The sequence below is a fragment of the Ovis aries genome, chromosome 21, assembly GCF_016772045.2.
Source record: "Ovis aries strain OAR_USU_Benz2616 breed Rambouillet chromosome 21, ARS-UI_Ramb_v3.0, whole genome shotgun sequence".
NCBI lineage: Eukaryota > Metazoa > Chordata > Mammalia > Artiodactyla > Bovidae > Ovis > Ovis aries.
In genome coordinates this window covers 25,537,530-25,664,110 of record NC_056074.1, presented here as the reverse complement: position 1 = coordinate 25,664,110, position 126,581 = coordinate 25,537,530, and the positions used below count along the sequence as shown (strand labels likewise).

The window sequence follows — 126,581 nt, the reverse complement described above, 5'->3', positions numbered from 1 at the left end:
CAGAATGGGCATCTCTTGAAATGCATGTGTAGCCAGCATTCCACGTTTCAGTTGCTCCATGCTACACTCTGCAGATGGTGATTGCAGCCATGAAAATAAGAGACGCTTACGCCTTGGAAGGAAAGTTATGACCAATCTAGATAGCATATTGAAAAGCAGAGGCATTACTTTGCCAACTAAGGTCTGTCTAGTCAAGGCTATGATTTTTCCAATGGTCATGTATGGATGTGAGAGTTGGACTGTGAAGAAGGCTGAGTGCCAAAGAATTGATGCTTTTGAAGTGTGGTGTTGGAGAAGACTCTTGAGAGTCCCTTGGACTGCAAGGAGATCCAACCAGTCCATTCTGAAGGAGATCAGCCCTGGGATTTCTTTGGAAGGAATGATGCTAAAGCTGAAACTCCAGTACTTTGGCCACCTCATGTGAAGATTTGACTCATTGTAAAAGACCCTGATGCTGGGAGGGATTGGGGGCAGGAGGAGAAGGGGACGACCGAGGATGAGAAGGCTGGATGGCATCACCAACTCGATGGACGTGAGTTTGAGTGAACTCCGGGAGTTGGTGATGGACAGGGAGGCCTGGCGTGCTGCGATTCATGGGGTCGCAAAGAGTCAGACACGACTGAGCGACTGAACTGAACACTCTCTAGTCTGAGAGCTTGGGTGGAGTGGTGGTTTTCATCTGGATCCAGAGGCCATGGATGTCATCCATTTAACATCTAGCCACTATTGCCTTGTATTAACACTTTAAAAAATAACCCTTTGTTTTACTTAAAAAAAAAACACATGCAAAAGTAAACAGAGTTAATACATAAAGGAACTCCAGGTACCCGTCACTCACTTTCAATAAATCTCAGGTCATCACCAAACTTATCGATATTCCTCATGACTCACCCATTATCACTTTATTTATAAATGTTCAAGTATATGGGCTTCCCTGGTGGCTCAGATGGTAAAGAATCCGCCTGCAATGTGGGATACCTGGGTTCGATCCCTGAGCTGGGAAGATCCCCTGGAGGAGGGCATGGCAACCCACTCCAGTATTCTTGCCTGGAGAATTCCATGGACAGAGGAGCCTGGTGGGCTACAAAGAGTTGGACACGACTGAGCGACGAAGCACACATGTCCCTGAAATATCAATGCAATCAGTTCAGTCGCTCAGTCGTTGTCTGACTCTTTGGGACCCTACGGACTGCAACACACCAGGCTCCCTTGTCCATCACCAACTCCTGGAGTTTGCTCAAACTCATGTCCATCTCATTCTCTGTCGTCCCCTTCTCCTCTTGCCTTCAATCTTTCCCAGCATTAGGGTCTTTTCAAATGAGTCAGTTCTTTGCATCAGGTGGCCTAAGTATTGGAGTTTCAGCTTCAGCATCAGTCCTTCCAATGAATATTGAGGACTGATCTCCTTTAGGATGGACTGGCTGGATCTCCTTGCAGTCCAAGAGACTCTCAAGAATCTTCTCCAACACCACAGTTCGAAAGCATCAATTCTTTGGCATTCAGCTTTCTTTATAGTCCAACTCCTACATCCATATATGACTACTGGAAAAACCATAGTTTTGACTAGATGGACCTTTGTTGGTAAGGTAATGTCTCTGCTTTTTAATATGTTGTCTAGGTTGGTCATAGCTTTTCTTCCAAGGAGCAAGCGTCTTTTAATTTCATAGCTGCAGTCACCATCTCCAGTGATTTTGGAGTCCAAAAGAAAAATAAAGTCTGCCACTGTTTCCATTGTTTCCCCATCTATTTGCCATGAAGTGATGGGACCAGTTGCCATGATCTTAGTTTTTTCAATGTTGAGTTTTAAGCCATTTTTTTTCACTCTCTTCTTTCACTTTCATCAAGAGGCTCTTTAGTTCTTCTTCACTTTCTGGCATAAGCGTGGTGTCATCTGCATATCTGAGGTGATTGATATTTCTCCCGGCAATCTTGATTCCAGCTTGTGATTCATCCAGCCCAGCATTTTACATAATGTACTCTGCATATGAGTTAAATAAGCAGGGTGATAAAATACAGCCTTGATGTACTCCTTTCCCAATTTGGAACCAGTCTGTTGTTCCGTGTTCAGTTCTAACTGTTGCTTCTTGACCTGCATACAGATTTCTCAGGAGGCAGGTCAGGTGGTCTGGTATTCCCATCTCTTTAAGAATTTTCCACAGTTTGTTGTGATCCACACTGTCCAAAGCTTTGGCGTAGTCAAAGCAGAAGTAGATGGTTTTCTGGAACTCTCTTGCTTTTTTGATGATCCAATTTGATCTCTGGTTGCTCTGCTTTTTCTAAATCCAGCTTGAACAATTGGAAGTTCATGGTTCATGTATTGTTGAAACCTGGCTTGGAGAATTTTGAGTATTACTTTGCTGGCATGTGAGATGAGTACAATTGTGTGGTAGTCTGAACAGTCTTTGGCATTGCCTTTTTTGGGACTGGAATGAAAACTGACCTTTTCCAGTCCTGTGGCCACTGCTGAGTTTTCCAAATTTGCTGGCATATTGAGTGCAGCACTTTCACAGCATCGTCTTTCAGGATTTGAAATAGCTCAGCTGGAATTCCATCACCTCCACTAGCTTTGTTCGTAGTGATGCTTCCTAAGGCCCACTTGACTTCACATTCCAGGATGTCTGGCCCTAAGTGAGTGATCACACCATCGTGGTTATCTCCATCATTAAGATCTCTTTTGTATAGTTCATCTTTGTATTCTTGCCACCTCTTCTTAACGTCTTCTGCTTCTGTTAGGTCCATACCATTTCTGTCCTTTATTGTGCCCATCTTTGCATGAAATGTTCCCTTGGTATCTCTAATTTCCTTGAAGAGATCTCCAGTCTTTCCCATTCTGTTGTTTTCTTCTATTTCTTTGCATTGATCACCAAGGAAGCCTTTCTTATCTTTCCTTGTTGTTCTTTGGAACTCTAAATTTAGATGGGTATATCTTTCCTTTTCTCTTTTGCCTTTAGCTTCTCAGAAAAATAGGGACCCTTTAATCCTTATGTTTAAAGAGTATGTTCTTTAGACTGAAAGCTCCATAAAGAAAGAAAATAGCTTTTTAAACCACTCTAACCTTATCTCGATGTATGGGACATAGTGGATCCTTCACAAATTCTCTTTTCTGAATGATTGAAAAAGGGGTGAAAGAATAATATTATCCACATGAAGTAAGGGGTAAAGGAAAGTGCGTATTTCTGTGGTCAAGCGTGATCTAATTTGCAGTGGGCGTAGATTCTGTTGTGTGTAACGTGTTACAAACCTGCTCATGTGTGACAAACCTGCCTGCCAATACAGGAGACGCAGGTTCCATCCCTGGGTTGGGAAGATCCCCTGGAGAAAGAAATGGTAACCCACTCTAGTATTCTTGCCTGGGAAATCCCATGGACATAGGAGCCTGGGGGCTATAGTCCATGGAGTCGCAAAGAGTTGGACACGACTGAGAGACTCAGCATACACACACACACACACACACACACACACACACACACACACACACACACACGATTCTGGAGGAGGCCCAGGTATGTCTTCAGCAAGAATGTAGTAGGTGGGCCTTAAATAGGGAGGCGACTCCTCCACTCTCTGAGATTCAGCCTCAGGGCTTCCATTCTGAGGAGCCGAGACCTGAGACATTCGGGTCTGTGTTCCTTGGAAACCCTTGCTGAGATCCCTGCTCCCCACCCCCTCATGGGAGGAGCATGGGAGACAGAACATGACAGGGCCTGAGAGCCTGAGAAGGAGCTTTGTCTACAACGAGTTTATCTAGTTTCATGATTCTCTAGCTGTTTTATGGTTTCCTTCCTTTAGCTTGGTCGAGCATTTCAGCTTTGTCTTAACTATGCAAAAGGACATGAAAGGAAGAATGACACAACCCAGGGCTCGAGGTCCAAAGGCCAGCTGGGTAGCAGCATCCGTTAGTAAGACAGCTTAAGAGGAAATTGGCTGTCAGGACATCAGAGCCTGACATTGTGGCCTTGCTGTCCTTTTTTTCTAAAACAAACAAACAAAAACTTTTTGGCCACACGCCTCCACCTGTGGGATCTTAATTCATTGACCAGGAGTCAAAAACACACCGTCTGCATTGAAAGGCAAAGTTTTAACCTTGGGAATGTGAGGGAAGTCTGCTGTCCTTTTTTAATTTGGAGGTTTTCTTTACAGGGATAAGCTTAGAGGGTTTTATTTTCATTTTAAAAAGTGGGATTTTTCTTTCATTTGGTGGTCTGATGCAGTTGATCCCTATTCCCTTAAATAATTTTCTATGCTAATGATTTCTGCCTACCAGGCCAAACCAATGGCCGGTTGGGTAGAGGAAGATCAGCCTGCCACTGCCATTTATAGGAAAGCAAGGATCTACCTGGTGGCTTTACCTTGTGGCTCAAACGGTAAAGAATCAGACTGTAATACAGGAGACCTGGGTTCGATTGTTGGGTTGGGATGATCCCTTGGAGAAGGAAAATGGCAACCCATTCCAGCATTCTTGCCTGGAGAATTCCAGGACAGAGCAGGCTGGTGGGCTACAGTCCATGGGGTTGCAAAGAGTTGGACATGACTTAGTGACTAACACTTTCACTTTTCAAGGGCCTACCACGGTCACTTTTGTTGAACCAATACAGATCCACCATCTGGCTGGAGATGGTGTTAGTAACAATCATCTACTGAATTTTCACACGAACTTGTGCGAGGACAGTTAGTGTTGGTATGGAAAGGTTTCTTACCCAGACTTCACAAGGAAGGGGACACGGGCAAATGTGTCCTCACAGACTGCCATCCCATTGGATGGCATATTTGACCCAGACATAGGAGAACAGATATTAGAATTCAGCCATTGTAGGGTCTAGATGGCAGGCCTCGTATGAGAAAAAGCTTCCTCACGGGCTTCCCTGGTGGCTCAGTGGTAAAGAGATCGCCTGCCAATGCAGGAGACACTGGTTCGATCCCTGGTCTGAGAAGATCCCACATGCCGTGGAGCAGCTAAGCCTGTGAGCCACAACTATTGAGCCTGTGCTGTAGAGCCGGCGAGCCGCAAATACTGAGCCCATGCGCCGCAACTGCTGAAGCCCATGCACCCTAGAGCTGTGCTCTGCAAGAGGAACCACCTCATTGAGAAGCGCACCTCAAGTAGAGAGCAGCCCTCTCTCGCCTCAACTAGAGAAAAAAGACCTGTGCAGCAACAAAGACCCAGCACAGCCGAAAATAAATACATTTTTAAAATTAGTAAAAAGAAAAAAAACTTCCTGAAGTGCACCACCCAATATGAAAGGCATGTCACACACCCCTCAGATTAGACCATGACGCAGGAGTTTGATCGTTTGGTCAAGCGCCTTTCCCTATGTAAAGGTGACAGGAGTTCTACCCAGAGTAACCCTGACTCTAACTTTGGTGATGTTTCTTTGGTTTGACTTTTTTCTTTTTCACTCTTTTTGGTCAGACTGAAGCGTTGGAAAGTGAAGGATTATTAACTACAACCTTTTGTTATTCTGCAGTTTGGGTGGAGTGTTTGCATTTAACGAGGCATGAACTGATCGTTATTTGGGTTGATATACTTTTGTTATTTTTGCTTTGCCTGCCGTGGGATCGTGTGTTGGAGTGGTATGAGGGTGGGGAGTGCTGGAACATGAGCTGTTTTGGGGTTGGGTTGTTAGTGGAAATGTTCCTACTGCTTAGCGGAGAAGGCACGTTAGGTAAAACCACTCTGTCCCTTTGACCCTGAAATCTTAAGGTATTTAAATAGCCTTTCCAGAGGTGTTCAGTGTTCACACATGCCTGGGAGACCGAGTCAACAGTCTGTACAGTAGACACAATCCTGTAACAGATGTTCCTCATAAGTGAGACTACAAAGCTTGGTTCTTTAAAAAAAAAAAATTTTATTGTAGTTGATTTACAATTTTGTGTACAGCAAACTGATTTAGTTATAAGTATACATATACACACACATGCATAAACACACATACATGTATATGTACTTGTATGTATATGTACACATATATGTACACACACATATACAACATGTATATACACATATGTGTACATCTACACACATGTATATACACATGTACATGTATATGTATATGTATGTGCTTAGTTACTCAGTCGTGTTCGACACAATCTTTTTCATACTTTTTTCCAATATAATTTACTACAGAATATTGAATATAGCCCCCTGTGCTATACAGTAGGACCTTGTTGTCTATCCAACCTATATATACTAGTTTGCATCTGTTAATCCCCAACTCCCAACCCCTCCCTCCCTGCCAACCTCTCCCGTGGCAACCACAAGTCTGTTCTCTGTCTGTGAGTCTGCTTCTGTTTTGTAGATAAGCTCATTTGTGTCAATTTTAAATTCCACGTATATGTGACATCATATGATACTTGCCTTTCTCTTTCTGTCTCACTTCACTTGGTATGATAATCTCTAGGCCCATCCGTGTTGCTGGAAATGGCATTATTTCATTCTTTTTTAACGCTGAGTAGTATTCCATGGCATACATATGTGTATAGATTTATGTCACATCTTCTTCATTCATTTGTTTGTTGATGGACGTTTAGGTTGCTTACTTACCTTGGCTATTGTGGGTCGTGTTGCTGTGAATATAGGGGTGCATGTATTTTTTTGAATTATAGTTTTGTCCAGATATAGTCTTAGGAGTGGGATTGCTGGATCACAATGGTAACTCTATTTTTAGTTTTTTTTTTTTAACAATTTTTTAAAAAGTCTTTATTGAATTCGTTACAATATCGTTTCTGCTTTACATGTTTTTTGTTTGTTAGTTTGTTTGTTGTTTCATTGGCCCTGAGGCAAGTGGTATCCTAGACCCCGACCGGAGACTGAACAGGCACCCCCTGCATTGGAGATGAAGCTTAACCATTGGACCACCAGGGAAGTTCTCTATTTTCAGCTTTTTGAGGAAATTCCATACTGTTATCCATAGTGGCTGCACCAATTTACCTTCCTCCCAACAGTGTACAAAGGTTTCCTTTTCTCCACACCTTCTCCAGCATTTATTGTTTTTGGGCTTTTTAATGATGGGCTTTCTGACTGGTGTGAGGAGATACCTCATGGTGGTTTTGACTGCATTTCTCTAATAATTTAATGTGCTTAGTCATTCAGTCAGGTCCAACTCTTTGCAACCCCATGGACTGTAACCCGCCAGACTCCTCTGTCCGTGGAATTCTCCAGGCAAGAATACTGGAGTGGGTTGCCATGCCCTTCTCCAGGGAATCTTCCTGACCCAGGGGTCAAACTTGGGTCTCCTGCATTGCAGGCAGATTCTTTACCAATGGAGCCACCAGGAAAGCTCAGTACTTTAAAGCCTGGTTCTTAGAGAATAGAGAGCACCATCTGTCCTACTGGGAACAGAACGGCAGAATTGAGCTATGTTATGATTTGCTAAACATACGTCAGATCATTACAACAGGAAAGGGACCCTCCCCCCACCCCCCACCCCGCTAGCCCAGTGGCTGGGACTTCACCTTCCAATGCAGAGGGTGCAGGTTTGAACCCTGGTTGGGGAGCTAGTATCCCACATACCTCATGGCCCGAAAACTGAAACATAAAAGAGAAGCAATGTTGTAACACATTCCAATAAAGACTTTAAAAATGGTTCACATCAAAAATGTCTCAAGAAAAAAATAACAACAGGAAAGTTCCACATTTGGGATATTATGTGAGGATGTGTAGATCTTAATCAAACCATCATGGCAGAAGCTATTGGTTACCTAGCCAACAACCATGCATTTCCCCCTGCTTGCTTCCTAACAGAACAGCAGTTTTGTTGGAGCCTGTCATGGGTCCGGACCTGACAATGCGTCATAATCAGTCTAAGCCTATTTCCACTTTCACAGCTTTTATGACAGCTAAGGCTGATCACACAGCCCAGATATGGCCAATGAGATATGAGCAGATTTCTGCTGAGAAATCTTCTGGGAAAGCTCTTGCTCTCCAGATAGGAGGAGGCAGAGGCAGCTGGCATCACCAGTTCCTCTTCTTCCTGCCTTGAATACAGACCTGAAGTTCAGAGCTGCATCAGCTGTCTTTTGACCATAAAGCAACATGCTAAAATCATGAGGAAACAACTTCTTATATAGTTAAGCCACTATCAATTCAGGCTTTCTATAAGATATATACAAATGACTCTCTAATATGCTGTAATAATACAAGAGATGTTTGAGTGCCTCACATTAACGTACCCAACGTTCTGACAGGACAGGGGCAGCAAGTGCGAGTTATTTCCAGGGTTTCTTTGATGACAGACCCTGAAGATTCTAAGTCAAAACAGCTAACATTTCAGACATGAGTTTATTCGATCTTGTACAGCTGGGCTTTCTTGTGTGTTGTCCTAGATTGGCTCTGCTTGGTTAAGGAACCATTGTAGGATTCTGGGTGACCATTTATAGTTCCTCTAGTCACGCGCAAAGCCTTTGTCCCCTGGTCTGTCTCAGCACCTCTCTCCCTTGTCCCAAGTCTGTTGTGTGGGCTTGCTATACTTAGACTTACTGGAGAGTCGGGAAAATTCCTTTAAGACAGAGACGAGAACCCAAAGATAGATGAGGACTGGATGGGTTCAGGCATTTTTTCTCTAGTCAGATGGCTGATCTTTATTGGTTTTTAAAAATCGACAGGTCAGAGACCCTTTGCATGCTCAGTCACATCCAATCCTTTGCGACCCCATGGCCTGCAGCATGCCAGGCTTCCTTGTCCTTCACTGCCTTCAAGAGTTTGCTCAGATTCATGTCCGATGAGTTGATTATGCCATCCAATCATCTCATCCTCTGTTGTCGCCTTCCCCTTCTGCCCTCAGTCTTTTCCAGGATCAGGGTCTTTGCCAGTGAGTCAGCTCTTCGCATCAGGTAGGCAAAGCATTGGAGCTTCAACTTCAGCTTCTGTCCTTTTAATGAATATTCAATGTTGATTTCCTTTAGGATGGACTGGTTTGATCTCCCTTCTGTCTAAGGGACTCTCAAGAGTCTTCTCCAGTGCCACAAGTTGAAAGCATCAGTTCTACAGTACTCAGCCTTCTTTATGGCTCAGCTCTCGCATCTGTACATGACTATAGTGCAATGAAGCAAATACAGTTATCCACGTTTTACCAGCAAGGAACTTGTGGGGAAAAAGAGAAGTTAGGTAACTTGAATAAATCACACAAGCTGTAGGCAGCAGAACTGGGATTCCACTCAAATGTGTCTCACCGCAAAGCTCTTCCTTATGGTGCCACCTCTCCTGTCTTTGGGGCTTCCCTGGTAGCTCAGCTGGTAAAGAATCCGCTTGCAATGTGGGAGACCTGGGTTTAATCCCTGGGTTGGGATGATCCCTTGGAGAAGGAAACAGCTGGCTACCCACTCCAGTATTCTGGCCTGGAGAATTCTGTGGACTGTATAGGCCATGGGGTCACAAAGAGTTGGACACAACTGAGCGGCTTTCACTCACTCTCCTATCTAGATGAATTTCTCCCCTACCTGTGTATCTTTCAGTCTTGGAGCCACGTGACCAAATTGCTCTATGTTCACACATTAGGCAACCACCTTCTGCTCCTCTCTAGGAGAAGATCTTGGTTCTGAGGACTCTTGTCAGGCTTCTGTTTCCTTTTGGAGTTACTAGTTTAAACAAAATCAAGAATTTTATTGGACCACTTTCCTGGGTTGGCATGGGTGGGCCCAGGGCTCAGAATGGTGCTATCAAGTCTGTTTCCCTTGCCATCGTTCCGCAGTGCTTCTCTCAGAGTCTCTCTGTGTTAGACTGACCCTCACATTGGTGAAGAGGCTGCAGACAGGCACCAAACTGCAAAATTAAAAAAAAGAGAGAGAAAGAGAGAGGGAAAGACCATTCTCTGTATGAATCCATATACCAAATTTTGAAAGGGTTCTGTGCAGTCCTTCTTGGGTATTTCTCCACAATACTGACAAGCACTCCAGTAAAACGCAGACTGGACCAAGCCTAGGATGAGATGCTGGCAGCCATAAACACATCCATATCAATGCCTAGCAAGGTGGAATCATAGAGTGGAGAGCTGTGGTCTGTTTCCTCCTCTTCAATATTAATTACACCAGCACTTTATTAGCAGTTATCACTCTGTCTAGAAGCCTCAGGGGTTCCCAGGTGGTGCAGTGGTAAAGAATCTGTCTGCCAGTGAAGGAGACTCGGGAGACTTGGGTTCCATCCCTGGGTTGGGAAGATCCCCTGGAGGAGGGAATGGAAACCCACTCTAGTATTCTTGCCTGGAGAATCCCATGGACAGAGGAGCCTGGCGGGCTACAGTCCATGGGGTCGCAAAGAGTCAGACACGACGGAGCACAGCACACAAGCCCTGCCTAGTAATTGTTTACATCTTACCTTCCTCACTCGGCTGTGAATACCTGTGGAACCAGGATTCCATCTTTCATTTTGACATCTCAGAATCTAGCATATTGCCTCAGATAGAGGAACTCAAAACATATTTACCAAACAGATGAATATAATACAGAATAATGCTATGGTTTGCAATGCTGTGGTTAAGAAAACATTCTCCAGAGTTCTGGGAGGCACCACATGAATAAAAGCCACTCCTTAGAGGCCTCTGTATAATTTACAAAGTAAATGATAGCTACTTTCCTGAAAACTTTTATATATGCGTCTCATTTAAACCTGAACGCAATGAGAATGCATGTACCAGTACTTAGAAGCCTTGCACTTCACGGGTGTAGAGGAGGGTGAGAGAGGTGGTAGAGGCGGAGGATGTGATCTGTAAGGAGACTATGGTCCTGAGGATAACTAAGGCGATGAGAAAAATCACTCCAAGACTAACTCCTTCATTCAAATGGATGCTCAGGTGCTCCCTGGCAAAGGCCCAGCGTCAGCTCAGGTTCCAAGGAGGAACTTCGGGATCTATTCAGAGCGGAGTTAGAAGGGTGACAAGAAGATGAGCTAAAAAACATGACATGTGTGGAAAGGTTAAAGGAACTGGGATGACTCAGGTTGGAGAGGAGAAGGCCAAGAGGAAACTGAGTCATTTTCTTCAAGACAAAGAAGGGATCTCTCGCTGGGGGCTGGTGACCAGCTGTCCTCCGTTGCCTCTGCAAGTGGAGCAAGGGGAAACGGGCTTAGACCGAAGGCAGGGCTAAGATTAGAGACAAGGAAGAACTTGGCAGTGAGGGATGTTGTATAACCTACTTTACAGACACTTGGGGACTGAGGAGACTCCCACATTCCTGGTCCCGGCCCAGTGGACTGGATGCGGGGATGGTCTGGCAGGCTGGCGGGGAACGGAGGAGGAAGGGATCCTGGGGGCCCTCCGTCCGTGGCCTGATCTTCCTTGGTGTCCTCAATTTCCCGTTGGAAAATTCAGTTCCCCAGTTTTGGAGCTGGCAAGGCAGCACCTCCCCCACCCACCACGCACTGCACCAGTGTTCTGGGCTGGGTAATAATGCCTGTCATTTCCTCTCCCGGGGGAGTGGGGCTGCAACCGCCCTGACAGCCCCGAGGGATTGAAGGCAACTAAAAATAGTGCATTAAATATAATCTGTTGAGGGGCACGTTTGCATTGCTCTTCTTTCCCCCTCTGGTCTTTTTATCCTGCTGGGCAGGCCAGGCCCGGGTCCAGCTCTGGGGCCCTGGGAATCAGGTTTTGAGCTCCAGCTGCTCTCATTTTGTTGCAGAAGGATTCTCTCGGCAAGAGATTTCAGGGAACAAATCCACAAAGTACAACCGGGGATCCTCAGGGGCCACCCCTCCTCACTTCCCAGTGGGTGCTCTGGGTCCTTCAGGGCCTGAAGGTGCAGGGAGAGAAGCTGGAAGTGGGGGAGACAGTGTTGAGAAGGAGAGCCAGCTCCAGCTTTGTTCTCCCATCAGCCGCTTCCGTCTGCTGCACAATCTCTCTGAGGTTAAATATTAATTAAGAGCAGAATGACAGTGAGCGCTGAGCAGTGTCACTTTCTGTCCCAACACAAATGCTAATTTCCTTCCCGGTATGAAGTGACTTTGGAGTGGGATTGGCAGCGCAGGAGAAAAGCTGGTGGGGGAGGAGGAGGAGAGGGGAGGAGAGATGAGTAGCCCAGCTTTAGAGAACTAAAGGAATGATGCGAGGGAGGGGGAAGAAGAGGGCTGTCAGGTGACAAAATGTGGTCATGATGCCAGCAGGGCCCTGTGGGACTCCTGGGCACGGATGCCTTTGGTCCCCCATCAGTGGTAGGCAAGATTCTAGCCTCCACGACCTTCTCTGAGTTCCAGGAGGGAAAACAGTCGCTAATCAAAGGAGACACAGCAATGAAACCACCTGAGGCAGAGTCTCATCCAGAGTAGGAGATGGACCACTTAGGACCCTACCCACACCCTAATCTGTCAGCAACCCCTCCCTTTTGAAACTGCAGTAAAAAGAAGAATGCAAGATTGTTACTGCCTTAATCCTTATCCCATTCTCTTCCCTGACTATAAAAACTTTCCCTACTCACTAGGGAAGGGACTACAGTTCCTGAGGCGCTAGCCTACTTACTCTGTTCCCCCTTTGCCTGGCAAAGTAATAAAGCCACTCTTACTTTCTCCTCCATAACTCTGTCTCCGTATTTCTGTCTGGCATTGGTGCACAGAGAACCAAGATTTTGGCAACAGTCACAATACAATCCTAGATTTTCTTCACTTTATTTTTTAAAAAAACTTTAAATTTTGTATTGGAGTATAGCTGATAAACAGTGTTGTGATAGGTTCAGGTGGACAGTGAAGGGACTCAGCCATACATATCCATGTATCCATTCTCCCCCAAACTCCCCTCCTATCCAGGCTGCCACATGACATTGAGCAGAGTCCCCTGTGCTCTACAGTAGGTCCTTGATGGTTATCCATTTTAAATATAGAAGTTGAACATGTCCATGCCAAACTCCCTAACTGTCCCTTCCCCCATCATTCCCCACTGGCAATCATAAGTTCATTCTCTTAAGTCTGTGAGTTTTTTTCTGTGTTCTAAATAAGTTCATTTGTATCATTTCTTTTTAGATTCTGCATATAAGGGGTGTCATAGATTCTGCATATAAGGGGTGTCATACGATATTTCCCCTTTCCTGTCTGATTTACTTACTCAGTATGATCACTTTAACCTGATGATCTAAGAAGCTGGGGTAGAGCTGAGTGTCCCCACATCTATAAGGCAGGGTTCTTGACATGGGTCCATGCGTTGGTTTCAGGGGTCATGAAACTGGAAGTTGTTTGCAAAATTGTGTGTGCGTACATAAGCAGCTTTTAGAGGAGATTTCTGAATTTCCATCACAGCCCATATGATGTTCCACAGGGTCAGCCCCAGTATGTAGTACCTATCTCATGACTCAAGATGGCTGCTAGAACCTTAGCTGAACATGTGTCTTTTAGGCAGGAGAAGGAAAAAGGTGGGATGAAGAGGGGAGGGCAAAATAAGTTCCACTCCAATTTTCTGTTTCCCTATTAATAAACTGTCTCAGAAATCCCTGGTGGCTCAAATAGTAAAGAATTGACCTGCAATGCAGGAGACTGAGGTTCCATCCCTGGATCAGGAAGATCTGCTGGAGAAGGAAATGGTTACCTACTCTAGCCTTCTTGCCTGGAGAATCCCATGGACAGAGGAGCCTGGTGGGCTACAGTCCATAGAGTTGCAAAGAGTTGGACAGACTGAAGCAACTGAGCTCGGGAGCCCTGGGAGAGGTTAGTAGAGGAGAGAGGGATTTAGGGAGGAACACTGATTTGTGTGCAGCCTTACGGCAAAATCAAGCCCCCATTTTTAGGGCAGCACCTGGAACTGTGGTGTTGGAGAAGACTCTTAAGAGTCCCTTGGACTGCAACGAGATCCAACCAGTCCATCCTAAAGGAGATCAGGCCTGGGTGTTCATTGGAAGGACTGATGCTGAAGCTGAAACTCCAGTACTTTGGCCACCTCATGCGAAGAGATGACTCATTGGAAAAGACCCCGATGCTGGGAGGGATTGGTGGCAGGAGGAGAAGGGGACAACAGAGGATGAGAAGGCTGGATGGCATCACTGACTCGATGGACGTGAGTCTGAGTGAACTCTGGGAGTTGGTGATGGACAGGGAGGCCTGGTGTGCTGCGATTCATGAGTCGCAAAGAGTCGGACATGACTGAGCGACTGAACTGAACTGAACTGAGAAGGAAGGGGCAGGAGGAAGAGAAAACATAATCTTTGGAGATCAGGTGTTTTGGCAGGGCTGGGAATTCCTTTGGGAATCTAGAAGTGTTTCTATTTAACACAGGGAAACTATGCTCTCTGTGTTGGGTTGAGTACAAAGCCTGACTTTTTCTTCTGGGAGGAGACTGTGTTGTTCTTTTTTATTTTATTTTTAAAAATATTTTTTGTGCTTGCTTATTTGGCTGCCTCTGGTCTTAGTTTCAGCATGTGGCATCTTAGTTCCCCAACCAGGGATTGAACCTGCAGCCCCTGCATTGCAAGGCAGAATATTAACCACTGGACCATGAGGGAAGTCCCTCTTGTTCTTGTATAGCTTGAAAGTGCTGGTCAAGGTGTCAGGATGGCGAGATGGAGGTGTTCAGGGAGAGGAGGCGAGAGGCCAGGGTGGGGGCTGGGATGGGAGCCACCTTGGTCCAAGTGTTTTGCAGGCCTTTGGGAAGGAGATCCCATGCTAGGTCCTTCCCTCGCCCTTCCTTTTTCTGTCTTTCTTAAAATATCCTGTGTTTCTGCAGCAGTGCGGCTGCTAATCTAAAATAAAAACAGCAGGAAATGCAAATGGTCAGGTTCTCCTAGCAACAGGAGCCAGCCCACGCAGGGCGTGTGGAGCAGAGAAAACTGTCCTGAGGCTGAGATGTGGGTGGCTGGGCCGAGGAGCAAGTCTCCTCTGACAGTCTCGCCCCTCTCACTGCAGACAGGGGCTGTCTGGTGGGCAGCCACCTGTTGTGCAAAGAAGCCCGCTATGAACTGGACTAGGGCAAAGGATCACATGCTGGGGAGATGGTGCAAGGGTAGGGAGATAGCAGCAGGCTTGGTTTATTTAAGACATCGCCTAACCAACACAACATAAAATGTAAAGCCATTTTTCTCTGATTAAAAAAAAAAAGACATCTGTTGATGGCAGTGGCTGGAGTGGCCCCTTGGAACCTGACAGAGGGGGTCTAACTAGGTGTGTGATTAGGAAGGGCCTTGATTTATGAGCATGTTCCTATATGTCCATTTGAGTCAACCCTCAGAGCCTTGCCGTTCCGAAACAATAGCCATAACCATTTCACAACAATAGGTTATGAAATAAGAGGAAGGAGAAAATGGCTCGGATGCTTAGGTAAGGGGACCAAAACCAGGAGACTGCAAAGACTCTTAGAGACACCTGGTTTAGGGACTTACTTGGTGGTCCAGTGGTTAAGAGTCAGCCTGCGATGCAGGGGACATGGGTTTGATCCCTGCTCCGGGATGATCCCATGAGTGGTGAAGCAACTAAGCCCGAGAGCCACAGTTAATGAGCCAGCCCTCTAGAGCCCATGCTCTGCAACGGGCTTAGGCAACTTACTTAGGTTCTGAGAATTGGATTCTTATCTCTAAAGCAAGAGCAATTGTGTCTGTTTCACAGCGTCACATCTCACCGAGGTATGTGAAGTGCTAGCACCGCCAGGCATACAGTAGGCCCTCAACAGATACTGGTTTTTGCACCTCTTACTTGTGGTTGTGGTTGCTCAAGGGACCAGGTGGGAGTTTTGACTGCTATTGCCAAGGCAGGGAATGCTATTTTCCAGGTAGCCCGAGATGGAGCTCAAAATGGAATTCTTCCACACACACATAAATGAGCTTGCTTTCATTATTGATTAAATGGCTTTTTAATAGATAGACCTGAGACCATAATGCCTACATCTGTTTTTCATCACTGTGTCCTCAATACCTGGTACTCAATAAACAACTGTTGAGTGAATGAACCAATGTGGTGTTGTTTCCGTGAGGAAAGGCATTTTAAATACAAGATAGCCAGCTTACAAAAGAATATTGAAGCATATGGACTTTCTGAGTTTGATCTGCTTAGGGAACCTCTTTGAGGTCAGGTCCAGAGAAGATAGGACATGGCCCAGGGTGGGGACCTGACCTGCTAGTGGATTTACCAAGCCAGGACCTGCAACCCTGCTCTGTGCTGTTTCCTGCCTCAGACAAGACAACAAGCTGTACTAATTCATATAAAAGGCTGATGAGGGGCCAGGTCTTTTCAGGAGATCTCTGATGGGCTGATGGGCTCAGAAAAGTGAGTCATCATCCTTGGCCTTGGCAACTCCATCCTCCACCCCACTCTTCTAGATGATGAAGGGCATATGAGGCTCACCTCCAAGAAGGGGTTTGCTCTTTCGTCTTATTTGTAAACATCTCCCTGACCCTACACTACTGTCTCAGTCCCTCTCTGTGGGTTTTTTTTTTTAAAAAATTAATTAATATGGTTGGTTGTGCTGAGTCTTAGTTATGGCAGGCCAGAAATTTGATCCTCATTGTGGCATGTGAAATCTTCAGTTGCTGCCTGTGGGATCTTAGTTCTCTGACCAGGGATCAAACCCAGGCCTCTTGCATTGGGAGCAGGAGTCTTAGCCACTGGACCACCAGGCACATTGCCTTTTTCACTTTCTTTTCTCTCTATCGCACCCTTCTCTTTCTCTCTCTCTCTCCCACACATGCACACACATACAGACACGCACGTATGAATTTGGATATTGATTTTTACTATTTTAACTCCAGGTTCTGATTTTCAAATGTGGATAGTTCCAGCTTATTCATTATTCCCTTGTCGCTGAGGCTGTCATAAAAATGAGTTTCCTGTTGCTGAGATAGTAGCCCCTTGTGTATCTCAGGGAGATCAGCAAGGGCAAAGACCTTCCCATCAGACCCCTGGGAAATCACAGAGGCTGTTGGAGTGTGGGCGCAGGATGTGAGGTCCCCAGGGAATTATGGCCCACTCCTCCTGGGAACTGTGGACCTGCTGAGCTGATTTGCAATCTCCTTGAATCCCAGACTTACAGGAGTGTTCAGAGTCTCTTTGCTTCCTCCACTTAACACATTAAAGACCTACAAGAGGACAGAGTACCTAAGGAAGAGACAAAGTCTTTGGCCTTAGTTTTTTTCTTTATAATGTAAGGGTCTTAGTCAGCTCCCTAGAATCCGGCTGCCCGATATCATTATCCATGAAACAGATGGAGAGTAAGAACTGTCTTTGTCTTCATGGGTAGGAAATCAGGTCATCCTCTCCAAAGGTATAGAATACTCCCCCAGGCTGTGGAGAGCAGGTTCTGGTTTCTACCCAGAAAAGCTAGAGAGGAAAACTGTGGCTGCCTACTAGAGTATCAGGGGAAAAAGCAGAGATATTTTTAACCTACGGAATATCAGTGAACAGAATGCTAAGGAACTAGAAAACTTATTCCAATAAATATGAAGCATATGCTCTTCCTAAAGCAAACCCAGCTTCTGCTATATACAAATTTCATGAAGGAAAAAAAAAAAAGTCAGAAATTGCAGAAATATCTGGCCTGAGGTGGGCTACAACCACTTCCTGCAGGAGACCTGGAAGGCTGCACAGATGCCCTGGGAATAGTGACTGGGGGGTCGGGGGTTCTTGGCCATCTTGTCATGCGGGTTGGGGATTGTCCAGAGCCCTCTGGAGTCCGGGGAGGCCAGCTCAAGATGGACAGTCAGACACGCAACCACAGCTTGTAATGTCAGAGCATGCGTCACCAGCAATTGGAACACGCAACCACAGCTTGTAATGTCAGAGCATGCGTCACCAGCAATTGGAACGACCTCTCCAGCTTCGCTACCCAGAATCCCAACACAGAAAATGCCTTTCTGAGTGGCAGAGATTCCTGCCATCAAATGGCCTTTTGGATTCTCTTCAACCTGTTTTTCCTCTTGCAAGCAGGAAAGGCGATTTGTATTCATCTCATTAGTAGGGTGTTGGTAACTGGGGCTAGTATTAATAATTTCATTGCGAAACCTGACAAATATTTCACTCTCTCCTGTAGTGGGTAATTGCATCCCCAACAGCCTCTGTTTTTGTGCCGCCAGATGGAGAGGATGTGTGTTTGCCATTCTCATTAATACAGTTAGTACCTTAGCATCGCGCCTGTCCTCTCCCTAGCCCCACGCTCTCCCGGCTCAGCTCGGGGTGGGAAGGGGAGACCGAGCAGGAGGCCGGCTGGGGTAGGGTGGGGGGCGCCTGGGGCCCTGGGCGGAGGTGGGGAAGGCTGTGGGAGGGGCTGGTGGGAGAACCCTGAGAGAGGCGAGGCACTGCAGAGTGCTAAATCACAATAAAAACACCGCCGCTAACAACAGGGTGATGGAGGAGAAACAAATCACGATGCTGCCTAAAACTCCCATTGCAGTATCTCAACCCCAGAACAGCTCCCCCGACTCAGGGCGCCGCTGGCCGCCCTTCCACCCCCGAGAGCCACCCCCGCAGCCAGACTGGTGACACGGTGCAGCCACTCGCGCCCCCGGCTGTCCCCGCGCCCAGCACTTCGCTCCTCCCCGCCGGGAGATGCTGGGAGCCCCGTCGGGGAAGGGGGAGCGCTCTCAGTAGGCTGGTATCTGAAAGCCTGTTCCTCTTCCCGGGGAGGAGGAGGAACAAGGCTCGCTCTCCTGTTGCCTGGGCCTCCAAGCCTCTCTCTCCACCCCCCCATCCGAAGGCTGCTAACCTGGCCAAATCCTCAAGACGTTCCTGGCCCCGCCTCCTCAGCCCCAGCTGGCCCCTGACTAGCAGACGCTGGCCGGATACAGCTTCTCTCCTGGAGGGATAGGGACAAGGGCAGACGCTGGTGAGGGATGTAGCTGCTTCTGCTGCTGCTGCTGCTGCTGCTAAGTCGCTTCAGTCGTGTCCAACTCTGTGCGACCTCATAGACGGCAGCCCATCAGGCTCCTCTGTCCCTGGGATTCTCCCAGGCAAGAATACTGGAGTGGGTTGCTATTTCCTTCTCCAATGCATGCATGCTAAGTCGCTTCAGTCGTGTCCGACTCTGTGCGACGCTAAGGACAACAGCCCATCAGGCTCCTCCGTCCCTGGGATTCTCCAGGCAAGAACACTGGAGTGGGTTGCCATTTCCTTCTCCCATGAGGGATGTAGCCCAGCCCGCATCTCAGGGTTCCTTTCTGCGGGGTGTCACTCACTGGCTGGAGTCCCCTGGCTCCTGCCTTTTCCCAGTTGTCCGGGAGATGCTTGAGGCTTACCCCTTACTTCCAACTTTGCCTACTCCAAAGGGAAGGCAAAACTAGGCAGGGTATCCTTTCTCTGGCATCTGAGTGTGGATTTGGGGACCTTGAGGGAAGAGTTTCAGAGAGAAACCACCTCGAGGCCAGCCATAGTCTACTCTTAGGAAGGAGTCTGTCCTTCAAGGGACCTAGGTTGTTATAGAATGAAAATAACTAAAAAAAATCATCCCTGGGGATAGCAGCTAAGAGTGGCCACAGTGCTGCTCCATCCAGGTTTGCCCAGGGGCACCACTTTCTTTTCCCCCATTTTGGGTCACCTACTAATATCATTTGAGCCAGATATGGCATTGGTGGCAAAGACTATTACAGTGGGGTTTGGACTTGAAGAATTTGGGTAGAAGCAAGCTTATGGTCCCTAATCCTGCTAATGTCACCAGAGGGCCCAAAGCTCTGAGCTTTGTGTGACCTCTCTAATTTAAGAGTGATATTTCTTCCTGAGCCTCAGGGTTTAAAACTTTTTTTGTTGAAAATAATAAAATACATTTTTATTGGAATAAACAGTTGCTTTATAACGTTATTTTTGCTGTTCAGCAAAATGAATCAGCCATACATATACATAAATCTCCTCTTTTTTGGGATTTCCTTCCCATTTAAGTCACCAGAGTTCCCTGTGTTGTACAGTAGGTTCTCAATAGTTATCTATTTCGTATAGAGTATCAGTAGTGTGTCTCCCTCATGGTCCATAGCCTTGTTGTGGAGAAGCATCATCGACTCCATGGACATGAAACTGAGCGAACTCTGGGAGACAATGGAGGACAGAGGAGCCTAGCATGCTGCAGTCCATGGGGTCGAAAAGAGTTGGATATGATTAGCAGCTGAATAACAACAACCAACAGCGTGTATATGTCAATGCCAATCATCCAGTTCATTCATCCCAGCCCTTTCCTTTCTTGGTGTCCATACGTTTGTTCTCTACATCTGTGTCTCTATTTCTGCTTTGCAAATAGGTTCATCTGTGCCTTTTCCTAGATTCCACATATATCATTAATGTACAATATTTGTTTTGAGGTTTTTGAAACAAAACTGAATGAAAATACCTGAGTATTATAGCAGTTTCTCCTGACTCGGATGGACTTATCTTTCCTTTCCAACATATGATCCCATACCTCTTCTTCCCCCCCGAAAATTTCCTTGACCTGTTCTTTTTCATGAAGTCTTCTTCATGGAGAAGGCACTCCCTGTCTCACTCACCATTGATCTGACAGTCTTATGATGAGTTTCCTGATATGTGGTAGGAACAACATGATCATATGTGGTATGTGTTGCCTCTGCAATTCAAAGAGGCAAGCACTGTGCCTGCCAGAGCATATCCTGACATGATCTAGACCTCTAATCCTTAGGAATGTTGCTGACGTGGCAAATCCTTGAGCTTTCTGTCATGACACCAATGTGATGGACTAGTATGACGTTCTTAGGGTACCGAGCCAATCAGGGTCTCCCCAGACTGTCATGACGAAGAGCAGTTGCCTTTACAGTGAAATATATTGTTGTCTCTGCCACCAGAAGTCAAATTGCTTCTGATTAACTTTGGCCATCGGAATGGGGAGTGGGGGAGAATTTGTTAGGCTGCATACCAGCTTCCAAGGGCTCTGTTGCTTTGCTCCAGCAAAGATATCACATCCAGAATCAGCTGCAAATGGCATCACTGATTAAGTGTGTGATAATCTACAGCCATTCTCCAAGACCATCTGTTTTTTGAAAGAGCCAAAAAAGGAAGTTAAATGGGGATGTGGTTGGAATCACACCTCTGCCTCCTTCAAGCCTTTAATGGTGACACTAACTCTGTGATTCCTCTGGCATGGTTTCTAGCTTGTTTTTGGGTTACTAGCTCAGCAGAGGAGAATGGGTTGGGGTAAGGCAGTTCGAGGACCTTCTACTTGGCCCTCCTTTCTGTATAATAGACTGCACTCTATAGGTCACGGAACCATTATGTTATTATGTGTGTCTGTTCCAAGTATATTTTCTGAGACTGGGAACCATGAAAATAGATCCATGGTCCTACTGAGTTTCCAAGAAAGGTTGATCTGTTACCTGACTTTCATAAGCACACTCTGACTAGTGGACCAAGGTGGGGGGCTTCAGACTTTAGCATTTGTGTGGGCATTTTCCAGGCAAGAATACTGGAGTGGGTTGCCATTTCCTACTCTAGGGGATCATCCCGACTCAGGGATCAAACCAGTGGCTTCTGTGTCTCCAAAGAGTCCTGCCAAGCATTGGGCCTGAGCCACCTGGATTAGGTTACATTTACCACTGAGCCACCTGGATTAGGGTCAGGTTAATTTATTTCTTAATTCCTTGAAGAATGGAATACCTTCCAGGAAATCCTGAGGAAATATGGCTGCCAGGTGGTTGAGTAAGTTGCATATAATAGATCCTTTTTTAGCATCCTCACATTCTTTAGCATTTAGACCTCTATCTATAGCCTGTCTGATATTTCAGTCTTACTGGCTATAGCTTACTGTCAAGATTGGCCAACCTAGTTGAATATTGATACCTCTTCCCAAGTGCTCAAACCATGACATTACATCCTATTTTCCAGTTGAGCACCCATTTCAAAAGATTTTAGGTAATCAGGCCTTTGATTACATTCTTGTTTGTCTAGCAACCTTAGAATCTAGTTAAATGCATGTTCCCCGGAACTCTTTACAGGAGTTGATGTAAGTTAATGAAATCCTGCACTTCTTTTGGCAAACTGTCTCCTCCAGGCACATGTCTTGTACTTTACTATCTGAACTATGCTGCCATTTAACCCTCCTTGAGCATAGTGGAGGTGGATTCTGAAAAAAATCACATTTTCTTGGCGTGGTCATTGAAAGGTTTTCATTTGGGAAGGTTTAGGAGGATTTGAGTATTCAAGGTCTCAGTTTCATCTGCGTCTGCACAAATGTCTCCATTCCATACCTTGGGATCTTCTTTCTTTCTTATTGGTGTGTGCATGCTCACTCACTTCAGTCATGTCCAACTCTTTTGTGACCCCATGGACTGTAGCCCGTGAGGCTCCTCTGTGCATGGGATTCTCTAGGCAAGAACATTGGAGTGGGTTGCCATTTCCTTCTCCAGGGGATCTTCCTGACTTGGAGATTGAACCTGGGTCTCCTGCATTGCAGGCAAATTCTTTACCCACTGAGCCACCAGGGAGGCCTTTCCCATCAATACCCTCTGCTTATTGTAAGGGACTTAAACCAAAGGGTTTGAGTATTTAATTGGGTTTGCAACTCTGCCACATTAATATCATTTTCTAGACTTGATCCTCATCCACATCAATCCAGAGGCTACAGGAGGAGAAGTCTTTCTTTAGAGCAAATACTGAGACTTCCTGATTTTCCAGCTGGTTCTGAGTTGGGTACTAAAAGTGTTCGACAGGTCATTTCCCCTTATTACTCTCTTTGGAGCCATCAGAAGCAGCCAGCTGACTCTACAATCTTTATAATAACTATTGTCGCCATGGTGACCAAGTATCACAGTCACTTTATTTCTATTGCCCACCACCTGAACATCATCCCTTGCAACACCAATGATAAATTGAGTCACTGTGATGCCACTGAATGCCATGGATTATCAGTATCCCATTTTCTTCTGGTAAAAAAGTTAGTTGTGTGCTTCTTAAATAAGAGAGTAATAGAGACTTCTCTGGTGGTCCAGTGAGTGGCTAAGACTCTGCACTCCCCAATTCTGAGGGCCCAGGTTTGATCCCTGGTCAGAGAAGTAGATCCCACATGCCGCAACCTAAAAAAAAAATCCCTCATGCCCCAATGAAGATCAAAGATCCTGCCTGCCTCAACTAAGACCCAGTGCAGTCAAAGAAATAAATATTTTTTAAAAATGAGAGCTATAGAATATTAGAATCCCATTTTTAGGGACAGTTTTCTCGGGTCCCTTTTTGATATCTATTCTTACCTTTGTCTAGAGCCTGGAAGGCAACATAAGGCACACTCAAATAATGTAATTGAGGTGGATTTAATAAAAGGGGCTATTTATAATGAAGAAGATGGGACCAGCAGATTGAATAACTGACTTCAATTCTTTATCCTTATTTGTATCCATATCCTTACATGGTATTGTTATTTGTAGAGTGTAATTCCTTGTCTCACTTCTTCGGGCTTAGAGGACTTTTTGGCCAATAGCATGTGGTGGAAGTGAGACCATGCCGGTCCCAAGCTTAGGCTTTAAGAGGAATCCTATGTTTTGTTTGCTCTTTTGAGGCTCTGCCACTGTCATGAGAGAAACATACCTACTCATCCAAGGAGGGTGAGAGGCCTGTGGAACAGAGTTGCTTCCATCTCACAGACCTCCAGTGAGAAAAGTAGCTGCCCCAGCTACCAAAGCATGAAGTAAAAGAGTCCAGCTGAGCCCATCCTAAGTCACCCCAGTTCTAGGTGACCTAGAGATCTGTCAGAACAAATGGCTGCTTTAAGACATGGACTCCAGAGTGGTGGAAATGCAGTGCTGGTATATGCAGCAGATACACTAGAATTAAAAAAAACAACAACACAGTAAGAGATGGGGCAGAGCCTCAGAGATGCTGATGGAAGGCCTTAAAGAATCAATGGGAGGGAGGAGTTACCAGAACTTGGACAGTAACTGTAGGAGAAGGTGTGTGATGAGAGCTGTGGCCTTTGATAGAGGGATGGAGACAATCCACAGAAGGCAAGTGAGGGGAACAAATTTCATCGCTTTGCTCTTGTTGCATCCTCTGACCTCCTGATGGTGTCTTTTGTTATCAAAACTGGAAGGCAAGGGATCCCACCGATGTAGACCATGAAAAAAATTATCTGAGTACACAGAGCAGGATGAAGGTCTGGAAGGGACACTGGAAGATATATAACACACTTTGCATGTCTGAGACCATCTTTGTTTACCCTCATACTTGTATGATAGCTTGGTGGAGTATAGAATTCTAGGCTTGAAATGATTTCCTTTAGAAGTTTGAAGAAATTTCCAATACAGTGTAGCTATTGAGAAGCTTGAAAGTCTTCTGATCTCTTACTCTGTATGTGGGACCTATATGTGTCTTGAAATAAGTAGAATCTTCTTGTCCCCAATAGTCACAAATTTTCTCCATGTGCCTTGCAGTGGAGTTACTTTCAGTCATTGTTCCGGACACCCGTAGGGTCCTCAGTCTGGAAACCTACGTCCTTCAGTTGTTTCTAGAATTATTTCATGGATAATTTCTCCTATTCTATTTTCCTTCTCTCTCTAAAGTTCTAATTTTCTTTCTCCTATTTTCCATCTTTTTCCTTTGACTTTCCTTTCTGGGAGCTTTCCTCAAGTTTTCCCTTCAATTCTATTGATTTTATTTTAATAGCATTTTAAAATTGAAATATGTCTCATGTACACTTCAGTGGTTTTGAGTCTACTATTTTGTGCAACTGTCACTGCTATTAAATTCCAGAACATTCCCAATATCCCTGAAAGAAGCTCTGTGCCTATTAGCAGTTAATCCTGATTGCCTCCTACTTTCATCCCCTGGAAAGCACTGATCTATTTCCTGTCTCCTATGGATTCACCTGTTCTGAACATTTCATATAAATGGAATCATACAATATGTGGACTTTTGTGTCTGGCTTCTTTCACCTGGTTCATCCATGTTCTAGCATTTGATAATATTTCTTTCCTTTTTAGGGCAGAATAATATTCCATTCACTATCTGTGGGGATTTCCAGAATCAATCCAAATCCATGGCTGCTCAAGTCCTTTATATAAAATGGCATAGAACACAGTCAACCTTCCATATCTGAGGATGTGAAATCCACAAATAGAAAAGGTTGACTGCATTTATTGAAAAAACAAAAAAATCCAGGTGTAAGTGGATCCCAGAAGTTCAAACCTCTGTTTTTCAAAAGTCAAACATATAGCTATACCACATCTCATTTACTCAATCATCAGCTGATGAACCTTTGGTTTATTTCCACTTTTTGGTTATTATGAATAATGCTGCTGTGAACATTCATGTACAAATTTTGTATAAACATATGTTTTCAGTTCTCTTGGGTATGCACCTAGAAGTGGAATTACTGGGTCATATGGCAATTCTATGTTTAATTTTTTGAGGAACTGCCAACTTCATTGAGTTTTAAAATTCTGTAACCAAGTTTGACATTTCTGAGAGCTTTTCTTTTCATTTCCTGAGTGTTTATCCTTTGAAAAAAATTGATTGTAATATCTCTCCTCTCTGAGGATATCAATGGAATTAAAAAAAAGAGATTTCTTCTCCCTGAATAGCCTGTCTTGTAAAGCTAATTTAATTTTTAAAAATCTCTGCTTTCTAGGGCTCCTTGGTGGTCCAGTGGTTAAGAATCTGCCTGCCAATGCAGGGGACACGGGTTCCACCTCTGGTCCGAGGAGATCCCACGTGCCTCGAGGCAACTACACCCGTGCACTGCAACTACACTCGTGTGCTGCAACTACTGAGTCCATGAGCCACAGCTGCTGAGCCTGAGTGCCCTCGAGCCTGTACTCTGCAACAAGGGAGGCCACTGCAGCGACCAGCCCTCACACCTGCTCAGCGCAACTAGAGAAAGCCTGTATGCAGCAAGGAAGACCCAGCACAGCCAAAAAGCAATAACTGCCCCCCCCCCAAAAAAAAAACAACAACACTCTATTTTCTGTGTTAGTAGCTTTGACCAGCTGTCTGTATTTCATAATCCTTGGCAGATCAAGAGCGATTTTATTCAAGAATAAAGAACCAGAAAACTGACTGGATCACCTCTGCTATCACATGGGTCATCTTGTTGACTTTGAGTTTCAAAGTGATTTGATGGGCTGTTTGTGGAGAACCCCTAATGTCAGTTATTTCCATGACAGGCTTCAGAGAAGGACCTTCCAGTCTCTCATCTGGAAGGTTAGAATTCTTCTCCCTGTGCTCTGGGGGAGGAATGGGAAAAAGGGTTGGATGTCTCTGGACTCACGAGTCTGTGCTCGTGGTCACGCCACACTCTTCTTTGGGTGAGGTGGTTCTGCCCTCAAGGGGGCCTGTATCTCCCAGTCTAGGGATTATGCTATTTTCTCTGGATTGCAAACCTCCAGATTTCTGCTAGTGTGTTGGGGCAGGTTCCCAGTGGCATGAAATGGAGAAAAGAATCTAAGGATCTGACTGCTGCTCAAGCAGCTTTTAAGCCATTTTCTTTTACGTCGCCTGCCACCTCCCCCTTTAACTAATGAGTCCTGCATATTCCTGCCAATGCGGTGGTGCGAATTTTGTTGGTGCTCAGCCTTCCTCGCATTAGGCTTGGGATTTGGAGCTCTCAGTTCAGCTGAATCTAGTTTCCAGCTTCTAAAATTTGTTGATTTTTGCCTCATTTTTGTTTGTTTGTTTTTTTACATTGTAGCACGGTCCTATTGCACTAACCATGCTAGAACGTAAGAAACAAACAAACAAAAATCCATTTGCTGTTGTTTTTGTGGGGTTACTGGAGGATACAGAATTAGATGCACGTGTTCAGTCTTCCAACTTCATCCAGAAGTCTGCGTCCCACTCTTCTCAACTAAAAAAAAAAAAACCAAACCCTGATATTTTGATTCCCATCTGAATTAGACACCATGTAATCACGGAACAAAACCCTCTATAGTTATCTTAATAGATAGAATGTAACATGAAGAATTGTTAATCAGGTGTAAAGAACTGTTAACACGGTGACTGAAAAAGTTAATAGAGGAAACTCAGCTATTAAGGAGATAGAAATTGCAGGAAGCAGCTACTAACTGTTAGGCCTGGAGGAACAAAGAGAAGAAGCTGGAGTTTTTAAAACATAGAAGAGACTCACAGACTTAGAGAAAAAACTTATGATGGCCAGGGGGAAGGAGAAGGGGAAGGGATAGTTAGGGAGTTTGGGATGGACATGTACACACCGCTATATTAAAAATGGATAACCAACAAGGGTCTACTGTAGAGCACAGGGAACTCTGCTCAACGTTCTGTGGCAGTCGGGATGGGAAGGGAGTTGGGGGGAGAATGGATACACGTGTATGTATGGCTGAGTCCCTTCACTGTGCACCAGAAACTACCACAACATTGTTTGTCAGCTGTACTACAATATAAAAGTTAAAAACAAACAACCAAACCTACAAACACAGTGAAAGGGGGCTCACGGAGCTGAAAGTCAGACCTCTGAGGAGGAACACATCTTGGCCGGGGTTGGAACCTCCGAGGGGGCTTGCTGAGGCCGGCTGTGACTGTTGGAAAGCTGGGCTCAACTGCTTCAGGACTGGACGCTGCCCTGGGGTGAGAAAAAGCACAGCGAAACTGACGGGCAGAGGAAGCTAACAGGAAGTGGACAGAAATGAGCACGTGTCCCCTTCTCCTTCAGCCTTGCAGCCTCCCTCATGGCCTTACTGTAGGAGCCTAAAGGAGGTCTAAGGCTTCCCTGTGGCTCAGTCATTATAGCATCCTCCTGCCAATGAAGGAGACATGGGTTTGATCCCTGAGTTGGGAAGATCCCCTGGAGAGGGGCATGGCAACCCACTCCAGTATGCTTGCCTTGAAAATCCCATGGAGAGGAGCCTAGTGGGCTACAGTCCATGAGGCTGCAAAAGAGTCAGACACAACTTAGCAACTAAACAACAACAAAAGAGTCCAGCTTGCAAAAGACAGGTGTGAGGTGTGGCGTGCGGCGCCCAGTCCCAGCATCACAGAGTCAACCGGAAGGCGGGCTTGAAGCTGAGGGACAGCCGCTTACTAACTAGTATAGTCTATTCTTTCGGGTACTTGAGTGCCTGTGTATCCTGCTGAGCCTACTGTGAGCTTTCATTACAACAAAATCCACATTGTGTCTCCATCTTCTCACAAAACCATTCTTACTCTCTCCCCAAATGAGAAGACGCCAAGTCCAAACAGCAGTTGTATTGATGGTTTCACTATCTATTCTGAGCTATATTAATTGCTGATCAAATTCAGCCACAGTTCTACCCAAATACTCTGTTTCTAAACAATGTCTTTTGATCCCAGTATTCCTCCTTTTTCTCAGTTGGTTCAGAATTTGGGGTGGGAAGAGAGGGGTATTATATACTGACCTTTTTCTCCACTAATGGGTGTGCTTATTGTCGACACAATTACCAGCTTCTGTGCCAATTTACATTCATTCCCAAGAGCAATGTGAGTGAGTTTCAACTGTTTAACAGCATCCACTCATTACTGTCAGACTTAAATTTTGCCAATTTATGAATGAGAAATTGTATCCCATTATTGCTTAATTTACATTTTCCTTAATGGGGAGGCTGAACATGTTTTTCCCATTTGCTTTTTGGACTCAGGTTTCTACTCATAATTTTTGCCCAATTGTCTAATTTTTTCTTCTTAATGAATTGCAAGAATTCATACATTTTTTTGGTAAAATGTATATGAAACATATACACATATGGCTGATCCATGTTGACTATGAGGAGACACCCTACATCCAAGGGCAGAGAAGCCCCAGCAAGATGGTAGGCGCTAGAGTGGCGGCTGCGTGGTGCTGGAGTGACTTTGAGGAGATACCTCACGTCCAAGGGTAAAGGAGAAGCCCCAGCAAGATGGTAGGAGGGGCGAAATCACATTTAGAATCAAACCCCATACCCACCAGAAACACTCAAACATACCTGTGGCCACCAGGACCCAGAGAGTGAGACAGAACTGTGTCCGAATGTCTCCTGAGGAGGGATGGGTCAGCAGTGGACTGTTGCAGGGGCAGGGGCTCTGGGTGCAGCAGACTTGGGTATGGCACAAACCCTCTTGGGGGAGGTCGCCATTATCTGTGCCATAGAGCCACCGGAACTTACACAGGACTGGGAAACAGACTTTAGAAGGGCACAGACAGAACCTTGTGTGCACCAGGACCCAGGAGAAAGGAGCAGTGACCCAAGAGACTGACCCAGACTTGCTGGTGCATGACCCAGGAGTTGTGGGTCAGTGGTAGCCTACTGCAGGGTTGGGGGCACTGAGTGTAGCCGTGAGTGCATGGGACCTTTTGTAGGAGGTTGCCATTTTCTTCATTACCTCCACCATAGTTTGGCCTCAGGTCAAATACCAGGGAGGGAACACAGCCCTGTCCTTCAACAGAAAATTGGATTAACGATTTACTGAGCATGACCCTGCTCATCAGAACAAGACCCAATTTCCCTCTCAGTCAGTCTTTCCCATCAGGAAGCTTCCATAATCCTCTTATCCTTCTCCACCAGAGGGCACACAGACTGAAAACCACAATCACAGAACACTAACCAGTCTGATTACATGGACTACAGCCTTGTCTAACTCAATGAAACTATGAGCCATCCCTAGCTCTAACTATCTAGGGCCACCCAAGATGGACTGGTCATGGTGGAGAGTTCTGACAAAACATGGTCCACTGGAGAAGGGAATGGCAAGCCACTTCAGCATTCTTGCCTTGAGAACCCCATAAACAGTATGAAAAGGCAAAAAAACAGGATACTGAGAAATGAACTCCCCAGGTTGGTAGGTGCCCAATATGCTACTGGAGATCAGCACAGAAATAACTCCAGAAAGAATGAAGAGATGGAGCCAAAACCAAAACAGGAGATGGCATGAGTAAACATTGACATTTTAGGAATCAGCGAACTAAAATGGACTGGAATGTGTGAATTTAACTCAGATGACCATTATATCTGCTACTGTCGTCAAGAATCCCTTAGAAGAAATGAAGTAGCCTTCACAGTCAACAAAAGAGTCCAAAATGCAGTACTTGAATGCAATCTCAAAAACGACAGACTGATCTTTTTTCGTTTTCAAGGCAAACCATTCAGTATCACAGTAATCCAAGTCTGTGCCCCAACCAGTAATGCTGAAGAAACTGAAATTGAACAGTTCTATGAAGATCTACAAGACCTTCTAGAACTAATACCCAAAAAAGATATACTTTTCATTATAGGGGACTGGAATGCAAAAGTAGGAAGCCAAGCAATACCTGGGGTAACAGGCAAATTTGGCCTTGGAGTACAGAATGAAGCAGGGCAAAGTCTAATAGAGTTTTGCCAAGAGAACACATTGGTCATAACAAACACCCTCTTCCAACAACACAAGAGAAGACTACACATGGACATCTCCAGATGGTCAATATTGAAATCAGATTGATTATATTCTTTGCAGCCAACGATGAAGAAGCTCCATAGAGTCAGCAAAAATAAGACCAGAAGCTGACTGTGGCTCAGATCATGAACTCCTTATTGCCAAATTTAGACTTAAATTGAAAGTAGGGAAAACCACTAGACCATTCAGGTATGCCCTAAATCAAATCCCTTGCGATTATACAGTGGAAGTGACAACTAGATTCAAGGGATTAGATCTGATAGACAGAGTGCCTGAAGAACTATGGACCAAGGTTTCTGACATTATAAAAAAGGCAGTGATCAAGACCATCCCCAAGAAAAAGAAATGCAAAAAGGCAAAATGGTTGTCTGAGGAGGCCTTACAAATAGCTATGAAAACAAGAGAAGAGAAAGACAAAGGAGAAAAAGAGAGATATACCCATTTGAATGCAGAGTTCCAAAGAATAGCAAGGAGAGATAAGAAAGCCTTCCTCAGTGATCAATGCAAAGAAATAGAAGAAAACAATAGATTAGGAAACACTAGAGATCTCTTCAAGAAAGTGAGAGATACCAAAGGAATGGATGGCGGTTTGTGACATTGTACAGGAGACAGGGAGCAAGACCATCCCCAGGAAAAAGAAAAGCCAAAAAGCAAAATGGCTGTCTGAGGAGGCCTTACAAATAGCTGCGAAAAGAAGAGAAGTGAAAAGCAAAGGAGAAAAGGAAAGATATACCCATTTGAATGCAGAGTTCCAAAGAATAAAAAAGAGAGATAAGAAAGCCTTTCTCAGTGATCAGTGCAAAGAAATCGAGGAAAAAAATAAAATGCGAAAGACTAGGGATCTCTTCAAGAAAATTAGAGATACCAAGGCAACATTTCATGCAAAGATGGGCTCAATAAAGGACAGAAATGGTATGGACCTAAAAGAAGCAGAAGATATTAAGAAGAGGTGGCAAGAATACATAGAAGAACTGTACAAAAAAGATCTTCATGACCCAGATAATCACGATGCTGTGATCACTCACCTAGAGCCAGACGTCCTTGAAAATGAAGTCAAGTGGGCCTTAGGAAGCATCACTACGAACAAAGCTAGTGGAGGTGATAGAATTCCAGTTGAGCTATTTCAAATCCTAAAAGATGATGCTGTGAAAGTGCTGCACTCAATATGCCAACAAATTTGGAAAACTCAGCAGTGGCCACAGGACTGGAAAAGGTCAATTTTCATTCCAGTCCCAAAAAAGGCAATGCCAAAGAATGTTCAAACTACCACACAATTGCACTCATCTCACATGCTAGCAAAATAATGCTCAAAATTCTCCAAGCCAGCCTTGAAGAGTATGTGAACCATGAACTTCCAATTGTTCAAGCTGGATTTAGAAAAAGCAGAGCAACCAGAGATCAAATTGCCAATATCTGTTGGATCATCAAAAAAGCAAGAGAGTTCCAGAAAACCATCTACTTCTGCTTTATTGACTATGCCAAAGCCTTGGACAGTGTGGATCACAACAAACTGTGGAAACTTCTTAAAGAGATGGGAATACCAGACCACCTGACCTGCCTCCTGAGAAATCTGTATGCAGGTCAAGAAGCAACAGTTAGAACTGAACACGGAACAACAGACTGGTTCCAAATTGGGAAAGGAGTACATCAAGGCTGTATATTATCACCCTGCTTATTTAACTCATATGCAGAGTACATCATGTAAAATGCTGGGCTGGATGAAGCACAAGCTGGAATCACAATTGCTGGGAGAAATATCAATAACCTCAGAAATGCAGATGACACCACCCTTATGGCAGGAAGTAAAGAAGGACTAAAGAGCCTCTTGATGAAAGTGAAAGAGGAAAGTGAAAAAGTTGGCTTAAACCTCAACATTCTGAAACCTATGATCATGGCATCTGGTCCCATCACTTCATGGCAAATAGATGAGGAAACAGTGGAAACAGTGAGAGACTTTATTTTTCTGGGCTCCAAAATCACTGCGGATGGTGATTGCAGCCATGAAATTAAAAGATGCTTGCTCCTCGGGAGGAAAATTATGACCAACCTAGACAGCATATTAAAAAGCAGAGACATTACTTTGTCAACAAAGGTCTGTCTAGTCAAGGCTATGGTTTTTCCAGTGGTCATGTATGGATGTGAGAGTTGGACTATAAAGAAAGCTGAGAACCGAAGAATTGATGGCTTTGAAGTATGGTGTAGGAGAAGACTCTTGAGAGTCCCTTGGACTGCAAGGAGATCCAACCAGTCCATCCTAAAGGAGATCAGTCCTGGGTGTTCATTGGAGGGACAGATGTTGAAGCTGAAACTCTAATACTTTGGCCACCTGATGTGAAAAGCTGACTCATTTAAAAAGACCCTGATGCTGGGGAAGATTGAGAGTGGAAGAGAAGGGGACAACAGAGGATGAGATCGTTGGATGACATCATTGACTCAGTGGACATGGATTTGGGTAAGCTCCAGGAGTTGGTGATGGATAGGGAGGCCTGTTGTGCTGTAGTTCATGGGTTGCAAAGAGTCAGACGCAGCTGAGTGACTAAACTGACTGATATGAAACATAGAAATTAGAATAGAGGGTCTGCTGTTGTTCAGTCGCTAGGTCATGTCTAACCCTGTGACCTCTGCAGCACACCAGGCTTCCCTGTCCCTCATCATCTCCTGGAGTTTGCTCAAACTCAGGTCCATTGTGTCTGTGATGCCATCCAACCATCTCATCCTCTGTCACCCTCTTCTCTTCCTGCCCTCAGTCCTTCCCAGCATTAGACTCTTTTCCAATGAGTTGGCTTTTCATATCAGGGGCCAAAGGATGGAGCTTCAGTGTCAGCATCCGTCCTTCCAATGAATATCCAGGGTTCATTTCCTTTAAGATTGACTGGTTTGATCTCTTGCTGTCCAAGGGACTCTCATGTGTCTTCTCCAGCACCACAATTCGAAAGCATCAATTATTCCATGCTCAGTCTTCTTTACAGTCTAATTCTCACATCTGTACATGATTACAGAAAAACCATAGCTTTGAATAGAAGATAATATGAAAAAATACTCTCATGTTTCCCTCACCCAGCTTCATTAAATTGTTGTATTGGTTTTCATTCATGGTCTTAACTTGCTTCAGATTAAAGAAAGCAGAGAAACACAGTGGACACTCTGTATCCATGGAGGCTGCTGCAACCAATCCCCCATGGCTCCCAAAGGATGACTATACACTCTTGAGATCCCTTTGGTTCCCTTCTCTGTTCTTACTCTTCTCTGATCTTTCCACAGTTATCTCTATCATGGATTTAGTGTTTACCATTCTCATGCACAGCTTTTATACTGAGTGGGAGTTATATTCTGGATACTAATCTTTTGTTAATTTTATGCATTTTGAATTGCAAATATCTCCTCTCGTTCTGCGCTGTTTTTTTCACTTTGCTTATGGTGTTTTTTTTGATATTTGAAAGTTTTAAATTTCAATGTGATCATATTTATCAGCAGTTTCCTTTATGGTTTGTGCTTTTCGTGTCATATTTTTAAAAAATCCTTTCTCTTCTCTCTCCCATACTCTTTTTTGGTGGATGTTTTGTTTCATTTCCTTGATGAATGTCTGTGGTTCCTTGAAGAAAGACAGAATTATGATTATGTATGTCTTTCATCCTCTACAATGTTAATAATTCCAGTGACTCCCAAATGGTAGGTGGGGAAGGCCAGATTGGTGGACAGTCGCTTGTTGTCTTTCTCTGTACATTGGGCTGCAGCTGCTGTTCTCTTTAGTCACTATCTTAGGTTCTTTCCTCTCTTTCTGTTTTTTTTTTTTTTATATCTATATTCCTCCTTCCCATTCTTTTGCACAGTACTCAAAAGTTTAGAAGAACATCAGTTGCAGCTGCTAAAAATAAAGGGGATTTACCATAAACAGTAAATGCTAGAGAGGGTGTGGAGAGAAGGGAACCCTCCTACACTGCTGAAGGGAATGTAAAGTGGTACAGCCACTATGAAGGACAGTATGGAGGCTCCTTAAAACATAGAGCTACCATATGACCCTGCACTCCCACTCCTGAGCAGGTATCTGGAGAAAAACATGGTCCCAAAGGACACATGTGCCCCAGTGTTCACTGCAGTACTGTTTACAATAGCCAAGACATGGAAGCAACTTAAACGTCTATTGACAGAGGAATGGATAAAGAAGATATGGTACATATATACAAGGAAATATTACTCAGACATTAAAAGGAATAAAATAATGCCATTTGCAGCAACATGGTGGACCTAGAGACTGTCATATTGAGTGAAGTGAGTCAGACAGAGGAGGAGAAATATCCTCTAACATCCCTTATATGCAGACTATAAAAAGAAGTGATACAAATGAACTTATTTACAAAACAGAAATAGACTCAAAGAATGAATTTACGGTGGCCAGGGGGAAGGATGGGGGAAAGGATAGTTAGGGAGTTTGGGTGTTGCGATGGACGTGTACACACTGCAGTATTCAAAATGGATAACTAACAAAAATACCTACTGTAAAGCACAGGGAATTCTTCTCACTGTTATGTGAAAGCCTGGATGGAAGGGGAGTTTGAGGGAGAATGAATACATGTAAATATGTGGCTGAGTCCCTTTGCTGTCGACCTGAAACTATCACAACACTGTTAATCAGCTATAAAGTGAAAGTTGCTAGGTTGTGTCCAGCTCTTTGTGACCCTGTGGACTATATAGTCCATGGAATTCTGGACTGTATACTGGAGTGGGCAGTCGTTCCCTTCTCCAGGGGATCTTCCTAATCCGGGGATCGAACCCAGGTCTCCCGCGCTCCAGGTGGATTCTTTACCAGCTGAGCCACCCAGGAAGCCCTAATCAGCTATACCTCAATATAAAATAAAAGTTTAAAATGGAATAAAAAAGTCAAGGGGATTAATTGGCTCAAACAAGTAGAAAGTCTTTGGACTTCAGCTTTGATTCAGCAGGTCATTGACGTAACACTTTTGCTCTACTTCCTACCAGGTCAGTTTTATTCTAAACTTGTTTTCCCTCTCAAGCGCATGACATTTTTAATGCCTAATTTAGGATTTCTTGAACTTGACACTAGTGACACTTGGGTTGTCTAATTTGGGGATGTGCGGGTCTGTCTTGAACATTGGAGGATGGTAAGAAGTATGTGGAGAGAGGAGCCTGGTGGGCTACAGTCCATGGGGTCACAAAGGGTCAGACAGGACTGAGCAACTAACTCTAACACTAACAAGAAGCATTCTGGGTTCTACCCATTAGGTACAAACAGCAGAAATCCTCCCCACCCTGAGCTGTGACAACCAAAAGTCTCCAGACATTGTCCGATGTCTCCTGGGGCCAAATCACCCCTGGTTGAGAGTTTCTCGCCTAATTAGATAGGCTTAAATCCCATCATATGTCTGGTCTTGGAATAATGGGAGTCGCCTGAAGGGATGAAGGTGCTACTTGGCTTAAGCGGATCTGGATTTATTTCTAGAGAAGGCTCAGCCTTTGGTCTGTGTTATCAACAGGCAGACACTGAAAAGAAGATCTAGGTGAGAGCAGAAAGGAGGACAGTGGAGACGATGCTGAACAGTTAAACGGCTCCCCCCAAACAATCTGATATGAAGCCCAAAGTGACAGCTGAGCAACCTTTGCTACTCTTTCCCACTTTAATATTCAATTGTCAATTAAAGGTAAGCCTTCACCATTAGCTCTTCCACTGTAATAGAAAGAGAGGGAAGATGGATGTGTTAGGTAGGTAGAATAGGGAAAAGGAGTCCAAAATGGCGGTGGCTAAAAGACAAGGAAGGGAAAAGACCACAAAAATAGAACAAAAGAAGGTCTGAGGACCGGAGTGAGGACTTCAGGTAAAACCAACAACATTCCTGGCTGGCCCAATTTACATAGGACAGGCCCAGGGAGAGAGAAACATATAAACAGAGGAGCCAAAGCCAGCTCTCTCTCTCTCTCTCCCGTGCGCTGGGGCGCTCTTCTCCTCATGTCTTTGGATCGATGTGCCCTCACGCTTCGAAGATGGATTTTCCTGCTATCTTCTAAATAAAATAGAGCTGTAACACTGAGCTGTAACACTGATTTGTCTAAGAGCTATAACATGGTCCATTCGAGACCTGAGAGCTATAACACGGTCTATCCAAGACCTGAGAGCTGTGACACGCCGAGGGGGCTTTAATGTCCGTCACTCCAAATCTTTGTTGTGACGAGACAAAGAACGGAGGGACATACACTCACGTGACAGATGGATAGAGAAACTGGTGCATACATACAATGGAATATTATTCAGCCTCAGGATTTTCAGAAGGAAATTTGCAACAGCATGGGTAAATCTGGAGGACATTATACAAAAGGAAATAAGGCAATCACAGAAGGAAAAATACTACGTGATTCCACTGGTATGAGGTATTAATAAACTTACGGAGCAGAGAATGCAATAGTCATTGCCAGGGGCTGGGAGAAGGGGATAAACCAGAAGTTGTTTAATTGTTATAAAATTTCCATTAAACTAGATGTGCAAGTTGGAGGGATCTGCTCTACATCACAATGCCTACAGTTAGCAGTACAGTACTGTGCATGTCAAAATTTAAAAGGGGTAAATCTCACGTTAAGTGGTATTACACAAATTTATAAGAAATAAATTTTTTTTTTTAAAGAGACAGAAAACTCTGGAAGGTGTTGGTTATGTCTATTACTGTGGTTGTGATGATGGTGCCTCAGGTGTTTGTATATGTCCAAACTATTCAAATAGTACATGTTAAATATGTACAGGTATTTATATACCAACTGGATGTCAATAAAGCTGCTTATAGCTATTCATCTGTATAAATCCATGGTTCAAGAAAGAGAGGGAGGGTTGAAAGGAGGGAGGAAGAGATATCTGGAATTACTTTTGATAAAAGTACTAATTCCATCATGAGGTAAGCCCTTCATTACCTCATCTAAACATAATTATCTCCCCAAAGCCCCCAGATGAATCACATTGCCCATTAGGGCTTCAACATATGAATTTTGGAGGGGACGCAATTCAGTACGCGGTGTTACTGTTTGGAATTTCGGCCCTTAGAATTCATTTAGATAATAGATAGAAACATATATTCTTCTGTTACAGATTAGCCTCTGATCAGCAGGTGTGCCCATCACAGAATTTTTTAACAGTTAAAGAAGTTTTATTTATCTTTAAAATGAATCTTTATTGGCCTATAGTTGACTTACAATGCTGTGTTAGTTTCTACTGTACCGCAAAGTCAATCGGCCATACATATACATATATCCCCCTCTTTCTTGGATTTCTCTCCCATTTAGGTCAGCATAGAGCACTGAGTAGAGTTCCTTGTACTTTATAGTAGGTTCTCACTAGTTATCTATTTCATACATAGCATCAATAGTGTATATATGTTGATCCCAATCTCCCATTTCATTCCACCTCCATCACTGAATTTTGATACAGATGATGTTAGAGGAAGAAAAGACTTTTGACATGTGCAGATATATCAGAGATTTTCACCTTACAGGTTAGTTGCCCTGGGAATGTTTTTTGAGACCAATGGTTTGGAGAGCTGGCATGGAGGGCATTTATAGGAGAGTACATTCATTATGACCAACCTAGATAGCATATTCAAAAGCAGAGACATTACTTTGCTAACAAAGGTCCGTCTAGTCAAGGCTATGGTTTTTCCAGTGGTCATGTATGGATGTGAGAGTTGGACTGTGAAGAAAGCTGAGCGCTGAAGAATTGATGCTTTTGAACTGTGGTGTTGGAGAAGACTCTTGAGAGTCCCTTGGACTGCAAGGAGATCCAACCAATCCATCCTAAAGGAGATCAGTCCTGGGTGTTCTTTGGAAGGACTGATGCTAAAGCTGAAACTCCAATACTTTGGCCACCTCATGCAAAGAGTTGACTCACTGGAAAAGACCCTGATGCTGGGAGGGATTGAGGGCAGGAGGAGAAGGGGATGACAGAGCATGAGATGGCTGGATGGCATCACTGATTCGATGGATGTGAGTTTGAGTGAACTCCGGGAGATGGTGATGGACAGGGAGGCCTGGAATGCTGCAATTCATGGGGTCGCAGAGTCGGACACGACTGAGCGACTGAACTGAACTGAACATTCAGGACTGATATCTGTTAGGATGGTAGGGACGCAGGACTGGATTAGGACTGTGATAAAATTGCAACACAAGCTCAGTCAATACTGTGACTGAGAGCTGGGATGGCCCTGCAGGGTTGCCTCATTTTGAGGCAAAAGGCCAAGCCCTTGTACCACTGTGGTGACTAGTCAGTAGACACAAGCTGCCTTGAGGGAGAGTGTAACCTGGACTGAAGTAGCTCGTACTTACTGCTGAAGGCTTAAGTTAGTGAAGCAATCTAACAGTAAGCAATCTAAACTCACCATCAAGGTTGCTTACCGTATTGTTAGGTCTCCAGGCAAGCATGCTATTTTCTCAAAAGCAAGTTTTCTGATAGCTTCCAAAATTGGTTTAATGCCTGATTTATCAAACTGAGCCCTACTTTTTAAAAAAAATAATTATATTTATAGATTTTTGGCTGTGCTGGGTTTTCATTGTTCCGTGGGCTTTTTTCTAGTTGCAGTGAGTGGGGCTCCTCTTTCTCGCAGTGCGTGGACTTCTCATGGCGGTGGCTTCTTTCATTGCAGCGCACAGGCTCTAGGGCACACCAGCTTCAGTAGGTGCGGCTCATAGTCTCTAGAGCACGGGTTCAATAGTCGTGGATCTTTGGCTTCATTGCTTCACTGCATGTGAGATTTTCCTGGACCAGGAATCGAACCTGTGTCTCCTACATCTGCAGGCAGATCTTTTACCACTGAACCACCAGGGAAGCCCTGAGCCCTACTTCTTAGTAATATCATTTCAATGGAATAAAATGCCTTAGTTCTTGTTCAGAATCCTTTGAGACAGGAGCCTTCAGGGAGAGAATGATGGCCAATGTTGACACCTTTTCCTTATATATGACCCCCTTTCTGGTAGTGTTGATATACTTCCTCTGGTGATCTCTTGGTTTTGGAGTGTTGACCATCCTTTGCCAAGGTGTGTGGTAATGAGTATGGTGGCTGTTCAGATTTTAGTTACTATGACATCACCACCTGGCAGGCATTCTCTTTTTTTGCTCCACACAACAGAGACTGGTTACTCCCAAGCACGGTTCAGTCATGAAAATAATTTCACATTGTGTAATACTGTATTTTGCATGTTAAGTCTCTTCTGAGAGCCTCATGGGCATAAATAACTGTCAATCCCAGTAGCTATATTTGTCTAAAGTACTTCAGATTTGAAATGTTTGTCAACATCATAAATTGATACAAATTGGGTCATGATTATACACTCCTCAGAGACAGATGGGAAAAACAGGATTAAAAATGAAGAGTGAAAGTGCTTGTCCTATGTTTGTAAACTGCTCTTTAGAAATATCCTCATGTCAAGAGAGCTGCATGTGGGAAATTAGTAGCTGGCTCCTGTATGGCCTCTCCTCCTCCCCATAAAATAAGATCATGGGAAAATTTCACAGGAGAAAACCCACAGTTTGAAGAAAATTTAGTACCTGCTGAAATGTTTTCAAATGTTAAGAAACTCAAACTCAAGTTGTTTTGAGATACAGAGAGGAATGATTGGGTGGATTTCATTGAGAAATTAGGGAAGTAAGTATTTATTTTGCTTTAGAAAAATGACAAAAGTGAATGATATTACTGAGTGTGGAAAACTATTAAACATTGAAAGAAATGTTGGTTTAATTAGCAAATTTTGACATTGATGCACGTTCTAAAATTTTTTTTTTTAATGCAGCGCTTTAAAATGAAGATTATTTTAAACTCAAGTGTTCTGGGAAACTCCCTGGAGGTCTAATGGTTGACTACAGGCTTCCACTACAGGAGGAATGAACTCAATCCCTGGTTTGGGAACTAAGATCCTGCATGCCATGGCAGGGCCAAAAATTTTTTTTTTTTTAATTTAAAAATTAAAGTATCTTGGACTAGAATAACTGTATGAAAAGGCAAACATATTTTGTCATAGAAAATCTAATCTGACTTAAAAAAAAAAGAATGATACCTGTTTAGATGCAGAATCATAGCAACAATCAGATTCTTAATCTGGGCCTCATTTCTCACTCACAGAAACACTGATCGAGCTCTGTACATAGCACAACAGAGAACATGTCCCTCCAGATGATATTGGATTTAAATTTACTGAAAAGGACAGACTGATGATCTTGACAGAAGACTTTTTCTCTAGATACAGTGTTCATATGAAACGTTCATATGAACGTTTTATGAAAAATGCATGTTTACAGACTCACATGCAGCATCCCACAGAGCAACATTTTGCATGTGTTTTAAAAAATGTTTGTTTTTTCTCTCTCACATGATCTTCATCTTCTCCTAGAATCCAAAGCTCTTTCTTTTGGGAGGTTCCCCTGTCTGCATCGCACAGCTCCAAAGAATACCCGTTCAGATTGCAATTTCTGTGGCAGGCGATTTAAATCCCTGCAGGTCTGTGTTTGTTAAGCTCTCATTCACTGTTTTAACTATTTCCTTTTTTTCTTGATACTTCCCCAGCCTTTGCTTGTGACAGAAGATTTAATAGGCAGTACAAGTGTAGTGAGAAGCCCTGTAGATTCAAATATTGTGAAGGGTATTGTTTGCTGCCCAGCACCCACTATTCCTTTCCCCTGATAATATTACACTATTTCCTGTAAGGGACTTCAAACTGCCTTGAAATTCAGCCAGGTGACCTCTTACTCCAGAGAAGTGTTATGAGCAAAATCCTGGAATATTCTCCTCTGTTGGTTTTTCCTGCTTGTGCTTCTGTGACCACCATGAGAACATGCCCTAGGTATTCAGCCTAGGCTCTGAATAGGAGACATGAATCAAAGGGACTGCAGATGACTCTTCGGCTCACAGCCTGAAGCAGACCTTCCACAGCCAATCCACAAAGCCTTAGCTTACAGCAGACCTGAACCTGCTCTTGAGCCTGAAGTCCAGCCCAGCTTGCTTCCCAGGTGGCTCTAGAGGTAAAGAATCTGCCTGCCAGTGCAGGAGATGTAAGAGACATGGGTTCCATCCCTGGGTTGGGAAGATCCCCTGGAGGAGGGCATGGCAACCCATTCCAGTATTCTTACTTGGAGAATCCCATGGACAGAGGAGCCTGGCAGGCTATAGTCCATGGGGTCATGAAGAGTTGGACATGACTGAGCATGAGAAAAAAGTTTGAAATCATTGAATTTGGAGTGGGTTGTACAGCATTAGTGTGTCAATGACCAAGATAGAGGGAACTGCGATGCTTCATGGGAGAGATGACGGAAACTAGAACCATGGTGGCAACAACAGAAGTGGTTAGATGCTGGGTGATTTTAGCCATAGAATCTACAGATTTTGCTGACAGATTGTAAACGAGGACTCCTGTGCCACACCCAAGACCTGATGCAGTCATAGATAAGTAAATAACACACTAAAAAAAAAAAAAATAAAGCCAAGACTGGACGGGATCCACAAGTAAGTGTGATCACTTGAAGAGAGGTCCAAGGACTAAGGCTGGGGGCATTTTGTATTTGGTGGTTGAGGCGCTGAAGAATTAGCAGTGGAGAAGATTGAAAAGGAGCAGCCAGAGAGATAAGAAGAAAATCAAACACATGCTAATAAAAGTTAATTCATATGGCTTGTCCTAACACCACCACCATTTCTTTCTTTTCCTCCTTCACCAAACATACTACCATCCCTAGATGTGTCTGTGTATGCGTGTGTGTGTCTGTGTGTACACTGACTACATGGAAGACACAGTTTTAATCACTTCCCATGTATAATAGAATTATTGAAAAAGTTAACTGGCATCTTATTTTGCCCTGTTATATATTCACTAGGGAAAAAGTCTTTGTCTCTTAAATCAGGCAGAACATTACCTTAGTCTGCTGGTAGATGGCAACAGCACTAATGAAAAGATGAGACTCCATTTTCTCTCCGTTTTATTCTGGGAAGGGAACTGGAACTTCTGGCCTAAGACATGAACCCTGCAGTCTTTTTGATATTCAAGGGTGGGGAAGCCTCAAAAAAGGAAAACTAAACCTTCTGAAAATAAGGCCCTGAGAGCCTGAATGGTTCACTGAAAAATAAAACGCATGGGCTCCTGAGTTTGTGAAACATGTATTATCATTTACAATTTAAAGAAACTTGGGACATTTTAGCTAAAGAACAGAGCATCTATGATGTTAAGATAGGTTTTGTTTTTTTTTTGCAAATATTATACATTAGTCTAGTTCTGTGAGTTCTGGAGAGCAAGACAAAAGAAAAACAACAACAACAACAAAAAACCCCACAACAAACTGCCAGCTGCACGAGTGTAAGAGCAGATGTTTACTGCTAAATCCCAGCCCATGAATTGTGCTCAATACATTTTTTCAATAAAAGATTGTCTGCATGCACGACAAATGAAAACCAATGAGTGAAACTTCCAGGGAGACAGGTTTTTGACTTAGTTTATCTTTTTAATAAATTTGAGTTACTCAAAAACTAAATGGACTATTCTCGAAAGGCAGTGAAATTCTCTACTACTGGGAGTGAAACAAGAGACAAAGGACTAATTTTCAGGGATGTGATAGAGAATATTTATTCATTAGATAATGGTTAGGCCAGACACTCTAAATCCAGCTTTGTAACTCTAAATCCAAGGGCCTCTAGACATATACTTGGGAGTAGTATAAATAAGACTCATGATATCAGAGAAATCTTCAAGAGGCATGTGTTCAATGGCATGTTTATTAAACAAATGCTCACGACAGATTTTTCACAACAGCAACAAATGTTATTTCATGACATCAAATCTCACTTACTAAGAAAAAAGGACAATCACAACAAGGTTGATGGATTTGGATTTTTTTCTTGTTTTCTGTGGGGTAAAGCCAGTCTCCTCACTTGTTTTCCTCTGTTTTCTCTTCTTCAAGATCAATCGATTTCATTTTCTTTACCTCCTCTCTGGCCAAGTGTCCCCGGAAGGCTGCCTGGATTTTGAGAGCAGCATTTTCTTCCATATCCTTGTCTTCTTCAGGAGATTCCTTCCCAGAAAGGAGAACAAATAAGAGACTTTTAAACATCCCCCATATTTTGATGCCATAAAAATAAATGCCTAAATTTAATCAATTTAGAGATGTAACAGTTGAGATGGGTTGCTTCCTGAAAGAATTTTACATATCATCACATTGTATATGTACCAAATGTCGTCCTTGTTGTCTAGTCACTAAGTTGTGTCCGACTCTTTGCGACCCCATGGACTATAGCCCTTCAGGCTCCTCTGTCCATGGGATTTCCTAGGCAAGAATACTGGAGTGGTTGCCATTTCCTTCTCCAGGGGATCTTCCCAACTTAGGGACTGAACCCTTGTCTCCCATTGGCAGGCAGATTCTTTACTGCTGAGCCACCAGGGAAGCCCATAGGGGTACCAAATAGTGAATGCCAAAATAGTAGGCATTTTGTTTTGTCAATTTTTGATGCGTCTCTGCAATAAAAGATTGCTGTCAGTTTCTTCCCCCCAAAATAGCTCCTATTTAACAGCTTCTTATTTAACATTTTTTTTAGGGGGGAAATAACTCAGAATCCTTGAAGCAGGGTAAAAATGCCAAGAAGAATAGTAAGTGTGCTGTTCAAAAGAATGGTGATTACACAAAATGGATTAAAGTATTCTTAAATTTTCAATGATTAGCTAATCAGAACCATACATTTAAAATGAAATGCCACAGAGGAATCCATTTAATGTGACAAAATCAGTTTTAACATGATTAGTTGAATTTTTACATATAGTTCCCTTCTTTAAAAAAAACAGGTATAATTTACAGATAGTGAAATGCACACATCTTCAGTGTACAGGTCAATAGACATACAGCTTTTAATATATTTTTAAAATTTTAAAAGTGATACATACACATTTAAAAACTTAAGTACAGTGGGAGTGAAGGTTTTCTCTGTCTTACAAAGTTCTACACCTAAGAGGTAACTTATTATAGGTGAAGTAAATATAACCTTATAAAATTTCTCTATATATCAAATGTAATCATATGGGTATATATTTGCCTTTTTATTTAAAGAAATGAGATCATGCTAATCACAATGTTCTGCAACTACTTTTTCCATGTGACAATGAATCTTGCCTCTCTTTTTCTATGTTATTCACTACATAATTCTGCCCACTTTTTAATGGCACTGTTGTATTCCATTGCATTGATGTACTTTGATTAATTTACTCATTTTCCTACTAAAGGACCTTTGGGTTAATTTAAACCCCTTCACGCCCATGACAAATGGGCAAATCCAGCTCTTGAAATTTATTAAAATACAAACAGATTGGTATAAAATTCTCTGAGATGATACCCTAACATGGACAAATGAATTATGCTGAAGTCAGAAATCAATGGGACCAAAATTCAAAGTCAAAAAACCTCTGTAAGAGCATCTGTTAGAGATGTAAGGAAAGGATATTCCTTCCCTTATTTCCTGACCTCCCAGTGTATCTTATGCTCATGTTAAGCAGATGGAGTTGCACTGAAATGAATTATACAGGTTGTAAGGAAAACTCTCACCCTCCTGGGTTTCAATTATTGGGTAATTAACTGGGACATTAATATATGAAAAGAAACTCAGAAGTCTGGCCTTTAACACTATAGACAGTGAGTTCTTCTCACTAGGCTTGGTCCTCTTGGATCTGGACAATGAAGCATATAAGACAGTGATATGTTTATAGTAAATGTTTAACAACTGGCTCTTCAGAAAAAAACAGTCCTGATCTGTAATATTTATGATGATCTTAGTACTCCCACTATAGCTGATTTCAAATATCAAAGTGATATTTGGGGTGGTGTAGATACATGCACAACTGTCTCTTAAGAGCTAGCTTTAGCACACCACTGAATATAAGCATTTTGAGGGTGAATGGAGCCTAACCCACTATTGCTTGGATGTAGGCCATTAGGCAGAATTTTGTACAGTGAAATGTATGGAAGATGAGTAGGACTCACTGAGTGAAGCCATTTAATTTGACTGTAATAAGTAATTCCCCATGAGAATAATTTCCCCATAACAAATTTCCTTTGTTATGTCTGAACCTTTACCACTGTGTGGTGGGGGCAGCCTCGATTAGTGAAAAGTTCCCCCAGTGGAAGAGGAATCTGAACGATCAAGGCTGAGACTGTGATTTTGGTCTGTTCTTCCCCTTGGGGAGATTTTTCCCATCTGTTGACAATCTTGGAAAATAAGATTTTCTTTATAAGCAGAAGAATAGTTTTCTTTATAAGAGGCAGGGCTAAAAATGATCCAGCAGTTAGTACGTCACTGTTGCTAGTTATCTAGAAAGCAAAATCATTATTTTCAGTTCAGTTCAGTTCAGTCACGTCTGACTCTTTGCGACCTCATAAATCGCAGCACCCCAGGCCTCCCGGTTCATTACCAACTCCCAGAGTCCACACAAACCCATGTCCATTGTGTCAGTGATGCCATCCAACCATCTCATCCTCTATTGTCCCCTTCTCCTCCTGCCCTCAATCTTTCCCACCATCAGGGTCTTTTCAGATGAGTCAGCTCTTCTTATCAGGTGGCCAAAGTATTGGAGTTTCAGCTTCAACATGACCACTGGAAAAATCACAGCCTTGACTAGATGGATCTTTGTTGACAAAGTAACGTCTCTGCTTTTTAATATGTTGTCTAGGTTGGTCATAACTTTCCTTTCAAGGTGCAAGTGTCTTTTAATTTCATGGCTGCAATCACCATCTGCAGTGATTTTGGAGCCCCCCAAAATAAAGTCAGCCAGTTTCCACTGTCTCCTCATCTATTTGCCATGAAGTGATTGGACTGGATGCCATGATCTTCGTTTTCTGAATGTTGAGCTTTAAGCCAACTTTTTCACTCTTCTCTTTCATTTTCATCAAGAAAGAGGCTTTTTAGTTCTTCACTTTCTGCCATAAGGGTGGTATCATCTGCATATCTGAGGTTATTGATATTTCTCCCAGCAATCTTGATTCCAGTTTGTGCTTCATCCAGCCCAGCATTTCTCATGATGTACTCTGCATATAAGCTAAATAAGCAGGGTGACAATATATAGCCTTGACGTACTCATTTTCCTATTTGGAACCAGTCTGTTGTTCCATGTCCAGTTCTAACTGTTGCTTCCTGACCTGCATACAGGTTTCTCATTATTTTAGCAATATGGATGAGACTGGATTCATATTTGAAGTATAATTTTAAATTGAGTGAAGTCATTTTTTTTTGTAGGAACCCAACAGTACATGGAAAATATAACTTACTAAGGCTGTCTTCTCTTTCACAGATGTCTGAGAATTTTCTTTTCCAGGCTCATGTTTTTCAGGCGATTCTTGCTCCTGGAGAGAGGGGAGAGGTCCAAATAGGTAATGTTTCCAAAACAATAAAGTCTTGGATCAAACTCTTTAAAGGTGATTAAAGATTAAATTATTGATAAGTACTAGAAATTAAATACATATTTTTAAACAAAGAAAGCTGGTTGGATAAACAAAGAAAACTCTCAAGGGAATAGCATAAACAAATAATAAGACCAAGGAACTGGTTAAAAAAAGTTTGACCTTCTGCTTTTGGAATGTGTGTAATATTGTTTTATATTAAAAACAAGCCATTGTCTTATACTAAAACTTCATATGATGCTGTAATGAACCTTAAACAAAGAATAAAAAAGAGATGCCAATAGTTCCTCAAATAGAAATGAAATAAATCCTATTTTGTTCCATAATGTGAAGTCAAGTTGACTTTTTAATGAAGTTTGCAAAGTAAAAACTAAGTCAAAAAAGTAAGTTTTGCTGTGGGGAAGGATTTAAATAGAAAAAAAGGAAACCAGTTCTATCTTGACATGGTTACTGAAATCTTCCTCCAGAAGAGCAGCATTGTTAATTCACAACCTATGGGGAGAGCTTCTTTAATTCATAAAACATAAATTTAAGGACTTATAAGCTAATCAAATAAAGCCTTTAGGATTCAAAAGAGAAGAAAAATTAATCTAAAATTGCTATGTGACTTAAGATTAAAAAATTTTCAACATTATTCCTTTGTTTTCAATAAAAAAGGAACACAGAGAATCTAGTTAGATGGAAATAAAAAGAACACCTCTATGTCTGGCAGGCACAAATGGATGGAACTTCACTTTTGAACTCATAGAATAAGTCTCAGTGGGATTTGCCCAGAAAATCCCCCAAATCTACTCTGTAATATCATCAAAATTTGACCTTTGTTTTCTAATTCTAGTACCTGCTGATGCTTCATGGCTAAAGTATTATCGTAGTTGTCTAAAGTAGTGCTTCTCAGGCTACATCCAGATTCTGGCGTACCTACAAGTTACTTTGTGGATCTTGTTAAAATTTAACTTCTGATTTGGTAGACCTGGGGTAGAGCTTGAGATTGAATTTCCACCAAGTTCCAAGTTGGTGCCAAAGACGCTAGATTACACATGGCCTTTCTCAACCAGTGTTTCTCATTGGAGTCATAAAACATAGAATGCTTTAAGTGATTATTTTCTCAGTTTTCCCAAGGATGGTACATAAACATAATCATTCTAGATACAAAGGAGAGACATTGATGCCTGACATGCAATGGATGCCTTAGGCTTAGGGCTTAATTATTTCGAGGAGCCTTGGTTGAGAAAGACTGGTTCTGAGAATGCTACTGAGAAGATGGGTTCAGACTCTGAATAGATTGGCTTAATAGAGAAGGCTCTATACCATCTTTAATTCTATTCAGTCTTTTGTAAGGTATCAACAATAATGAATAATTGTTTTATGTGTTTTATTTTATGAAATAGCATTCATTAGTTCAACCACTGTTTATTGCACATCTGCTATTGATAAGCACTGTGATAATAACATTTGCACAATAAGTGAAAGTAATTATTCTATCTCTTTCAAGTACATTTCTCCTGTTGATCATCTATAAATTTAAGCTCAGTATGGTACACGATTCAGATACCTTAGAAAAGAATTTATTTCCATTAAGAATAGCACAATTAAAAAGACTTCATAAGGTATTTGTAATGCCTTTCACAATATTCATGATTAGGCGATCTCTGTACTGGAGACAGAGAGAAGTATTAACCAAATCCAAAAGCTTATCAGGACCATACCTTGAATGCATGGTTGTTATAGAAGCGGTCATCAACCTTAGCCCCCCATTCTGCTGGATCAAAGCTGGTTTCTAAATAACAAAAATATAATTCCAGACTTACTTTGAAGTTCATTAAAGTAAATGCAGACTAGTAACATAAACTGCTTTCTTTTTCAAATTATAGGTCCTTTACTGACCCTTGAAAATTTTATTGACATTGTACAGAGCCTAGTGCTGCAGATATAACCAGTGATGATGATGAATTAAACATCAGATGAACCCTTGAGGATATTTAGAAAGGCAGGCAGTTAAAAAACCTACTTGATGCTTTCATAGAAGTTATAATAAAATGGGAGTGGTAGAGAACAAATGCCACTACTTAAATATCAGTATAGAAATGTATTATTATATACTTATAGAAACTTATTATGTATTAGTAAACATAAGATAAATGTATAAAAATAAATGGTGAATAGTGAGGAAATTTGGAAAAATGAAAGATGGGAAAAGTTTTTTCTTAAAAAAAGGTAGGCATATTATGTAGTCAGGTAGACAGAAGAATTTATATTTAAATAGAATTTTTCTTTAACTTTTCATTATGAAGTATTTCAGACTTAGAAAGTAGAGAGAATAATATAACAAATTTCCAAGTGCACATTACTCAGATTCAATAATTACAAGCTCATGATTGTTCTTATTTGTAACTTCATTCATTTTCCTGCCCTTTCTTCTGATTATTTTCAAGCCAACCCCAAGCATCTTACTATTTCATTTATTAAATACTTGCATCAGCATGCATCTCTGAGATATAAAGCCAAAATGCCATTATCATGCCTAAAAATAATAGCAGTAATTCTTTAATACCATCAAATATCCAAATTCCTCCCATTATCTAGTATTGCTTGTGCTCAGCTGCTCAGTCGTGTCCCACTGTTCGCAACCCCATTGACTGTAGCCAGGCGCCCCTGTCCAGGGAATTTTCCAGCCAAAGCTACTGTAGTGGGTTGCCACTTCCTACTCTAGGGGATCTTCCCAACCCAGGGATCAAACCCATATCTCCTGCATCTCCTGCATGGGCAGTTGTATTCTTTACTTCTGAGCCACCTAGGAAGCTCCATTATCTAGTGTATTTTTATTTATTTTTACTGTTGATTTGTTCAAATCAGGACCCAAACGCACAACCTTTTGTAATGTCTTTTAAATCCCTTTTAATTGAAACTTCCCTATCTCCCACCCCACATTTTTTCCTTGCCATTTATTTATTGAGGAAATTAAGTCATTTTTCCTTTGGAGTTTTCCACAGTTTGGATATTTCTAATTCCATTCCCATTATGATTTTTTAACAAGTTCACTTGCCTTTGAATTTCCTATATATTTCCAGTTAGATCTACAGGTTTGATCTGATTCAGGTTTTTTTTTTTTTTTTTTTTTTTCCCAAGAATACTTTATAGGTAGCATGGTATAATTCTGTTAGGAAATATATATCTGGTTGTTTCTCTTTTTCACTGTTTTTATGGGCCTGTTGATGAAGACTCGCTTAGATAATTTCTTTAGGGATAGCAAAATGGCAGTGTTCTAATTTGATTATTACTTCTCTGTTTCTGGAGTATGCAACAAAAAATACTTTACCTATTTGGTTACTCTGAAATACAGTTCTCAGAGTAAAGGCAGGTTAGAGATTTGACTATTTACCAATTTTTAGATAGTAAGTAAGTTCCTTAGGATCCTCTCAAGGAGTTTTTTGTTGTTGTTTGTTTTGCTTTCCAGTAAATAATTATGAACTAATGAACATTTAAGAAATGGAATGAATTTCAATCCCCTGCATTTATTCATCTTACTGATGTTCTAGTCGTCCAAAATTGGCCAGTATGAGCTTATTCAGGTGTTCAGATGTTCCCTGAGTCCTATGGAAACAACTCTAATAATTCTTGATAGTTTTCTTACTTTCTGGTACAACAAGGTGATGAGGCTCATCTTGCATACTTTCTGTTCGGTTCACCGGATTGGTTAGTTCTCCAGGAAGCCCTGGTTTTTGGAAAATGGTAGTTAGAAGCCACAGTCTAGGGACCAAGGGCTCACTGGTACTGGGCTGCTCATTGTTTTGAGGCCTTTAAAAAACTGTATAGAGCTAGAAAATAATATTGTCATTTTTTAAAGAGAAAATACACCATGAAGTCACACTGACACTTTTTGACTCAAATTTAGAATTATGGGAGTTTATTAACTTCTTTCATTTTTGTATTTGTATGTACTTTTTCTTACACTAAAAATCCTATTCCTAATACCAATAGGATAGTTAATTATTTGCTATGTCCTACAATCTGTAAAAACTTTGAAATAACTATACTGTAATATTATTAACAGTGATGAAAACAATTTAATATATTTTTTTAAACATAATTTTGTTTTTAGGCTATATCCATCAGGAATGCACAAAGCACTGTGTTATAAAGTAACATGAATAATTTCTTTTTTCTGTGGTCATATTACCCATTTAATACCAGTTAGGTTCATTTATTTCATTTTACTTCTAAATTTAGAAATTGCTATACAATTTTAATTCTATTTTTATAATGATGTTAAACATACATGGTTTGATTTAAGATATAGTCAGAGAAGTCTAGCTTCTATGCTATTCCCTCCACTCTTCCTTCTCCTGGTAGGGGTAAAAACTAATTTTTAGAAAGATTTACTCTCCATTTAAAAATATAAGTGAACAGTTATGCATTCATATCAATACCTCTGTTAGATAATTGGTACATACTAAACATATTTTCTTCTATCTTACTTTTTTCACTTAGTATGCCCTAAAGGTCACTCTATAGCATCATAGAGATCGTCCTCATTTCATTTTTGCTTGTTTTTTACAGCTGTACATTTATTAGTAGTGTAGACTTACTCAAATTTATTTTTAAAAATCCCCTATGATGAATATTTGGGTTGCTTCCTCAAGTAACAATACAATGAAAAGTGTATAAAATACAGGTCAAAGGTAAAAATAGATGTAATTTGGTAGATATTGCTAAGTCCCCTCCTTGTGGTTGTTATCATTTTGTATCTCCTCCAGCAATGTATATGAGTGCTTATTTCCTCTCTAGTGTTGCCTACAATAAACTGACACACTTTTGGCTTTTTGTCAACTTGATGAGTGGAGTCCTGTTGGTGGGTGGTGGAACTTCACTGTAGTTTTGGTTTGGGCTTCTGTTATTCTGTTATCATGGGTTATTTTGAATACATTTTCATATGTTGAGGGTGAGTCATTTGCACTTATTTTTGTGCAAATTGTCTGCGAATATCACTTGCCCATTTTTAATACAAGGTTGTTGTTTTCCTCTCATGATTTTGACAAGCTTTTTATTCAGTATATTGATTAACCTACTGTAATAGAATCTGCAAATTTTTTTCCTGTCATTTGTAGTTTTATTTTCCATGTGGTGATTTTTGTAAAAGTAAAAATCTATTTCTATGTTGCCAATTTTATCAATATTTTCTTTAATTGCTTTTGGATTTTTAACGTATAGTAACTTAGCTTGCAAAAATTTTTCCTCTTTTATGTTACAGAGAAATTCATCCATACTTTCTTCCAGTATTTGTATGGTTTCATTTTTTAAAATGTTTAAATCTCTGATCAATTTGAAACTTTATCCTGGTATAGGATGTAAGAAATAGATCCAATTTAATCTTTTAACATCTTTATCTCAAGATCATTTAATAAAAGCCCACCTTTTCCCTAGAGGTTTGATACCACTTTATGTCATATACTAAAACATTTCCTGTCACAAAGAAATCTTCAAGATTAAGATGAGTAATTACTTATGAGGAATGCTGGCAAGGGAATTCTTGCACTCTGTGAGAGACTAGGCTAGAGGACTCTTTTCTGTCTTTTTGGAAAGGCTAACTTCTGATCCTTGTATCACCTCATTTATATGAGTGGAAATGGGTGTGGTACTTAACATTTTTCAAAATAGTTTTACCCATTTTTTATTAGCTAGAAAGTTTTTATTCTGAGACCATCAATCTGAATCACCAGTTACTTTAATTATCATGATCTGGTGACAAATGACTCCCATGGTTTTGTAATGGGATGTTTCTGAGGTCCAAAATCAAATACACAAAGACTTTTTAGTCAAGTGTTCGTAAAATTGTTATAATAAGAAAATTAATGTTCATTGCAATTCACCTCTTACTCTAAATGATTTCTCTTAATAGATTTTTTTAGTGGCATTAAGTTCCAGATTGGGTAACAAATATTCACACTGACCGGAAATGGAAAAGACCAGCAATTCAGAAAATTGGCAGAGATTCTGAGCTTGGTTAAGGTAGAGCAAAGAGGAGAAGGAGGTGGAGCCATGTAGGGTGTATGGGTGTTATTTCAGTTCAAGCCTCATGGTAGGTTTCCTCCCTCTGCAAAATGATTAAAATGGAATGTTTATTTGCTTTGACTATTTGTTTCTTGTTGTTTAGCCACTAAGTTGTGTCTCTTTGTGACCCCATGAACTGTATCCTGCCAGACTCCTCTGTCCAAAGATTTCCCAGGCAATAATACTGGAGTGGGAGCCATTTCCTTCATCAGGCGATCTTCCTGATGCAGGAATCCAAACCAGCGTCTCCTGCGTAAGCAGGATTCTTTGCCTTTGAGCCACACCTGGGGCACCTTTACTACTCTGTTGGAATACTGTTATCAAACATAATGATAACAGCTTAAACAAAATGGTTGTTCTAGTCAGGGTTTTTAATAGAAACTTAATAGCTGAGAATTTGGAAATTTTACTTATGGAAGTGAAGAAACTCTGCTTTGGCTCTCAGCCGAACAGTTAGCATGAATCTTAGTCTTTGGACAGTATGCGACCTTGGAAATACAGAAAAAGAATATAAATTACTTTCCCAAGCTGGAAGTTCACTTTTCAAAGCAGTTTTTCTCTGTACTTTTATTGAGGAACAGTTTCATATACCCCTGCGAATACCAACTTATTTAATCTGAGTATAAAATTCTTTTTTTTACAACACTTAATAATACTTTCAAGTGAGGAGAGTCAAAATATAAAGAAAACCACAAACCCTCCTCCCGGGAAGAAGAGACTGTCAACTGCCTGGGAGGCATAGGCACAGTATGCAGGAAAAGAGCTAGGCTGGGTGTTTTTAAGAGCCCCCCTTCCACCCCACCTGTCCATGAGAAATACAAAGCAGGTCTGGGTGATAAACTGGTAATCTTCAATAATGTGAATAATGTGATTCAAGGCACCCGCGTGCGTTCTAAGCAACTTCAGTCGTGTCAGACTCTTTGCGACCCCATGGACTGTAGCCTGCCAGGTTCCTCTGTCCATGGGATACTACTAGAGTGGGTTGCCGTGCCCTCTTCCAGGAGATCTTCCCAACTCAGGGATCGAATCCGTGTCTTTTAACTCTCCGGTATTACTGTATTACTGTATTACTGTATAAAGTTGGCACTGTACCACTAGTGCCACCTGGGAAGCCCCTCAAAGGCTGTTTCAAATAACAAGAACTGTTAGTTGAAAGCTCCCTGCCTCATAAAGGATTTCTGTGGAATGATGTTGGTCTTAAACAAGTTCACCATAATCAAACGTTTAGTCACGCTCTCTTGTTTTTTTTTTTAAAGCCTATTTTTAAAAAGCTTACTTTCTCTTTTCTCTAGAAGATTCTCAAAATATGCTGCGGCAAAAGCTGGTATATTGTCCGGTTGCTCCCTCAGAATCTCACGTGTGAGCCCTTCAAGAAGATTTCCAAATCCTTGTGGAATTCGGTAGTGGGTGTTGGAAAACGGAATCGACATCTCCTTGGGAGGACCAGTCTACTGTACCTAGAGATGCATGAAAGAGTTCTGTCTTTAAATTTGTCTCATTTCACTCAAATAATCACAATTAAGACCTCAAATTATTTCTGAGACACCCAAATTTCTGGACTTCAACCCTTTCCCCCCCCAGTACAATCCAAGTCCGTCAATTTCTTCCAAAAAGTTTTTGAAATTTTCCATTATTAGAACATTAAAAATATTTAATAGGTGAAATCATTTTTTAAAAATTACAAAAATCACAAATTTTCACTATGATACTAAGTACTTTCTCCTCTCTCCCTTTAAAAGGGTAATTTTTCCTATCCCACAGGAATTTAGAGAATGATTGCTAAAAATTCATCTTAAATTGCCGGAAAAAACCCTGTTTAAGGTCTTAAAAAAAAAAAGTAAGTCATTGAAACTACTCTAAGTTGTCGAATGAATATGTTTCGGACTTGAGTCGTTTCCCTGGCTTTCACTTCTGAAGTATGACCTAGGATGCCTCGTCGAAGCATCTCTTTATTTGTGGAAGAGGCAGCGGGCCGAGAGAGCTGGGGGCAAGGTCACGACATAGCAATTCTAGCCTCAAAAGGTTTGGGATTTTTACTTTTTTGTTTGTTTTGTTTTCTCTCTTAGCATACAAGGGCCAGATAAGGATAGCTGCTAAGCAGCGGGTTGGGCTACTGAGTCTGCAAACAACACTCAGGGACCTGGCCTGTATGTGACACCATTACTGCCGAATAAGCCCGGAAGTCGTGGTAGGGGTCTCGGTGGGGGTCTAGAAGGCTTAATGACGCCGAATCTGTGGACTTTCTTCTCCTTCTTCTTTTTTTTTTTTTTGACGGAACAGGAGGTGAAGCATTGAATCACTGGTTGTGAAGAGGAAGAAACCCTAGACCGACGTGAGGAGTGGAGGGAGGTCGGAGAGGGACCACAGGTCTCCTGGGGGGCGGGTCGTCGAGGGTCTCGGATTTCAGACTCGCAGAATGGGCTACTGGGTTCCCAGCCTGACCTCGGCTTCCCAGATTGCGGGAGCGGATCCTGAGAAAATACCTGAGACGAAGGGAAAAGGCGAGGTCTCTATTTCGAAGAGGAAATGGGGTAAACCGCCTCACCTCTCCGTTCTCTCAGAGCTGGAGCCGATGGTTCCGGTTGTTTTTTCTCGTTGCCGGGAAACCGTTTCCTCCCCCGTCCCCGCTCCCTCATTCCACTACGGTGGCCGAAGAGAGGCACGGGCCCGCCCAGCGGCCGCGGACGGCTTCGCGAATTGACTGGCCTGGGAAGGGCGGAGTCAGGCTTTTTCCGCCCCGCCCCGCCCCGCGGCCCCGCCCTCGCTGGCGTCCATGCCCCGAGGCCTGCGCGGCGGGGACGGCTTCTTACCGACATGATTGCGTCGGGAATTGTCTTGGGTCTGGTGCTGCGGTTATTCCTGCAGGCCCACGTAAGTGCAGGTGAGGAGGCCGCCCTCGGCCCGACCCCTGCCCATCCGTCGGCCTGCGAGGACTCCGAGATTCCGTGTCCTCCGCAGGACCGCCCCCGGCGCCTGCTTCTCTAGATCGGGCAAGGATCCCGGGGCAGGAACCGGGTTCTACGGCACAGGCCTAGGTTGCAGGTGTCTGCTAGGCCGGAACTCCGGCCCGTCTGCTTCTTCCACTCCCTTCCAGCGCCCTTATGACGCCTTGCGTGGGGCAGCGAGAGAGTTGGGTTTATCGCAGGAGGGGAGGCCCAGGTGTGCCCAGACTGAGGCTCTCAGGGTCTTTAAAGAACTGCGGGGGAACTCGAAGGGGAGGGGGCGAAGCTAGTTAGATAATATTTGGAAACGGGTGACTGAGTCATCCAAAACGTTTCAGTGCTGCCCCCTCAGTGGTACCGTTGGGGAGGGTTTGCCCCGGGTTGGATTCCTTGGGGGAATTAACTTTACTAGTTTAAGTGGTGATGATGGCTAAGACAGAGCCCCCTCACCAGCTCGGAGTATTTAAGACTCAGCTTTGATTCCTGCTCGCGGGCATTGATAGTGGGATAATAGCCGTTTTCTTGGGGAGGAGGATGACTCATTTTGACTATTTTCTGGTCATATCGTGTCGTTTGACCCCGGGCTGGACGCTGGGTCACAGAAAAGAAAGTTTAAGTGGGAGAACAGACTGCGTGCAGAAAAAGGACTCTTGCTCTGTGTATGAATCTGCCAAGTACATAGATGAAGACAAACTGCAGTTCATGAAGGGTTTTCGGGGTTTAACAAAGGCGTAAACTAGCCTCTGTGTATCATTTCCTGATTCATCCCCACACAGTGACGTTTGAGTCCAGTATATGAAGTGGGGAGAAGGGAAAGAGGGCCATTATTAGTTTTTATGTTAAAGGCTGTTAACCGTAACATCAGTATTTATCTTTGCCTTTGGGTCATATTGTTACATAACCTTCATTAACAATGACTTTATTTTTTCATTCATTGATGCTCTAGATTTTCTTTCCTTGGTATTTGGTTGCATATCCGGACTTCTTCAAATCATTCCCTCTCTTCCCATGTTTATCATGTAATATTTGAAATGTACATGAACATATGTAGCAGTGAAGCAATAAAATGAACACCCAAGGGCTTTACACACAATTTAAGAGCTAGACTGTTGCAGTTTTATTGAGACTCCAAGGATATTCCTTCCCAAGGGAGCCAGAAGTAACCACTGCCCTCATGGTGTCAATCTTTTAATGACTACTTTTACCATCCCAGAACACTAATTCTTGTTTTTCTACTCTGACACCAAAATGAAGAAAAAATTGAAGACCTAAAACAAAAAATTCAAATCTTAAGGGTCTTGTAGTTGACAAAAACACTGACCAGTCCCACCACCTTTCTCGTTCTGTTTTGTCCATTGCTCCATTCCTTGGTAATGGACCACTGTCTACTGTTGTCAGCTTGGAATGTGAGCTTTATAACGACAAGGAATGTGACCTTTCTTTGCTTTACCACCAGTATCTAACTGTGGCAGAGTAGTGATTGCAGTAATCTTGGAATCGAGTGGCTTCATTTCCTTTCCTGTCCTGAACTACCTGTGTGATTTGGAGCCAAAGAAGTTTAACATCTGTCACGTGACTAGTTCTCTGCCTGCCACAGTTAAGCTCCCCAGTAGAATGTAAGCTTCCTGCTGGCAAGGAATTTTGTCTGCCTTCCCTGCCCCCACTGCTTTCCCAGTTGTATCCTCAGTGCCTAAAATTGTGCCTGGCACATAGTGCATGCTAAGTTGCTTCAGTCGTGTCTGACTCTTTGCAACTCCATGGACTGTAGCCCGCCAGGCTGCTCTCTCCAAGGGATTTTCCAGGTAAGAATACTGGAGTGGGTTGCCATTTCCTTCTCCATGGCACATAGTCAGTTCAGCCCCTCAGTTGTGTCCGACTCTTTGCGACCCCATGAACCGCAGCACACCAGGCCTCCCTGTCCATCACCAACTCCTGGAGTCCACCCAAACCCATGTCCATTGAGTTGGTGATGCCATCCAATCATCTTATCCTCTGTCGTCCCCTTCTCCTCCTGCCCTCAATCTTTCCCAGCATCAAGGTCTTTTCAAATGAGTCAGCTCTCTGCATCAGGTGGCCAAAATACTGGAGTTTCAGCTGCAACATCAGTCCTGCCAATGAACACCCAGGACTGATCTCCTTTAGGATGGACTTGCAGTCCAAGGGACTCTCAAGAGTCTTCTCCAACACCACAGTTCAAAAGCATCAATTCCTCAGTGCTCAGCTTTCTTTATAATCCAACTCTCACATCATGACCACTGGAAAAACTGTAGCGTTGACTAGATGAATCTTTGTTGACAAAGTAATGTCTCTGCTTTTTAATATGCTGTCTAGTTTGGTCATAACTTTCCTTGCGAGGAGTAAGCGTCTTTTAATTTCATGGCTGCAATCACCATCTGCAGTGATTCTGGAGTCCAGAAAAATAAAGTCTGCCACTGTTTCAACTGTCTCCCCATCTATTTGCCATGAAGTGAACATAGTGGGCAACTTAAAATATTTGTTGAAATAAATAATATGCAAATTATTTAAAAAAATTACCTAATCTACTTGGGCCTCAGTCTGTTGATGAGTAAATAACATGATTCTACCCTAGGGTGTAAAAGATCCTTTCCATGTCTAAAATTCTGTAACTCAGAACAGTGTCGTGCACAAACAGGTTCAGCGGATGCGTGTGGTCAACAACAGACTAACTGAGGGGGTGGGGGAAGGTACTTTCCCCCAGTGTTTGAGCAGGTGGCTGCACACACCCAGGACCCCTCATTTGCATGGTCTCAGGCCTGCAGCCAGCCCCCTCCAGTATTCTTGTCTGGGAAATTCTGTGGACAGAGGAGCCTGGTGGGCTATGATCCACGGGGTCACAAAAGAGTCTGACACGACTTAGTGACTAAACAACAATAACGCCTTCAGCAGCCAGTTTTCTTCAATCTCTTCCCTACCCCATCCTCTTTCTGCTTAGCTCTTAGGCCTTGGGTTTTCAGGTTTTGTTCCATTTGAAGTACTTACCCAAGACTAGGTCTTCCCACACATGCGCCTCTTCCCTTCCCTCCAGCAGGCTGCCAAAAGTGCTTATGCAATTCTAGACTGTTGTAGTCTCATCTTAGAGCATTTTGCTTCTGGTAGCTGTGCATCTCCAGCCCAGTGGGTCTTCTGGATGATCTTTGATTGCCATGTAGATTTATGATGGGACAAGCTCCTAAGAGAGAGCTGAGGGACTGGGCTGTTATTTGAAGTGCAGGACAAATAGGCCACCAAGTCTGTGTAGGAGACCCATTAATGTTGCTGCCCTGTTAAGTATAGCCTGAGGGGCTGCCGTCATTTGGAGCTTCCAGGGAGAAAAAAATGTCAACTTTGTTAGTTCTGATTCTCTTTCCTGCCTATCATTTTTATTTAAAACACTCGAAAAAAAAAAAATCTTAATTTTGTTAATTATTTTCTTCTAGGGGGTTTTGGTTTGTTTTCTTCAGATAAAGTGGGATGTAAGTGAAAAAGTTTTTTTTTTTTCCTTCTCTTATTAAGTTTTGATGAATTCACTGAGATAATTTGGATAGATACTTGTTATTAATAAAATACTTTGATATAGGCTAGAGGTTAAAAATAGGAATGATCTCGTTAAAATGAATTCTTATTCAGCCTTGTTAGTGACTGTCTAGAATAGAATCCACAGTTTCAAGGGCTCTTTTTCTTTTCATATAATTTAGCATGCAAAATGGGCAAATTGCAAGGAAAGACCTTTGGTTCAGACACTTTGACCTTCTCTCTCTCACTGACCTTATTTTTTGCATCTTAATTGATTTGAATTTACCTTGGAAGGAGTCAGACTTGTCACATATACTCATAAAGATTTATTTAGAATTTTCAGTGGGTTGTCAGAAAAACACAATAAGGAGAGTTATTTGAGGGAAATTGACACAGAGAATGGAAGAGGGGAGATAAAGAGTGGAGGGAAAAGATTAGAAAGGGCTGTGATGGAGAGAGGCAGCCTCTTTATTCCAAGCTATGAGGAGTGGGAGTGGTAATGGAAAGTAGGGAAAGGAAGTGGTTTATTTTTCTCATAAATACCATCTGTGAGATGCATAAAAAGAGCATGTTTGGTGATTTTGGGGGGAGGGAGTCAAGCGTTAGGGCCAGGTGTGAGAGCAAAGGAACATGAGGAGCTTTGAAGGGGAGGAGGCATGTATTAAATGGGTTGTCCCAGGCTCTTTGAATTTTCCCTACTGGTCATCTTGTTCTATGATGCATACTGCTGGAAACTGTCCTTGTAATGCTGCTTACCTAATTAGGAAGAATAAGATCTAGTTTTAGAAAACTGAAAGGACAGGGTAACTTGGAATTCTCACGTATTAAGACTGTGTGTTCCTCGCTGTTCCACCAGATTCAATCTGGCTCTGAATCTCTCCAATGATGCTCTTCTAAATGTTTGCTGGATTTTTCAGATGTTGGTTTTCGCTTTGCTTCGTACATCGATGACTACATGGTGCTGCAGAGGGAGCCTGCAGGGGCAGTGATCTGGGGCTATGGCGCACCCAGAGCCACAGTGACAGTGACGCTGTGCCGAGAGCAGGAACCCATCATGAAGAAAGTGACCAGTGTGAAAGGTAAGACAGGTCAGCCTCTGTTCAGCTTTTGTCTTCTTCTGCCACCTGCTGGATGATGTGAAAATGAGTGCCAATAGTCCAGCTCAGGTTACCCATCCATCCACCCATCTAAGTTACTTGAATATTTACCATGTGCACTGAGGATACAAAGAAAAATAAGACCAAGTCAAAGCCCCTGTCCTCCAGGGTCTCGTGCAGTATGGGAATAGACATAAAGCCACACAGTGGGTGTGGTCAGTGCTGATGGGAGGTGGATATGGAGTGTCATGGGATGCAGAAGAGAAACACCTCACTCAGGTTGGATGGTAAGGGAAGGTTTCTGCTGGAAGTGACATTTGAACTGAATCATGTGTAAAGGAGAGGTCATCGTACTGGGAGGGTTAAGAACCTAAGCCCTGGGATTCACCGTTCCCGTTCAGATCCTAACTGTTTCTTAATGGCTATATGCCCTTGGACATGTTATTTAACATCTCTGCGTCACAATTTCTTTATTTTAAAACAGTGATAAAAATAATATTTAGGATTATTTTGAAGATTAAATGAATTAGCACATATCAAGTACTTCGAACTTATCAAGTACTTCAAGAACTTATTATGCCTGGTGCATAATAAGTACTGAATAAGTGTTAGCTGTTGTTATTTCTGGGCTTCCCACTGGCTCAGTGGTAAAGAATCTGCCTGCCACTGTAGGAAACACAGGTTCGATCCTTGGGTCAAGAAGATCCCCTGGAGAAGGAAATGGCAACCCGCTCCTGTATTCTTGCCTAGGGAATCCCATGGACAGAGGAGCCTGGTGGGCTACAGTCCATGAGGTCACAAAGAGTCAGTCATAACCTAGTGACTAAACAACAACAACATTGTTATTGCTGTCATGATTATGATTATGTTATTTAGTTAGTCACTCGGGTATTTACTGAGTCACTACTATGTGTCAGATACAGGGTTAGGTATTGGTTATCCAGTGATGAGCAAAACAGAAAAGCTTGGAGGTTAGGGGAGGAAACAGAAAAATATAATCAATTACAGTGAAGCGTGATGCCACAGTGGGGAAGTATAGAGTGCCGTGGGAGTGCTTAGGAGGGATAGTAAACTTAGTCTAACTATCCAGGGTCAAGAAGATCCCCTAGAGAAGGAAATGACAATCCACTCCAGTGTTCTTGCCTGGAGAATCCCATGGATAGAGGAGCTTGGCAGGCTACAGTCCATGGGGTCTCAAGAGCTGCGCCCAACTTAGTGACTACACCACCACCACCAAGGCTTGTTTTGAAAGCTGAGCAGGGCAGACCAAGTAGAGGGAGCAACCTGGGCAAAGGCATGGAGGTGTGAGTGAGCCTAGTTACTGGAGGAGCGACAGGCAGGTTGCTTTGTCTGGACCGCTAGGGTGTGTGATGGTGGATGGCAGGAGATAAGGCTGGGAATGGAGGGAGGCTTGTTTGTCGTTGCCAGGGAGTATATACACTACTTTGGATAGATGGCTTTTAAGCAGCAAAAGAACACAACCAGATCTGTATTTTAGAAAGATTACTCTGGCTCCACTGGGGAAGAAGAATTGGAGATGGATGAAACGAGAGGTAGGTGGGACCTCTTAGTAGGCTGTTACAGTATTCAGGCGATAGACAGGGAAGGCCTGACCCCAAGTAGTGGCTGTGAGGGGATGTTCAGCAAGGTGAGAATTAGCAGTTAGCAGACTTCATGAGCAGAGAGGGCATACAGAGGCATCTCTGCCTAGAAGAGATAAGGATGCATTAGGTAGTGTGTGGAGAAGCTTGAAGTTCCAGGATGCAGGAAGGCAGGTTCAGGGCTGGGTCAAGTGGAGACCTGGTTGTATTATATCTCAGTTAGAGGTCTCTCTACAGCTATGGGATGTTGAGGTGAGAGTCAGACAGGTGAGGAGGCTTCTCTGGAGTGGGTGGTGTTAATGTGGGGGTTGGTGGCTTAATAAGGGACTTGAATATACAAGTGACAGCAAAGCTTGTGAAAATTTTATTGGCCCCTGAAAACAAAGATTACCTGATTAGTTTTGTCAATGTACAGGACCAATATTCAACCAGAGTGATGCAGACGCTGGTGCAGACTTTTAATAATTCATTTCCAGGGCCTTCCCTGGTGGCTCTGGTAAAGAATTGCCTGTCGATGCAGGAGACCTGGGTTCAGTCCCTGAGTAGAGGAGATCCCACATGCGATGGAGCAGCTAAGCCTGCGCACCACAACTCTTGAGCCTGTGTCCTAGAGCCTGTGCTCTGCACCAAGAGAAGCCACCACCACGAGAAGCGCACACACCACAGCTGGAGAGTAGCCCCCATTTGCTGCAAGCAGAGAAAGCCCGCGCAGCAACGAAGATGCAGGACAGCCAAGGATAAAAAAAAATGCATTTCTTTCAACAAACATAAAGAGAGTATGTACTAAGTACTAGGCATAGATGCAAGGTAAGTGCTTCTGGTTCTCGGGTTTTAACAAGACTTTTTAGCAGAAGAAGCTTACTGGGTGAAATTCAGAGAGCTGAAAGGGAAGCTTAAGCTGACTGAGAAGTTGTTCTCCGTTAGATATAAACGCTGTTGGTGACTTGTAGGATATACTGAAAGTGAAGAAGTTGGGAGACTAGTCGTGCTTTTTTTTCGTGTTGTGTCATCTCAGAAATAAGCAATATGGAGTACAGGTAGTGGTACTCTCAGTGAAATGACATTGACTTAAAGGAGCTAAAGGATTGATGCAGTTTAATTAAGTTTTGGCTTCCCAGGTGCTTCAGTGGTAAAGAATCCGCCTGCCAGTACAGGATATGCAGGCGATGCAGGTTTGATCCCTGGGTCAGGATTATTTTTAATTAATTTTAATAATTAAAACAATGTAAAACAATTATTTAAATTTTTCTGACTGTACCCCACAGCATGTGGATCTTAGTTCCCCAACCAGGGACTGAACCTGCACACCCCCCAACCCCTGCACTCCTAGCATTGGATGCACAGAGTCTTAACTGCTGGACCCCCAGGGAAGTCCCAAGAATTGATGTAGTTTAAAAATAAGAAATAGGATTTCTTTGGTGCTAATAATTAACATTACCAATTAATACTTAGGAGACAGAGGTTGCACACTACTGTAGAAATAGAGAAAGCACATAATATGTAGCTTTTCAGTCTTAAAAATGTCCTTATGCATTATTTTTAGTTTTTTTACCCTTTCATGGCTGTTGCAGGACCAATATTTGGAGACAGAGACAGCGCAGGAGAGTAGGTGGTGACAAGAAGAAATAAAAGCTGATAATTAGGAGATAAGCCCCTCTCCTTCTTTAGTGAACCTGTTCACTTATCTTGAGTTCAATTCTGTAAATGCCAGTTCAGTTCAGTTCAGTTCAGTCGCTCAGTCGTGTCCGACTCTTTGCGACCCCATGAATCGCAGCACGCCAGGCCTCCCTGTCCATCACCAACTCCCATAGTTCACTCAGACTCACGTCCATCGAGTCAATGCTTATTATTTATAATAAGCTAGAAACCCTAGAAAATTCAAAGAAGAATGTAAGTCGTGTCCACCCTCCAGGAACCCACTCGCTCATGCTGTCCTTTCCTTTCCCATTTAGCAGTTTAGGTTCAGCTTCAGTCGCATCGCTGAAAAGTGACGCATCATTTGGAGTTTGGATGTATAGCAGCAAGTGAAGGGAACCAAGTGATTCATGGACTGTTGATGGGAATTGCATGGGAAAAGGGATTGTTGTTATTGATGGGGTCAGGAAGGGGGCAGATCTATTTGGTAGGCTCTCCACACTGGCTTGGTAGAAAAAAAAAGGTACAATAGTTTATACAGATCCATAAAATAACTTCAATGGACAGCTTGCTCTGTCCTGCCCATGAAGCAACATGGATAAAGTGATATTTGGAATAAAAAAGATAGACATGTAGGAAATTTCACTGGGTAGTGAAGAAAATGTGTCTCAAAGAAGATACTGTGGGGCATTTTGAAGGGTTGACTTCTATTTAGATTCTGATGACGACCTTGGATTTTCAGCCAGACTACCTCATTTGGCCACTCTGTCCATCTCTGTTAATATTTAACTTATTACCTATAATCCCCTAAGTGCCCACAGCAAAGTGGAATTTAATGACATAAAGGGTTTTGTCCAGTAGACTGACACTTGAGCTTTGGGAAAATTGAGACCTGAGGGATGGCTGGGAATATGGTAAGGTTCTGGGCCTGTTCAAGGTATGTCGTCCGGTGACGCATAATGCTTCTTTCAGACCCAAGGTGTAAACTTGGGGCATGGAGTCTGTATCCTCTCACTTTGACACACGTCAGGGATGCACCTACAGGTGATAAAATGAAAGTGTATCTACTTGAATTTGTCATCATGATTGAGGTAAACAGGAAAACACACAAAGCCTAAGCCTCTTAGAAAGTCAAGAATCTCCGGCACTAGTTTTCTGTGTCACATAGTAAGTTATCGCCAACTTAGGTGCTTAAAACAACTTACTTTTACTACCTCTGTCGATCTGAAACTTGGCCATCGTTTAGCTGGGTTCTCTGCTCAGAGTTTCAGAAGGTTGAAATCAAGGTGCTGGCTGGGCTGAGTTCTCATCTGGAGGCTCAACTGGGGAGTGATTAACTTCCAGGCTCCGTTAGGTTGCTGGCAGAGTCCTGCCCTTGTGCCTGTAGAATTCATGGCCCTATCTCTGAAGCTTCACATCTCTGACCTCTAGACCCTACTTAAAGGGCTCACCTTCTTTAGGTCAGGCCCACCCAGGACAATCTCCCTTTGAGTTAATTTCAAGTCAACTGATGAGGGATTTTTCATTATACCTGCAAACCCCCTTCATCCTTTCCAGGTAACATAACCTAATCATGAGGATGGTATAGAATCCCCTCTGCCATTTTCTGTTGATTAGAAGCAAATCATGAATTCTGCCAGCACTTGAGGAACTCTGCAAGGGTGTGACTTATTGGGGGTCATCTTTGGCTGTGTCTGCCATAGCAGGCTATAGATTAAGGAATTTATAGGAACAGTTTTATTGATAGAAAAATATTTAAGCTTTTTTTTTTTTTTTCATTCATGGTGGCAGTAGAGATGAACTTTATACAGAATAATGCAGGTCTGGAAGGGGTAGTTTGGGCAGTAAGGCCTCCTTTACCTCCAGGTCACTTCCACAAACCAGTGAGCCTGTCTGCGGTTGGTGGGGTGCCAGGGTTCTGTGGGGGAACGGTGACTGGGGGCTTCTTTCTGATCTAGGTTTTTCCTCTTGGAAAGGGAAGAGTTGTTGGATAATTTTCCTTTTTCTCTTCTTGGCTGCTGAAATTTGGCACAATAACCTGAAAAATAATTAACATCTGATGTGAATGGCAAAGAGGAAAAAAGCAAGATGTGCTTTATGACTAATCATGTCTCTAGACCCATTATTTTCTTTCCTTTTTTTTTGCCTTTGATTTGTTGATTCTTCCCATTTTGAGGTGGGGGCTGGTCTGGAAGTGAAGAGAAGTGAAGTCGCTCAGTCGTGTCAGACTCTTTGCAACCCCATGGACTGTAGCCTACCAGGCTCCTCTGTCCATGGGACTTTCCAGGCAATAGTACTCGAGTGGATTGCCATTTCCTTGGAGAAAACATGGAGAGAGTTCTTTTCTTATGCCTGTGGCTGGAAAATGAAGAGAAGAGGGACAGTGAGAAATAGGCCACCAGACACACTAGTGGTTGGGCAGGAAGACACAGAGCCCCAGTCAGTTTGCGTGGCTTTCTTGTCAGTATAACCCAGCACTGGGGTTTGCTCTCTGCCCTTACTTGGTGACGCTCCTGGCACATGGTGAGCACGATGAAGGAAGGACATGTATCCTCCTGGATGGAAGAAGAAAGAATGGAGGAAGCAGATGTTTGATTGCAGCAAAAATGAGCATTTACAGAAACCTGGGCCTGGATTGGTAAGAGATATTACAAGATGGCAAGTGATGGGGGCCTAGAGGAAGGACCCAGAACAGCTGTTGCTCAGAAAGCCCATTGGGGTCAGCAAACGCCGGCTGAATAGTGAGCTTCAACTCTTGGTGGTCAGTTACTCAGTTTTATCACTTGGACTCAACCTAATGGACTTGGTGGGTCAATGGTTTCTGAAATCTACAACTGGACTTCACTGGCCTGTGGTCAGCTCCACTTAAACAGGCAGTCCTAAATGGATGGGCCAAGGCTGAATCAGTGCTCCTTGTGGACCATCCCACCCTTGCCTTCAGTCTAAGAAACAGTCTTCACGAGGGCTGCTCTCCTTTGTATACACTTTCATGTCTGACTCTGTGACCCCATGGACTGCAGCATGCCAGGCTTCCCTGTCCTTCACTATCTCCCAGAGTTTGCTCAGACTTATGTCCATTGAGTCAGTGATGTCATCCAAACATCTTATCTTCTGTCACTGCCTTCTCCTCCTGCCTTCAGTATTTCCCAGCATCAGGGTCTTTTCCAGTGAGTCAGTTCTTGGCATCAGGTGGCCAAAGGGTTGGAGCTTCAGCTTTAGCATCAGTCCTTCCAGTGAATATTCAGAGCTGATTTCCTTTAGGATTGACCCATTTGATCTCCTTGCAGTCCAAGGGACTCTCAAGAGTCTTCTCCCGCCCATGGAAGTAAATCTGCATTGTTTTAAACTGCTTGTTTCTGAGTTAGTTTGACCATTAATAACCTCTCTGTAGTGGAGCTGGTTTCTCCTGCCTTGTGTGGCAGTTAACTTTATTTGACCCTCATTGTGTCAGAGTTTTTCTTTTATGAAGTAGGAGAGGAAAAAGAGCTAAAAACTAAAAGACTCGGGGACTAGAACAGAAGGAAGTTCTCAAGGTCTTTGAGGAAGTTGAGAGGTTTCCTAGAGGGAGTGGTTCTGGAGAACAAGGCTCAGATCTTGATGCCTGGTTCTCTTCAGACGCTTTGGGCTCTAGGCGGAGTGCCTCCTCTGGCTGAGGTAGGGGGGTGGTGCTGTGTTTTGCCCAGCTTCCTCCCCTTTTCCTTCTTTGCCTTTTTATTGCTGGGCAGCAGAGCTTTTCAGAAGCTCTGGGGAAGGTGGTTTTCCACACCAGCCATATTGCTTGGATGGAGACTAAGTGCAAACACCTAATTAATAGCAGTGACTCAGAATAGCATGTACTGTAGTAGAAGGCTCAAAAAATAACCCTGTCCTGGGTTTTCCAGAGATTGACCGCATTATCACAAATGAGTAACGTTGATGGCATGAGGACAGAGCTCCGATAAGAAGCCTGGGAAGACCTTGGCAAGGCTGTGGTTGGGACAGATTGGAGAGTCTGCCTGCTCAGACAAGAGCACCATACGGATCACCTCACACCTGTGCGGTGCAATCTGTGCTCGCTGCCCACTATTTCCAAAACAGTGGTTTTTGTGCTTTAGGTGCATTTTGCATTTAATGTGTTGATGTCTGTGGCGATTGGTAGTGTAAAAACAGTAGCAGACATTCGGTCCTGAGCTCAGTTGACCTCTCACAGGTGGGAATAGCAGACTCAATTGGCTCTGCCTCTAAGAGGAGTGACCGTGAGCCCTTTCACTGTTGCCTAAGGGTTTTGGATATTTCTCCCAGACTCTGAGTAATCTTTTACCATTTCAGCCTTTACCCATCTCCTGCCAGGTGTCTGGACTTCTCCCTTTAGCTCTTACTGACTAGGAGGATCTTAGCATGTGGTACAGAGTAGGCACTTGGCTAGTATTTTTGTTTTTTAGTATTTTTATAATTGATCTTTTTTTCTGGTTGGTACAATAACCTTGGCTTCTCAGGTGGCTCAGATGGTAAAGAATCCTGCCAAGCAGGAGAAGTGGGTTCAATCCCTGGGTCAGGAAGATCCCCTGAGAAGAAATGGCAAGAGAAGGAATGGCGACACATTCCAGTATTCTTTGTTTTTCCCTTCAGTATTCTTGCCTAGAGAATTCCGTGGACATAGGAGCCTGGTGGGTCTGTGGGGTCGAAAAAGAGTTGGACATGACTTAGTGGACTCAACAACAACAACGATAACCTTAGGATGCCTCATTTGCCGTTCTTGCCATTCCTTCCCTTTGAATTGATATTGACCTGATGGGCACAAATTATCAATCAGTCCATATTCTTCAACATTATGCCAAGAATATTTCTTTTAAAATGATCATCTCTCTGTTTTATCTATTTTCTCCTTCCACTTCTTCAACTTTGTTCGTGTGGTTTGGTTCTCCTAGGCATAATTTTGCCACTTGGAAGATATTCTTCTTAGGTTTCCGAGTATGATGTTGGCAGTGGTGGTGGTATGAGTGGGTGAGAGGTGGGAAGGTGGTGGGGGGGTGGTTCCTAAGGAATATGCAATGAATTTCTGAAATAGGGCCTTGGATGGCTTTTCATCTCCTTAATTGAGTCCGAAAACATTAAGACTGGTAAATAACTCTGAAAATAATTAATTGGGCAAGTCTAAATATCTTCTTCAAAGAGAAATGAATTTATTTGCCTCCTACTACTTCTTTGTGTCCGTTTATCCACTCACCTGTTTAACTGTAGATAGAAGAGCCCAGAACCACTGGTGTTTTTAATCCCCAAGAGCAACATGGGGAGGAGGTGGGGGTGTTGATGACAAGGATGGTACCATCAATGTAAGTTTCAGATGATGAATGGTTTTCTCTAACCTGTGCTCATATTTGATTGGATAGTTACTAGTTTGGGGCACTGTAAATCTGTTAGATTATGATTATGTTGATTCTGACAGTTTGGTGGTATAGTAAGAATTTCCATCTCGCGTTTTTGTATTAAACTCCCTTGCATTTAATATCTGTATTTTTGTCTGTCCTCGCTTAGGATTATAACTGGGTGATTTACTTTTCTTATAAATGCTTCAGTTAAAAGTAAGGAGGGATTGGTACAGATTAAAGAGAGCCACACTACTGCTTTTGTTATTTCTGTTGACATGTCTAAAATTTGGCTGGTCTTCATAGCTTTGGATCCAGTTCATCACAGAAGAGGGGAATTGCCACAAATAAGTCTGATGCATGACTCTGGGCTTCAGTTTCATTTTGGTGGATTGATTCATTAATTCCTTGGAGCCTTGTTATTATTTCAGCAGACTCTAACACCTGGACAGTGGTACTGGATCCTATGAAGCCTGGTGGACCTTATGAAGTGATGGCACAGCAGAGTCTCGGGAGGATAAACTTCACTCTGAGAGTTCATGATGTCTTGTTTGGAGACGTTTGGCTTTGCAGTGGGCAAAGTAACATGAAGATGACAGTTTCACAGGTAATTTGCAAAGTCTCAGTGATAATAACGTTGATGATACAGAAGAAAAAGAAGGAAGAGGAAAGAGGAGAAGGAGGTAGAAGCCCAGATCTGTTCTAAGTGCTTTCTCTGCATGTGCTAATTAATTCAGTTGAACAACTTCATAGGGTGAATACTTATAAGACATTCCTATCTCACAGATGAGGACGCTGGCCCAGCTGAGTTTAAGCTCCTGCTTAAGATCACAGCATAATTGTGGAGCCAGGATGTGAATGTGACCCCAAATCCTGCTTTGCTCGTCATGACCAGTGTGCTGTCAGTGTGTGGGGCACTACTTTCTCACTTTTCTGGGCTAAAGGCAGAAGCTAGACAGTATCTGATGGTAACGGAGATTTAATAGCAAATCGAGGGCCGTGTAGGTTACTCTTCTTTTTGAATGGTCTTAGAAGATGAGCTTCTGGAGACAGCCTAGGAGATCAAAACAATTAGATTTTGTTTTGATGCTGAGCAGCTAACACACTCTGTCTTTTGTTGCCATGGAGATTTAAAAATTGAGACTGAATGTTGGCTTTGCCTCTTACTAGTTGTATGGCTTGGAGCAAATCACTTGGTGTTTATGAAACTTTGTTTTTAAAACATGCTTTTAAAAACTGTGGTTAAAATGAATATAACATAATGTTTATCATTTTAACTGTTGGTAAGTGTACAGTTCAGCAGCATTAAATATATTCACAGTGCTGTGTGTACCCAGTCACCACTATCTGTCCCCAGAACTTTATCATCATCTCTAACGTTTACTCCGTACCCATTAGACAATAAATCCCCCTTTCTCCTTCCTCCTGCCACTGGTAACCTCTGTCTTGCTTTCTCTCTATGAATTTGCCTCTTCTCGGTACCTCCTAGAAGTGGAATCATTCAATAGTTGTTCTTCTGTGTCTGACTTGTCTTTCTAAGGACCATGCTTTCAAGGTCCATGCATGTAGCCTGTATCAGACCTTTGTCCCTTTTTATGGCCGAATTGTATTCCATTGTGTAGGCCATGTTTTGCTTACCCATTCACCTGTGGACGAACAGCTGGGTTGTTTCCACCTTTTGGCTATTGTGAGCAATGTTGATGGCAATATTGAATCAATGCTGTGAACATTGATTTGCGGATAATCTGTTTCAGTTCCTGCTTTCAGGTCTTTTGGATATATGCCTATGACTGGAATTGCTGGGTTAGTTCTATATTTAACTTTTGAGGACCCATCAAACCATTTTCCACAATGGCTGTACCATTTTACATTCCTGCTAGCAATACACGAAGGTTCTAATTTCACTGCATCCTCACTGACAGGGGTTGGGTTTCATTCTCTGATTATAGCCACGTGAGTAGGTGAGAAGTGGTATCCTAATGTGGTTTTGATTTGCATTTCTCTAACAACTAGTGATGTTGCGTATTACTTCATGTGCTTATTAGCCATTTGTATGTCTTATGTGGAAAAATGTTTATTTAGGCCTTTTGCCCATTTTTGAATTGGGTTGCTTATTGTTAAATTGTAGGAATTTTTTAATATCTTCTAGGTATTAATCGCTTGTCAGATGCATGATTTGTAACTATTTTGTCTCATTCTCTAGTTTGTCAGTTTCATTTTTTGAGGGTGTCCTTTGATACATAAAAGTTCTCAATTTTTATGAAGTTCAGTTTATCTGTGTTTTCTTTTGTTGTTGTCTATACTTTTGGTATCATCCTTCTTGATACTCTTGCCAAGTCCAGTGATGTGAAGATTTTTCCAGTGTTTCTTCTGAGAATATTTTAGTTTTAACTCTTAAGTTTAGGTCTTTGTGTCTTTTTGATCACTTTTTTATATGTAGTGTAAGGTGAGGGTCTAACTTCACTCTTTTGCAAGTGGATATCCAGTTCTCCCAGCACCAATTGTTGAAAAGATGGTTCTTCCCCTATTGAATGGTCACTTTTTTTCAGAAATTCATTGGCTGTATATATGAGGATTTATTTCTTGGCTTTTCAGTCTATTCCATTGGTCTATATATCTCTCCTTATGGCAGTACCATACTGGTTGAATTACTGTAGCTTTGTAGTAAGTTTCAAAGTTGGGACATGTAAGTCTCCTCCAAGAATTTCTTTTGTTAGTGTCAATTTTTCTCTGTTTTAGTCATGGCCTTGTAGATAATTTTTTCTTAAATTGTGAAAACTAGCATTTTTTTCTCCCAGAGGCTTCACTGGGGTCTGTTTAAACCTGATAGGAGATGAGGAGGAAGAGCACTAAGGGCTCCCAGGTAGGGATGGGTATACTCAGTAAACAGAAAGCCCAGTGCAAACAGGGGGAATGCCAGCCTGTTGAAATGCTGTCAGTGAGGAAACTCAGCTTGAAGTATTCCTACCTCCTTTACTATTAGAGCAATGAGTGAGTCCGACACAACATTATAAGTGAAGCAGGATAAAGAGGACATCAGAAGGGCTTCCCTGGTGGTCCAGTGGTTGAGGATCTGCTTGCCAGTGCAGGGGACACAAGTTTGATCCCTGGTCTGGGAAGATCCCACATGCTGCACAGCAGCTAAGCCCATGAGCCACAACAATTGAGCTTGTACTCTAGATGCCAAGAGCCGCAACTAACTTTAGCTGCTTGCCCTAAAGCCCATTCTCAAGAGAAGCCACCACAATTGTAAGCCCGCACACCACAACTAGAGAGTAGCCCCTGCTCGCCACAACCAGAGAAAGCCCGTGCACAGCAGTGAAGACCCAGTGCAGCCAGACATACATTTACAAACATTTTTTTTTTTTTTTAAAGAAAAGGACATTGAAAAAGTCATCAGAGAAGCAAACTTCTTAATTGTTTACTGTACTCTAGCAAAACAAGAGTGGTAGAACAAAAGCCTTGGGGCTCTGAGATTTCTTTCTGGAAACAACTCTGCTTTCTGGTTAAACACAAAAACAGTCTAGAATAAAGGGAGTGGATTTCTGGATAGAGTGGGATGGGGTTTTGCTTTTGGGCCTCAGAATTGTCCTTCCTTTGTTTAGTGCAAGCTATTTGATTTAAAAATAAAAGTAAGGGAATCATTGCTGTTTCAATTATATTAGGATCAGGGCTGGACAGTAGCAAGTTCATAGTTATGTTTAAAGTTTATCAGCTTAAAACACTGCTGAGAGATTAGAAAATATTTTTTTTTACTTACTCTCAGACCTCCAGAGAAATTCATGTGAATTAAGTCCTTTGACACATTTGAAATTAGGGTTGATTTTCTTTGCTTGTCTTTATTATGTGATTTTTCTATAATGAGCATGAAATAACTATGGTTTTTAAGACAAAGTTATAAAAACAAGAAATTGATATTCACTTAACTGATACCTTAAATATCTATCAAATATTAAATATCTATCAAAGGCTCAATTTACAATAAAGAGGCGCATTATATAAATAGGAATAAATGATTTAACTTGCATTAGGGATCAGAACTAATATGTTTATACTTTGACATATACTTTTATTTGTTCCCATTAATAGGTTAAGATCTTGAAAAGATTATGATCTTCCCTAGTCGCTCTTTCTCTAAAACTCAGTTCCTTAAATTGATTTTTATTTTCTTGCTTTTTTTCATTATCTACTTCTTAATTTTTGAGAGATATTTAAATTTGAGTTTGAAAAAAAACTCTACAACTAGACCATGATCTCAATTAATCTTTAAAAAAACTGTATAAAATTGAGCCCTTGCACATACTTAAGGTCTCTTGTTTTGCTTCTGTAGCTTCTGGCCCCTTCTGGCTTCTTTTTTCTCCTCTTTCTTAAAAAAAAAACCAGTTAATAAATAATGCTTTTAAAAATATTCTATTTTGGACATACCTATTTCCTTTCATTATTAGTTTTCTAATTTAAAAATCTAAATTCTTGAATTTATGTCTTCCTAACCAATATTTTACTTAAGTCTTGCTTTCTATACCCTACTTAAATATATGGAAACCTTTTAAATTTAAATGTTTATTAAATTGGACTTAACTGGGCTCCATTTTAAGATCAGTGAATAGAAGCAAAATTGAAGTTTCATCTCTTGATAGAAAGCATGGTTTTATATAGAAGTGGGATTGCTGTTAACTCATTAAGGAAAACAGTATTTTCCTTAATGCTTTAATTGCAGTTCCCTGTTTGCACAGAGAGGCATGGACCAGATCTGTTTGTATCTGCACAGTCAGGTTCTCAACTGCACTCTGTGCCAGGGGATCTCATCCCATTTTCTGTCAAGCTAAGTCACAGTTTGATTGTTAAGACCGAACACATTTTTTCCTGCCTGGAATTTACTCTTAAGCATCTTCTATATCGAACTAAGGCTATACAAGCTCTGAGATACAAGAAAATAGAAAAAAGGTTCCATATGAAAAAGCCAAATGTTAATTTTGTTTGTTTTAAAATCACGCGCTTAGTCTGCAAGACAGCATTTTAGGTGCTGACAGTACCAAAAGCCAAATTTTCTAGTCTCTTAACACTCTGTAGAACTTTGTTTTTGGATCATAAAGATGCTTGACATGACGACTCCTCTATTCATTTTCCTCCCTTCCCCTGAAGACTCCCAACACACACACACACACACACACACACACACACACACGCATACAGTGCCTCTCTCTTTCCTCTTCTCTCCCTGCATGTGACATTTCTGGGGAGACAAAATTTCCACCATAACCAACCACTCTTCACAGTCAAATGAAGGAAATGGCAGATTGTGTGCCCATCTTGTTGTTAGGGTAAAGTGGAATTTTAAAATCGAGTGTTATTTATAACACCGAGTGAGATGTTTATAAATGGAGGAAAGTCTAAATGCTCATCTGTCACCTTCTAAGTCAGGGTACATCTTAAGACTTGGCTATTTCTAGTTAGGCTCAGAAGAAGATGGCCAGTGTTCGATGGGAAACCCGGTTTTCCATATCTCAGCAGTCCCCACGTTCCTGCTTTACAAATCGGGCAGTTAAAATCCAGAAGAGAAGGGCTGGTGCCACAGTACAATAGAAGATTCCCGGGAGGTCTGATGACTGGCTTATTTATAGGTATTCTCTCATCTTTAAATCTGCCATATTGTGATGTGGTAGAAGGTAACGTGGTGCTTCCCTGGCGGCTCCGCGGTAAAGAACCCGCCTGCCAGTGTCGGAGACGCGGATTCAGGCCCTAGGTCGGAAAGATCTCCTGGAGAAGGAAATAGCGACCCACTCCAGTATTCTTGCCTAGGAAATCCCAGGGACAGGGCAACCTGGTGTGGTCTACCAGTCCATGGGGGTCGCAAAGAGTTAGACATGACTGAGTGACTAACACCCTCACTTCAAAAGCTGATATTATTTTGTAAACTATTAATATACATGATAATTACACAGTCCATCACTGCCCTTCGGACACAACTGAGCAACTGAGCTCGCCCCACACCCCCCACACACACGTGCCTTGCTCCCCTGTGCAGACCGCATACTATGACTCTCTGAGGAAACAGATTCTTGACGTTTCTTCATTAATTCAAGAATGCGGTGTAAAGGTTACAAAATGAACACTGGCGAGCAGCTGCTTTGATGGTGAACCGTGGGTCCCCAGAGAGGTGGAGGGCTCTCCCCATCGCTGCAGCCTTAATGACTTCAAATACCTTGGTCTTCATTTACATCCTCATTTCAATACTTGGTAGAAAAATAATTACACCGAGGTGTTTGATGAGATGAAATTTGATCTCAGCAGATGGAGGAAGGCTTCCCCTTTCATCAGCAGGGAAACCAAGTGTCATTTAAATGAAAATCTTCCTGAAATCTCTTTATTCCTAAGTTTGCTGCCAATATCCCCGAGGAAATGCTTCCATCAAAAATGGCTTGGTGAGACCTACTGTAAGCACAGGGAACTCTGCTCAGTGTTATGAGGCTGCCTGGATGGGAGAGGAGTCTGGGGAGAATGGATACATGTATATGTATGGCTGAGTCCCTTCGCCGTCTGTTTACCTGAAGCTATCACAACATTGTTCCTTAATCAGCTATACCCCGATATAAAATACAGAGGTTTTTTTTTTTTTTTTTTTTAAAGGCTTGGTGATTCTGGGAAAGGATTCCCATTTCAGAAGTGATTGTCATCAGGTCCAGCAAGAACTCTCCCACCCCAATTTTTTGCTAACACTTTCTGTGGCTTTTGACTTTGGACTTGAAATACTGCACACATGTGAGTTTGAAAATGGAAATTTTCCAGCCAGTGCTTTGGATTCAGCCAGTGCTTTGGATTCAGTTCCGTGTGTGCTGGTAACAATAGAGGACGATGCCACCCCCTCCCCCAGTTCATTTGGCCTTGCCATACTCTGGAGTGTTAGCAACGGGTCACCGCGCCACCTCCTGAGCTGGCCCTGCAGTTCCCAGTCGGTGCGGAAGCTGGTGTGGGTGGAGGGAGCGAAAGCGGTTTCATCCTCTGTTTCCATGGAAGCAGCATACGATCCTTAGCGCTCGGTGCTGAACTGAATTTCAAGGGAGGTGACTTTTTACAGGTACTTGCCGCTGAAAAATAACTTCCCTGCCAAAATATACTGAGTGCATTAGCCTGTTCTTCGTCTTCAGTGTTTATTCTGCATGAAACTTGCCAGGCAAGATCCAGAACGGGCAAGTGTAGACTTCCTGTGGAATTTTCCTGAGACCGTGTGTGGAAGCCCAGTAACCCTGGCAGCCCGGAGCCACGTCGCCCAGGGAGCGCTACAAGCTGCGGCTCTCACTGGGACCAAAGCGCCACTGCCTTTGCATCTGGCCGGCTTATTGGCCACAGCAGGCTCAGTGGCAAGTCAAAAGGCGATTCCAGGGGCAGCGCATCTCAATGACATGCTCTGTGGGGGCACTGTGGCTGCTCCTGCCCGGTGGGCCGCAGGGCCAGCTGTGTTCTCTGCGGTGGGTGGGAGGGAAAGCGAGCCAGCTGCACTCCCCGTGGCCAGCGGCCAATGGAGAGCGGCCCAGCCTCCTGCAGCCTCCACAGTCTTGTCTCAGCTGGAGCTCTGGTTCCCTGAGGCCAGTGATAACTGGCCTTCTTGAGGCTCCTATTAGGCTTTTGTTTTGGGACGACCAGACTGTCTAGAGGGGTGGAGAGGAGACTAGAAAAAACAAACACTCATTAAAAAGCAAAACAATATTTTTATGACACAATCTTTTTTATTTTTTAAAAAATGTTTAGTTGGAGGATAATTGCTTTACAAGGTTGTGTTGGTTTCTGCTGTTCGACAAGGAGAATCACCCACAAGTATACTTACATTCACTCCCTTTTGAGCCTGCCCCTGCCGTCCCACCCAGCTAGGCCATCACAGGGCGCCGGGCTAAGCTCCCTGTGCTGGACAGCAGCTGCCCACCAGATATCTATTTTACACGTGGGACGGAGGAGCCTGGTAGGCTGCAGTCCATGGAGTCGCAAAGAGTCGGACTTGACTGAGCAACTTCACTTTCACTTTTCACTTTCATGCATTGGAGAAGGAAATGGCAACCCACTCCAGTGTTCTTGCCTGGAGAATCCCAGGGATGGCAGAGCCTGGTGGGCTGCCGTCTACGGGGTCTCACAGAGTCGGACATGACTGAAGCGACTTAGCAGCAGCCGCCGCAGCAGCAGTGTAAACGTGACTCTCTCAATTCATCCTCCTCCACCCCATTTTTTTTTTTTTAAATAAAAACATGCCTACTCAACATCAGGATTGAAGGGAATAGCACTTATGTGTGAGCCCTGAGAGGAAAGATGCTTGATAGGTTAACAAAGAAGCTATTAAGTGTAGCACACATATTCATGTCCATAGGAACCCTAAGCCAGTCCTGTCACGTTCTTGGCAAATGGTGAGGTTTCATACAGTGGTTTGGGAAAAAGTGATGTGCCTTTGGATAGACCCTTCTCTTTGTCTGGTTTCTTGGGACTGATCTCAGCAATCACCCTGGACCCCGCCTTCCAAACCTCCGGCCCTCTTGTGCTTTTCTTGGGCGATTTTCCAGGACTGAGATGGGAAGATAAGCGTTTTGAGACTGATTTCAGGATGTTTCAGGAGTTCGGAAATCGTTTCTCAATTGTGTTTCTTTTTAATACATATCTCTTATGGGGTATGAAAGAAAGTGAAAAGTGAAAGTGAAAAGCTCAGTCGTGTCTGACTCTTTGCGACCCCATGGACTGTAGCCTACCAGGCTCCTCAGTCCATGGAATTTTCCAGGCAAGAGTACTGGAGTGGGTTGCCATTTCCTTCTCCAGGGAAATCTTGCCAACCCAGGGATTGAACTTGGGTCTCCCGCACTGCAGGCAGACGCTTTATTGTCTGAGCCACCAGGGAAGCCCAAAATATTTCTTTGAGCCACTTTTTGGCGGGGGTGGGGGAGGGCAGCAAGAATACTGGAGTGGATTGCCATTCCCTTCTCCAGGGGATCTTCCCGGCCCAGGGACTGAATCCGGGTCTCCCGCATTGTAGGCAGATGCTTTACCGTCTCAGCCACCAGGGAAGTTCTTATGGGGCATGGATTACATAAACCTACCTCTCCATGGTAGGTTGTTTCAGGAGTTCAGAAATCGTTTCTCAATTGTGTTTCTTTTTAATACATATCTCTTATGGGGTATGAAAGAAAGTGAAAAGTGAAAGTGAAGTCGCTCAGTCGTGTCCGACTCTTTGCGACCCCATGGACTGTAGCCTACCAGTCTCCATTTTTTTTTAAAAAGAAGATAATGCTATGGCTTTAATGGATACTTTTCCTGAATGGAAGTATTTTACTTTCAAGGTGTCGACATTTTTTAGCCCAAACCCATCCACAGATCCTCTCGTCCAATACAGACTTGTCTTTGCAGATATCATGGTGTTCCCACCTTCTTGGGGGATATGACTTATCATGGTGTCTGTGGGTCAGGGTGGATCCAGGCAGTCTGGACCAGCCCATCATGGGTTTCGATTATACATTCGGTTTCTGTATCCTGAAGGCGCAGAAGGAGCTGCAGGTGTGGGGGGTGGGTGCGGTAGCATCTATGAGGGGGCAGCAGCATCATCAACCGTCCACTTGGTTGGTGTAAGAAACGACGTCCCTGCTTCTTTTCCAGGTATTTAACGCCACAGGTGAGCTGTCGAACACGACTGCCTATCAGTCTGTCCGCATCCTCTCCGTGTCTTCCACCCAGGCTCAGCAGGAGCTGGAGGACCTCACCAAGGTTGACCTGCGATGGTCCAAGCCCACCTCGAGTAAGTGATGGCTGGAGCGCATGCCAACTCCTCTGTGAATGATTGGTGCCCTGTGGGCATCTGTGAGCCTGAATTGGATTCTGTTGTGTCTGTCAGAATTTGCCCATCCATTTACTCATTTCTTATTGACCCCCCTGCCCTGCCCTGGTTCCTGGTGGCTCAGTGGTAAAGAATCTGCCTGCAGTTTAGGAGATGCAGGGTCGATCCCTGGGACAGGAAGATCCCCTGGAGTAGAAAATGACAACCCACTTCAGTATTCTTAGCTGGGGAATCCCATGGACAGAGGAGCCTGATGGGCTACAGTCCATGGGGTTGCAAGAGTCAGACACGACTGAGCAACTGAGCCACCACCACCCACTTCCTGATGGTACTCGTTTGATGCGTTTCTTCCCAGGACTCCACAGTGAATTTGCCCCCTTGCTCTGAGCAGATGGCGCTTCCTCCAGTTTCACTGGCCTCATGGAAGCCACTTAGCACAAACTCTGCCAGCATCTCCTCAGTGCCGGCAGCCCTCCTCTCCTCTTTCTTCCTCTGTTTCTGTCTGAACACAGCTGACTGTTTCCCTCACGGCTGCCTCTGACTCGGGCTCTCACCTTCTCCAGGGCCTCCTCTTAGCCCTCAGGTTCTCTCCTTTTACCCCACCGTGCAGCCTTCAGGGAACCTTTACTCCAGGCTGCTCTGCGCCGGTCTCCATTCTGGGTCCCCAGGGTGCAGCTGTGATCAGGACCCAGTCCCCACCCTCAGGGCTTCACTTATCTGTAAGGAACACACCCCTTTCTCCTGGAACGGCTCCTCTCTCCTTTGCTTTGTTACACCTTCTTAGGACATCTCTCCATTCTTTTCACTGCCTTCCTGTGTACTCTTTCTTGTTCATTCACTAGGTTGTGTCTGACTCTGCGACCCTATGTGCTGCAGCATGCCTGGCTTCCCTGTCCTTCACCATCTCCCAGAGTTTGTTCAGACTTAATGTCCATTGAGTTCATGATGCCATTCAACCATCTCGTCCTCTGTTGTTCCCACTCTTTAACCCTTTATAATCTGGCTGCTGTGTCCAGGTTGACAGCTGGTTCCCCCAGGGTTTCTACTGTTCTTCTGTGATGTGCTCTGCACAGCCCGTGGCATCGGCTCTGCTGACGGCTGCTCCTAGGAGCTGCGCCTCCCTCTGAGCCTGAGAGGTGCTTCCTCTCCGTCATGCTCCCTCTCTGTCTGCATCCTGCCTGTTTCTTGGCTTTCTCCAATCCCTTCCTCCCGAAGGGAGGTCCCTTGTGCTCTTTATAGGCCCTTTTTTCACCTGTACATGCTTTACCTTGGTAACCTCAGTTGCTCCTACATTTTTAAGTATTAATTCATTCAGCAAATATCTGGGTGCCTTTTGTGTGCTCGGCACTATTCTAAGTCCTGAGGGTGATAGCAGAGAATAAAGCAGGCAGGCATGCCTGGTCTCCTGGATGGAGCTTACAGTCTAGTGGGAGAGTACAGAAGATGAATAAGAAAATTAATAAGTTATATATGAAAGTATTACACTATTGGGTATCATGCTGTCTGAACTTTCCCTTTAAGAACTCAGGAACTGAATAGATTTGGGTAAAATTTTTTAAATGAATCCTTTGGCCTATGAACTCTTCCTGCATGTCTTCTAAAACTCAGGAATCAGTTAGATTCGGACAAGGTATTATACCTTGCTGTTGGTTCCCTTTCAGTCTCTGAACTCAGAGACTCAAATGTTTGAACGTCAAAGGATAGGCTAGATGGTGGTACGTGCTGAGAAATAAGTTACAGCAGGGGGCAGTACTGCTGGGGCTGGGGTGGGCTGGTGGTTTCCAATTCAGAGTGGACGTGGAGGTCCCGCCTGAGAAAGGCAGCATTTCCGTAATGACTTGACAGAGGTGAGGCCACGCAGGTGTCTGGGGAAGAGCCTGGTAGGTCAGGAGCCTCTCGCATTTCTAGTCTCTCCTGCCTCTTCTACTGTCCTCGTACCTCTGACTGCAGTTGGGAAAGGTCTCTGATTTTTTTTTTTTTTTGGCTGTTCTGGGTATTCATTGTAGCACACAGGCTTCTCTACTTGTGGCTCTTGGGCTTAGCTGCTCTGTGGCACATGGGATCTCAGTTCCCCAACCCAGGGATCTAACCCACATCCCCTGCATTGCAAGGTAGATTCTCAACCACTGGACTACCAGGGAAGTCCCCAGGGTCTCTGATTTTAAAGACTCTTGTGTTGAGCTTGGACCTCTCCGGATAATTGAGGACAGTTGCCCTCTCTTCAGGTCCTTACTGTTGAAACATCTGTGATGTCCGTTTAGCCACATATGGTTCACTCACAGGGTCCAGGCCTTAGACTGCAGATACCTTTGCTGCCCATCACACATTCTCATTCCCACGCCTTTCCAAGTGACTTTCCATTTTCTTTGCTCCAGCCTCCCTCCAGTTGTCTCTTACACTATTCTCCTTTTGTAACTGATACTCTACTCAAGTACTTGAGAAGCTTTCCAGTTCTGCATGTGTCTGTACATATTGTTTCTTTTGCCCAGAATGCTAGCTCTGCTTACTGCATTCCTGTCTCCCAGGGTCTCCCTACCTCCCTCCCTTCCCTCTTAATTACCTTCTCCCTCTACCTCCCCATCAGCGAGTCCACCCTTATTCCAGTCACCACTGCCACCCAACACCAGCTAGCAAACATTCACTGACTCTGCACTGGGTCCCAGACGCTGAGAACATAGAAGTCCTAATGGTTTAGCGAGGTGAGGGAAACCCCGGCACAGAGCAGGACTGGAGCACAGGGAAGGAGCCGCCTTTCCTGGGCATGTTACGATCTGCCTTTCGTTTGCTATTCATTATTTTGCTGTTAGAACCCCTTAACACACTTTTATACTTCTTAAAGCACTAAACTCTATTTTGCAATATATTTGACTTTGCTGAATATTTGTCTCGTTCTGTAGGGTAGAAGACCTCTGAGGAGAGGTTCCCTGTCTTTCCTTTCCCTTTTCATTTCTGTATCACAATCATCTAGAAGTCCCTGGTGCCTGGTAGGTGCTCAGTCCATTTTAATTGATTTGAAACTGATTTTCAACTCCTGCTATCACACTTTCCATGTTTCCAGAGCCAGAAATGTGTTGTTTGGATCTTTCACGTGCCAAGGCAGTGATTTACACTTCGTGGTTCTTTCACAGCTGTTGGGTTGGGTTGATCCCACCAGTTGTGTGTGTGCCTGTTCCCCCGTTCAGCACCTTCTTCTGATGTGGAAATCACCCTTTCTGGTCTGTGTTGGTTGCTGGGCTACTATATGGACGAATGAGCTCGATGGTGCCGAACTCTGAAATGCTGGTTTTGGTTTCTGTTGCTCTCCCTTTCGATCAAACTCCCCGTCACTTGTTTATTCTTGGCTTCATTACCGTGGCTATAAGCTTGGATATAAAACCACCTAGAAAAAATATACCTTTCTTCTCGGCATTCTCTGTGCTTGCTGGTCCCCTTCCACAGAGCTAAGTGGGGATGGGATGGTTGTTGGGTAAGAGTGTAGGTGGGGGGGGGGGGGGTTGGGGGCCGGCAGCCTTTCTGCTCCTCACCTGTTGCAGAGGGGTATCAATATTCCTAGGTTCTCAAGGCCCTGCATGTGGCAGGGAAGCCTCCTTGCCTGGCTGAATATACATGTATATTCGGTTTTCTGCTAGCCAGCCAGCTGCCTCTCCGTCTTCTCCTGCCCTTGGAAAGTCTTAGAAAGGAATGCAAGGCCTGACCCAACACCCGAGCTTCTCACCTAGGCCCACCCAGGAGCTCCAGGCCGTGTCCACTTACTTTTCCCCTGACTGTCTCTATCTGTTTCTCTGAACAGAAAACTTAGGCCACGGCAACTTCACGTACATGTCAGCAGTGTGCTGGCTCTTCGGGCGTTTCCTGTATGACACCCTGCGGTATCCTGTGGGGCTGCTCTCCTCCTCGTGGAGTGGGACGCCCATTGAAGCCTGGTCGTCTAGAAGGTCCCTTGAAGCCTGTGGGGTCCCAAGGTCAGGGTAAGAAAGCGTCCTCCGGTCCAGCAGAAAGCCTGCCAGGAATTCTGTGCGAGAGCAGGATCACAGTCTCCTTGGGGAAGTCAAATATGAGCCGAATGTACAAATATGTGTTAAATGTGTGACTTATTCAGGTGTTATTTTCACTATCATCATGACCACAATCATTTGACACCATGTCAAGAAGTAATTATGACCCTTTTCCTTAATAATAGGGATAGCTAATATATTTTTTAAAATTTATTTTTTTACTCAGATATTTTTAACTTTTTGTATTAGGATATAGCCAGTTAACAGATAATATTGTGATGGTTTCAGATAGATAGAAAAGGGATTCAGTATACATGTATCTGTTCTCCCCCAAACTCCCCTCCTGTCTAGGCTGCTTCATAACGTTGAGCCGAATTCCGTGTGCTATACTTTGTTGGTTATCCATTTTGAATACAGCAGTGTGTATACGTCCATCCCAAACTCCCGAACTGTCAGTAGAGATAAGCTAATACTTAATAGAAGCTTTCTAAATGCCAGATACTGTCATGAGCAGTTTATATAATATTAACTCATTTAATGCAACACTCTCTTGAAATGTGGGTACTATTAACACATGAGGATAAAGGGACTAATTGGGAGAGGGGTTTGGTGACTTGCTTGGGAACACGACTAGTAAGTGATGAAGTCTGGTATCAGTGTCTGTGCTCTTAACCGCTGTGAGAATAAACCCAATCTCACAGTTTGGAAGAACACGGTATCCATGTCATCAGAAAACGGTACTGGAAGACTGATGGTGAAAGCACACTCAGGAAAAGCTGGATCAGGAATAGTAGTGGGTTGGGCAGAGGCAGAGAAGAGGCTAGCTGATAACTTCTTGACACTAATGTTGCCATAGAGATGGATACTGTGTGAGCTGCCTTCACAGAACTTGTCTCATCAGTTCTGGCAAAAGCATGGATTTGAGCTCTTGGTGTGTCTTGGGTAAAGGCCGGGCTGCTGGGGAGTGAAGTCATCCTGCTTTGGAACAGAAAGACTTACTCTCAGTAGAGGTGGAAGAATCTAAAGCCAGGCTTCCCAGACCTCAGGGGGCATGGCAGGGACAATACCAAGGGGCCATGGGGATTCTTGCACATAGCCGCTCCAAGAGAAATCCACACAAGTATTCTGCAGAGACAACTTAGGGCCACGTTCCAAGTCATCAGAAAATGTACTTTCTGACCTAGCCATCTCATTTCTGGGAATTTAGCTTAAAGAAATAACGAATACTGTATGTAATGATTCAGCTCTCAGGAAGATAATCATGGCATTGCTTATAAAAGCAAAGAACTTAACCTCAGCGTCCATTCAGTGAGTGCTGGTTAAGTAAACTTTTTGCTTGTGTGATAGACTCATTAACACCTGCCCTCTCCGCCCCTCGCCCCGCGCCTGGTCTCAGTCACTAGATGAAACCTGGGACAGTGCACTGAACTCACAGAGAGCCAACTGACACATGTTTTCATGGAAACAGAGTGGTTGAATTGGACTCTGAGCGGCTTTCATCAGGGGTTTGCCCCAAGTGAAGCTGGATAGGTGCCTGGCTCAGGGCCTATCATGGGATCAGTTCCTGGCGCTCTGCTGACACTTGTGTGTCTTCCTCATTTTAGGTCCATGCCATCCGACCTTCAGACTGGTCCTAGTGCGCACTCTGTTCTCTGGAACGCCATGATCCATCCACTCCGTAACATGACGCTGAAGGGGGTAATATGGTACCAGGGTGAGTGTCCACTTTCCTGGTTTTCCATTCATCAGTTAGCTGTTGCCACGTAACAAGCCGCCCTGGAACTCAGTGACTTCGTTGTAACTTTCTTTGGCTCACCGCTCTTTGAGTTAGCAGGGTAGTGTTTCTGTCGGGACTGCTTTGGCTCATTTCTGCTGGGCTCTCCTGTGCGTCTTTGGCAGCCTGGCAGGTTGTCTGGTGGCTGGATGACCTAGGATGGCCTCTACCTCATGTCTGTTGACTGGGGCTCCTGGTTCTCATGTGGCCTCTCGTCCTTCAACAAGCTGTGATAGTGGTGGTTTATTTCTCAGTGGTGTCCGGCTCCTTGTGACTCCATGGACTGCTGCTCACCAGCCTCCTCTGTCTATGGGGTTCTCCAGGCAAGAACACTGGAGTGGGTTGCCATTTCCTCCTCCAGGGCGTCTTCCTGACCCGGGGAGTGAACCCTGGTCTCTTGTATAGCAGGTGGATTCTTTGCTGTCTGAGCCACCACGGAAGACCTTCAGCCAGCTAGTTCAGCCTTATTTTTCATTTGCATGGCAGTGTCAGGCTTCCAGGGGTGTCAGGAGACAGCAAACTCCAGAGCTGATTTGCTCTTGCAGTCGTGTTTGCTGATGGCCCATTGGCCAGAGCAAACCCGAGGCCAGTCCAGCGAGACCTCAGGATGGAGGCTAGGGAGCAATGTGGGGTCGTCTTGCATCTACCCCAACTCCCTCTCACAGTTTGGACTGTTTTCAGGGGAGTCCAATGTAAACTTTAACAGGGACCTGTACAATTGTACATTCCCTCTGCTCATTGATGACTGGCGCCAGACCTTCCACGATGGCTCCCAGGGGCAGACAGAGCGCCTCTTCCCATTCGGATTTGTCCAGGTAGGTGCTAAAAGGAAGAGGGTTTGTGGGCTTTGGTGGGGGAGATGCTGCTGAGATCTCTTCCCTGGAATCCGTATTCCTTTTTTTTTTTTTTTTTGCCCCCATAGCCTGCCTGTCGGCTCACTGACAGGACAATTAAATCTTAAAAAAATTATTAAGTAACCAGTATATGGGCTTCCCAGGTGGCTCAGTGGTAAAGAATCCGCCTGCAATGCAGGAGATGTTGGTTCAATCCTTGGGTCAGGAAGATCCCCTGGAGAAGGAAGTGGCAACCCACTCGAGTAATCTTGTCTGGGAAATCCCATGGACAGAGGAGCCTGATGGGCTACAGTCCATGGGGTTGCAAAGAGTCAGACATGACTGAAGCAACTTAGCACGCACACAACCAAGTTCTTAAGTGCTTCACCTCGCCTGTTCACACGACCCCTCCAGGACCCAGATGTCCCAGCGGTGCGGTAGTTCTGACTTTTCTGGAACATAGGAATTAAACAAGTAAGGTATGACAAAAACAAGACCTGCCTCACAACATAGGCACGAATCAGGCGTTAGTGTTCGAGCTGGACACCCCTGTCTGTAGGCGTCTGCCTCTGGTAGCCCACAGATACTTAGCTCTCACCAACCCCCTTGCCTCCCCTCCACCCTGTTCCTCTACTCTGTCCTAGTTCACAGGCCTTTTTTTGGATAAAAGATTTTTATAGACCTGCTTTCCACTTATAATTACTTTACAATCATTTCCTTTCTCCTTTCTTAACATTTGTTTTGACTTTGAACGAGAATATTCTGCTCATTATTTTCAAAATAGCAACGCCTGTCACCACTTCTGTATTACTGTTGGTAGAAACTACATTTGGTCCTTGGAGGTACTTTTTTTTGCCTCTCAGCCTGTGTACATGGTGATTGGAATGTGACTTCAATCAACTCAGGCCAAAAATACGTTTAAGTGTTTATTATATGCCACAAACTGTGTGAGCTACTAGAACTATGTAGCAGGAAGCACAGAGACCTGCTCCTTGTCCTGTACCCCTGGTTTAGCAGAAGTGCCTTAGCCTTGGGCGCCAGCTTTATCTTCATCAACAACAGTATGTTGGTTGCTTGTGAAAAACGGGGACCATAAATGTTTAACTTCAAAGGGAACTGTCAAATACAACAGTTTAATGGTTCCGAGCGTAGTCCAGGGATTTGCATCTCAGCTCTGGCACTTCCTTAGCTGTGTGATTTCAAATAAGACATCGAACCTCTTTGTTATTTTAAGTATTAAATGAGCTAGTCCATGTAAAGCTTGGCACAGGTGAGAAAATGCCTGTGTTTATTATTATTAATGAGAGAAATGGAAAACCTGGAGGGACAGTTGGTCTGTAAAGGAAGATGAGTTGGCTTGACGAAAGGGCTGCATGTGAAACTATGGCGGCAGTAACTGGAGCAGGCAGTTAGGTGGGGGATGTGAGCTCTGCGGAGAGGCTGGGGCTATACCCATGTGTCTGTGAGTCTAATACTGATGTGTGATCCGAGGCATGGGGAGAGAGAAGAGCCGGAGTTCAGGACTGGAGACCCTATTATTGTCGTTCAGTTGCTAAATTGTGTCCAGCTCTTTGTGACCACATGGATTGCGGCACGCCAAGCCCCTCTGTCCGCCACTGTCTTCCAGAGTTTGCTCAAATTCAGGTCCATTGAGTCAGTTATGCCATCCAACCATCTCATCCTTGGAGAAGGCAATGGCAACCCACTCCAGTACTCTTGCCTGGAAAATCCCATGGATGGAGGAGCCTGGTAGGCTGCCGTCCATGGAGTCTTGAAGAGTTGGACACGACTGAAGCAACTTAGCAGCAGCAGCAGCATCTCATCCTCTGTCGCTCTCTTCTCCTCCTGCTCTCAATCTTTCCCAGCATCAGGATCTTTTCTAGAGTCAGTTCTTCGCATCAGGTGGCCAGAGTATTGGAGCTTCAGCTTTAGCATTAGTCCTTCCAGTGAATATTCAGGGTTGATTTTTACAGGGTTTCCTGGTTTGATCTTCTTGCAATCTAAGGGGCTCTCAAGAGTCTCCTCCAGCACCACAGTTCAAAAGCATCAGTTCTTCGGCACCCAGCCTTCTTTATAGTCCATCTCTTACGTCTGGACATGACTACTAGTCTCGAGGGAATATATGCTTTTTCAGAAGGATTTTGGAGAAACAGTGAACCAGACTACAAAACACAGATACTATTGTAGAATCCTGCAAATGCAGCCACTTTTATATTCTGTGGCTGTGACATGCCTTCTTTAGCAGCAGTGTTTCTTCTAATCCCTGCCAGTGGCCTGCTTTATATCTCAGGGGAAAAACACAGGAATTTCCTGTGGGTGTAGAGTCTGCTGGTGCCCCCATGTGGTCAATCTGTAGTAGTACAGCTGATGAAGTAGTGGGGAATGACTGCAGAAATTCTCAGCCAACTGCCATTTTGAAACAACTTCCTTGGCTTGAGTGGCTCTTGGTAGCATTTTTCCCTCAGCACTTTAGGCTGGAACTCCCCCTAGACTCTTCCAGGGGGTTCTTGCAGGGATCTGCATCATGGCGCCCGTTGCATTTGGCCCCACTTTCAGCCTTCTCTCCTGGGTGGGAAGCAGCAGGGTTACTCAGTGGATCTTTTTATTGCCATTTTCTAGTTTTCATGACATTTCATTGCGAAGCCCCACCACCTTTTATCACTTCATGTGTTAAGGCCGATTTGCATAGGAGAGTTTAATAAGAATCAGTGGTGGGGAAAATGTACTCTTTCTTTCAGTGGGAGAAACCTCACGACCAGGTGGCAACAGGGCATGGGTGCTGGAACGTGCGAAGGACTGGGGTCTTTGATGAAGTCTGCTATGTGCTCAGGGGCAGATGCTGAAGCTGAAGCTCCAATACTTTGGCCACCTGATAGGAAGAGCTGGCTCTTTGGAAAAGACCCTGATGTTGGAAAAGATTGAAGGCAAAAGGAGAAGGGGGCGATAGAGGATGAGATGGTTAGAAAGCATCACTGACTCAATGGACATGAATTTGACCAAACTCTGGGAGATAGTGGAGGACAGAGGAGCCTGGTATGCTGCAGTCCATGGGGTTGCAAAGAGCCGGACACGACTTAGCAACAAGGGCAGAGTCCTCTCCACTTCCCTACAGAGCTTTGCCCTGTGTTGTACACAGATGTGCAATAGGTCAGTGACCTACTGTTTTGTAACGGACGACCTCAGAACTTTGGGGCTGACAACAGCAGCCACTGCGTTTGCTCCTCATTCCATGGGTTGGCCAGGCAGGGAGAGGTGGTCCCCCAGAGCGGCTCATTTCTGGTCTGGAACATTACCCAGGCTTGCTTGTGTGCCTGCAGCTGGAACTGAAGGATCCAGAATTCACGTGACTGGACCTTCAGCTGGGAAGGCTGGGACATGAACGCCTCTCTCCTCATTACCTTCCAGTTCCCAAGGCCACTGTCTCCACATTTCTTCAGCAGGGTAGCAGCACTTTTGTTCCGTGGCCATCTCAGGGTTCTGAGAAGACGGAACCAGAAGGCAAGCACTCCTGAGGCAGAGACTCAGTAGCTGCTCACCATCACCTCGGCCGCATGCTGTTTGTCAGAGCAAATCGCAGGCTTTAGCCCAAGTTCAGTGCAAGGAGAAATAGACTCCGGGTCTTGCTGCGAGGAGGGGGCTGGAGGGCGGAGTTCCACCATGGCTTGTGGGATGAGCAGTTCAGCCATGAGGGTGAGAGACTCGGTAAGAACGTGTTGGATCAGCCTGTGGGCGAGTGAGTGAAGCAGAAGCAGGGTCTGCTTGTGAAAGACTCCAGTGTAGGTTTCTTTAAACAATTTTTTTCTTAGTGATTTTCTAGCTCTTTTGAAGTGTAGGTTTCCGATGCAGTGAAGTTCTGATGCACAGTGTCTACCTTCTAGTTATCTTCCTATTTGTTTGGTGAAGCCCCGAATGATGGACTTTCCCAGATCCGTTGGCATCAGACAGCCGACTTTGGCTACGTCCCCAACCAAAGGATGCCCAACACCTTCATGGCTGTCTCCGTGGATCTCTGTGATAGGAACTCACCTTTTGGCAGGTGGGTGCTTCTCGGGCTCTGCGTGAACAGTAATATGTGTTCTGTGTGGTCTTCTCTTGATGTTCACTTGTGAGGGGGCCTAAGGAGTGGACCCTAGAAGCATGATTTAACCACCATTCACACCCTGGATGTGCTGCAGTAACTAAAACCCCTCCCCACGGCGGGGCCTCGATGCCACCGAACCTTATTTCGTGTTGACACTCCCATGTCCAAAGAAGGTCCACCGAGGGGCTTTGCTGTCATTGTCGTTCACAGATCCAGTGGCAGAGGCTCCGGGGGGATCTGTGCTTCCACAGCTGCCTGACAGTCTCATATTCACAGCCTGAGGCTTCCACCCGAAGCAACACAAGTCTCTTCCGCTCACGTTGCACTGGCCACAGCGAGTCCCGTGGCCATGTCTATTGTTAGTAAGAGTAGGGAGTGGAATTCCACCACAGACTCAGAGGAGGACTAGCGGGCTGTTGGTGGACAGCCCCGAGGACTACCGCCTACTAGGATACCAGGGAGTGGCAGTGTGACCTGGAGCCCAGTGCAGAGTGTCCCGATTACAGTAGGAGCTTGAATGAATATTTGTTTTTTGAAAGAATGAATGTTTGTTGAGTTAACACATAAAACCTGGAAGGGGCCAAGGAGTGAAAACCTGATTCAGATGTAACACTTTGAGAACTTTGAGTGCTAGACTGAGAGCTCTTCTAGGTTAGTTCCAAAGTCTGCCCTCCCTCCCTCCTCTTCCCTTATTCCTTCCTTCCAGGCCATCAGTTATCTCAGGGTTGTTGACTCATAGAAGACCCGTCTGTGGTTACAATTCACCATTTCTTTTAGGCTGACTAGCCTCAGGTCACTGGCTATTAGATTCAGTCTCACCTTCTTAAAGGGTTCTTTGTATAAGATTTCCTTTTTTTTTTTTTAAAGTGACTTGTTGAGCCCAAACCCTAAGTTCTCTCCCTGTTCTTTGTCCTGTAGCATTCACCCTCGAGATAAGCAGACGGTGGCCTACAGGCTGCATTTGGGGGCCCGTGCCTTGGCTTACGGGGAGAAGTTGATCTTTCAAGGACCACTGCCTCAGAAGATAGAACTCCTGGCCGACAAGGGGCTGCTCAACCTCACATATTCCCAGCCAATCAAGGTGCAGAGGCGTGACGACAAGATATTTGAGGTGAGAGCTGCGGAAAACAATAGGGGTTCATCCTGCGTGGGGATCAGGATTTCCTCCACACGGAAGCTCATCTCTAATTATATACGAGGTGGGTCTTGGTTGGTCAGGGGCTAAGTTCACTCAGAGTGACGGGTAAGCAGCTCTTGATTCATTCACTTAGAGGCAATTTTGATGGGACAAAAGCTAATTTAAAACTTAAATCTATATTAAATAAAAAATATATAAATGTTACAAATCTTTTTATTTTATAAAAATATATAATTTTGTTTAAAATTTATAAAATAAACTGAACAATTAAATTAGTTAATTAAATCAGTAATTAAAAATAAAAGATTATTAAAATTAATTAACAAATGAATTTGAGTCCATATTTTTTTTTCAGATTTTATTTTTGTTTTACTTTACAATATTGTATTGGTTTTGCCATACATCAACATGAATCCGCCACAGGTGTACACGTGTTCTCAATCCTGAATCCCCTCCTCCCACCACCCTCCCCATAGCATCCCTCTGGGTCATCCCAGTGCACCAGCCCCAAGCATCCTGTATCCTGCATCAAACCTGGACTGGCGATTCGTTTCTTATATGATATTATACACATTTCAGTGCCATTCTCCCAAATCATCCCACCTTCTCCCTCTCCCACAGAGCCCAAAAGACTGTTCTATACATCTGTGTCTCTTTTGCTGTCTCGCATATGGGGTTATCGTTACCATCTTTCTAAATTCCATATATATACGTTAGTATACTGTATTGGTATTTTTCTTTCTGGCTTACTTCACTCTGTATAATTGGCCCCAGTTTCATCCACCTCATTAGAACTGATTTAAATGTATTCTTTTTAATGGTTATTAAAAAGATATTCCTTTTGTATTTTCCCTCCCAGAGCAACCATTTTTGCTCAGGACAGGTAGCATTATTTGTGGGTACCTATTTGAAAGGAAAGGATCCTGGCTGCACAACATTTCCCTCATCCTTGGACATCTTTTTTTTGGTCACACTATCCTAAATTCTGATTTTGAGTTTAATCTCTCCTTTAAGAGATTTAAGTGTGGTGATTTGCAGCTTAGTTTGAATTACTGTAATGGGCTTCCCTGGCAGCTCAGCTGGTAAAGAATCCGCGTGCAATGTGGGAGACCTGGGATCCATCCCTGGGTTGGGAAGATCCCTTGGAGAAGGGAAACGCTACCCACTCCAGTATTCTGGCCTGGAGAATTCCATGGACTGTAGTCTGTGGGGTCGCAGAGTCAGATATGGCGGGGCGACTTTCATTTTCACTGTAATGGAACTTTGTACTTGCTTCTAATACCTGGTGAGGATCATTTCACTGCGGAACTGGGGCTGTTGATGAAACAGCTTATTTAGGAGTCTCCTAGGTTGAGGCTTCCTTCCTTGGTGGCTCGGTGGTAAAGAATCTGCCTGCCGATGCAGGAGACTTGGGTTGAATCCCTAGGTTGGGGATTCTGATCCCCAAGAGAAGGAAATAGCAACCCACTTCCAGTGGGTTGCTATTCTTGCCTGGGAAATCCCACAGAGGAGCCTCGTGGGCTACAGTCCATTGGGTCACAAAGAGTCGAACACAACTGAGCAAGTCAACAACATCAACAAGGCCGGGGTGGTGACTAGAAGCATCCCCAGATGGAATATTTAAATAAGTGTCTTTGGGAGTCCTGAGGCCCTTAGGCAGTGGGGGGTGGTGAGTGAAAAGAGGGCATTGGAGGGACAATGAAAGAATGTTGAAGACAAACTGTAATTACACAAGAGATCATGGGGCTGTTCCTCTTCTGGAATCCTCCTGCCCCAGGTGCTTACTTAGCACCTAACTCCACTTAGCTTCCTTGGATGCTGGGTTTTAGGTGAGTCCCAGCTCCCTGGAATCTGTGCATTCTGAGTTCCCCTCTGTAGTCAGCTGCTGGCAATCTGCCCACTGCCTGGCCCTGGAGTCGGAGTTGGGGCCAGGACAGATTTGAACCTTTGGGAACTGGGTATTTTAATACTCCCTTCACCAGAATCACTTTCTGACTTGAGAACAGCTTAACATCCACAGTGTGCCCCTTCCTCTTCCCCCAGCTCCACTGGGAGCCAGAGAGCAGCCCAGAGGCTAGCTTGCTCACCCAGATTCCTGCCTGATTGGCGGGAGGACCACAGGAAGATTGTTCAGGGGAGCCTTTCCTAAGTGCTTCCTGTCTCCATGCTGTCTTGTCTCTCTCAGTAATTTGCTGTTTTATTTCTTGATCTCAGCTATTAATCTTGTAAACTTTTATTGTCGATCTGTGGCTGATAACCAGACCCAGTTTGTCCTGGTTATTGTAGAAAACATGTCCCTTGGCCGAGAGCAGCCCCCCTCTCCCTTCAGGCTGTCTGCAGAGCAGACACCTCTTGGTACATCCTCCCAACTATCCTAACCGTTCCTGTTCGTGACGCTCCTGTTTAGGTCGCGTGCTGCAGTGACCGCCAGTGCGAGTGGCTTCCAGCTCCCATGGACACCTTTTCCACCCAGACCCTGGCCCTGAGCATCACGTCTTGTCATGACAGCCCCGCTGCTCTTCGGTATGCCTGGACCCCATGGCCTTGTGAATATAAGCAGTGTCCCCTGTACCACCCCACCAGTACCCTGCCAGCTCCTCCCTTCATCGCTCCCATTACAAACCTGAGCCCTGGCTACCACAGCAGGACTGCTAAATGATTTCATAGCAGTGTAAACACGTCTTAGACACAAGTGTGGATCCTTTAGATTTGGGCATTTAGGAGTTTAAATGACAACTACTGATTTTTAATGGAAATTAATCAAACTGCCTCATTGAGAGCACCCGGCTAGCACATGGCTGTTTCCATATTCTGAGATGCCAGGGCTGGTAGGCGAATGGAACGCTTGCCTTCTGCCCTCAGCCAGGCCAAGTATCCATAGTAGAGTAATTACCGACTACAAACAAATTGAACCCGTGTCCTTCACTTCCTTCATTATTTGGAGTGAACAGTCTTTAACACTTTTGTGTTACCTCTAGACAGTGGAAACTCAGGATTGGAAGAGATTTCAAGGCTGTGGAGGCGGACTAGCATTTACGTGTTTGTTTTTTAATAAAATCTGACAAGTGGTTATCGAATTTCTGTAGTTTCCATTCTAAGCTTCCCAACAGTTTTTCCTCATGTGGAACTGAAATGTTTCTTCTGGTACACAACAGTCTTTCAGAGAAGTGAAGATGGCCCTATTTTGTGCTCAGCCAAAACTAATTCTGTTCCTTCAGTCTAAATGATAATGTGAACGTTTAAAACAAAGAAACCACAGCCACGTGCAGGGATTTTGGGAGGCGAAAGGACGGCCTTGAGGCGGCAAGAGAGGGTGAGGTAGAGCAGCCCGTGCAGGAAGCACATGACCGCAGAGGTCACGGAGGGCAGATAGCGCTACTAGGCTCTTGACAGGTAAGAGGTTTAACAACGAAAGTAATCCAGATGGGAGATCAAAGAGAGTCTGAAAGTAAAGCTACATGATAAGCATTTAGAAAAATAATCCAGATGGGACAAACGTGAAAGAGGGCTTTGGTGTATACTGTTGAGAATCATAATGGTGTTTACTGGCTGATTAAAAACAGCTGAAGGCACTTGATAATTGTCATCTATTAAGAAGCTGGAAATAAAACTAACATCCTGACTCATGGGTACACATTGATCTCTACACAAAACTGGGTTTGGAACAGGCTTGGAAATTGTCCTTTGAAGCTGAGAAAGGAGCGAGATGTATCTGCGAGTAGTTTCCATTGTCTTAATGTAAAAAACAAGCACAGCAGCACACGCATCACTCGCCACACCTGCCCCAAGGGGTCCTAGTGTAACTGAACAGCAGGAATGCTTTGTCAGTGCCAGGATTTTATTTAAATTTTTTTTTTTAAATTTTTTGGCTGTGCCACACAGCAAGCAGAATCTTAATTCCCCGACCAAGGATTGAACCCTTGCCCTCTGCAGTGCAGTCTTAACCACTGGACTACCAGGAAAGTCCCAGTACCAAGATTTTAGTTAGCAAAAACCAAAACAGCTATGCAGCATGCAAGGAACTTTGGCTCCTTGGAGGACTTCTAGTGTACAACTAACTCCTCATTCCTGCACGTTGGCCTCTGATTCATTTGACCTTACAGAAACCACAAACCCTGCACCAACTCCTGAGAAAAAAATCAATCTACTGTCTACCCCCAACATACAGGCGCTCAGTAGCTGTTCTAATCTGGAAGGAGCAAGAGACAGCCAAGAGCTCTAGGCCTACGTTCCCTTCACCCCTAGTAACCTAGGGTACACCGTATAATTGGTTAGGTTTAGGTAGTGGATATCTTCATGCAAAGTCATGTGAAAATTTATTTTTAATGGATGAATAATTTAAAACATTCTGTAGGAATTCAGTTTACTTCTCAAATGAAAATAATACTGTTTGAAAATGAAATTTATGATCACTGTAGACGACTTGGATGCTAAAGAAGAGTGTAGGCAAGTAAAATCACTCCCAAATTCATCATCTGGACACAGTGTTTTGGTGAATATCACTTGATTTGTTTGGGTCACATTTTACATACCACTACACCATTATTATTCTGTAATTGGTGTTTTTGACTTATTCTAACAAAATAATTTTCCTAGGTAAAGTGAAAAGAGATTTCATTTGCTTCAGTCTGTGGGTGCCCCATACTTTAACCAATTTGCCATGAATGGACACAGAGGGTTTTAAACTGTGATAACTGTTACATGACAACATCATTCTACACTTAATCTCTTAGGGTCCTTAATGTGAACTAACAGGTTTAAGGATAAATACGTTTAACATTTTAATACCTACAGCTTAACCCTTCCAAAGGATTCAACAGTTGACATTCCCACCAAGGTAGAGTCCCATATTTCCCCCCTATTCTCACCAACATTGAATACTGTCAAAGTTAAGAAATCTTTAACAATCCAATAGATGAAAAAAAAATTTAAGTGTATAGCTAGGACAGTATTTTTTCAAGTTATTTAAAACAACAATTCATAGTAAAAACACTTTGGATCATTCCACATATCCCCATGTGTACTAGCTGAATTCAACCTTTCAGCATGTGATGCATCCCGGTATGTTCTGTCTTTGAACTTAATTTTAAAAGACGTGGGTCTTGACTGCCAAAGTTGGAAACAACAAACAAGGCTGAGATTTGTAGTCTGAAAAACACTTCTGGGGAAGCTACAAATGAATGCTTATTGAAGTAAACCACGCACTGACTTATGGGCTCCCCTGTGGCTCAGCTGGTAGAGAATCCGCCTGCAGTGCGGGAGACCTGAGTTCCATCCCTGGGTTGGGAAGATCCCCTGGAGAAGGGAAAGGCTACCCATTCCAGTATTTTGGCCTAGAGAATTCCATGGACTGTACAGTCCGTGGGGTTGCAAAGAGTTGGACACGACTGAGTGACTTTCACTTCACTTCATGTACTACCTTATAAAAACTTTTTAATATCTTTCTTAGGATGAAGCTCACTGTGAACTTGTAATTAACTTGGGCTGTAACAGAATGGGAAGATACAGGTTTTGTGCTAAAAGCAGCAGATACCATTTCTGTGTTAAGTGCAAATGGGTTCTGGCATCTGATGTAGAGAAATAAGAAAAACGAAAAACATCCAACAGTTTTGAGTGACCTCCTTTCTATCCCTGATTTGCTATTATCCATATTTTATTATATTTTTGCACTGTAAAAGTTATACAAACTTGTAAGACCATAATTAAGAGTCATAAAATCAACATTAGTCACTTTAGCTTCTGATACCTTGTGGTAGCCAGTGTAATGTGCTCTAAAGGCTGCATTTGATCCATCCCTCTGCTGTCCAGATACAGTCCATTAAAATGCCAGGCCCCCCGTTTGTTTTCTCCATTAGTGGCTATGGATTGTAGCACAGTGACAACCCAGTTCTCACCACTCCTTCCCCATCCTTCTATGTCTGGCCTCCTTTGGTTCCTTCCATTCCAGCCAGTGCTGGTTCCTAGCTGATTGAGAGTGAATCATCACACAAGGTACGGTGGAGGTGAACTGGCTGGGCTTCAGTGATAGGGTAAGCCTCTACCTTAATGCTCTAAGTGGAGTCCAGAAAATTCTGTTATATAGAATCCAGTGTTATTACACAACTAATGAACTGATGGGGTGAGTCTTGTGGAGGATGGGAACCAATCATGTTATTTCTGTTAGTGTGTGGCTTCAATGCATTCAGTGGAGCCACAGAGGGGATGTAGACAAGGCTAGAGATGATTTTTTAGATCCTTTTGTGAAATGTGAAGAAGATGAATAGTGGGCCTTGGACTGGACCTTCCAGCTTGGGGATGAGTAGGATCTGATTCTGATCACACTGACATGAAGATAAAGTAGCAGCTGGCTGCAGGGGCTGAGACAGTCAACGACCCAGGCTCAGATCAAGGGTGGAGGGTTGTCAGAAGGTGTAAAATTCTGATTATATCGTGATGACAACAAGATGAAAATAAGCAGAACTGTCATCAGAAATTTATTACTAAAAATAAAACCAAGTTGAAGTTTTTCCCAGGAAAGCTGTCACCATGGGAACCTCTGCGACAAAATGTGTTAATTTACTATCTTCTTCACTCCTGAGTTGCTGCCTTCTTCTATATAATCTAATTAAGCCAAAATACCCATCCTGATGAGAATGATGTGGTATCGATCCCTTTTACTTCAATCTGAAGACTGAGATGGGCTACACGGTGATGGAGACTTCAGGTGCTGTAGGTGAGCATCTACCAAGGGTTCATGGGTCAGGAACATGGGTTGGTAAGAAGACACAAAGGCGGTAGGCTGAAGCTCTGGGAGATCCAAGGATCCTGGAGAAAAAAATTTCTTAAGTTCCAGTGCTGCCTGGGAATCTTAAGAGACTGGCTTGATCAGACACACAGATATCCTTTTAATTCTTTCAACTCCTTCACATCTGTCAGACCAATTCTGCCCTTGCTTGATAAGACAGGACAGATATTTACTTTTACAATGAAACAAACTGGCTGAAATACAGCAAGTGGTGCTGGGAAAGCTGGAGAGCCACATGTAAATCAATTGCAACCCTAGACCCTACACAAAAATAAACTCAAAATGGCAAAGACTTTATATAAGATACGACACCATAAAATTCCTAGAAGAGAACACAGGCAAAATATATGACATAAATTGAATGTTTTATGTTTTCTTAGGTCAGTCTCCCAAGGCAAAAGAAATAAAAGCAAAAATAAACAAATGGGATCCAATCAAACTTAAAAAGTTTTCACATAGCAAAGGAAACCATAAAATGAAAAGACAACCTATGAACTGGCAGAAAATATTTACAAATGATGTGACTGACAATGGTTTTGTTTCCAAAACATACTAATAGTTCATACAGTTAAAAAAACAAAACAAAACCCAACTGAAAATGAGCAGAACATCTAAACAGACATTTCTCCAAAGAAGACATACGTATGTCCAACAGGCACATGAAAAGATGCCGCTGCTGCTGCTAAGTCGCTTCAGTTGTGTCCGACTCTGTGCGACCTCATAGACGGCAGCCCACCAGGCTCCCCTGTCCCTGGGATTCTCCAGGCAAGAGCACTGGAGTGGGCTGCCACTTCCTTCTCCAGAAAAGATGCCTATCATCTCTAATTATTACAGAAATGCAAATCAAAACTACAATGATGTACCATCTCACATTAGTCAGAATGGCCATCATTAAAAAGTCTACGAAATAATAGATGTTGGAGACGGGAGAAAAAGGCACCCTTCTCCACTGTTGATGGAATGTCAGTGGGAGCAGCCACTGTGGAGAACAGTATGGGGGTTCCTCAAAACACTACAGTTACAAACCTGATCAAGCAATCCCACTCCTGAGCACACGCCCAGACAAGCCCATAACCAGGGGTGTCGTGCGCACTCCTGTGTTCACAGCAACAGCATAGCCAAGCCACCGATGGCTGAGTGAATGAAGGTGTAGCATGTAAACACACACACACACACACACACACACACACACACACGGCGATATAATGCAGCAATAAAAAAGGATGAAATAATGCCATCTGCAGCAACATGGATGGACAGGTTATTATACAAAGTGAGGTAAGTCAGAAAGAGGAAGACAAATTCCATATGATATTGCTTGTATGTGGAATATAAAATACAACACAAATGAACATATCCACAAAACAAAAACAGACTCATCGACATAGAGAACAGACTTGTGGTTGCCAAGGGAGAGGAAAGGATTGGGAGTTTGGGATTAGCAGACTAGACATGCAGGCTAGTATATACATGGATAAAATGTATGGATATTTTATGGATGGATGGATAAAAACCACCCCTAATGGATAAAAAACAAGGTCCTAGTGTACAGCACAGGGAACTACAGTCAATATCCTGTGACAAAACAGAATATAAAGTGTGTATGTATAACTGAATCACTTTGCTGTACAGCAGAAATTAATAGTGTAAATCAACTAAACTTAAATGTTAAAGAAAAAAAAGGAGAAAACTGTGGCGGAAATAGATTAAGTAACTTGCCTAAGGTTATAGAGCACAGTGGGCAAAGACAGAGAAGTTAATTCTATTTTCTCATTTCTAGTCCAGAGCTCTCCCTATATGACTCCCATGCTGGATCCTCTGATCACTCCACTCATTGGTGGGGGGAATCCATGGAGCACAGGCAGGACTAAGGCCATGGATTTCCTCACTACGTTATGTTTCAAGTCCCACAGTAAACTTCCCCTTAGAGTTCTGCTGAGGACATCCAGCTTAGAAAATGAACTGCCCTAAGTTCTTGGTGAGCCCTGCCACCCCAGGATCTCAGCCATGTCTTGAGACTTCTGCTAGGGCTACCTGTGGCTGGAGCAGGGAAAGCCCTTGTCACTCACTGCCCAGGTCAGTGGGATACTCGGCGATGAAGGAAGAGGGAAGGCAGCCTAAAAATGGTCAACTTTCAAACCAGAAGGGAAAAAGAAAAGATACCTTGTAGAATGGGATCACTATGATCTTCATCGAAGGTGTGTCTCTGAAAGGCTGCAAAGCTTGTAGCTATGTCGTTCTCTAGCTGTTCCTGTGGTGGGGGGCTGTCTCCAGGTTTGCACACATCAAACTTCACCCACTGGTAACTGCAAGACCAAAGGGAACATTATTGAGTCGTCTTTTGGCTGTTAACAATCCATTCGTCCCTCCAAAGGGATCAGGTATTTTTTTCTTTAGGTCTCTCCTATTTATATACTGGAAAAACAGATTGAAAAGCACACAGACAGGCGTCTCTAGTGACACTTATTCTGCAGTACTTCCCCATCCGTTTGCTGTCATGATGCACACATATGGTGAGACCCTCACAACCGTCCCCAGGCCGCAGAAGACAATCCTGTGCCTTGTGTACAGAAGCAGCTCAGTAAATAGATGAGCAAGCAGAGCCGTGACCACCAGTTTAGTCCCTGGCCCACTGATCATGGAGCTTCTTTCAAGGAAATGGATTCGACCCCACTTACTTGACACATTTTCGAGCTCCTGGACAACTCTGGATCAGGTTGTGGATGGTTGGATGAGAAAACCCAAAAAAGTCAGCTCCAGACGGATGCAGGTTGGGTATTAGTTTTCCCCTAAATGGGAGAGAGAATTTTTGCTTGAGAGCTGAGAGATGAGTATGAACACACAGAGTAGTCTTTCCTGACTTGGAGAGTCTGGAGCCTGTAGCCGCCAAGTTACACCAAGGACACAGGCTAGCTTTCTATACAATAAGGGCTCTCTACTCATTGAAAGCAAGAGAGAAGGTCTCACTGTACCCCAACTGACCTTTCTAGCCTGCCTTCCAGTTACTGGTCAACTTACATAGCCGCGCTGATGGTCTTGAGTAGCTCTGCATGACAGGCATCAGCAGAGGAGCTGATGATAGCATTCTGGGGGTCGTCTTCAGGAACAATTTCAAACTGAGAAAGATAAAGGAGCAATGAGCCCAGTCTTTAGGGAGAAGGTGGCAGAATCACACTGCTGCTACTGCTATTCTTCACTCTGGAACCTGAAGCAAGGTGCACCTCTTGTTTAACAGTGTCTTGGCTGTTAGACACTCCAAGCCATAAAACAAAGGTTTTTCAACTGTTTGATTCTACACCCTTTGTTTAACTACTGTCCAGAGGGCAATGCTTAATTTGTTCCATACCTTTCCAGATGCTTTCTTAGCCACTAACATATTTTAAGCTATAAATACAGATGATATTTTACAACAAATAAGGTTGTTCTCCACATAATCTTACGTTGATTTTACAATATCTAGGAAGAGATCTAGGCCATTTTGACTACAAATCCCCATTTCACGTCATTTTTTGAGTTGCAAAATATCTTGATTGTTTATAAAAAGAAACACTTAGATCAAAATTCTACTAATACTGAGGAATTTTTGCCAGGAAAGTATTTTGTAACAAGTGTGATCTAGCTAACAATTCCCTGACAAACTTTCTATACTGTTTAAAATACTTTTGACCAAAAAATAAGAAAAAGAAAATTCTTTTCTGTAACAGGTTCTATATTTAGTCAGTTAAATTCCTTGATCAGTTTTCTATAAAGTTCAGTTAAGCAGTTTCCAGTCTTTCAAAGTTTGATCAAATTATTCCACACAGGATTAATCTATTTTCTGTATATCTATATATATACACTCACACACATACACACTATATATATTTATATATAGTATATATGTATCTACAATTATGTGCATTTTTCATTTTTTTCTAAGAATCCAAAACAAACCTTACTGAGTAGCTTCTACTACTGTTAGTTTTCTTCTGTGGTTATTATTTCATGTGATTCAATCTTCCTGTGTCGAATTTCAAAGCTCTTTAAATTTTGTCAATAATAAATTATATTGTCAGTAGTTTCAGTCAGAATGGTTTTGTTATTTCAATGACATTTGTTGCAAATTTAACATTCTGATGGTTTATACTGATTTCTCAGCTAACTCATGAAAAAACTGTGAACAATTATCTTTAAATATTTCAGGGTTGCTCTTCTATTTGATATTGATCACACCAATTCCAATCTTTCATATTGTATATACACTTATATATCCTATCCAAGCAAAGCAGTTAAAAGCCTAAAATGTATTATTTTGGTCTTGGGAATCTTTCTCTACTTCATTCTTTTAACTGTTGTATAATATTACACAAGGTGGATATATCTTAATTTTTAACTGTTCTCCTAATGATGGCTATTTAGGCTACTTTTAAATTCTTGCTATTGCAAACAATGTCGCAATTATACTGTTACATGTAACTCTTCTGTTCACATTTGTAAGACATTCCAGAATATCTAGAAGTATCCTGGACCAAAGATTCACACATTAAAATTGTTGATACTACCCCAGCAGCCTTCCAAAAAAAGGAACTTTACAATTTTCACTCCTACTAATGCCATTTGTACTTGTTTTCCTAAACGCTGGCCAACATTTGCTATTATCTGATATTTGCATATGAGAAAAATAAGATTTTTGTTTTGTTTTCATCTCCCTAACTACGAGTGCTGTCTGCTCTCATCGACCATCTGCACTGTTTCTGTGAAATACCTGTTTTTTTTTTTTTCATCTGATTGCTTTTATATCTTAGACTACAAGAGCACTTTATCTGGATTTTAATCCACTGTGATATGTTTTCTTCTTGTTTGTTGCTTAAGTTTTAACTTTGATTATGGTAGTTTTTACCATTCAGAAGTGTTAAAAATTTTAATAGTCAAATCTGTTACTATTTTCCATCATGGCTTCTACTTTAACATCTTGCTTAAGAAAACCTTTCCCCTCACCCTAGGACTATAAAAATATTGTTCTGTGTTTTAACATATTACAGTATAGAACCTTCTATGAAGCTAAAGCAAGTAAAAGTCATACTCGCATTTATAGTCAAATAGATGAAACAGAACTGTCTGGAAACACAACGAAGTATTACATGTATTTAGTATACATTAAAGGTGTCACTTGATGTCAGTTAGGGGAGAAAAGGAAAGCTCAGTCTGTAGAATTCTCTGGGCCAGAATACTGGAGTTACGTGTAGCCTTTTCCTTCTCCAGGGGATTTTCCCAACCCAGGGATCAAACCCAGGTCTCCCGCACTGCAGGCAGATTCTTTACCAGCTGAACCACAAGCAAAGCCCACTTCACTTCACTTCAAAGGTGTCACTTGATGTCAGTTAGGGAAAAAAAATGAAAGCTCACAAGGTACCTGAAAATTCTGTCTGGATGGACTAATGGCTTAATAAAAGAAACAAAAAAACCCTACAGAATCTGTGTTTTCAAAAATACTTTAGCATTTGTCTTTCAGGGCTCCTTGGTGGCTCAGATGGTAAAGAATCCGCCTGCAATGCAAGAGACCCAGGTTCAATCCCTGGGTTGGGAAGATCCTCTGGAAAAGGAAATGGCAACCCACTCCAGTATTCTTGCCTGGAGAATCCCATGGGCAGAGGACCCTAGTGGGCTACAGTCCATGGGATGGCAAAGAGTCGGACATGACTGAGGAGCTAACACTTCCAGAGGAAATTAACGACCAGCTTGTTGGTTGCCATTTACATTCTATTAGGATTCTGATTAGATTTTCCTTAAATATATAGATTTGTTATAAACACTGCTACAACATCAAGTCTGTCTGTTAAACCACTTTCTAAACAGAAATGCTGCATGGCCAAGGTCATCAGAACTCTCAGCTGCATTTAACAGCCTTCTAACAAGGATAGGAGCGATGCAGTATTATCTGCAAGTGGCAGGCAGGCTCTCAGCTTCTGCTCCAAGCTTCCACCCTATTTTCCAGCCATTTGCAACATCATCAGACAGCAAAGCCTGCAACTCTGACAACAGTCTATCTTCCCCAAGGATCAGAGGACATAGTGTGGGAAAATGAACCGTCTTGAACCACAGCACTGAGAGGACGCGCAGTCAGGGATTTCCTCGGTAGTCCAGTGGTTAAGTCTGCCTGCCAATGCAGGGTCATGGGCTCAATCCCTGGTCCCAGATCTCACATGCCATGCAGCAGCTAAGCCCATGCGCCAGAACTATTGAGCCTGAACGCCTAAAGCCCGTGCTCCACAAGAAGCCACCGTGATGAGAAGCCCGCACACAGCAATGAAGACCCAGTGCAGCCGAACATAAATGAATACATTAAAAAAGAAAAAGAGCGTGTGCAGGCAAAAGTGAATACATAGTTTCTCTGCTGCCTCCATTTTGGTTCCACCTCAACTGGCAGAGTGTCACACTAATCTTCCCTGAGCGTAAGCCTGCACTCCACACACGAGCAGTTTGGTCAGGCCTCACACGGTCACCAGTATTGTGAGGAGCAGGACGGTTTAGGGGAAGGGGTGTCAGTCAGGGAATCAAACGGATGCAGATTCACATCCCGGCTCCATCACTTACTGGCAGAGTGCCTGTCACAGAGAAGTTTCTCAGAAAAAGAGGGGAAAAAGAAACGAAACCCAGCAGTTATCCTTAGGGCGGGTACCTGAGGCTGCGTGCCACCGTCCTTGATCTGACAGGTGTACAAACATTCCTGGTCCGGACTCCGCATGCTGGCATAGACCCGAGTGCTGCAGTAGCCCACGGGGTAGATGGCAGTCTCGTCATGGAAGCCAGGTCGGTCGGTGATGATCTAGAAAAGAGAAGATCCCCCCAACTTGCCACTGAGGTCGCTGGAGAACTGAAAAGCCCAGGGTACTGTGGAAGCCTCTAGAACCACCTTGGGGCTGAAAAGAGTGACTCAGATCAGAGAGACAAAGAGCGCTGGATGTGCAGCCGATGAAAACAATCTGCTTTCCTAGGGACTAGAGGTTTTCAGGGGTTGGTCTGGATCAGCAAGGGACTGCTGCTAATGGGAACAGGGAGGGAAGGCTCAACCCCACTCCCGAATCTCTGCTGCTCCTCTCTCTTGGTCGCTGGGCTCACTCACCTCCCCCAGGCTATACACTGTTAGGCCCCCCAGTCCGATGGGGAACACAGGCCGTCCTGAGGGGTCCAGGGCAATGGGCTGAACCGGCTTGCGAGCACCTGCCTCCATTTTCTTTTTCTTGGATGTTTTCTTCAGAACTGAAACGCAAATCTGGGGTCACCCACTTTAGGTCCCTCCCAATGCTGAGGGGAAGGGAAAAAATTTACATGATGCTAAGAGCAATGAGACAATCCTGGTTCTACGCACACACTGAAAGGGCAAATGGGGCTCTTCCCCAAAGCCCTGTTTATCTTTCTAACCCACCCACCTGGCTGTAACCAATTTCAGCATCAGTTCTTAGGATCTAGAAGCCTTATATTTTGTAAGGCTTCCGGCTTCACTTATAAGGTCAGCAATTTCCCAAGCCATCCGTGTGCTCAAAGGCCACCGAGCCCATTTCCCTGCCTCTAGGAAAGACTGAACTAGAGGCTCCCAGACAGTTTGGAGTGTAGGAGAAGTGGGGGAGGTGCTGAACTGCTCTCATTATGTTTAATCAGGTCTAACCATGACTCCTCTACCCGGAGTGGCTCGAAGACACTTGGTTTTCAAGGGCTTTTACCAGGGGTGCTTAAGGACCAGTGAGGATTTACATCATCTCTGTAGCCGAGTGTCTACCAGTCAGGACCAGGTTCTTTTCATTAGTTGCTGAGCCACCAGGACAACTGATATCCTCTCCCCAAGGTACCTTCCAGTTTGTTGTTCTCTTTGCCTTTTTCTTTTTTCTCCTTCTTGGATTTCTTCCCAAATGGTTCTTCAGCCCCAGTGCTCGGCCCAGAAACTGGCCCAGCTCCCTGGAGGGTTCCCACAGAGCTGGCCACACTGTAAGTCAGAGGCAAACTGGAGCTGTGGGAAGGAGCTGCAGCCTGTACGTCTCCTTCAGTTAAGGCCTGTAGCTGGAGGAGCTTCTTTAGCAAGTACCTGAGGTTGGGGAGGAAAGGGAGAAAGGGTATGAGCTGCTGTTCTGTCTCAATTCCATATTTTATTGAAGTACTAGTAAAAGTCAGAAGTACATGCAAAGATGATCACATTCACAAAAGTAAAGTTCTTATTGAACCCTGGGAAAAACGAAGCTCCAGAGGATAACACCTCAAGAAGCTAAGAATAAAGGACTACAGTGCATCCCTTCTGCATATGGAGAGCTCTTCTAACTGGATGCTGGAAGATGTTAGGCTTCCAAAGGGCACATATCATGAGCTGCTCACTCAGAGTACTCAGTTCAGTTCAGTCGCTCAGTCGTGTCCGACTCTTTGCGACCCCATGAATCACAGCACGCCAGGCCTCCCTGTCCATCACCAGCTCCTGGAGTTTACTCAAACTCATGTGTATCGCACCAGTGATGCCATCCAACCATCTCATCCTCTGTCATCCCCTTCTCCTCCTGCCCCCAATCCCTCCCAGCATCAGGGTCTTCTCCAATGAGTCAATTTTTCGCATGAGGTGGCCAAAGTATCAGAGTTTCAGCCTCAGCATCAGTACTTCCAACGGAGACTGGTCTCCTTCAGGATGGACTGGTTGGATCTCTTTGCAGTCCAAGGGACTTGCAAGAGTCTTCTCTAGCACCACAGTTCAAAAGCATCAATTCCTACAAACTGAATAAATATTTGTAGGGAAAAAAATGTAGCTTTTAATTCCCTGGCTTTTATAATAGCAGAGTTATAATAAGATTACTTATTAGATGTGGTCAGAGGGTTTTGTCAGAAAGATGGAGAGAGCTGTTTCATCATCAATAGTCTAACATGACCTGGGTTGCTATGAATCAGTACCACAGGCTGTGAGTTTCTCTGGACCACACTGGTGGCCGGTGCAAAGTAGAAAAATCTTGATGGAGGAAAAACCCCCCAAGGGCACCAACACCACATCAATCACCAAAAATGTGATTCTGAACACAAAGTGACCCCAGCTCACCGTCTCTCTTCTTTTGCTTTAAGAAATTTTTCCTCAAGACGAGCAATTTCATCACAAATAGCAGCATTTTCCTTGAAGAAAAATTTGGAATATAATCACACAAAAGGAATAAAAGATCAAAGTATGCTGAGAAGAGGAGTTATATTCCAAACCAAAGAGCTATGTGTTGCTAGGGAGAAGAGTCAGTCTACACTGCAGACAGACTGTAAAGAAACCTGTAAGTAAAGATAGGGCCAATTTCTACTATGGGCAGAGTAGTAATTTGGAAACTGCACCACCTTTGAGTGAAAAGGGGGAGTTAGTAATGATTTTGCCAGTACAATACGGCAAAGTAGGGTGTCCCAGAAAAATAAACACATATGGTCACCTTAATTAGGGTAGCCTTCAGCAGTGAGAAGGCCATACTGCTCAAATCTATAGATACTTTAGCTTAACCCTTATAACCACGGGGAATGTCCTCATTCCCAAGTGCCTTGACTCTTAGGGAGCTTATAAAGCAACCTAACCCAAAGCAAAGCATACAGTAATGAACCTTAAAGAGAAAAATCTGGATGGAACAAAATCAAGTCTAGTCTGTAAAATTTAAACTTCACAACCTATTTATATGTATTCAAGCATCATCTTTCTTTACTGATGGCTCCATTCATCTCCCAAACATGAGTCCTGAGGGGACTGTTTCAATCTGGATGTTCCACAGTTGGAACCTCAAATGTTGAACGATCAAAACAACACCTTTTTTCTTCACAGAACTTTCTTCATGGGTCTGATGGAACCAATAGTCTAATTAATACAGGTGCCAAGCTTTAGGTACCGCTAATATTTAGGGATAAAAGAAAGGCAACATCAATTAGATACCAAGTCCTTTAAATTCTGCTTTTCTTACTTCTCTCCAGTACACATAGCAGGTGGCAAATAAATCTCCTCAGAATAAGTGTTCTAATTTCCAAACCTTTCCTTGGGCGTCCAAAAAAGCTAAGAGATGTTCAAATTTTGGTATGCAAAGAGGTAAGGTGTTGATTCACATGCAGGAAGACATTTGAGATACTTGCTCTCTCCAAGCACTGAGCTGAGCTTGAGCAAGCCACAAATTCGTCTAACAGTTGTGGCTGGCAAACCAGAAAGAGTTCATTCATTCAATAAACCCGCTGCACCTACAATAAAAGATCAGCAGAAAACTCGGAAGACTCACAAGAGATCAGAAGCGGGGACTACTGAAAGTTTCATATGCCTGTTCAGGGAAGGGGGTCTGCTGTGGGTGTGCGGAGTGCGTGGCAAACAGGCTGCAGTAATGGAAGTAACAAACTACAATGAGGTGTTTGACTTGTTGGAGTCAGGGCTCTGCCAGAGTTCTCAAGTTTCTTTGGAGAACCAAAGGCATTTCCAAGGATTCTGTGGCAGAAATGAAGTGGCTCAGTCCTGCCCGACTCTTTGCGACCCCATGGACTGTAGCCTGCACCAAGCTCCTCCATCCATGGGATTTTCTAAGCAAGAGTACTGGAGTGGGTTGCCGTTTCCTTCTCCAGGGAATTTTTCCGACCCAGGGATCGAACCCAGGTCTCCCGCATTGTAGATAGATGCTTTGCCTTCTGAACCACAAGGGAAGTCCCAAGGATGACTAAAGCTTCCTGACACACCTTCTAGGTACTGGCCCCTTAACTTTCCTCATTTAATCTTCATTAACTCAGCAAGGTAGTTAGTTATTAGCGCTCATTTGTAGACAAGGAAACAGAATTACAGGAATTACGTAATTCGCACAAGGCTAACAACAAGTAATGTACCCTGGAAGAGCTAACAATCTATTAACACTGCGACTCGGGGAGGGGGAACAGTTCAGGGAACGATTTCGCGAGTTAGGAGGGGCTAAAGGTGGAGAAGGCCCGAGCGGCGGCATACTTACAAACACCGTGGCTTTCGCCGCTCTGCGCAGCCGCAGGTACTTGAGCCGGTACTTTTCGTTCTGGCTCTTCTTCGGGAGCTTTTTCATCCTGGCCTTGCTGGACTGCAGCGGGTCTCGCGGCGAGGAGGCCAGGCTGCCCAGCAGGCTCATGGTCCGGCCCCGCTATGGGGGCTCCAGGGCGCGGCCTGCATCGGCCCTTCCGCTGAGGAGCGGCCCTCAATGCCGGCTTTGTCTGGGCTGGGCTGGCGGGAGGGGCCCTCTAAAAAGCGACCTCTCTGGAAGGTTCACCAGGCGCCTGGATAGGCCAGGCGACCCAGGTAACCGAACCGACTCCAGGCGCCTCCTGCACTTCCGCGTCTGCCTCGGAAGTCAGCTGCGACCGGAGGTTACGTCACGGCGTCAACCTCACATAACTTCCGGTGCTGGGATCCGGGCGGTCTCTGCAGGGCGAATCCGCGGCTCGGGAGGCGGGGCCTGATGAAGAGGGAGAGCGGTTGGAAACGACCGTTTGAGACGTTGTGTACGTTTTTGTGTTTAGTTGAGGCTTGTTCCTGTTGAGCTAAAGACCAACACACAAAAATCACACGGTTCCTAAGGCAGAAGTGTTTCAGCACCTGTTTCCCACATTCCTTACAGACTGGCCTTCCCCGATTGTACGACGCTCTGGAGCGCCATAAGGGGACTGCTGTTGGCTTCGCTTCTTTTCTTCATACAGCTCGCATAGATGTTTCCTGAGGGCCTAGTACGCTATCGTTTTACTGGGATTACAGTGGTGAATAGAAAAAAGAAGGCCCCTGGTTTCAGATCAGAATCTAGTAGGGAAGATGGAAGATTTAACCAGCACTTTTAATAAGGAGCTTGCGCTAAGTAGGCACTCAGTAAATATTTGTGTAAGGAAACCAAAAGTATGTTTCTGTGCTTAAACTTATGTAGCTCTAACTCTGTAACCAAGGTCTGCCTAATATCATCAAGTAGACTAGACAGTTCTTTAGAATGCGGTATTGGTAACTGTACTGGGTTGGAAGGTAGAGGCTTGCAGTATTCTTCCCCCACCCCCAGCCATGCCACTAACTAGAGTGAGCCTCTGGGTCCCAGGTTTCTCAAAACTGAGTATGCTCTTTAGAATGATGAGGTGAAAGAGAGTTATAAACTGAAAATTCTGTACTGGTACCTAGTTACTGTTGTTTATACTCAAAATTTAGACTTCTAGAATTGTGTATGGAAATTAAGAAAAATATGTAGACTGTCAAAACAGTAAGTTACTGGAGAAAAACCTGAAGCTTAACTAAGAAACTTATGATCAGTTAAAAAAAAAAAGAGGTTTAGAATAAAAAATCCAGGTACTTCATTTCTGGAAATTGTAAGAATAGTGGCAAGAGTCCTGATAAAATGGCTTTCCCACAGAGAGAAAGGTTATGAGTCCTTTATGTCCATCTGTAGTGTTAGCTGCCCGATTGGACCTCATGTTTCTAGTGTGCTTTTGCAAACATACTCAAGGCAGCCTTCTAGATTCATGTCTGGAAATTGCCAGGAATACTTTCAGCTGACCAACTATCCATACTCATGCCTTTCATACTATAGATTGGCGCTTTACCTTGAAACCTGAAAACAGGTAGTTCTAATTGACAGGAAGAGTTTTCGTTCTTCTTTTTTTAACCCTTATTTGCTAACCACCTGATTTATTTGATGTTCAGCTGTATTTTGTCCTTGCAGGCTTTGTGATCTGACATTGTTTTCACTATTCCTCTGCATATATTACATGTATCCTACCTAGTGGGAGGGAAAGTACTATCATTTATCTTAGTTTGCAAGCTGCTCTGGCCAATGGATTTCTGTGGCATTTACATTAACATTTTATTTTTCATTAGAAATACTTCCTTATGATTTATAAAACAGTTCATGCAAAATTCAGAAAATATTAAGATTTTAAAAAATTCATACATCTGCCACACGGAATGAATCACTTTTAACACGTTTACTTTTTTAAATTGAAGTATAGTTGATTTACAATATATTAGTTTCAGGTGTACAGCATAGTGATTCAGTATTTTTGCAGATTATACTTCATTTAAAGTTATTACAAGATAATGGCCATGATTTCCTGTTATACAGTATATCCTTGTTCTTATCTGTTTCCTATGTAGTAGTTTGTATGTTTCATATTTTAATGGATATTTACGTAGGTTAGATGATACTGAATGTAATATTTCCTCTTTTGTTCACTTACCACTGTTATAGTCATATTGTAGTGTTATTATAACTTCTTTATAAATGTAACTTTAGCTGTCTGCTTAATATTCCAGTTGTGGTGTAATAATTTTACATAATTATTTCCATGTTTGACTTTTTTTTGTTTCAAACTAGTTTATTTAAGGGTTCCAGTTTCACTCCTCAATGAAGTGAAAGTGAAAGTGAAAGTCGCTCAGTCGTGTCTGACTCTTTGCGACCCGTGGACTGTGTAGTCCTATAGATCTTATGTATTTCTCACATGCTTCTTTGCTCTTTAGTTCATCTAGTTCTGAAGGGTTACCAAGTGTTATCTTGATCAGTCAACCATCTTCATAACAAGATTTGTTGATACATCCTGGATTTTCTGCTAGAGCTTCATTCATTTCAATTATTTCTCCTGATGGAGAAGAATAGAACTCTCTAGTAGCTTTTATGCTTTCCAAAGCATCAGAGTCCTCTTGTTCAATTTTTTCCTGACTTCAGGCAGACTACAGCAAAAACACCTCCCAAAGCTTCTTGTTCCCTATGTATTCAGAAGAATATTTATTTATTAGTGCCTATGATGACACAGCCTCTAGGTAACTTATTTAAGAGGAAAAGACAAGTACATGGGCTATATTAATACAGTGGAATAAGTTTTATCTCAGAGGTAGGTATCAGATGATATGGCAACACTCAGGGGAGGAGCATGGAGATGGGGATGGCTTCTTGAAGGAGGAAACCCTGGGCAGACTTTGAAGGAGAGCATGGTAAACTGAGTGTTTATCCTAGAAAGGTCATGGAGTAAATACAGTGGGAAAAACCTGCCTCCATGAATAGCCTATAGAACTTTCTCCCTTTTAATAATGTCTAGACTTCTAGTTTCAGTGTTCTTCTTGTCATCATGTTATGCTCTAGACGTAATATATATATATTTCTTATTCTTCAGCTCCAACTTTCAGGTTTGTTTCCATGTGATGATTTTATCTTCTCATCTTTGGGATAACAATATAGGATGTTCGACTCAGCTAAATCCAAGCTTAGCAATCCTAACGTGGGTGTTTTTGTGTATTAGCGCGTGAGGCTTGTGAAAAAGGGGAGAGATTTTTACTTTCCATAGGACTTCTTGCTTCACAGTTTCTTAACTATGGATTTTCATCACACATCCCGTGGGTGAGATGTTTAGGTTTTGAGGGTTCTAAGCCAGCCAATAAAGTCATGAAATCAACCACGGTGTCAATGTTGTGCTTCTGGGTGGCTGTGTCCTTAAGCGCACAAAGGACACTCAACCAGCTAAAAGAGATGAGCTCAGAGATGTTGGCTCGGAGGAAAAGAAGGATCACATTGAGGTCATTGATGGGACAGCCCAGCATTTTTCTGCTGAGAAGATCAAAAGCTGGGAGCATCTCGTAGATAGAGAGGAGCCGTTTGTCCCACCGGCAGAGCCGTGTGAGGTTGTATAGTATCACTGGAACCAACAGAGTGTAGATGGCTACGCTGGCGAGACTGACAATCTGGAAGACAGACAAAGAGGTCAGCCTACATGTGATGAGGTCGGGGATGTGGGTCTCATCATGTAGCAGCCCTGTCTTGATGGAACAACTGAATTCCTCTTGGAAGAAGACGTCCAGGTGAAAGTGGCCCAGGTACAGGTAGGTGGCGGAGGTGAAGAGGAGCAAGAGGGCGTTCCTCAGGAGGTAGGTGGCCACTAGTGAGTGTGAGCGCTGCTTACAGGCCAGGTACCGCTCCAGCAAGGGGAATTCAAAGTACCGTTCTTTCCGAGCCCTGGGCAGGGGAAGAAAGTGGCCAAGTTTAGGAAGAAGCATTTAAAACTATATCCTGAGGGGGCTTCCCTGGTGGTTCAGTGGTGAAGAATCCACCTGCCAATGCGAGAGACGTGAGTTCAGTCCCTGGTTTAGGAAGCTCCCACATGCCGAGGAACAACTAAGCCCCTGGGCCGCAGCTACTGAGCCTGTGCTCTAGAGCCTGGGAGCTGCAACTACTGAACCCACGTGTTGCAGCTGCTGAAGCCCATGTTCCCTAGAGCCTGTGCTCCACAGCAACAGAACCCACCGCAGTGCAAAGCCTGTGCACCACAACTAGAGAGTTGTCACTGCTGTCACAACTAGAGAAAAGCCCATGCAGCAATGAAGACCTGGCACAGCCAAAAAAAAAAAAAAAAAAAATCAACTATATCCTGATGTACTTCCCTGGTTGCCCAGTGGTTAATACTCCATGCTTCTAATACAGGGGTCCTGGGTTCGATCCCTGGTCAGGGAACTGACCCACATGCCACAACCAAGACACGGCACAGTCAAATAAATAATTAAAATTTAAAACAAAATTAAAAACAAAGAAACTATATCCTGAGAGCTGCGTGGGGGAAGTAACAAAATCTGTGTATCCGGCATGGTATTCTTGGCTCACAGGAACGTCTGTCTTTTTTGAGCATAACCACTCCTCTCCCCCAAAGCAGGTATGTGAGTGTATCTTAATTCTCCAAGTTATGACTGCAATGCAGTAAACCCAGCGAATGATCAGTGAGTAATAAATGACCGATCACTCTGGATTTCTGCCTAGCAGGGCAGACTAAATCTCTAAGCTGAAGCAGGATTCTTAGGAAGCACTGATTTATTATATTAGCATGGGACTGGGATTCTAAATGACCATGTTCTGGTTTTCAGTCTGCTTTCTTTGTGTGTGATTTTTAGGCCAGTTCATTCATTTTATAAAAATAAGTGTGCTTACAAGTGTTTGTTGAGAGTTGTATTTAGTATTTATGTATTAATGGTATATGTAATCCAGTCTCTGCTCTGAAGAAGTTTACAGTCTGGCTTTCAGGGAAAGGGCAGAGGAGACATGCAAATATGAAATGAAAATAATGCTTGACTTGTTGCTAAAAGATGGATACAAACCACAGTAGTTGTAAAAGTTAGGAGACAGACCACAGTGTGAGCTGGAGTGTTCAGAAACATCTCTGGAGAATGTTGTTTTAGATTGGTCTTCCAAAGGTAGATAGGGTTCAGAAAGCTAGACAGGGGAGGAGCTTTTTTCAGAGGATAGAAATGTGCACAAACTAGGGTTTCAAATCTTAGCTCAACTGTGCTTAGAGGGGGCCTGCCCTGGCCACCCAAATTAAAACTGTGCCTCTCTCCACCTCCCAGCTTTCCTGAGTCCCTTACCCTGGCTCAGTTTTCTTTATCCACTTATCTTCTACCATATAATTTATTTGTGTGTTATGCTCATTCGTTGTCTGCTTACCCTCAATACGATATTACCCCTTCCTCCCTCAACACACATGTACACACACATCTCCATAGCACCCAGAGCTGTGTGTGGTGCTCCGTAAATGACAGATGAGTGCTTAAATGAATGAATGGCTTGTTCGGGAGAAAGGAAGGAGACTGCCCAGGGGGCATGGAAGGTTTCTGTTACTTGGAAGTTTGAGAGAAGATTGACAAAGTAGTTGATGACAGTGTGTGGAGGGCCTAGGAAAAATATTTGGGAGAACTTGGATCTTTTTGCCTGCAGGCCTGGGAGAAGCCATTCAAGTTTCTGTAAAAGCGATCTTTCAGGACTTCTCTAGTAGTCCAGTGGTTAAGAATCTATCTGCTAATGCGGGGTACATGGCTTTGATCCCTGGTCCAGGAAGATTCCACATGCCGTGGGACAAATAAGCCCTGGTGCCACAACTACTGAGCTCGTTTGCCCACCCTAGAGCCTGTGCTCCACGAGAACCACTTCAATGAGAAGCCTGCAGTCAAAAACTAAAATAAATTAATAATTTCAAAAACCTCAGTAGAGATTTTTTAAGAAGCGGTCTTTTAGAGGTTAACCCCTTTGTGACACTTTGGGTTCACCTGTAAACTGGAGGCACACTCCTTTTCCCTCTGCCTGTACAGAGATGATAGTATGTTAATAAGGTGATGTGTTAAGCACTTTGAATTCTAGAGAAGGATGGCACAGAGGAGAGTTTCAAGATTACCCTGCAAGGACCATTTTAGTGCTCAACGGAGTCTTTGGAAAGGAGTGGAGGAGACAACTCACTTTTCCAGCTCATCCCAGAACACATCAGGGTCCGAGCTCTCCTGTCGGATCTTCAGCATGTGCTGCACCAGGCGGATGGCGCGGTTGTAGGACTTGTCCAGCTCACTAATGATGAACAGCAGGTCCGAGGTGAGGGCCGGCACGGCTGCATACTGCCACAGCAGAACCGGCAGGTACATGGCCACGGCCAGGGCCAGCAGCGAGTAAGGGAGGGCCTGCAGGGGAAGAGAAAGCTGAGGAGGGCAGCCCAGGGTTGCCCAGACCTTGCAGCCTTGCAGAGAGAGTGCTGAGGGAGGGATCTCATTCGCTGATTCCTGCCTCGGAAGGGGAAGGTAGAGAGACACAGGGAGACAGACAGACAGAGACAGGAAGGAAGGGAGGAAGGGAAGAGAAAGAGCACTAGCTGCCTGTTCCCACCGCCCATGCATGTTATCCTGGGTAGCCACCTAGAGGTCATGGCCATGGTTGTCGTGGCAGTCTAGAGGAGAGCACCTCATTCTCAATCTTCCGCTTTTCTTGCTCTGACCACTCCAGATTCTTAACATTAGACATCCAGAGTTCACTGGCCTTCAAAATGCTGCCAAGGGCCCTGACATGGCTTTTATTTTGACTCTCCAGAGAGGAAGTCAGAGCCCCATTTCCTATATGTAGTCTGCCCACCACCCCTCCCCCTTCTCCTCCCCCCTCCGCTCCCTCTCCCTTGCTCCCCCAACCCCCATATGCAGTGGCTTTTTCTCATCTCTGGATTCTTGGTAAGACCAAACTACACATCAGGCACTGTCTTGGATTCCTTGCGTGCTGTGTCTAGTCTCTGTATGTGGAAGCTGGTGTCGAGGTGTGTATAAATTTGGTGTTCTTCATTATAATGTTTGCTCCCTGAGATGAAGGATTTTTCCTTATGGTTTCTTTTCACACTCACCACACCTAACAGGTTCAGTTCAGTTCAGTTCAGTTGCTCAGTCGTGTCTGACTCTTTGCGACCCCATGAATTGCAGCACGCCAGACCTCCCTGTCCATCACCAACTCCTGGAGTTCACTCAGACTCACATCCATCGAGTCGGTGATGCCATTCAGTCATCTCATCCTCTGTCGTCCCCTTCTCCTCCTGCCCCCAATCCCTCTCAGCATCAGAGTCTTTTCCAATGAGTCAACTCTTTGCATGAGGTGGCCAAAGTAGCAGAGTTTCAGCTTCAGCATCAGTCCTTCCAAAGAACACCCAGGACTGATCTCCTTTAGAATGGACTGGTTGGATCTCCTTGCAGTCCAAGTGACTCTCAAGAGTCTTCTCCAACACCACAGTTCAAAAGCATCAATTCTTCAGCACTCAGCTTTCTTCACAGTCCAACTCTCACATCCATACATGACCACTGGAAAAACCACAGCCTTGACTAGACGGACCTTTGTTGGCAAAGTAATGTCTCTGCTTTTTAATATGGTTGGTCATAACTTTCCTTCCAAGGAGTAAGCGTCTTTTAATTTCATGGCTGCAATCACCATCTGCAGTGATTTTGGAGCCCCCCAAAATAAAGTCTGCCACTGTTTCCCCATCGATTTCTCATATGGCCTACTGTTTTGCACATAGTAAAAACTCTTATAGAGACTTAGTTAAGGACATATGTGCTGGGTACTGAATATGCATTTTTCATTCACGGTCAGGTACTATCAGTATTTCTATTTTATAGACAAAGAAATTGAAGCATGAAAGTGTTGAGAAACCCCCTCAGGGTTATGTGTCTAGTAGGTGAGTGAGCAGGATTTAGATCCAGGCAATTTGATTTTGGAGTTTAATCCCTTAATAAATGGGCTTCCCAGGTGGCTCAGATGGTAAGGAATCTGCCTGCAGAGCAGGAGATGTGAGTTCAGTCGCTGGGTCGGGAAGATCCCTTGGAGAAGGGAACAGCTACCCACTCCAGTATTCTTGCCTGGGAAATCCCATGGATGGAGAAGCCTGGTGGGCTACAGTCCATGAGGTTATAAACAGTTGGACATGACTGAGCAAATAACACACACCTTTAATAAATACTTGACTATAGCTTCTCCAAACTATAGTTTGAAGAAGAAGAGGGAGGGTGCATATTTGGTTGTGTGTGTGTGTTTCTGAACTAAATGAGAGACAGGCTAGGAAAGTCATATTAGGTCACAAGAGAAAATGGGAACATTTTCACTCCTGTGTAAGAAATTATATTTCTTGAAAATGAACTCTTCACCCTAGAGCTTCTGTTTCAATAGGTTTAAAGTGGAGCCAGAGAATATGGGCTTAAAGAGCTCTCAGGATGTTTCATGATTGACAATTTGATTCTTTTCTGACATGTAAATCCCTGCTGCAGTACTTTGAACTTGTTACTGTCTAGATCCTGCTTGAACACTTCCAGAGACAGACACCTCATGAACTCTTTCTATGAAGTCTCTGTTTTTTTTTATTAAACTTTTTATTTTATATTGGAGTATAGCCAATTAACAGTGCCATGATAGTTTCAGGTGGACAGCAAAGGGACTCAGCCATACACATACATGTATCCATTCTCCCCTAAACTCCTCTTCTATCCAGGCTGCCATATAACATTGAGCAGAATTCCCTGTGCTATACAGTAGGTCCTAGTTGGTTATCCATTTTAAATATAGCTATGTGTACACGTCGCTCTTAAACTATCCCTTCCCCTCATCTTTCCCCCCTGGTAAAATCTCTGGTTTTGTCTGGGTCCTAGAACTGTGGCATTTTGAGTAAACGTGGCATTGTAAATTGTTATAGCTATCATAAGCTGTAAATTGTCATAACTAGAAAAAGCTATGAGTGACCTCCATTTAAAACTGTAAATTGTACATACATATTACTTCTGCTCCCTCATGAAACCTCACTAGGATGACAATAAAGGGATCCCCTCATAATCCTATAAGGACAAGGAAAATAGAGGCGACAAGAGTGACAGAGTGTTGAAACCTGGGAAGCAGTTATGTAATAGAGGGTACCAGCCTGCAGAGAGGATGCGGTGTTGAGGTAGGGGCCACAAGCTGCTTTTCACCACACACAGAAGCAGAAAGGCTTGGGAATGGGAGATACCAGGTATGTCTGAAACTGGGGATGCAAGTGGAGCTGGGAACAGGAATACTGAGAAAACAGATCCACAGGTCCTTTCTGAAACATGATGCCCTCAGCCAACCACCCCTATGGTTTATTCTTTGGAAATGTTAAATCAGGCAGATTCTGCACTTGGGTCCATTGAGGGCAGGGGGCCATACTGAGAATGGGGGCAGGGGGCAGTGAACCGTGCAAGTACTGGATGCTGACACCCACAATTGAGTTCCAAGAGGGTTGGCAGACAAGCTTGATGCCAACTGCCTGCTGCCCCCTCTGCACAAGTTAGGAACTGACTGATTCTTCTTGGGAAAACTGACCAGTCCAGAATATCAGATTGCAGCTGTCATCAGCTGATATTTGAGGTTTTCCTAATGAAATGGCCCAGAGGAATCCCTTTAAACTGATTGCTTCAACCCAAGGCAGTCAGATAGAAGCGTGTGAGCAAATATATGACCAGATATTTGAAGAATACCTGAAACATGAAGTCAATGACCAAAATTAAATGGCAGGGGCAGGCAAGGGGAGAACTTAATGACTCAGTTCCTCCCCTTCTACCCAGCTGGTAGAGCCCCAGCCACTTTACCTTGTGAGGCCAGAGGGATTTCGTCTTGTACTGGCCAGACTCATCCTGTTCGTGGTGAACCAGGGAGTCCCAACAAGAACTGTCCACGTAGGCAGCCTGCCGGATGCTGAAGTTACTGGGACAAAAGCAGCTGATGGGAGACCCTGAAACAGGAACAAAGCTTGAGGCAGCCCTGAGTAGGGGTGGAGGAACAGGGAGCTGGGGGACAATCAGTTAAGAGCTTTCCGGGGGTCACTTCCAGAACTCTGACCATCTCTGTATCTGTCAGGCACTGTCTTCTTCCCAGGCCCTAGCTTTCTGGGTGAATGAAGAAGTAGTGGTAGGCTGACAGATCTCCCTGGGAAAGGTAGGGAGCTCACTACACAACCAGAAAAGAGAGCCAGAAATCCCAAATCTGAGGGACTCCCCTGGTGGCCCCGTGGCTAAGACTGTATGCTCCCTAAACAGGGGGCCCGGGTTCAATCCCTGGTCAGGGAATTAGATCTCACATGCTGCAACTAAGACCTGGCACAGCCAAATAAATAAATAAATATTAAGAAAACAAATACCAATTCTGAGAAAGCTCATGCTGTCTTTAATGGAGGTGGCAGATTTGCTGAGTTAATCTAGCACCTGGACCACTAGGTATATGTATTTGTTAGTGTTCATGCACAGGGCGGGGGTTCTTGAAGATGAAAGAGTGGATTTATTGAGCACCTGTGATGCTGTCAGGCTCTGCCAGGCACTTAACATGTGTTCTCAAGTCAATAATCCAGGAGGTGTCGAGTAAGAAAAGGCCCCAAGAAGATAAGAAATTTATCTAAAGCTTGGCTAATTAAAACCTTTAGAGATCCTGGAAAGATGATACCACTCTAATGTCTTTTGTTCACATGAAAATCAAAATAAAACATTGTTGTGATGATTTCAAGCATACTGGAATTAAGGCTATTTTTTATTGCAAAATTTTGGAAATGACTTTCAAAGTTTTTCTGCATCTCAGCTTTGCTGGCGTCCTAAACAGATGTATAACCTGCCTTTTGGGTGATGCCCCGCCCGAGTCATGCGATCTGGACAGGGTGGGGGCTGTCTTGCTTCAAGGCCTACTGGGGCTTGGAAGCCACTTACCGGAGGAGAACTCCTGGGCAAAGGCCAGTGACACCAGCAGCAGGGGGAAGCCCACGGCTACGAACTTGACCATTCGGTCCAGGGGAAGCTCCAGGCGCAGTCCTTTGAGGCGGGGGCCCTTGCGGTCGGGCAGCAGGGCATCCGAGAGCATGTATTCTGCAGCTGTGTGTGCGAGTGACATGCTGCTGTCGAGCTTGGGCCCAAGGCCGGCAGAAGGGGGTCCCGGTAGGTGGCAGCTTCAGGGAGCCGGCTTTCAGCAGACGGTGCCTGCAGCCTGGGCCTCACGAGTATCTGTGTGAGGAGCGGGCACTGGTTCTCTAAATAACTGGCCAGGCCCTGAGCCAGGCACCTGGTAATTAGAGGGAGGCATCGCTCAGTGTGTCGTTACTGGAGGAGGGTCGGGTGTCGGCTGGGGCTGGTGCCAGGCTGCCCTCTGGACCGTCGAAGGCAGATGCAGTCCTGTGGCTTTAAGCTGCCCTCTCATTAATCAAGTATTTTTGGTGGGGTGGGGGAGAGGAGGAGGGCTGTCCGGCAGGCCCCCCGTGTAATTGGTGTGGAATCTGGGTGGAGATTGCTTAAATGTGTGGAAGGCCTTCATTTCGTGGTTTGGGGTGGGAATGGAGCCCCCAGGACTCTGCTAGGGTTGCGGCTCCTACATAGTGTTTGTCCCAGTGGTGATTTTTGCTTTGGGCCCAGGCTCTTTCCCAGAAACCGATCTGTTTTTGGCATTGCGTCCCCTGCCCTGCCTCCGGTCTGTTTCTAAAATGTTTCAACCACGTATTTACAATTTCCTTATGTTTACATTTTTTTTTTTTAAAGCTCCCATTAGTTCTCTAGAAAGCTGAGGGAAGAGTGGGAGTGTTGACGTGCAGAGAGAACATGACTTGTGAAATCTGGAGGGAAAGTCTTCACTGGACATGTAGCAGCACTGTTCTTTTTTTAAAAATTTTTATTGAGTGACTGCAGGAATCACTTTTGGCTCAGTATTCTCATCTATTGAAAGATACTATATTGGTTGCGAAAAATTGTAAAGATTGATGAAGAGTGTTGTATGGGAAGATGGATTGTAAACTGTAAAGCGTGGTGCAAATGTCAACGTTTTATTTATTTATTTAAAATTTATTTAGCTGTGCTGGGTCTTCGTTGTGCGTGGGGTTTCCTCTAGTTCTGGCAAGGAGGGGCAGCTCTAGTTGTGTTGGTTCGGCTTCTCCTTGCGGTAGCTTCTCTTGTTGCGGAGCACAGGGTCTAGGGGCATGGGCTTCAGTAGTTGCCCTGAGGCATGTGGGATCTTCCTGGACCAGGGATCGAACCCATGTACCCTGCATGGGCAGGCAGATTCTTAACTACTGGACCATCAGGGAAGTCCAACTCTTAATTTGGTGGGGTTGGATGGGTAATTGGAAAAGCGAACACTAGGGCCTATGGTAATTGTTGAGGCCGTCTGAGCGCGGGTTGGAAAAGAATTTCCAGACAGAGCATTTCAGAAGGGAGTGAGGTTATTAAGAACAAAGAGCAAAGATAAAGTGGGCACTGTGAGCACAGTGGGCAGACCTCCTGACAGACGGGAAAGCTGACAGTTTTTATGGGTTAATAGCCAATTTTTATAGCTTCAAGACAAAGAAAATTCCTGCTGGAAGGTAGGTGCTAGGTGATTGGTTGGGGCGCTATAGGGTGTTTACTGGAGTGGGCATCTTTGCCTAATTGGGAGTCAGGAAGCTTGTTAGTGATGATCAGGGGCTTTTGACAAGGTTACAAAGGGGCTCAGTCAGCTTCAGAGGTGACCTTCGTTCTGGGCTCTGCTTCCGTGGCCTTGATATAAAGCCTCACACCTGTGGCCTTTGGGGCAGGACTCAACAGTAATCTCTCTAGTACTTCCCTTAGACTTGGCAAGAGAGGCCTTGACCTTGGCTTTCAGGCTGGTCCCCTTTGGCTGTGGCCTTCCCACAAGGCAAGGAGTGCATGGGGCCACAGGGATGTGCCTGTTCAGAGCCCACGCTGCTCTAGACCATTCTTCTCACACTTGGGGTGCTGTCATTCCCTGCTCCGATGACCCCCGTCTGCCTCCTGGGCTCATGCAGGCCTTTTCCTCAGGTATACCATTATGCTGCTGGCGTGCACCACTTCACTGAGGGCATGTGGACGGAATTTAGAAGTCCTGGGTGTGTCCACACGTGCAACTGTGAGGCTTCTTGCAATGTAGGACTTAGTTAGGTGGGGGAGATGGGACCTGAGAGATTGCTTATGTAATTTTTTTTTTTTTTCCTTTGGCTGTGCTGTGAGGCTTGTGGGATTCTAGTTCCCTAAGCAGGGATCAAACCCAGGCCCCCTACAGTGGAAGCACTGGACCGCCAGGGGGACCTGGGCAGTTTGAGGATTCTCAGTTTGAATCTGACATTCCTGATCATTATGAGGGGCTGTGTGTGTGTGTGTGTGTGTGTGTGTGTGTGTGTGTGTCAAGGTAGGCAGATAGAAAATATTTTATTTCAGTTTGCTAACTTGATTAATAACTTCTGATTTTTTAGATACATGGCATGCAGGCTGGCATTACCTCTCTCCATCCCCAGGCTAGAGGCCAACTCTGATTCAGAGCTGCCCTGTGTGTACTAACTATGGATCCCGACCTAGGAGCTAGAGAAAGGGTCCTTTATGTTTGTTCCTCATAGCCACACTATGTGTTTTTGCCAAATGTATTTTTGCCAAGCCTTATTGATTTGTATGCATGTATTTTCTTTTGCCTTTTAAAAATACTTTACTTTTCAAAAATAGATAGCCAATGGGAATTTGCTGTATGACTCAGGAAACTCAAACCAGAGCTCGGTAACAATCTAGAGGGGTGATATGGGGAAGGATGTGGGAGGGGTGTTCAAGTGGGAGGGGACATGGGTAAACCTATGGCTGATTCATGTTGATGTTTGGTAGAAATCAATGCAATACTATAATGTAATTATCCTTCAATTAACAATAAATAAATTTAAAAATAGTTTACATTTCAATGGCATATAGAGTATATATTAATATATACATATCCCATATATTTTCATCTGATCAAGAAATAGAACCTCAGTTAACACCCCAAAAGCTACCTTTGTGCTCCTTTCCAATAACCATCATTTCCCAAGAGGTAACCATTATCCCCAGGGATTTTGTGACAGTCCTCACTTATTTGGACAAAGTTTGTCGTGAGATCTACAAAACTTTAATAGCTCTGAAGCAGTGGTGTTACAATATGTAGATGATATTTTGCTCTGTGCTGAGACAGAGAAAGCTTGTTCGCGAGCCTCAGAAGATTTCTTAAACTTTCTGGCAGGCTGTGGTTACAAGGCATCAAGAGAAAAGGCTTAGCTTTGTCAATAATCAGTTAGATATCTGGGCCTAATCATATCAGAAGGGACTAGGGCCATAGGCCCTGAGAAAATTAAGCCTATACTAAATCATCCCCTACCTATGACTTTAAGACAATTGAGAGGATTTTTGGGACTCACAGGTTACTGTTGCATTTGGATTCCGGGTTATGGGGAACTTGCCCGGCCTTTATATAAACTTCTAGCTGAAACTCCAGTACTCTTGCCTGGAAAATCCCATGGATGGAGAAGCCTGGTAGGCTGCAGTCCATGGTGTCGCTAAGAGTCGGACACGACATTAGCGACTTCACTTTGACTTTTTCACTTTCGTGCATTGGAGAAGGAAATGGCAACCCACTCCAGTGTTCTTGCCTGGAGAATCCCAGGGATCGGGGAGCCTGGTGGGCTGACGTCTATGGGGTCGCATAGAGTCGGACACAACTGAAGCGACTTAGCAGCAGTAAAAGCAACCATTATCCCAGTTTCTAATAACCTAGATTAATTTTACCTTCCTTATGCTTTATAGAAATGGAATCATGGGTGTATATGTTTCTGTGTTTTGCCTCTATTGCTTTACATGATATGTAGGAGAATCTAGTGTATTGCCTGATTTTATGCTCTGTGTAAGTGGAATCATATGTATTTTCTTGTGTGTCTGGATTCTCTACTCAACCTGTTTCTGAGATTCATCCACATTATTGTATGTGTCAGATTCCCATTCCTCTTTATTGCACAGAAGTACAACAACTTGTTTGTTCATTCACCAGTCAATGGACATTTGAGTTTCTCATTTCGGGTTCTTATAAAATAATGCTACTGTAAACATTCTAATTCTTGGTGTCTTGTGGGGAATATATGCATGCATTTCTGTTGGTTATATACCAATGAGAACTGGTATATTGGAATTTCTGGGTCACAATGCTTTGCATATATTTGTTTTCAAATGATTGCTTTTATTTACATTTTCATCAATAGTTTGATGAAAGTCCAGTCCTATTTGCTACATATCCTTATGTTTTTGCAATCAAAAATGTTTGGCCATTTTGGAAGGTGTGTAATAACACTGAATTGGGGTTTATCTTGTACCTCTCTGATGATGAATGAAGTTGGTCACTTGGACCATTTGGAAATATTCTTTTCTGAAGTGTATGCTTAAGCCTTTTTTTTTTTTTCTCTTGGGCTGTGTATATTTTTGAATATTTATTTGAGAATTTATTTTTACATTCCATATATGAGACCATCATCAGATGTTTGTTATATTTTTACCTTCTGGGAGTCTCAGTTCCTTGTCGGGTGTTGGCAGGAGGCCTTAGTTTCTCAACAGGTGGGCCTCTCCCTGCTTTCCAACCTCTCACAGAGAGAGAGCGAAGAGGGAGCCACCGTGCCTTTAATGACCTAACCTCTGAAGTTGGATTTATATTTCTATTTTTTTTCCTATTCAATAAAAGGAAGTCATGAAATTCAACATGTTAAAGGTGATGGGAATTGGGCTCCACATTTTGAAGGGAGTGTCAAAGGATTTGTGGAATATTTTAGGCCATGATTCCTGAGGAAATTTTTTTTTTGTCCAAATTGTCAAATTTTGTCATCCAAATTGTCAAATTTACTTGCATACCATTGTGTACAATATTCTTTTGTCATATTATATTACTATCTTATTTTGGAAAAAAGTCTTAAAAATACAGCAAAGTTGAAAGAATTTTCCCATGAACATTTGTAATAGTTAATTCTATCGATAACATTTTACTTGGCTTGCTTTGTTAGTTATCTGCTTAACTATCTACTCCTCTGAATTGTTAGTCACTCAGTCATGCCTGACTCTTTGTGACCCAATGAACTGTAGTCTGCCAGGCTCCTTTGTCCATGGGATTCTCTAAGCAAGAAAACTGGAGTGGGTTGCCGTTTCCTTCTCCAGGGGATCTTCCCGACCCAGGGATCAAACCTGGCTCTCCTACCTTGCAGGCAGATTCTGTATCATCTGAGCCACTAGGGAAGCCCTTCCACTCCTCTATCCATCCATAAACCATTTAACTTTTTTTGGATTCACTTCAAAGTAAATTGCAAATATTGATATACTTCTCCCTAAATGCTTCAACATGCACATGACTAACTGTACTTCAATATTTGCTTACAGTTTATTTCTGTTAAGGTAATAGTTAAATGTGCAATGAAATGCACAAAGCTGAAGTATGCATACATAGATTCTGACAGAGGCAAACACCTGTGTAATCCATACTACATCGGGACTAGGACATCATCACTCCAGAAAATTCCCTCTTTTTCTGTTTTAGAGGCCCTGGTTTTCTGATGAAAATCTCCACACTTTCATCTAACTCATTAATCTTCTGTTTTCTTTCAAATTAATTAATTAATTGCCACACCACATGGTTTATGGGACCATAGTTCCCCGACCAGGGATTGAACCTGGGCCCTCGGCAGTGAAGCACAGAGTCCTAACCACTGGACTGCCGGGGAATTTCCATCTTCTATTTTCTTATCATGTTAATTAGAGTTATTTTAAAATCCTTATTGCTAACTCCAGGATTGGAGTAACCCATAGATCTGCTCCTATTGTTACTACTTTTTGCAAAGATTACTGTTTGGAATTTGCACTGTGTGGTGAACACCAGGGCTAAAGGACTGTAAGAACCAGAGATGCTCTGGGTGATGCTGTCTTTCACCAAAGACGGTCCCCCTTTCTTCTATTACGCGTACAGGGAGAGGAGCTGACCCCTGAATCCTGTCAGGGTCTGAGTTGATTTAGGTCTGTGCTGGAGTTTAGTGAGAGTCAGCGTACATTTAGTTTTTCTTATTTCTAGAGTCTGATCGTTCTAGGATTTTGACTGAGCCTGTGGCTCAGATGGTAAAGAATTTGCCTGCAATGCAGGAGACCTGGGTTTGATTCCTGGGTTGGGAAGATCCCCTGGAGGAGGGCATGGCAACCCACTCCAGTATTCTTGCCTGGAGAATCCCATGGACAGCGGAGCCTGGTGGGCTACAGTCCAGGGGGTCACAAAGAGTCGGACACAACTCAGTGACTAAGCACAGAGCACACAGCACAGCTGAGTCTTTGTCTCCTTAAGTTCTGAAAGACTGAGAGGGCCTGTTTTTCTCTTCAGAGGATTTCAGTTTAGCTCCTTAGCCTCCTGCTGCATTTAGCCTCAGATCTGGCTAGTGCTTTGAACCGGAGACTGCCTTGGTGAGTCTGACCAGTGACTTTAATGTGGGACCCTTCTCTTTGCAGTGTATTTGTTTCCCAATTAGCATAGAGTAGAGGAGATTTCATTTTGCATTTTAGAGGCTTTTAGTCTAGGCCACACCTCCCCCGCACTCAGGAAATGTCCTGCAGGGAAGACTGGGCATGCATTTGAAGTCTCTCAAATTTCCAATTGTTCACTCCACCCTTGTAACAACCACTAAAAGCTTTGATGGTTCCTTTTTCCTTGACAGAGGGCCTCTGTTTGGAACAAGATCAATGGGTGAGTTGGCACCTAGAAGCAGAAAATTTTTCCAAGGGAAAACATGCTGGACATTGTTTTCTTACCCCAAATGGTTCCATCTCCTGTGGAATTTAACTTCATCCTGTCTTCATTCCTTCCACAGCTTCCCGATTTCCACAAAACATACTTTTTGTAATCAACACAGCCTTTTGTATTTGTTGCTGCAGAAGCATTTGCCTGCTATGACATACTGTACTTCAAAATCTATCCATGATAATTTTAATACACTAAAGTGATTTTATGTTTTATATTTTACTGTTTCTTACTTTTTAAAACTCAGCTCTGTACCTCTCAAGTCCATCCATGTTGCTACATACACAGATATAATGAATTGTTTCTAGTGCTGTAAAATATTTCATTTTATCTACTTAATTGCCTGTTGATGAGCATTTTTCTCACCTGTATTCCTTGTACCACACATCATGCACATTTTCCCTTATGGTTCCACAAAAGAATTCAATTGGGATATACAACAAGGATTAGAATTTCTAGCTTGTGGGGCAGCATATATTTAGCTCAATTTGCTCCTATTCTAGCAGAAAGTGAAAACTGCTCAGTCGTGTCCAACTCTTTGTCGTCCCATGGACTATATAGTCCATGGAATTCTC

General features: G+C 43.6%; 4 protein-coding genes across 9 annotated transcripts; 1 reads left to right on the top strand and 3 right to left on the bottom strand.

Moving 5' to 3' along the window:
- Positions 1–42,902: 42,902 nt before the first annotated feature.
- On the bottom strand, positions 42,903–55,334 carry SPA17 (sperm autoantigenic protein 17). 3 transcript variants are annotated; one of them, NM_001009738.1, is given in 5 exon segments: positions 42,903–43,217; positions 46,452–46,526; positions 48,290–48,360; positions 53,908–54,088; positions 55,177–55,239. In NM_001009738.1, coding segments are annotated over 4 exon segments (444 nt in total). In that variant the 5' UTR covers positions 54,062–54,088; positions 55,177–55,239; the 3' UTR covers positions 42,903–43,073.
- A 60-nt stretch (positions 55,335–55,394) lies between these two features.
- On the top strand, positions 55,395–93,464 carry SIAE (sialic acid acetylesterase). Of its 4 annotated transcripts, none has more exons than XM_060404243.1 (10): positions 55,395–55,502; positions 60,004–60,165; positions 69,199–69,371; positions 78,389–78,527; positions 82,357–82,534; positions 84,166–84,275; positions 85,017–85,150; positions 89,047–89,204; positions 90,168–90,360; positions 92,795–93,464. In XM_060404243.1, the coding sequence occupies exons 2-10, from the start codon at positions 60,042–60,044 to the stop codon at positions 93,044–93,046; spliced, it is 1,461 nt and encodes a 486-aa protein (XP_060260226.1). In that variant the 5' UTR covers positions 55,395–55,502; positions 60,004–60,041; the 3' UTR covers positions 93,047–93,464. The 4 variants fall into 4 exon arrangements, with proteins under 4 accessions (XP_060260226.1, XP_011957226.2, XP_027815649.1 ...); XM_012101836.4 differs by having other exon boundaries at positions 69,196–69,371; XM_027959848.2 differs by having other exon boundaries at positions 55,395–55,512.
- Positions 93,465–96,847: 3,383 nt separating this feature from the next.
- On the bottom strand, positions 96,848–108,488 carry TBRG1 (transforming growth factor beta regulator 1). Its single transcript, XM_004019502.6, has 9 exons — positions 108,115–108,488; positions 106,218–106,288; positions 104,998–105,230; positions 104,274–104,410; positions 103,830–103,976; positions 100,190–100,287; positions 99,850–99,960; positions 99,335–99,477; positions 96,848–97,191 (listed from the first exon to the last, which is right to left on the bottom strand). The coding sequence occupies exons 1-9, from the start codon at positions 108,262–108,264 to the stop codon at positions 97,046–97,048; spliced, it is 1,236 nt and encodes a 411-aa protein (XP_004019551.1). The 5' UTR covers positions 108,265–108,488; the 3' UTR covers positions 96,848–97,045.
- A 1,586-nt stretch (positions 108,489–110,074) lies between these two features.
- Positions 110,075–119,427, bottom strand: PANX3 (pannexin 3). Its single transcript, XM_004019501.6, has 4 exons — positions 119,133–119,427; positions 118,029–118,171; positions 114,370–114,584; positions 110,075–112,107 (listed from the first exon to the last, which is right to left on the bottom strand). Exons 1-4 carry the CDS (start codon positions 119,311–119,313, stop codon positions 111,468–111,470), a joined length of 1,179 nt encoding a protein of 392 aa, XP_004019550.1. The 5' UTR covers positions 119,314–119,427; the 3' UTR covers positions 110,075–111,467.
- Positions 119,428–126,581: the final 7,154 nt, after the last annotated feature.

Bases quoted from the DNA above. Each gene is read 5' to 3' on its own strand.
- SPA17 (XM_012101537.4), bottom strand. From the start codon at position 54,061: ATGTCGATTCCGTTTTCCAACACCCACTACCGAATTCCACAAGGATTT. The intron at 46,527-48,289 runs GTATGGTCCTGA...CCCTCTCTCCAG, and splicing joins ATAACAACCATGCATTCAAG to GAGCAAGAATCGCCTGAAAA. The intron at 43,218-46,451 runs GTAAGTTATATT...CTTTCTGGGAAG, and splicing joins TGAAAGAGAAGACAGCCTTA to GAATCTCCTGAAGAAGACAA.
- SIAE (XM_004019503.5), top strand. From the start codon at position 55,446: ATGATTGCGTCGGGAATTGTCTTGGGTCTGGTGCTGCGGTTATTCCTG. The intron at 55,513-60,003 runs GTGAGGAGGCCG...TGGATTTTTCAG, and splicing joins GCAGGCCCACGTAAGTGCAG to ATGTTGGTTTTCGCTTTGCT. The intron at 84,276-85,016 runs GTGAGTGTCCAC...GACTGTTTTCAG, and splicing joins GGGGGTAATATGGTACCAGG to GGGAGTCCAATGTAAACTTT.
- PANX3 (XM_004019501.6), bottom strand. From the start codon at position 119,313: ATGTCACTCGCACACACAGCTGCAGAATACATGCTCTCGGATGCCCTG. The intron at 118,172-119,132 runs GTAAGTGGCTTC...TTCCTGTTTCAG, and splicing joins TGCCCAGGAGTTCTCCTCCG to GGTCTCCCATCAGCTGCTTT. The intron at 112,108-114,369 runs GTGAGTTGTCTC...TCCCCTGCCCAG, and splicing joins TTCTGGGATGAGCTGGAAAA to GGCTCGGAAAGAACGGTACT.
- TBRG1 (XM_004019502.6), bottom strand. From the start codon at position 108,264: ATGAGCCTGCTGGGCAGCCTGGCCTCCTCGCCGCGAGACCCGCTGCAG. The intron at 103,977-104,273 runs GTGAGTGAGCCC...TCTCTTTTCTAG, and splicing joins CAGTGTATAGCCTGGGGGAG to ATCATCACCGACCGACCTGG. The intron at 99,961-100,189 runs GTAAGTTGACCA...TCTCCCATTTAG, and splicing joins AAGACCATCAGCGCGGCTAT to GGGAAAACTAATACCCAACC.